General features: G+C 41.5%; 2 protein-coding genes across 3 annotated transcripts in view; one reads left to right on the top strand and one right to left on the bottom strand.

Annotated features, from left to right (window-relative positions):
• The window catches only part of Proc (protein C, inactivator of coagulation factors Va and VIIIa), an 18,259-nt gene extending 6,510 nt beyond the window's left edge, over nt 1-11,749 (bottom strand). Inside the window, exons 1-6 of one of the 2 annotated variants that reach the window (XM_075970874.1) lie at nt 11,679-11,749; nt 8,714-8,794; nt 7,725-7,888; nt 6,874-6,898; nt 6,615-6,752; nt 6,386-6,520 (exon numbers count right to left, since the gene is read on the bottom strand). In XM_075970874.1, the coding sequence (XP_075826989.1) occupies nt 6,386-6,520; nt 6,615-6,752; nt 6,874-6,898; nt 7,725-7,888; nt 8,714-8,794; nt 11,679-11,724 (589 nt within the window). In that variant the 5' untranslated portion in view covers nt 11,725-11,749. Of the gene's footprint in view, nt 1-6,385; nt 6,521-6,614; nt 6,753-6,873; nt 6,899-7,724; nt 7,892-8,713; nt 8,795-11,678 lie in introns of both variants that reach the window. The other variant, XM_075970873.1, reaches the window with a different exon arrangement.
• A 40,121-nt stretch (nt 11,750-51,870) lies between these two features.
• On the top strand, nt 51,871-142,055 carry Map3k2 (mitogen-activated protein kinase kinase kinase 2). The gene is made up of 17 exons (XM_075969058.1): nt 51,871-52,437; nt 94,693-94,761; nt 98,540-98,658; nt 99,917-99,957; nt 101,807-101,906; nt 110,233-110,346; nt 111,042-111,129; nt 114,317-114,447; nt 115,695-115,774; nt 117,088-117,155; nt 117,307-117,399; nt 120,908-121,114; nt 123,649-123,797; nt 124,730-124,861; nt 127,866-127,995; nt 131,727-131,904; nt 133,302-142,055. The coding sequence occupies exons 2-17, from the start codon at nt 94,758-94,760 to the stop codon at nt 133,525-133,527; spliced, it is 1,860 nt and encodes a 619-aa protein (XP_075825173.1). The 5' UTR covers nt 51,871-52,437; nt 94,693-94,757; the 3' UTR covers nt 133,528-142,055.
• Nucleotides 142,056-144,179: the final 2,124 nt, after the last annotated feature.

The following is a 144,179-nucleotide window of genomic DNA, read 5'->3' as shown; positions in this document are numbered from 1 at the left end:
AGACTTACAAGTGCAAATATAATCAATAAAGAAAATTCAAACAGAGGGAAAACTGGAAATGAAAAGTTTAGGAACTTGAGCAGGGAACTCAGAGGCAAGCCTCACCAACAAAATACAAGAAATGGAAGAGAAAATCTTAGGCATTGGAGATAAGATAGAATAAGTGGACATCTCAGTCAAAGAAAACATTAAATATTAAAAAAATTCAGGTACAAAACATCCAGGAAACCTGGGACACTAAGAAAAGACCAAGTCTAAGAATAATAGGAAGGAGAAGAAATCCAGACAAAAGATACAGAAAATATTTTCAACAAAATCATAGAAGAAAATTTCCCCAACCTAAAAAAGGAGATAACTATCAAGGTGCAAGAAGCATACAGACCACCAAACAAACTGGACCAGAAAAATGGATTCCCCTCCTCACCTAAGAACAGTAAACATATGCTGTGGGATAATCTCTTGTATACTGTGAAGATTTGCCATTCGAATTGGTTTAATAAAATGCTGATTGGCCAGTAGACAAGCAAGAAATATAGGTGGGGCAACCAGACTAAGAATGATGGGAAGGAGAAGGTTGGATTGAGGAGTCACCAGCCAGATGCAGAGGGAGCAGGAGATGAATGTGCCATGCTAATAAAGGTACCGCCACATGGCAGAGTATAAATAAAGCATATGGACTAACTTAAAATGTAAGAGTTAGCTAGCAACAAGCCTGAGCTATTGGCCAATCATTTATAAGTAATATTAAGCCTCTGAGTCAATTATTTGGGAAGGAGTCGCTGGGTATTTGGGAACAGGCAGGCAGTTGGGAGAGAAACTTCCAAATACATATTGTGCCCAATGTGGGGCACAAATCCACAACTCTAGGATTAAGATGTGGACCCAGGAACAGAGTGGGGCAATAATCATGGCTTCTGCTGGTACCTCTGCCATGAAGCTAAGTTCTCAGAACCAATGAATGGGGTAGAGCCAATCACCAAAGCACTGCTTTGGTCCTAGCCATGCTGCTTAGCAGTTTAAATAGTCATATGGTTAGAAAAAGAAAGAGATATGCAGTAAAGATAGATTCAGGCAAAACCCCTCTAAACAGGTTACAGTGTGTTTAAAAATATGTATATAGGCTTGAAAGAGAGCAGAAAGAGGATAGAGGAAGTCCTTAAAAAGGAAATCAAGTAAACAAATATAATAAGCCCTGTAAAGATGAGAAATACATAGAGAGTCTGGATACTGTGTGTATTGTATTATCTTTACATTTTTTGACTGCTAATGAACAAATGATAACTTCCGAGAGACATTTGATTATGAAAGCTGCTAGAGTAAACCAACCTACATATTTTTAAGAATATCTTGACTTCAAAATTTAAGTTAAAAGATATGTTTCTTTAGAAAATGTAATTTTAGGAAATGAGAGGCTGTGTATTCATTCTGGGTAAAGAAAAATCAGGTTTGATTGAGGAAGAGCCCCTGAAAAATCTCTGATGAAAACAGATGACCCAGATGATCCAATGTTTCTGGAGAGTGTCTCTGTTGCAGTTTCCTCTGAGTTCTATATCCAGAACAGCTTCAAGGCTGCTCGTTGAGATGATCCAGACCCACAGAATACTCCAGTCAGGACAGGACCATAATCCTAAATCTTCCCAGGGTTCTTCAAAGATTCCCAGTGCCCCCAATCAGCAGGAAATAGTCTAGAAAACTATGCCCACATTCTCAAAAATAAATCATGAATGTTTGTCATCATTTAGGGGGTTGGTTACAAGTTGTTATGAACAATGGTCAAAAAAAAACTAAACCAAAGAGATTAGATTCAAGGATCTTGTTCTGAAAAGAAAGAGGGAGAATGTAGAAATGATAGGATGAAAGAGTAGATTATTGTATCTACTTTAATCCAAAATACAACTGTTAATCTTACATATTTTACATTTGTATGGATTTTGGCTTATTGATACAAATTTAAAGTTAATTTTGTTATACTTTATGTATATTTCTACTCTTGTTTAGGGTATTATGTTTATGCAGTGAGAGTCAGAGATAGGCAGATCTCTGTGAGTTTGTTACCAGCCTGGTCTACAGCTTGAGTTCCAGGATAGGCTCCAAAGCTACAGAGAAACCCTGTCTCAAAAAAAAAAAAAAAACCAAAAAGAGTAATATGTAATTAAGAAATACAGATTAACGGTCATCTGTAATAGCAAACTTATAGTCATGTTAGATATGTTTTCAAGGTTATACAGAGATATATTTCAGATAGATAAGCAATATTCAAACACTTCAAAGTCATTTAAAATGTTTTAAGAACTCAGACTTTTCTCAACAGTGAGAACAGTGCTGCTCCTGGCAGCAACAATTACTTCAAAGAGGATGATGGACACCAAAGAAACTCTGTATGGAGTTTGTCTTCTTTTTTGCAAAAGCTAGCAATATGGGCAAAGAAACTACCCTTGCCTCAATTGCTGATAGTTACTGTCCAAACTGGACCAGCAGGATGCAAAAAGGGTGACTGATAAACTTTGCCAAGACAAGGTAGGATAGTCCTTCAAAATTACCTGCTTCACAGGAAAGTCTGTCAAATATGTTAAGTCTGTAAGGCAGTCCCCAACATTACAGAGGAACTTTGGGTGACTGTTCAGGCAGTTTGAGTTCCTTGTCATTAGGTAACATTTCACCTTCTGGGGTATTTGATGGGGTAGAAGACTAAATAGTTACAGTTTTCTTTAGTTATGATAAAAGAAAAATTAGGTACAAAACTTTGGACTCACAAAGATAAGATAGATAATAGAGTATTTTTTATCTAATTTTCTGAAATACAAATAGCCTGGATATTGTAACTGTAATTCTAACTTGATAATTGTTTTTGTCATTTACAATCTTACTATGTTAAAGTTAAAACCATCCTTTTTAATTAGACAAAAAGGAAGAAATGCTGTAAAAGAATCCTCTGTAAAGATTAGTCACTCCAGCACTTGGGAGGCAGAGGCAGGTGGATCTCTGTGAGTTCAAGGCCAGCCTGGTCTACAAGAGCTAGTTCCAGGACAGGCTCCAAAGCTACAGAGAAACCTTGTCTCAAAAAAAAAAAAAAAAAAAAAAAAAAAACAAAACAAAACAAAAAAAAAAACACTGATTGACCAGTAGCCAGACAGGAAAGTATAGGTGGGGCAACCAAAGTAAAGATATGATGGGAAAAAGGGCAGAGTGAGGAGCTGCCAGCCACAGCCAGATGCAGAGGGAGGAGGAGATGAATGTATCATGCTAATAAAAATACTGCCACGTGTCAGAGTGTAAATAAAGAATATAGGTTAATGTAAAACGTAAGAGTCAGCTAGTAATAAACCTGAGCTATCGGCCAAGCATTTATAAGTAATATTAAGCCTCTGAGTAAATTATTTGTGAAGCAGATGGGCAGGAGAGAAACTTCCAATTATAAACACAAAGAACAAAAAAATATTAAAAGCTGGAATTGAAAAAGGGAAAAGACAAAATAACAAACAAAGGCAAATCTATTAGAATAACACCTGGCTTTTCCATGGAGACTCTAAAAGCAAGAGGGTCCTAAACAGATGTTCTACAAACTCTAAGAGATCACAGATGCCAGCCCAGAGTACCCAGCAAAGCTTTCAATCACAGTAGGTGGAAAGAGAAAGACAAATGGTGTTGGTCAGATTGGATGGTTGCAAGTAGAAGAAGGCAAATAGATCTATCTTTAGCACTCTGCACAAAATTCTACTACAAAGGGAATTAAAGACCTTAACACAAGGACAGATACACTAAACTGATAGAAGAGAAAGTAGATAATAGCCTTGAACTCATTTATACAGGCAAAGACTTTCTGAACAGAACAGTGATATTACAGGCATTATGATCAATATTAATAACTGGGACCTCATGAAACTGAAAAGCTTGTGTAAGGCAAAGGGCACCATTATTTGGACAAAGTGGCAGGCTACAGAATGGAAAAAGATCTTTACCAATTATTTATCTGATAGAGGGCTGATACTTAAAATGTATAAAGAACTCAAAAAACTGGACATCAAGAAAACAAGCCAACTAAAAATTTTTGTATGGCTCTAAACAAGTCTCAAAAAAAGAAACTCCAACATGTGTGAAGCACTTAAAGATATTTTCAGCATCCTTAGAGGGAAAATGCAAATCAAAACTACTTTGAAATTTCATCTTACAGTAAGCAGAATGTCCAAAATCAATAAAAACAATGACAGCTCATACTGTCAAAGAGTAAGGGGAACACGTGTCTGTTGCTGGTGGGAGTACAAACTTGTCCAGTCCCTATGGAAATCAATGTGGCAGTTACTCAGGAAGATGGGAATCAATCTATCTCAAGATCCAGCTATATCACTCTTGGGTGTATACCCAGGATGCTTCTTCCTACTACAGAGACACTTGCTCAACCATATTTATAATAGCCAGAAACTGGAAACAACATAGATGTTTGTCAGTGGGTGAACGGATAAAGATAATGTGGTATGTTTACAGATTGAAATATTACTCATCTCTAAAATAAATAAATGAATAAAATCATGAAATTCTCAAGTAAATAAATGAAATTGGGAAAAAAACCATCCTGAGTGAGGTAACTCAGGTGGTCTATCTTCTCTTGTGTGTGGATGTCAGTTGCTAAGTCATCGACAAGCAAGCTACAGTCCATATAACCACAGAGGGTAGGTAGAGAGTGAGGGGCTGTGGAGGACAGCTGGCTCTCCCGAGGAAGGGGAAATGGAATAGACAGTTATAGAGAGGGAAGGAACTGGAATGGGAGGATCAAATGGGGGGGCGAGTTGGGGTGGAGTGGGGAATATGAGGAGGGATGGATAAAACTATGGGCCATTTGAGGGGTTATGTGGAAGCCTAGCACAGGAGAAGCTTCTTATAGCATATACATATATGAAGGCACTCTAAATGAAATTGCCAAATAATAAGGGAGACAGAGGTACAACAGGACATTTCTTGTCACCAAAGGAAGCTTCCAGCACCAGGAATGGACTGCATCTAATTGAGTTCTTTGCCAAAGGTGTCCCACGGGAACCTCCAAACAACCTAGCCTTTTGCCAAGGCTACTGGTGGCTCTCCACAGACTGAAGGTAAAGTAATGTCCTGTCATGGACTAGTATTCATGGCACTGGAAGGCACGCTACATGCTACCCAAGGGGAAAGGCAAACACCAACCTATAAACCCTTCCATCTACAAGAGTGCCCTGCAAGACACGCTGGTGCAATAGTGGCACAAAGCTTGTGGGAGTAGCCAACCAGCCAATGTCTGAGTTAAGGCCCATTCCGTGAGACAGAACCCTCACCCAATGCTTCTTGGTGGTCAAAAACCTGAGACTAGATAGGTCAGGGACTTGGGGACTTAGGGGAAAACCAAATATTATTGTTTTACTAAAGGAATGTAGCAATAAAATGGCTCTTAAGGACATTCTGTTGTACTCATAGAGCAGTGCCTTGCTCAACCATCATCAGAGATAGCTTCCTCCTGCAGGAAATGAGACACAGAGTCCAACAGGCAGACAACACACAGAGAATGAGAGGCCTTGGAATACTCAGCCCTAAAAGAGACGTCTCCATCAAATTCTTCCCCTCAGGGTTCAGGGTACTGTGGAAGAGGAGGCAGAAAGAGTGTAAGCGCCAGAGGGGATGGAGGGCACCAAGGAATCAAGGCCTTCTAGACACAGCGTATGAACTCACAAAGACTGTGGCAGCATGCACAGGGCCAGCGTGGGTCTGCACCAGCTGAGTGGAGAAGTGGACACATACCCCATTCCTATACCAGCAGCTATCTCCAACTGATAGCCGTTTGCAAATGAAAAGTAAGTGTTCTCCAAGGGAACCTTCCTGGGGAAACAAACCACTCTTAAGGTCTTAAGGGTTGGCTCCATGCCCAGCAGTAAATGGCCAACACAGAATCAAGTCAGCTGGAGGTTCTTTCGCAATGAGAAGCCAGGGCTTTTTCTGTAACCTTACAGATCCTCAGCGATACATACTATGGCTTCCTGTTTCGGGTCTTTATGGGATTCCCGAGTGTGCAAGTGTGTGTGTGTGTGTGTGTGTGTGTGTGTGTGTGTGTGAGAGAGAGAGAGAGAGAGAGAGAGAGAGAGAGAGAGACAGAGACAGAGAGAGACAGAGACAGAGACAGAGAGACAGAGAGACAGAGAGACAGACAGACAGACAGACAGACGGAAACAGAAGACTGCTGTGCTCCAGGGTATGTCCAGGGATGCCTGAAGGTTGGCAAATAAAGAGACTACATACAGGGTCCGGGAAGTGAGGAGCGGGGTATGTCCACCTGTCTTGGGTCCTCAAGATGTGTTAGCTTTCGGGGATGCCCTTCCTCCCTGCCTGCCTTAGGCCAGATGCTCTTTGCAGGCCTGCCTGGGCTCACCGGTAGACTTGCAGCGCTTGTGGTCGTCTGCCAGCTGGTAGCCCGGAGCGCAAGCGCAGCGCCGACTGCCGCCTTCCTCCAGACAGTAGTGCACGCAGCCGCCGTTGTTCACCTGACAGTCGTGGTATTGCCGCTCTGTGCGACAGAGGAGTGCAGACAGCTCGTGGTGGCCCTACTAGTTCCAGATCCCACCTCAGACCACCTCACTGCCTCGCAGAGGTCCCCTCACCCTCCTGGCAGAACCTGCCCTCCCAGCCTTTATCGCAGAAGCAGCTGAAGCTGCCCAGGCTGTCGATGCATGTGCCATGCCCGCAGCATGGGTTGTTGCACTTGTGGTCCAAGGGCGGAGCCTCGCACTGGTCACCATCTGTGAAAGACAGAGGGACGGGGCAGTAGAGGATGTGGGTACCTCCATTTTCCTTCCAACCTCCACCGACCTGGAGCAAGCTTCGATTATCCATCCATCCAGGCGGCTGGGACTCACTCACCGAAGTACTTGATCCAGAAGGCCAGCTGTGGCGGGAAGAGAGGGTTGAGTGTCAGGGCCCAGCACCGCTACTAGGGGACACCCTTAAGGCACTGCCTCCTCCTGGATACCAGCTGTCCAGTGAGTGGAAAGGGCTTTCAGACAACCAGCTGCCTTAGTGCTCCTGGCTGCCCACCCCACAACATCCCTTTCCACGCAGCAGGACTCTCCCCACCGGGTCATCTACTCCCACAGCAGCGTCCTCAGTGGAAAGAATCTAAAGCCCTCACAGATTGTTCTGCCCCCTTTGGACCATCCAGGCTTGAGACATGACTTGCTGGCTCAGAGTCTGTGTTCTAACTAGCCCTCAACTGACTGAGGCTCAGAGTGCCCCGTGGGGACAGACATTAGAAAGTCCTGGTCAAGCCCGGCGGTGGTGGCGCACACCTTTAATCCCAGCACTCAGGAGGTAGAGACAGGAGAATCTCTGTGAGTTCGAGGCCAGCCTAGTCTACAGAGCGAGTTCCAGGACAGGCTCCAAAAGCCTTGTCTCGAAAAACAAAACAACAAAACAAAACAAACAAAAAGTCCTGGTCACACACCTAACCATAAGGTAAGGGGCAGCGTGGAGGTGAAGACCACCTGGTCACATGAAGGGACCGCTGGAGAGATGCCCAGACCTTCTTTACCCTGACATTAGTTTCATGGTCCTGGTTCCTATAGTCCCCTGTGCTCTGACCAAGCCTTTAAATAAGGTTAGCATCCATCAACTCTTACAACTCTAAGAAGATCCCCAATGGTGGTCATCACGCCCTCTCCAGCCCCCAGCCCACCCCTGAGCCCCACCCTCTGGACCTAGCCATGCAGCCTTACTGTGTCGTCCACATTTTGGAAAATCTCCTTGGCCTCCTCAAAGTCACAGATCTCCTCCACGCACTCCCGTTCCAGGTTGCCCGGCCGCATCTCCTCCAGGAAAGTGTTGGCACGTTTGGCCCGCAGCACCTGATGGGCACGCTCACTGCTGGAGAACACTGGGTCTGCTTTGGGATGGGAGTCAATGTGGTGGAGGGACGCAAGAGAAGCCAGGGGGGATCTGAAGAACCCCAGCTAGAGCCTGGGAAGACCTCAAGTCCTCGCCTTATTATTATTATTACTATTACTATTATTATTATTCAGAGCATCCCAGGAAGGATGCTGTGCCCTGCTCTACTGCTCCGTTCCCAGATCCCCGCGGGAGAACAGCAGCAGGGCCCTTCTGACACAGACAGACCTTGCTTTGAAGGCACACTCAACAACGTGTGCTGTGCAGAGTGGAGTGCATAGGGTCAACGCCAGACCTTGCCGCTTTTAAAACTGCAGGTATGTGTGCATGAGAAACAGCCTGACATAGTGCTGTCCAATAATAAATAAATGAGAGTAGTAAAGACTAAGACAGCAAAGTGAAATCCGTCTCACACGTCTCCCAGCGGAGCTGAGTGAGCCCGGCTAGCCTCACCCTTGATTTCCCACACCCTCCCATCTCTTCCCCTTGAGCAGGGGCACCTGGAGAACAGAGACCTGTCAGTCCGCTCTGAGAGATGCCCATCTTGGGTAGGAGGACAAGAGCTAAGAGGGAGGGACTGGATCAGAAGCATGCAGTAGGGCTTGGGCAGTGAGTGTAGAGGAAGCCGTGGCCACCTGAGCTGAGGTAGCAGAGGAGGGAGAGCGCTGGGATGGGCAGGGCAGCCTAGAAAAGGACTTGGTAAACAGAACACTCAGGGAAGGACCCAAGTTCAGGAGACAGCCGGTTCATTTACGCTGGCGCCACAGGAAACCAGTGGAGGTTCTGAGGGTTTTTTGCACAGGGGTGGAGACCGTCTTACCAAGAGGTGTGCTAGAAATTCCCCAGGCGGCCAGGAACAGCAGGAAGATTCTGACTTGCCACATCCTGGAGCTGCTGACACCTGTCTGAGGAGAACCTCTAAGCTCCAAGGACATCCACAGTTGCTCTGCCCTCAACCCCCGAAAGTGGAATGAAAGGGTCGTCCCTGAGCGGGGGAGACATTTTACTCCCTAAAGCACTTGTTGTAGAAACATGAAGACTTGAATCTGATCCCCAGAACACATGTAAAACTAAAACAAAAATCTAGGTGCCCTGGCATGTTCTTGCAATCCCAGTACTGGGGAGGCAGAGGCAGCAGAGCCCTGCAGATGGCTGGCCGGCAGCCAGGATTGTTAGCTTGCCTGTCCAGCTCCAGTTGACCAGCTCCCGGCCAGTAGGAGGCCCTGTCTCAAAACAAGGTGAATAGGTCCTGAAGAAAATATCTGAGATCTATCTCTTGCCTCCCCTTGTGTGTGTGCGCATGCACAAGAATGAAAGAAAAGGTAAGAAAGGGAGGGAGAGAGGGAAGGACACCTCTGTGTGCTCATTGTCTCTGTGGCGGCTGGGCTGGGAGTAGGTTACACTGTTCACAGACAAACAGTCATTTGGCCTTTAGAGCTGGACACACACCAGGTACCTGAAAACAGAGAAGTCACTGCCTGGGGGCAAATTCCAGTGCGTAGGGCAGGGCAGGAGAGAGAGAGAGAGAGAGAGAGAGAGAGAGAGAGAGAGAGAGAGAGAGAGAGAGAAGTATTTGACAAGATGTTTACATGTTCCATGCCTTAAGTGTAAAATGGATAGTGTTGCTGGAATAGGGACCCACAGAAGGCCCCCGTGTGTGCACAGGCGTGTGCAGTGTGGAGACCAGGAGGCCCCGTGTGTGCACAGGCGTGTGCAGTGTGGAGACCAGGAGGCCCCGTGTGTGCACAGGCGTGTGCAGTGTGGAGACCAGGAGGCCCCCGTGTGTGCACAGGCGTGTGCAGTGTGGAGACCAGCAGGCCCCCATGTGTACACAGGCGTGTGCAGTGTGGAGACCAGCAGGCCCCCATGTGTGCACAGGCGTGTGCAGTGTGGAGACCAGGAGGCCCCTGTGTGCACAGGCGTGTGCAGTGTGGAGACCAGGAGGCCCCCGTGTGTGCACAGGCGTGTGCAGTGTGGAGACCAGCAGGCCCCTGTGCGCACAGGCGTGTGCAGTGTGGAGACCAGGAGGCTCCTGTGTGCACAGGCGTGTGCAGTGTGGAGACCAGGAGGCCCCCGTGTGCACAGGCGTGTGCAGTGTGGAGACCAGGAGGCCCCGTGTGTGCACAGGCATGTGCAGTGTGGAGACCAGGAGGCCCCTGTGTGCACAGGCGTGTGCAGTGTGGAGACCAGGAGGCCCCCGTGTGTGCACAGGCGTGTGCAGTGTGGAGACCAGGAGGCCCCCGTGTGTGCACAGGTGTGTGCAGTGTGGAGACCAGGAGCCCCCCGTGTGTGCACAGGCATGTGCAGTGTGGAGACCAGGAGGCCCCCGTGTGCACAGGCGTGTGCAGTGTGGAGACCAGCAGGGGACCTTGGCTGTCCTTACCCAGGCATTGCCCACTTTTTCTCCCCAAGTTTTTGTGTGTTTGTTTTCTGAGGCAGTCATGGTTGTTCCGGAACTTGCTATGTAGACCAGGCTGGCGTTGAACTCATAGAGATCTGCCTGCTTCTGCCTCCCAAGTGTTGAAACTAAAAGGTGCACCACCCTGCCTGCTTTCCACCTTGTTGTTCGAGACAAGCTCTCACAGCCTGGAACTCATCAAGCAGGCTGGTTAGCCAGCAAGCCCAAGCAAGGGATCTGCTGGTTTCTGCTCTCTAGCAGTAGGAGTTTAAGTGGGTGCCACCACACATGACTTTTTTATTTTTAAAGAAAACATGTGTTCTAGGACAACAACTGAGGTCCTCACCTTTATAAGGTAAGCACTGTTTCAACTGAGCCATCTTCCCAGCTTCCCCACCTCTCCTCCAAGCTGCTAAAGAAGTATTGGATACTGGATGGGGGTTGCAGCTCAGTAGGAGAGAACATGTTTAAGACTCTGGGTTCAATCCTCCAACACTAGAACACACCACACACACACACACACACACACCACACATACACACACCACACCACACACACACACATACACACACCACACACATACACACACCACACCACACACACACACACACATACACACACCACACACACATACACATACCACACATACACCACACACACATACACACACCACACACACACACACACACACCACACACACACTACACACATACCATACATACACCACACACACATCACACAAACCACACACACACCACACAGTCTCCACTCACTGTCACTGGCTCGGTCGAGGTTTACAACCACCCAATAGGTGAGCATTAATGTTTCCAGCCCCATTTCACGGGAAGGAACCGAGAAGCCCAGAGGAGATGAGTGGCTTATCTACACCTAAGAGGAGGGCAGAGTTTGGTTTTAAGGACAAGCCTATGTGGTCCTAGCTCTGGAACCTTAATCTGTGCTCCAAACCAATAGTCACCCTTCAAGGCCTCTACTGTCCCCAAGACCAGGTGGGCAGGCCCTCCCGGCCTTCCATTCCTCCTTCACTGACTTCCTGGTTTATAGGTTCCATCTTAGAGAACAGGGTGCCGTGAGGTAGTGGGGGCTCTGGATATTGAGAGGCCTCTGAGGATGGCTCTGGGTCATGGAGGTTCCCTGGACTGAGCCCCACTTGATCTGCATAATCGGATGTGTCCTGAGGGCCAATTGAATTATAGGAAATGTCAGTCCATACTTTGGTCTAGAGAGAGTCTGGGCCCCGTTTCCCTTGGCCCCAAGCTTCAGTCAACCTGGAGATCCTTGGCTCAAGGTTTCCCCCTTCCTCACAGCCTGACTCTCTTCCCCATCCAGTCCTCCACAGCCTTGAGGTCTTGCCTTGAGGGGGACTTACCGGGGTGGGCCAAGGAGAAACTGCAATTTCGTCCTGGTGCCGCCATGTCAGTCTGGGAGTTGGGTTAATCCATAACCACAAATATTTGCTTTAGCCCTCAGTGTTGAACCTCCCTCTCCCCTGACAAACAAACTAAAAGGTTTTCTGTTCCCGGCTCTGTAAGGCTTCATATGTTCAATGCTCACCTCTGCCTACCAAAGAAATTGTCTAGAAGAGAGGGATGGGGGAAGGGAGGGTTGAGCATGTTTGAGCAGACTGGCAAATATGGTCTTATTTTAGCCTCACAGAGACTGGCTGAGAGCGGAATGGGAACCTTTACAAATAAACAAACATATTATAGCTTGTTTATGGGGAGGACACTCAAAAGTATTTCCATATTTCATCAAACCCAGGATGCCATAAGAGACAAAACCGCCTTACTGCCCCCTCCGTTCTACGGGAGAGGACTCTCGGAAGTCTTCATTACTTGTCCAAATAGAAGGAGTTGGCTGGAGGCAGGCCGGGGCTAGAACAAGGCTTCCGGTTCACCTGGCCACTTTGTGAGCTAGTGAGAAAAAGGGAGGGTGACTCAGGAAAACTGCAGGGTGCTGCCAGCTAAGATGTCTGGGAAAGAGAGAGGCAGACATAGCCCTCGCTATGTTCTGCAAGCTGTCAGCATTTCCCAAGCACCTTCCTTCCTTGAGACTGGCTCTACCAGGAAACCTGCCATCTTTTCACTGCCCTAAGGCTCTTGACGATTTTACCCTGCTCCTCCACAAAGTCTTTGTTCTGAACTGGGAGCTTGGCCCAAGTGGTCCATCTGTCTTGGCACAGGGGGAAGTTGTTTGACCCAGAGAGCCAATCAGATTTTCTGTCTCAGTCCCGAGGAATATGATCTTAGTGAGCTGATCGGGTGTTGGGCTGGAGTCAGAAATTTGAGGAAAGGGAGGGCTGGTGACATGTTTGCCCAAGTTTTCCCCACTGGAGGTGAGGTGGGAGGCAGCAGGGAAGTTCTGGGATGGGTGAAGCAGAGGAGAGATGGACTGTGAGGTACTTAGAAATAAACTTACAGGAAGTGTAGAGGCAGTGGCTGTTTGGGAGCGGGCTGTGGCGGCTGCCTAGAGGAGAACCAAGCTCCTGGTCAGTCAGCAAAGACCAAATAATGCAGGGTCTGCTTGTGCACCCCGGAGAACTTTTTGTTTTGTCTCTATACTGCAGTTCTACCCAGCTTTCCAGGAACTTGTGAAATAAACACTTGTTGCGGGTGCTATTGCTCCAGGGGTGGCCGCCGCCCCACAAGCATGCAGCCGGGCACAGGTGTTGCAGCTGCCCCATGTCAGTGGCTTCCTTCCGCTTCCACTACTTCCGACAGCACTCACAAGGTCGGTTTCATTGCAAGACTAGCAGGGTGCACACACTAACCCCAACCTGCGTGCTGGACTCTGCCCAAGGTGGCAAAGTCCAAACCCAGAGGCTTCTGAGTCGTGATACTGATGAGCCCATGGCCTGGGAGTCATGTAGGCCAGGCAGACTGCTTGCAGGAGATCCTTGCACTTCCTCAGCGGAGCTCCTCATGACTTCAGACTTCCTGGGGGCTCGGCCCGGCCTGGAGCTCTGTGTCACCAGCCGCTAGCCATTCAAGAGCTTTGAGCCCCTTTGCAGGTTTCTGGCGGGGGACACTTCACCACCCCACCACCGCCACTATACTGCACCAGGTCGAGGTCCTGGGTGGAGTGACCCTCGGATCCACTTTGATGGGAGTGTCTCTCTCAAGTGCACCCCAATTAAACCAAGTCTACAGCAAATATCCCAGCAGGACTTTGGTGGTAACAAAGCACTTGTGATTTCCAGAGCACAGCCTTGCACCCACTTTACGGAAGAAAGACATCCTAAAGGGAAAAGAAAAAGGGAAAATTTGGAAGGCAGTGAGTGATGAGGTGGTCTGAAAGCTTGGGATCAGAATCCCAGTGTCGAAGCTCAGTATGACTCCTTACTGACTGGACTACTTACCTTCTCCTGAGCCTCGGCTATACATCTGTAACACCCAGTGAATAAGATGTCCACTTCAGCTGGAATATTTACATTTTTTTAAAAAAAGATCTATTTATTATGTATACAGTGTTCTGTCTGCATGTATGTCTGCAGGCCAGGAGAGGGCACCAGATCTCATTGCAGATGGTTGTGAGCCACCACGAGGTTGCCAAGAATTGAACTCAGGACCTCGGGATGAACAGCCAGTGTTCTTAACCTCTGAGCCATCTCTCCAGCCCCTATTTACATTTTCTTTAAAAGTCTTAATAGTGTTTTTATGTGCGTGTATGTGTGTGTTTATGTGTGTCTGCGTGTTTGTGGACGTCGGAGGACAACTTAGAGAGCTGATTCCCTCATTCCGCATTCCATTACATGGGCGCCAAGGATTGAACCAAGATCTTGAGGCTTGCCAGCAAGTGTCTGTGAGGACAGACTCATTGTGCCATCCCTAAAAGTTTTAAAAACACCTAAAAGTTTTAACCTAAAAGTTTTAACTAAATGTTTTCTGCAAAGTAAACAGGGCCTTTGCCTCAAATGATCAACGGACAATTCTCTCAAGGACATCTGTGGACATAAAAGCCAAGCAACTCTCCTGGGTGTAGGCAGAAAGGAAGCTGAGTCAGCATGGACTTCTGCCCATCCGGGTTTCTTGAGCCCTGCTCACAACAGCCCAGATGTGAAGCCAGCCATGTGTCCATCAACATGGGGGTGCATAAAAAATGTGACACACATACATACACGCTGTGGAGTTTTTCTTAGCCTTAAGAGGAGTGAAATTATGTCACGCTCATGAAAATGGATACAGTTGGAGAGCATTATACTGAGTGAAATAAGCCGATTTGGAAGACAAAGATCACATACTTTTTCTTATATAAAGAATCGTGTATATACATATATACACATATGTGTGTGACATGAAAGTCACATATATATGCGTGTATATGACATGAGACTAGAAAGGAGACAATGGGGAGGGAGGGGTTTAGAGGCAGGAGGGGGGAAGAGCAAGAGACAGTAATGGAGAGAAGACAGACAAATATGCAGTATATGATACAAAGATAGATAATATATATCTATCAACGATAGGTGGATAATATCAAAGTGGAATGGGGACTCTGAGTGAGGAAGAAGGGAGTAGGGCCAGGCAGGAGGAGTAAGGAAGGATACAAGGGCAGATATGATCAAACAGTAACATACATGTATGAAAATACCATAATGTTGCGTGTTCACTAAAAACATTGCAAACCACTTTTTATAAAAGACAGCTGCCGGCTGTCTGGAGTGCTGTGGAGGTCGGGGCAAGGTGAAGGACAGCTGTCTCGTTCCCACCTTCGCAGCTCCCAACTTCAAGTCGCCTCAGGCATGTGGAGGGGTCTGTGGTTTGTTTGGTTTTACGTTTTCTTTTTTTCTTCTTTCTTTTTTTTTCAAACAGGGTTTCACTGCACAGCTTAGGCTGGTCTCAGCCCGTGACAATCCCCATGACACAGCCTGCTAAGTGCTGGGATGACAGGCGTGTCCTGTCTTGTCAGAGTGCAGTCTGTTCTCACACCCCGGTCACTCACTCTGCTGGGAGGCATTAGAATCGTGCCTTTGCGGGGTTGGCAGAGTGGTCTGTGTAGGGAGGGCCAACTGGCCCACTGAGTCTCCCTTACCCCAACCCCAAGTTCTTGGTCAGTCCGTGTCTGCTCTCCTGAACGCGTTATCCCTGGCTCTGTTGTGGAGAAGGCAGGGCAGGCCGGAAACTAGACAGAGTCCAGTTAACAACTGGCAGTAGTGGCTGGAGGTGCGGTTCAGTTGATAGAGTGCCTGTCCTAGCGTGCAAAAAGCCCTCTCTGGGGTCTGAGCCCAAACTGCATAAACCAGGAATGATGGTGCACAGCACACCTGTAATCCCGGCACTCAGGTTATAGAGGCAAAAGGATCAAAAATGAAAGTTTGTCCTTGGCTACTAGTAAGTTTGGGGACAGTTTGGCCTATATGAGACCCTGAGACACTGCCACAAACAGCAAAGAAGGGGTGGTCAATGGAGCTAATCCCAGGGGCATTAAAAACTTTTTTAAAAGAAGTCAGATTCGTTGAAGCAAACTTATAAGCAATAAAATCACCCCTTTAAAACATTCATTTTCCTTTGTTTTATATGTATTTTTGAATTATCTGATTGCGTGTATGTCTATGTGAGCTAATATGCCAGTGATGGTAGGTGCCTAAGAATTCCAGAAAAGGGTGTCAGATCCCTTCGAGCTAGAGTTATAGGCAGTCTTAAGCTTCCTGCGAGTGCTGGAAGCTGAACTCGGGTCCTCTGCAAGAGCACTCTTAACTGGTGTCCCTCTCTCCAGCCCCAACATCAGCCATTTGAATGTAATGTTCAGTTGGTTTTGACGAAGGCCGTAGCTGAACCAAGTCTACAGTTAGGGTATTGCACGTTTCTGTCATTCTCAGTTCTTTGGGCCATTCCCTGCTTCCGGCCACCACCAATCTGATTTCTACCCCTATGGTTTCTGGCCTAAGTGGACTTCTCAGGAGACACTATTTCCACTGGCTTCCTTCTCTCATAGCAGTCCCTCTATTTTGTTACTGAGCTGCCCCATCGCATGAATACAGCACAGTGGGTTATTCATTCACTAAGTTGTTGACTCCTATTAAATACAGATTCCGGAACACTCGTGTGTAGGTGTTTGTGTGAGTACACATTTTCATTTCTCTTAGGTAAATATCTAGGAAAGGGTTTGATGAATCATGCAGTGATTCCATGCTTATGTTCACACCATTATCTAAAGTTCAGATGGCTACACAAAAATATGCATGCCTTCAGTGGTACACGGCTGTATCGCAACCATTGGTTAATAAAAGAATCTGCTTTGGCCTATAGTAGTGGAAAAGATATAGCAAGAGTATAGGCAGTCAATGGGAAGCCATCTAACCGCCGGAAACAGACGCCAGACATGGCACAGAACTTTACCTGGTAAGCCACAGCCACGTGGCGACACACAGATTAATGGAAATGGGTTAAGATAAAAGAGCTAGATATAAATATGCATAAGCTAATAGGCCAAGCAGTGTTTTCATTAAAAAAAAAAAGAGGAAAATTGGATGGAATAGTAGGCAGATTAGTGTGAGCTTACTCACACTAATAATAATAGTAAGTAATAGAGTGAGTACTTGTGAGCTATTATTTATAGGCAATTTACATTGGTATAGATTCTTGTATAGTGATACAAATTCAAATTATATTGAATATGCTCCTATCTATGCTTATAATATTTGTACACCTAGGTAGTTATTTTGTCATATTGTATTGAAGAAAACATGTTTTGGGGCTGGAGAGATAGCTCAGTGATTAAGAGCACTGCCTGCTCTTCCAAAGGTCCTGAGTTCAATTCCCAGCAACCACATGGTGGCTCACAACCATCTGTAATGAGATCTGGTGCCCTCTTCTGGCCTGCAAGCATATATACAGGCAGAATACTGTATACATAAATAAAGAAATAAAAAAGGAAAGAAAACATGTTTTTGAGAAGTAGAGAAAACATGTTTTTGTGAACTAGTTGTGACCCTACCCTACCTGTTGCTAGAACGTTAGGTGTTTTCCAACAACCTGCAGGTGCTTCCCTGTCCTTTGCCTGACCCAGCAACCGCCCATCCAGCCTTTGATATAACCAATCATAGTAAATGCCCTTAAAATGAGCCAATCCCTGCGTTTGACAAACAACCCACTGTATCTCCTCCCTGAATATGTATTTTTTTGCCTTTAAAAGTAGCCTGTAATAGCTAGTCAGGGCTTCTCTCCCTCGCCTGGCTGAGGAGCCAATTTGTGCAAACGAGAATAAAATTCCTCTTACTTTTGTACTTCCTGGTGAGTGGTTCCATGGGGCAACCCTCCTGAGGAGTTAGCATCCCAGAGTTGGGGGTCTAACAGTATGCATGCATGCTTCTATCTCTGCTTAAGACATTTTGTATATTGATATAATTTGGGGATATATTTATCATATTGCACTATACAATTCTACCTCTGATCAAGAAACTTATATATTGTTTACATTTTGAGGTCATTGTTCCCATTTGCTGCACAATTGTTTAAAGATTGTTTAATATTCTAATATGAAGCCTTAGCCTTTAAGCTATATAGGTATTAAGAATTATAGGTCAATGTCATCTATGTTTGTCATACTTATAGTTAGACTAATTAGGTTCTTTATTTTTTATTTTTTATTTTATTTTTTTTTTGGTTTTTCAAGACAGGGTTTCTCTGTGGTTTTGGAGCCTGTCCTGGAACTAGCTCTTGTAGACCAGGCTGGTCTCGAACTCACAGAGATCTGCCTGCCTCTGCCTCCCAAGTGCTGGGATTATTTAGATAATATAATTAAATAATATAATTAGAGATTATATTCTGCAATAAATAGGTAATCTTCAACCACTTCAAAGAGCTGTAGAACATGGCATTTAAATAACTTAGGGTTCTGTTAACATGAGACACAATTGCTCCTGGCAGCACTGATCTATTCCTGAGAGAATGTTGAACACCAAAGTCATTCCACTTGGAGCTTGTTTTCTTTTTGGCAAAATTGGCCTTTGGACAAGGAACTGCCCATTCCTCAACCACTGACAAAATGCACAGTGTCTGGACAGGACAAGTAGGATACAAGAAAAAAGACTGCCAAACCTTGCCAAGGTAGGGTAAGATGGTTTTGAAGATTTTCCTGCCTCTGAAAATGATCTATCAGTTACTCTAGGCCTTCTCCAAAGTTGGTTGCTCCAACGTTGCAAATGAGACTTTGGGGGATTGCCCAGGTAACCACATGTCTCTGTCACTTATTGCACATTTTGGAAGTTGTTTGATTGCACTTCCTGTTTACTCAAGTAATATTATTTCCCTTCTCAGGTTTTCAATGGAGTTGAAGACTAAATAGTGACAGTTACTCTCCTCTCGTGACTTGGCCAAGCCATTTCTAATACAAGATTTAGATTTAGAGAGACCCCTTAAAATAGGATAATTATTGAAAATATCATTTAGCATATGTTTCTTGCTTGCTATTGCTTATGCTGGTTGCAATTCTAATTTTTATACTTGGTATTTGTTCTTATTGTATATAGTTTTGTATTTGGGTTAGAACTCTCTTATTTAGACAAAAGAGGGAGGTACTATGGGAATTCCTTCAACCCTTTAAGGTACCAGCTTACTCGGGCATAGTCTCTTATACTATAAATGCAGCTGTAAAGCTTGTGTGCTCTCTCTCCTGGCTTCTGGATTTGATGGAGGAAGGTCATTGGCTAATAAAGAAACTGCCTTGGCCCATTTCTATTAATGTGTGTAGCACCACGAGGTGCGCTTACCAGGAAGATTCTAGCCTATGTCCATTCTGGGTCGGAGCTTCATCGCATCTGCCCCAGAGAGGAGAGGAAATGGCGTCTGTCTGAGGCACCTTACCTCACTTCCTCTTCCTCCCAGCATTCTGTTCTGTTTACTTCACCCACCTAAGGGCTGGCCTATCAAATGGGCCAAGGCAGTTTCTCTATTAACCAATGACCTTCCTCCATCATGGATTCAGTTTCTGTTCCCCATTTGTGCAGAGGATTGTGATCTATGAGTCTACCCCTAAATAAAGACCCCTTTATTATACTCAATTCTGAGCTAGTGTGAGACTACTTTATAGTGTCCATCTTCCTACTTTGATTTTCACCAGTGTTAGATGTTGTCATTTATTTTCATTTTTATTTCATTATTATTATTGAATATATGTGTGCACAAGTACATGTATGCAGAAACCAGAGGACAACCTTGACCCTCATAGGAAAACAGTGGGCACAGTTATCTCTTTTTATTTATTTATTTTTTAATTTTTGAGACAGGCTTTCACCACTTTGGCTAGGCTGACTAGCTAGTGACCCCCGTGAATCTGCTTGTTTCAACATCACCAGATAACATGTGTATGCCACCCCCACCCAGCCAGTTTTATAACAGGGTTTTGGGTATTAGACTCAGGTCATCATGCTTGCAAGCAAAATCTTTACTGACTGAGCCATCTCCCTAGCTTTTATATCTAATGAGATCTTGTTTCAAAAATCCTCCTAAACAGGGGCTGGAGAGATGGTTCAGCAGTTAAGAACATAGGTTTAATTCTCAGCACCGATATGGTGGTTCACAGCCATTTGTAACTCCAGTTATATGGGATGTAAGGCCCTCTTCTGGTCCATGCAGGTATTGCACTCATATGGTGCATATACATGCATGCTTGTTAGACATCTATACATTTAATATTACAATAAAGATGAATTTAACCCCTCCATCAAGCAAGTAACAATACTGAAAAAAGCTATAATTGAAATAACCTGGGTAAATATAGGGAGGCCAATGGCAGCTGCTCTAGCTCCTTCCACCACAGAGCTACCACAAATCATGCTAATGCAAAAATGGCTCTGTGGTGGTTTGAAACAAAATCTCCCCCAACGGGAGTGGCACTATTAGGAGATGTGGCTTTGTTGGAGTGGGTATGGCCTTGTTGGGGAAGTGTTTCACTGTGGGCTTCTCATATATGCTCAAGTCACGTTCAGTGAGATAGACTACTTCCTGTTGCCTGCAAGCCGTAGGACTCTCGACTACTTCTCCATCACTATGTCTGCCTGCACACCGCTATGTTCCACCATGATAAAAATGGACTAAACTCCTAAACTGTTTTTCTTTATATTAGTTGCCATGGTCACAGCAATAGAAATCCTAACTAAGATAACTTCTTATCTCTTAAGACTTTTGATTGAATACATCAAGTTTCTATCAAGGCTTTAGTGAAATTGCAGAAGGAAGCAACACAGATAACTTGTCCAGGTACCGAGAGATGCTAGCCCATCTGTGTGTGTCTGTGACAAGTAGTGCAGATATAAAACTGACAAATTCCATCCTCCTATGGCCTTCTTAGCAAGGAAAACAGAAAGATGGGAGCCAGTGTATATCTGGCCCACCTGAGACACAGCTCTGTTGACAGGGGTCAGGGCCAGGTTTTGACTTCTGCTGACACTGAAGCTTTCAAAAATGGAAAGTCTGGGTTACTTCCCAGTTGTCTCAGGACAGTATGAGTATTTAATGGTGCTTCAAGTTTCTGGAAGGGAGAATAGTCTTCTTTAAATCATCTTTAGGGGACTATCATTATTGCTAGACCAAAAAGCCTCAACACCTTTTCCTCCTTTCTTCTCTCCTTTTCTTTCAATCTCTCTTTGTCTCTCTCTCACGATCTCTCTCTCCCTTTTTGTAAGCTACTCTAAGGAGTTAGTGGGCACTGAGCTTTCAGAGACAAACAAATGAATGGGTTACTGAGAGACTGGCTTTGTCCAGCACACTTGCTCTGTCTGTAACACTTGCTATGTTACAGGGCAGCACGAGTCTCTCACCAAATGTCAGCCCTGTGCCCTAGGACTTACCAACTGCCAGAACCATAAACCAGGTTGCAGTGGTTAATACTGGTTTTCAACTTAACAGGATCTAGCATCAGCTAGGAGACAGGCCTCTGGGCATGTCTGTGAAGAAATTTCTAGACTAGGTTAATGGAGGCAAGAAGACCCACCTTAAGTATGTGAGGTACTATCCCATTGCCCGGGTCCCAGACTGAGCATGAAGGAAAAACTCAGTTGAACATCAGACTTCATCCTTCTTTGCTTCCTAACTGTGGGTGCAATGTGACCTCTGTCTCAAGCTTTTGCTACCATGCCTTCCCTTCCATGACAAACTGCACCCTCAAAATTGAGCCAGAGGGACTGGAGAGATAGTTGCTCCTCCAGGGGACCTGGTTTGATTTCCAGCACCCACATGATGGCTCATAGCCATCTGTAACTCCAGTCCCAAAGAATCTGATGATGTCTTCAGGCATCAGGGACTTAAGGGGAGCACAGACATACATGCAAGCAAAACACCCATACACATAAAATAAAATAAAACTTTAGGGAAAAAATTAAGCCAAAATGAGTCTTTAAGCAAGTAACTAACACACAGGTTAGCTGTTATTGTTTGTAAATTAGTCAGTTTGGATATTTTATTATAGCAACAGAAAATGGACGCAGATACCGTCAAGTTCAAATATGTTAAGTTGTTCCTCCAAAACCACCAGAGGATCTTGGAAGAGCAATAAAGGACAGAGTGACACTGTAAAGGACAGCCTGTTTACCTGCCTGGGATGAATACAGGGTTCAAAAGGCCTGGAGACTAGCACCGCAGACCTAAGCCTCCATCCATCCCTACACAGTAGTTTTCCAAGTGTGGCCAGGCCCACACCCTCTTCTCCAGAACAGCCTTCTCAGGGGAAAGTGCCAACACACTGGACTGGCATCAGGGGTCATTACCATGTGGGCTTACTAGCGGTGGGTAACTTCGTGTCAGAGAATGTCTGTGTTCACTGCCTTCGGTTTGATGGCTTCTGTATTGTTTGTTTCCTGTGGCTGGGATAAAAACACCCTGGCGAAGGCAGCTTGAGTAAGGGTTCATCTGGCTCACAATTCTGGGTTAAAGTCCACTGTTGTAGGGAAGTGAAGGCAACAAGAATTCACGGCAGCTTGTCACATCCACAGTTCAGAGCACCAAGACACGAACAAACAAAGGCAGTTTACACTCTGCTTGCTTTCTCGTCTGTTACACAGTCGGGGCCCCAAACCCAGAGAAAGATGCTATATGCGTACAGACTGCATCATTCCACAGAAATCCACACAGCCAAGGCAGTCCCCTCCAGACACAGCTAAAGGCCAACCTGGTCAACCCCTTACTGAGACTCCCTTCCCAAAAGATTCTAGATTATGTCAGGTTGACAGTCAAAATCAACCATCACAGCCACCCTGAAGGAGAATGAAAATGTTCTACTGTTGCCTGGGAGCCTGGTGAGGCAGTGCCTTAGTTACTTCCCCTTCCTGTGACAAAGCACCCAACAAAAGCAGCTCCTAGAAGGCTTTGTTTTGGCTCACACCTCCAATGGCTTGTCATCATGCTGGGGAAGGCATGGAGGAGGGGCTTGAGGCCACTGGTCCCATTGTGTCCACAGGCAGGAAGCAGTGAGAAATGAAGGCTGGTATTTAGTTGAAGTCTCATTTTTATTCGGTCTAGGACCCCAGTGCAGGGACTAGTGCCTCCCACATCTAAGGTGGGTCACCTCTCATCTCAGTGAACTCAAGCTAGAAAGCCCCTCGCAGACATGCCTTGAGGCTCGCCTCCTCTTGTAGCTGATTTGAGATCCTGTTGATAGTCAGTATTCACCATTACAGGAGTCAGCTAAGGCTTTTTGTATTTTCCTTTATTCTGTAAAACTCTTTCTCTTCTTCCTTTCTTCTTCCCAATATTCTTTCCTTTCTCCTTCCTCATATTGTGTGTGTGTAATAATTTTTTAGACAAGGCCTCACTATGTAGTTTTGGCTGTTCTGGAACTCACTATCTCACTGTGTAGACCAGTCTGGCTTTGAACTCACAGAAGTCCATCTGCCTCTGTCTGCTGAGTTCTGGGATTAAAGGCATGCATTACAACACCTGGGTATGTACATTTTAATGTAAAGCTTAAGTAGTCAATATTAAATAAATAAACTGCTGTATCAGAGGACAGGAGGAAACATAAAGCTAGGGTCTCAGTATGTAGTCCACAACATCCTTAAACTCATCATCCTCCTGCCTCACCCTGCCCAGTGCCAGAATTACAGGCATGGGTCACTATATTCTGGGCATATATAAAATTTTAAATATAATATATACATACTAAATATATAATATATAGCATTACATTATATAAAACACATTATATAATACCATATATTATTACGTTACATATCATGTATAATGTTTGTAATATATTATATGCTATATAATACCATGAATTAGGGGGCTGGAGAAATGGCTCAGCGGTTAAGAGCACTGACTGCTCTTCCAGAGGACACGGGTTCAATTCCCAGCACCCACATGGCAGCTCACAACTGTCTGAAAATCCAGTTCCAGGGGATCTGACACCTTCACACCAATGCACATAAAATAAAAATAAATAAATCATAAAAAATTTTAAAAAATACTATGAATTATTGGGGGGGGGGGAGGTCTGAGTAGCTGGTTGTGTGCCTCGGATTTGAATCTTTAACCCTGGTCACTCAAACTCATATACTGTGGCTTCTGTCACAGCCCTGGCCAACCAGGGATGTCACAGAGCAAGAGAAGATGTTGTTTCTCTCACTGTGTTTTACCTAGTTAAAAGGTCAGAGATAAATTAGGCCAGGTCGAAGGTGCCCTATAGTTCTCCAGCTCCCTGAAGGAGCTGCCTAGCCTGCACAGCGGGTTGGCTGCGCTCTAAGGATCAGACTACAGGAGAAGGGCGGAACCAGCGCTTTAGCCTCGACTGGCTAGTGACAGTCCCACCACGGTGTGCTCAGGTCACGCATTGGGCCTAGGCGCGACCTAATTGTCCCTTGTGGGGCCTTAGAACCACGACTCTCCGCGCCTAGGCCCCTCCCTCCTAGAGCGGCGGGCAAGGCCGGCTCCGCCAGGCGCCCCCTGGCTGCACGCCTCGCGCTGAGTCAGCTGTGAGTCAGTGTCCCCTGACCGCGCCACGTCCTGCTCCAGGGGGACACAGAGAGGGCTGGAAAGGAGCCAATGGAGGAGCAGAGTTACCCATTAACCAGCTTGTCGCCCCAGCAACTTTCTCGGAAGTCAGGCCTGCGCATTTATTGCAGGAATGAGACCTCATCCGTAGAGCAGGACAGACAGCCTTGGTGACCCAGGTTTCCGCTGTGTTTAGAGTCCACACTGGCGTCTGGCAGTGTCTTTCAAACTTTCCTTTTAATCTTCAGCCAGCAGTAAGAAATACGTTTTACAATGAATGCAACAAAGTTTCACAAAACCTTCTTTAATTTTAGTTCTTTTTAATCATCATGAACTCTTAATAACTCGATGACCTATTAATAGGTTGTAACCTGTAGAATTGGTTCTGCAAGGCTATTTCCTGTTTGCTCCAACTGTTCTCAGCCCAAGCTGGCCTAACTTCCTAGGTTGCCAAGGAACGACCTTGAACTTCAGTACCTCCCTGCTCCACCTTGTAAGTCTTGGCACTGCGGGCATTCACGATCAGCCTAGCTTTATGGCATGCTCAGGTGGAACCCAGGGATTCATGCATTCTGTTAATTCAGCTGCATCTCCAACCCTGTCCTTACGTACAGCAACGGGAAGGACCTCACAGCTGACCCGCCTGCTGAGGCTGTCTGGATTCAGTTGTTAGGATTTATTTCTACTCCTTTGACCCAGAGATGGACCCTGGACCGGCAGAAGCAATGAGTACTTGTTTGTGTTGGTTTAAGGTACAGGGAATCCTGGTGAGTGGGACTTGAAAGAGGACTTACTTTCTTATACACTTTGTTGCCGCTGGAATGCTAGTTACACATCCAGTGCCCAAGCAGTTAGGTTAGGAAGCATTTCAAACCTACGCAGAGAAGTCAGAAACAATGTACCCTACAACATTATCCGCCAACTCATCACCCGAGTTTTCCGGTCTCTACTCACCCACCGGTAACCTCCTTGGATGGGTGCCTTCCGCTATGAAATAAAAACCTGGCACCCTGGTTTCTGAATTGAATTCCCCTTTGGGTCATGCTCTCTGGTTGGATGACCTGGGGTGCTGGCCGACTTGTCCTGGAGACACTCACCTGGTCTAGATGCGATGGACTTCCTAGGATCCCCCATTGGCTCTGTCCTGTCATACTATCTCCAAAAGGAAAGGTTCAACCCTACCTTTGGCTGTCCACAGCGCTGGACAATGTGATTGTCTATAGGACTTGTGGAGAAGATGAACAACTATGGCACCCTTCTAGTTTGGACTCACTGCCTGCCTTAACCCTCTATATATTGAATGAGATTCCCTCAATTTAAGAGAATGGGGCGCTTTAAAATGACTTGCGCAGATTGTATCCTCTCCGGTTGTGTAAGCTCTTCCTCTGCTTCTCAGAGGCCTCTTGCTCTGGCAGACTTCCTTTGTTAGGGTAGCTGTGCACTTTTATGGTGTATGATACTGTGATTGCAGACTACAGGTTCTCCTTGAACTGCATCAGACTCTTACTAGAAAGCAGAGATTTTTGGGTCAGATTTCAGCTGCATTTTTGTAATAGCCACTGCGCTACCTTCTGCAGCTTCTTCTGTTAATACTTCTGGAGAGAATAAGATCACTATCACAATTCTTTGAGCCAAATTTGAAGCAAGCTTTATTCAATACAGGCTAGGACGATCAACAGTGGCCAGATCCAAACCTGAGATTCCCAGAGTATGGCATTGAATTATGTCAGCTAGGGGCTTAGAGAAGCAAAACCCAGCAGGCTACGCACTGCCTTCACCCAATCAGGGGCAAGCCTACATCCCGACACACTTTCTGCCTATGCACCTCCAGCCTAGGTGTAATCAGGCACATCCTGTGCAGTTGGGGCAACCAGCCTTGTTTACAGAAGCGAAAACATGTGGCTCGTTATCTTACATAAATAACAGCCCCAGAATTCCAGCAAGTTATCCGTCCTTGGGCAAGCAGGGCTTACCGTTAGAGGTTTCTTTTTGTTTTGTTTTATAGATCTCTTAAGCACAGCAGTTTAAACTTAAAACACAACATTAGCCCTCACACTTCCACAGTGGGCCCTTACTGTGCAGACCGCCTGTTCTGCCAATCAGCTTCTTTGGCAACACAAAGAGGCTCCAAGTTAAAGGCTCAGAAACTGTGGCGTTGCATTTAGGAGATGCAGTACAAACTATGCAACATCAGTTAACTTTCCGGTGTCAGGCTGGCTTCAGGTATGTCTGCGTTACTCCATTAAGCTGCAACAAATCTAAATAAAAATGAGATACAATTAAAAATCACTTACAAAGCCAAGGGTGGTGGCTCATGCCTTTAACTCTAGTACTCAGGAGGTGGAGGCAGGAGGATCTCTGAATTTGAAGCCAGATTCACTGCATAGTGAAGCCTAGGACAGGCAGGACTAACCTGACGTTCCCCGCTCGAAGAGACTGGAGTTATCAGTCTCGAGGTCAGCGTGTGCTTGGTCTGTGTCACACTTGAGATAGCCTGTGTCCCCTTTGTGCAGCCTTACTCGATGAGTTTCCTGCTGACTCCATCCCATTTTATGACAGTTTTGTGCTGACTGACTGTCCCATCTCCCCTGTAAACTGTATATGAGACGCAGTACTTCCTAATACACGCGCTCAGCACAACCCATCCACATATGCAACACCTCCTGATCCCAGATTTCATACCTTTTTCCTTATCTCTGGTCCTCTCCCCCAGGACTGAGAAATGGTTTGCTCCTTCAGGCCGCACCACAGAAACATATTCAACCATAACAAGATCTCACGACCTATTGTTCAGTCTTGTGACCAAGCGTGCGCTCTAGTCCCAGTCCTGCATAGCTTTTTTCCTGAGAGTTCATTCTACAGCCTCCAGTGAAGGAATCAGTGTCTTCAGGATGAAAAGACTCGGGTGAGCTTGCGCTGTCTAAATGGAAAACTGAAGCGCCAACAATAAGAGTGGATACTTAATGTACCTCCGTTTTCTCTTTTTTATGTTTTAAGCTATTTGTATTTTTCATTTAATTTATTATTATCTATTTTTTTCTTTTTTACACACCAGCCCCAGTTCCCCCCCTTTCCCCTTCTCCCACCCCTTCACCTCCCCCATCTACTCTTCAGAGGATGAGGACTCCTTGGGGAGTCAACAAAGTCTGTGTACCTGAGTTTTCAAGATAGATTTTGTCAAGAAAATAGTGTTATATTTCTAGTGCTATCGAGAGTGGATTAGACTTAAGCTATCAGCGCTGTTTATTTGGGATGTGTATATGATGCTGGAGCTGGAGTCCAAACACCTTAAGCAAGTGTCCATCGCTGAGCTATGCTCACAGCTTGTTGTTTTGAGACAGGCTCTTGCTATGTAGACCTGGGTTAGCCTCAAACTTGCCCTCCTCCATTCTCAGCCTCCCAAGTGATATGCTTACAGGAGTGCACCATCATCTTAGGCTGAGTTGATTTGTTTTTAAAGATTGACTTATTTTCATGTGCATACATAACTATTTATTTAGTGTACACTGTTCTGCCTGCATGTACATCTGCAGGCCAGAAGAGGGCCCCAGATCTCATTACAGATGGTTGTGAGCCATCATGTGGTTGCTGGGAATTGAACTCAGGACCTCTGGGAGAGCAGCCAGTGTTCTTAACCTCTGAGCCATCTCTCCAGCTCCCTGAGTTGATTTCTAAAAAAGTTTTATTACATTAGTTATTGTTCTATTTGTGTGTCTGCACACGCACGTGTGTGCAAGAGTGCCATCGTATGCAAATGGGAGTCAGAAGGAGTTGGTTCTCTCCTTCCACCATGCGAATTCAGGTCATCCAGCTTATTGGCAAGTACCTTAACAGGCTGAACCATCTTGAAGGCTCAAGATCTTTGGTTTTGAGATTTTGTTTATTTGCTTGCTAATTAAGACAGGATGTCGTGGACCCCAGGCTGGCCTTGAACTTGTTATGAAGATGAGCATGACCTTGAACTTCTAATCCTCCTGCTTCCACTTCTACGATGTTGGAATTAGAGGTACGCTCCACCACACCAAGTTAACTTGGTGCTGTGTCTGGAATCCAGGGCTTTATCCATCCATGCAAGGCAAGCACTAGACCAGCTGAGTCACAGCCCCAGCACCCGGCCGATTTTTTTAAATTTATTTATTTTATTTTATTTTATGTGCATTGGCGTTTTGCCTGCGTGTCTGTCTGTGTGAGGGTGTTGGATCCTGGAGTTACACAGACAGTTGTGAGCTGCCGTGTGGGTGCTGGGAGTTGAACCGAGTCTTCTGGAAGAGCAGTCAGTGCTCTCAACTGTTAAGCCATCTCTCCAGCAGCCCCTTCCCAGGTTGATTTTTTTTAAGTGTTAAGAGCTGAGTGAAATCAGAGCAAGAGATTTTTTTGATTTTCATAGATTTCCATTTATTAGTTTAAATAATAATTTTATTATTAATAATTAATACTTTCACAGTATTAACGATAGCAAACATACCTAAGTTATGGTTCTAAATTAGGTGACTTCAGTGAAAACTTTTAATAATGTTATAATATTCTTATTCAATAATAGTACATGTTTCACAATTTCAATATAAGTATTTTAATTTCTGCATTCTAGTATACAGAAATGATAAACAATAATAATGTAATAATCATAAGATACCTATATGATCTAAGAGTAAATAAAATTCATTTTCAAATAGAGTGGAAAGGATATAACCTAACAAGACATTAAATGATGGTGATTCTGTCCCTGTGAGCTGGTGTACAGTTAGTGTCTCTAAGTCTAAAGTAATTTAAGTAAACTGTCATTTGGGGCCAAGTGGAGCAGCATCACACCATGCTGTACAAATTCACATTCAATTCTGGAGATCTATGTTGCAAAAAAAAAAAAAAAACCACCACTGGTAAGCAATTATTTACCGAGGAGAACAACCAGAAGAATTTAGTTAAACATCTACCACCGTGTGGTAGCTTGCCAAGCCCTTTGTTGTTATTGTAGCAAATTCAAATGAGTAATATGTACGAGAAATATCAGATTGAAAATGAGAAATCATTATATGAAGCGTTCTATGTTCTGAGTTAATAATTTACCTACTGTTCTATATTTTCCAGCAGGAACTTTGGTGACATGTTTCTTCACCTTACAAGAACAGAAGGCTCTATATCTTACATTTTCTCACACATGAGCAGTCCAAAGTTTTGTTTCATCCCAGGTATTTTGTAGAATATGCCCAAACTGAATGCAACATTCCTGTCTCATTCATTTCAATATACATATTAACTTTTCCTTGCTGCATTTACCAGATTCTCTTAGTGAGCAAGAAATTTTAAACCAGAGTCAGGATATTTCTGCCTTTCCTTAGTCAGTAGCCCCAGATTTCTCGTGTTGAAGGCCCACACTCTTTAAAACAGAACTAATTTGTTGGTCCCTTGACTCTTTCTTCAGTAAACACCCTAGTATGGCAGAGGAAGGTAAAGAAAATAAAGATGCCTTCGCTGGAGAGTCAGTCTAGTGGGGTCAGTCAAGCACCAGCAACCTAGAGATGGAGATGTGCCTAGTGCTGGTGCATTAGGCTCTCAGGAAAGCTGACGGATGGCTGGATGGCTTGGTTATGATTGGAGGATCCCTCAAGGGGCTGCAGGGGAGAGTTTAATCACCATGTGAAACGCTGAAGGAGAAGCTGAGCCTGGTGTTCAGAGATGGGCTTGGGAGGTGATTAGGGTGGGGGTGTCATCAAGAGAGACATTCATGATTGGATCCTGATGGCTTTGTAAGGCAACGCTACATACACAGAGCACGCTCCTTATTTCTTGCCATATGATATCCTATGTCAATCTCAAAGACATCTTAGACTTTGGCTCAGGATCATATGCCCAAATGATCCCGTTTTTATAGTATTACTCTGAGAGGTCGAGGAGACAGCTCAATTGGTAAAGTGTTCACCTTATGAGCATAAGAACCTAAGTTTGATTCTCAGAACCCACATTAAAACAAACAAACCCTTGCCGGGCGATGGTGGCACTCAGGAGGCAGAGGCAGGCAGATCTCTGTGAGTTGGAGACCAGCCTGGTCTACAAGAGCTAGTTCCAGGATAAGCTCCAAAGCCACAGAGAAACCCTGTCTTGAAAAACCAAAAAAAAAAAAAAAACCCTCTGGAGGCAAAGGCAGGCAGATCTCTGTAAGTTCAAGGCCAGCATGGTCTACAGAGTGAGTTCCGGGACAGCCAGGGCTACATACAAAAACCTTGTTTTGAAAGAACAAAAATCAAAACAAAAACCTCAAAGACATTAGATGTAGGGACTCACACCTTTAATCCCAGCACTTGGGAGGCAGAGTCAGGTAAATTCAAGGCCAGCCTGGTCAACATAGTGAGTTCCAGTACCAGAGAAACACAGTGAAACCCTGTCTCAAACAAGACAAGACAAAAACCAAACCAATAAAATCCCAAATGGACTGACTGTACCTGAGGAATAACAGGCAAGAGTGTCTGCGAACTGCACATCCACCCACACAAAATATGTGAGATTGAACACATGCAGTAATGTACACACGCATACACATGTATTGTTATGGTAGATTGTCGGCTCAGTAACGACATTTTCCTGAGCCTGAAACAGAGATAGAGACCTGTCTCTTTGAGCTGTCCTGTGCAGGAAGCCTCCATCCCCGAGCTCAGCCACACTAGTAAAGCCTCACAGCTTCAGAAAGCTTGTCCCAGAAACTTGCAGGATGAGCTGCGTTTTAACAGTCTGCACTAGACCAGCAGGCCTGAGGGCACCTGCGTTCTAAAGGACTTGGGTCTGGAAACCATCAATTCTTACCAGTTGGTAAGCATGACAAGGAGCGAGACTGGAGAGATGGCTCAGTGGTTAAGAACGTTTTATTGCTCTTCCAGAGGACCGGGGATGGATTGGCAGTGCCCACGTGTCAAATCACAACTGTCCGTAATTTTAGTTCCAGAAAAATCTGGTACACCCTTCTGGCCTTCACAGGTACCAGGAACATACGTGGTGTGCAGACATGCATTCAGGCAAAACACCAACGCACATAAAATAAAATAAAGACTAGAAATAAAAACAATTAAGAAAGAAGGAACAAGAAGGCTGGTCGTAGCTTTCTACCTCAAGCAGAGTTTAAATTCAACATATAGGGTGAGCATGTGGCTTCGGTGGCTCCCAGTTCCAGCCCCTTGAACCAGGGGAAATGTATCCAGGATGGAAGAGGAGTCACAGCCAGTCTTGGAGCCTCCATTGACCTAAACACAGTTCCTGTAGCCAGAAGCTGTCAAAATTGGACAATGTGACGTTCTTGTAAGACAACTGTTGGGTGAGTCAGATATTCAGCGGGGGGGCTGGCATTTCTAACCAGTGACCCACAGTGGGCAGGCAAACTGACGCAGGAGGGCTGCTGCACTCACTGGCACTGGGATCGTTCTGGCCTAATGCAGGGAGAATTCTATAGGTTTCCATTCCTGCTCTGAGAGGCTGCCCTGCCCTGGAGAAGCTCAGCCGTAGAGCTCAAGATATCTGCCGTGGTAAAGAAATACATACATACAGAGATACTCTGTATACATACACACAGAGCCTGACTCTGGAGATGGAGCTTGAAGCCCTGCTTCTTTGGATAATTTTTGCATAACTGAGAAAGTGAACGTTCCCTGGAACTCGAATTTCCTGATTGTCCAAGGGAGAGGATGGCAGCTGTGTGAATCAACCAGGACACTGAGCACATGCTGTAAGATTTTGAAATGTCATCTCACATTCTCCTCTCAGAAAGTTGGACGTCTTAAATGGCCTGCCCAAGAGTTCAACCAACACCAGAGCAGGCGCCTGGTATGTGTGCTTGCTTTGGCTCTCGGCAAGCAGGTGAGACGCTGGGAACTGGCTCCGTTCCATCTGGGAATTCCACAGCCAGGTGGGTCTGCTCTCCAAGCCTGACTCGAATGTGTGCACCAGTCCCAGAGGAACTAACAACTCGGGATGACTCACCCTGGCTCATTGCAGCAGGAGACCCCTCCTCCCTGCCACTTGGGCCAAGGCCTGGTTGCTGAGCAACGAGACATAATATATATAAATAAAATGCAGCTTCTTGCTTCAGGAGGGAGGCCTGAAGTCTTCTTGCTTCTCCTGTCCATTCGTCCCCCTACTAGCTTGCCCAGGTTCGTTGATTCAATGCTCAAAGCCCTCGCTACAACAACCAGTGGTGGACTCTTAATTGTGGGTGCTGGGTTCTGCAGGCGCCCGATGAGATAAGTTACCTCAGGGTGGTGCAGAAGGGGAGAGGCTTGGCAGGCACCCTGGACTTTACTGCCTGGATTACTGGTCAAGGGCGGCTTGGCTGGATGTGAGTGCCCGACCCTGAATCAGAAGGGCAGGAGGTGCCCCAGGCTTCTGCAGGGAAATGGTGTCCACTTCCCACGCATGGGTGGGACTTATGCTACCATGGAATCACCTGACGGCAGGGACTGCCTGAACGGGCACCTGCACTTGTCTCTGGTGACTCATTTTATTTAGGTGCACAACACCTAGATCCCTGGGCAGTACCTAAAAGTTAGTGGCCCAGTCAGATATACACACAGACACAACCATTAGTTTAGGGAGCCTCTCTGGGGCAACACTGAACTTGCATAAATATATTCATCCCCGAATCACACACATATCACTTCATTAATCTTTACAAAGACTTTGTGATTTTTTTTTGGAGGGATCAACTTTATTACGGCTTAGTTTAAACCTCTGAGACTGTTTTAGGTGCACACACAGATTTGACATCACAGCCTTCAAGATGCATTGCTTCTTCCTCAGAGAGTTTCCCTCGTTGCCCTTTTTAGACAGCCCACCAATGGCCTCTAGATAGGTCCTGTTCTTAGGAGAATTTAATATAAATGAAACCATATATGATGTAATGTTTTATCTGCTTTCTTTCACTTAGCACAGTGCATTTGTTGGCTAACTTTTAAGATTACATTGAGCTGTGTGTGTATGTCTCCATGCATGCTCCAGGTCAGAGGCCAGCTTTCAGAAGTGAGTTTCTCCCTCCCTCATGTGGGTACCTGGGTTGAAACTCAGGTCCTAGGACTTTGGAGGCAAACACTGTATCCACTGAGTCATCTCACCAGCCTCATTGTGTTTCAACCCTGTTCACATTCTCGTTGATTTCCCCCCCTTTCTTTGTTAATCCACTTGTGAATATTCAAATTGCTTGGAGCTGTACTAACAGTATGGGACACACAGATACAAGTGTTTGAACACATAGCTTCACTTCTCCTGTGGAAATACCTAGGAGAGGAAATGTTGGCTCCTTAAATGGGCACATTGTCATTCCTATTCTGTAAAAGAATGGTGCAATCAGAGAGAGGCTAAGCAGCTGCCAGGAGTTCAAAGCCATCACTGACCTCTTCTCTAGGAGTTCACCCCACCAATATAATAAAACGAGTAATTTGTGTGTGTGTGTGTGTGAGAGCAGCTTTTTTTTTGTAAATAATTACTACACATAAGCTGAGTTCAAGTTTGTAGCTTTTGTACCCTGACTGTCCTTGAGTACAAGTTGCAACCACAGCAAGTACATGTCTTGAGGACCAATGAGAGCTTGAGCTGGAGGTCTATAGGGGCTGGGTTTTTTTGGTTAGTTTTGTAAAGATAACATTTGGTGGTTATATTCTTTTGTTAGGAAGAGCATCTTAAGAGTCTGGTTTTGCATTGCTGTAACAAAGTATGTGAGGCTGGGAAGTTTATCAAGAGTATAAGTTTACTTGACTCACAGTTTGGAATCTAGGAAGCCCCAGGGCACCCATATTGCCAGTGTTTGGTTAGTATCTGGTAAGGGTCTTCTTACTGCACTATAATAGGGCAGACACCACAGTGCCCTGCTAACTACAATCTCTCTCTATACAGCTTCCTGTACTTGTGCCTATGGAGGTCAGAGATCAACTTTGGGTGTCTTCTTATTTGCTTCTCCATTTAAAACAAAACAAAACATTTATACGTGTGTGTGTGTGTGTGTGTGTGTTCTTGCATGAGTTTATGTGCACCATGTAAATACAAGAGACAGTACAGAAAGAGGGTATTAGTCCCCCTGGACCTGGAGTTACAATGGTTCTGAACCACCATGTGGGTGCTGGGTACCAAACCCAGGTTCTCTGGAAGAGGAGCAATTCTGGGCCCTGCTTTCTTGTTTCCTTGTTTGTTTTTTTGGTTAAGGTCTCACGTAGCCCAGGTTGACCTCAAAGTCAATGTTCAGCTGAGGCTAACCTTAACTGTTTCATTTTCCTGCCTTCGCCTCTCAAGTGCTGGAATTATAGGCACACGCCACCATTCCCGGTTTGTGTGGTGCTGGGAATCATGCTAACAAGCACACTACCAACTGAGCTACACCCCCCAGCCTACTATCACTGTTTTAATGTTGAACACCTTCCAGATGTGACCCAAAGCAGTTGTTTCATATCATTTTAGCAAGCCCTTGAACTCTGAGCATTTCCTTTCTCTCGGCTGTAAAAGGTTCCAAGGCTGTGTCCTTTTGAGCCAGTGTTGATTCTTTTCATAGGGAATGACACTTGGGAAACAAGGTAGGGGGTTAGATGAACTCGATACTGAGATATCATACCTTCTAGGCCACCTCAGGCTACAGGTTCTTAAGGGCCAGCCATGAGCCTGGGCTTATGAGCTATGAGTTTAGGTACAGCGGGAGTCCAGCAACAGGAAATCGGTAATGCACCAAGCTCATATGTTTGTAGACATCTGCGGTGGTTTGAAAGAAAATGGCCCCCAAAGGGAGTGGCACTGTTAGGAGGTATGGCCTTGTTGGAGGAAGTGTGTCACTGTGGGGGCGGGCTTTGCTCAAGCTTCCCTCAGTGTGACTGCCAGTCAACTTCCTGTTGCCTGCAAGATGTAGGACTCTCAGCTCCTTCTCCAGTACCATGTCTGCCTGCATGCCACCATGCTTCCCACCATGAGAATTATAAACTGAACCTCTGAACTGTAAGCATGCCTGCTTAATTAAATGTTTTCCTTATAAGAGTTGCCATGGTCAGCTGGGCAGTGAAGGCACATGCCTTTAATCCTAGCACTTGGCATGCAGAGACAGGTAGATCTCTGTGAGTTTGAGGCCAGACTGGTCTACAGACTGAGTTCCAGGATAGCCAGGGCTGTTTCACAGAAAAAGCCTGTCTTAATAAAAACCAAAACCCAAAAACCAAACCAAAAAAAAAAAGGTGTTGCCATAGTCATGGTGTCTCTTCACAGCAACAGTAATCCTAACTAAGACAACACCATCCAGCTTTTGCCTTAGCTTGAGCTAGTTCCATAGCAAAGGACTTGGTAGCCAGGTTCATGGTAGGGGGTGGATGGCGTAGGGAAGGCATGGAGAGGAGGGGTGATCTTCAAAGCTCTGTGGTAGATCTGGGTCTCCATGGAAACAGAAAGCTTCAGAGTTGTTCTGGCATGGAACATCTATGAAGGTTATTTGATTGGCTGGTTTGTGAACCAAGAACTAGGGTGACCAGTGTGTGAGGGAGAGGGACTTTGCTCTGAAAGAGCTGCTGGAGCAGGGCTGCATTGGGCCCCTCTAGGCTGTGGATGGAGCTAAGGGCTGCTTGTCACTAGAGGCTTCTCCTCCCTTACCCAGATGGTCTGTCTCTACCTCAGGCCCAAGCACAGGGTGAACACCCCCTCTTCGGGAAGCCTATGTGTTTTTCTGTAGGACCATCTGGCCTGTAGACAGCAAGCTGAAAGTTTACAAGGGAGGCCAAGAGAATGACACTCTTTGGAAGGGCCCTGAGCAGCTCCTGCAGTACAGCTGGACTGGGGACTTGGTGGTCCTGGGGCTTCTCGGGACACACTCTCCCCTATGTAACCTCGGCTAGCTGGCCTGGGACAGAGGGCCAGGTTCACACTTGTCATTCGACTTCTGGGCACAATCCTGGAAGGATCTGCATTGTGCTGGGTCAAGGGGGATAAAGAACCTGACAGAGGAAGGCATTAGGTTTGTCAGCAGGACACAAACTGGAATCTGAGAAGAGTCTCGATGGGAATTATCCATACTGGGTTGACAATCCTATGGAGGATTGTCTTAAAGTTCGCTGACATGGGATCCAGCCTCCCTCAGACAGTAGCCTAGTGGAGAGATAAAAGCAAACGAAAGCAAGCAAGCAAATGGACATTCATATTTCTCTGCTTTTTGTTTGCTTGTTTTGTTTTGAGACAGGGTTTCTCTGTGTAGCCCTGGCTATCCTGGAACTCGCTCTGTAGACCAGGCTGGCCTCGAACTCAGAGATTTGCCTGCCTCTGCCTCCCTAGTGCTGGGATCAGAGGCGAGCACCACCACCACCTGGCTCATTTTCCTGCTCTTAACTGTGGAAGGGATGTGACTAGTTATTCGACGTTTCTGCCTTGACTTCACCACAGTGGTGGACTATAAACCGAGAGTTTGAGCAGAAACCCCTTCATCCTCTGAGTTGCTTTTTGTCAAGCAATTTAATCACAGCCGATAGACCTAAAACTAGGCCAGAAGATGATTCATTTTCCCCTCCTTTCTGTCTGTGTGGCTTTCCATGATGGGATGAGGAGAGAACAGAGTTCAAAGAGGCTGGGAGTGCTTGGAGTGGAGTGGGGGCGAGGGGTTTTAAGATGAGGCCCCGGTGCTGGGAGAAGCAGCTGGAGATGACAGGATGGAGAGACACTCCAGGACATTAGACAATGAATGTGCACCCTGAAATGAGGGCCTCTACCAGGTGGGTTCTACAGTCCTAAGGTCTTCTGACTGATCCAGTCGTGTCTCTGGGGCCTAGTATGACCACCAGCCTTCTTCTGACATCTTTGCCTATGAGAATAACTGGTGAACACCTTCCTAGGTGGTCAGGATACCTGTGAAAAGTACCTAGTGTGGTTAACTAAGGAGGATGTGGAAGAAGCAGAGGAGAAGGAATAGGGAGTGTGTTGGCTAGTTTTATATCAACTGACACAAGCTGGAGTAAGGGAAGAGGTGGGAGCCTCAGCTGAGAAAACTCCTCCCCAAGATCTAGCTGTAGACAAGCTTGGAAGGCATTTTCTTAATTAGTGATTGATGTGGGAGGGCCCAGCCTACTGTAGGTGGAGCCTGTCTCTGGGTTAGTGACCCTTAGGGCTACAAGACGGCAGGCCAAAGGGTGTGTCTGAGGGCTGTGCTGCTGCCAAGGCCATGCTCTCACCCAGGGCTACAGTGTCAACCAGGCCAGGACTGCTGCCGAGGGACATGTCTGGGTCCATGGTCCTGCTGCAACTGGGGTCTGGTGATGTCCATGGTCAGTGTTAGCACAGGGTGTCATAGGATTCCAGGACTGTGCCGAGCCAGCCCCTCCCTTCACTCGCTCTGGGATAGTTAGTCCTGCCCCTTGCTGGATACTGCGGCAGGAGAGCTGGCCCTGCCCTTCAGGGGAGAACTCCTCCAGCCCCCCAACCTCCCCATGCACCCTCGGGAAAGGTGACCCCACCACCTGCCACCGGCATGCGACTCACCTGGGTAGCACACTGGAGCTGATCCTATTGTCTGGGACTCAGGCGAGCTGACTCTGATCACCTGAGCAAGAAAGCTGACCCTGTCCCCCCTGTCTGCCATGTGCTGGCATGGGTGAGAGAAAGATGTCTTCTCCTTCCCTGCTTCCTCAGCCACCTGTGGCAGGTGACAGAGCTGGCCCCATGGTCATGAGAGAGAGAGAACTAGCCCACCCCTCAAGGGCTGCAGTGCATGCATGAGAAAACCGGCTCTGCTCCCCATTTGGGCAGAACACTATTGTCGGGGATGCAGGAGAGCCAGCCTTGAGGGCAAGAGAGCGGCAGAGCTGACCCTACCCCAAAACTGGTATGCCTCTTACAGCAATCGAGAGAGAAGGCCCTGTACCTCGCCTAAGCAAAACAGTAGAGCTGGCCCTGGTGGTGTGAGTCGTGCCTGAGCTGGATCTGAGGACCTGGGAGCAGGAGAACTGACCTCATCCTTGCTGTAGGCCCCACTGGGTGAGCTAGCTGAGGCCATAGTGACGACGAGGGAAAGCTGACCAGCTGGCTAACCCAGCTACCACCCAGCCCACAACCAGGGCTATGAGTTAGCCCACCCCAACATCCACGGCAACCATGAACAGCTGGAGCATGTGAAGGGGACAAACCTCCAGCTCCAAAGCTGCAGGATCTCCATGACAACAACAGGATATCCAGAAGAGCCCCAGAGAGAGACTATTATCAATAGTTTAGCAGAAGTCAGAGGTCTCAAACCAGACCATTATGACTCAGAGCAATGAACATTTAACAAGATGAACAGACTAAAGGGCAAACTGTGACTCAGCCGGACAAACTGCAACTGGGACAACAAGATTCTTCTCCTTCCTTCCTTCCTTCCTTCCTTCCTTCCTTCCTTCCTTCCTTCCTTCCTCCCTCTCTCCCTCCCACCCTCTCTTCCTCCCTCTCTCCCCCTCCCTCTTTCTTTCTTTTTTGGTTTTTGCTTTTCCTTTTAAATTTTGTTTTATTTTGGGGAAAAGGTTGCATGGGCAGAAGGTAGATTTGAGGGGACAGGAAGATAAATGGGATTGGGATGCATGATGTCAAATTCACAAAGAATCAATAAAAGTTAAGTTAAAGAAAGATGAAGAGCCGAGCAGTGGTGGCGCCTTTAATCCTAGCACTTGGGAAGCAGACACAGGTGGATCTCTGTGAGTTCAAAGCCAACCTGTTCTGCAGAATGAGGTCCAGAACAGGTTCCAAAGCTGGAGAGAAACCTTCTCTTGAAAAACCAAAAAGAAGGAGGAGGAGGAGGAGGAGGAGGAGGAGGAGGAGGAGGAGGAGGAGGAGGAGGAGGAGGAGGAGGAGGAGGAGAAAAAAGCAGGATGAGTAAGCCACGTGGAGCAAACCAGTAAGCAGAACCCCTCTACGGCCTCTGCATCAGTTTCTGCCTCCAGGTTCCTGCCCTGCTTGAGTTCTTGTCCTGACTTCTTTCAATACTCAACAGTGATTTGGAAGCATAAGCCAAATAAACCCTTTCATCCCCAACCTACTTTTGGTCATGGTGTTTCATCACAACAATAATAATCCTAACTAGGATGGGCAGAGAATAACAAGATGTACAAAGAGCAGAAAAGGAAAAAATAGACAATCCTCATTTTACTGTTGAGCCATAGAAACTGGAAGTGAAGTGTGGACCATCAGACCCCTAAGAGAAGAAGCTTTAGGGGTTCCCAGAGGATTCCAGGAAGCCTACAGCACACAGTTAGTGTCTAAGATACAGTGGTACCCAGAGGATGCCAGGAAGCCTACAACACACAGTGTCTAAGATACAGTGGTACCCAGAGGATGCCGAGAAGCCTACAGCACACAGTTAGCATCTAAGATGCAGTGGTTCCCAGAGGATGCCAGGAAGCCTACAGCACACAGTTAGTGTCTAAGATACAGTGGTTCCCAGAGGATTCCAGGAAGCCTACAGTACACAGTCAGTGTCTACGATATAGGTCATCATCATTAATGATTTTAAATTGAATTTTTAACTGATTTTTAAACATTGAGTGTGTGTTGTGTTGTTAGTGAGGGGTGTATACACGTATTAGTGTGAATATGTGCTCATGTACCTTGGATGCATGTGTGTGCGCATGTGTATTCAGGCTAGAGGTTGGCCTTGGGTATTGTTAGATTAGGATGATGGAGGTGATGAAGAAGTAAAAGATAGAAGACAGGCCTCTCTAGAAGCAGGGTTGCTCTTTTGATTGGAACTGAAGAACCGCAGTCTTTTAGAGGAAGTGGAGGCTGTGCACTGTGGCACTGGGGGCTTGAAGTGGGGAAGGATATATCAGGGCGAGCTAGTGGGTAAGTTTCTGGCCTTAGTCCTGCTTCTTAAGTTTCAGATAGGAACTACTGTTACGGCAGTAAACTCTTGAGAACATTATTTTAACTAGGCAAAGATGTGTTACATTTGTTTCTGCTTCCTTTGTTTAATTATGTAAAGATGTGTTGCGTTTGTTCCCTTCCCTGGCTAAGGCACCTGATTGGTCTAGTAAAAAGTTGAACAGCCAACAGCTGCTCCTAGGCAGGAGAGGAATGGGCAGAACTGGCAGGCAGAGAGAATGGGTAGGAGGAGAAATCTAGGAGGCATGAGACAGAGGGAGAGGGAAAGAAAGAGAAGAGAATGAAGGAGAAAGAGAAGGACACTCCTGGGGCCAGAAGCCAGGCGGCCTCCAGCCAACCAGACACAAGAAACAATGAAAACAAAATATACAGAAGAAAAGAAAGGTAAAAAACTCTGAGGCAAAACATAGTTGAAGACAGGTTAATACAAGTTAAGGGGGAAAAAGTTAGCCAGAAATGAGCATAAACTAAGGCTGAGTATTCATAACTAATAAGAAGTCTCTGGGTCATGATTTGGGAGCTGGTTGGTGACTCACAAGCTTTGCCAGACTGAGATCTTTTTACCCTTTGGATATTTCCTCAATTTCCCTCTACCTTGTTTCCCTCTACACATATCAACACATCACACATACAACACACATTGATTGCTTGCACACACACTCCTCTTTCACTGAGCCTGGAGCTCACTGACTGGTCCAGGCTGGCTGGCCAATGAACTCCAGGGATGCACTTGTCTCCTCTCCTCCCCACTCCCAAGTACTGGGATTGTAGGTATGTACGAGTGCATTCAAGTGTGTGAATGTGTGCGCTCGTGACACATACATTAATTAAAAACCTAATAAAATTAGTTCTTTTAAAGATGAAGAGTAGCAGAAGTACTTGACCTCTGGCCTTCACATACATGTTCTTGCAACCCAATTGCACGTGCATACACACATATACACACATCACAGTTACAACACACATATATCCACATCACATGTACAACACACATATACATACATTACATGTATGACATGCATATACACATATCACTCATGCAACACATATCAACACATCACACATACAGCACACATTGATTGCTTGCACACACACACACATACACACAGTAACAACAACTAAACCCAAAGTACTTAAAAGAGAGTCCTAATGACCTGCACCTCTTACACACCCCCACACGTCCCAGTATGGTTACCTGGTGTCTTAGCTACTTTTCTATTGCTGTAAGAGGCACCATGACCAAAGAAACCCATAAAAGGAAGCATTTGGTTGGAGGCTTGCTTACAGTTTCAGAGGATGCGTCCATGGCTATCATGATGCGAAGCATGGGAGCAGGTAGGGAGGCCTGGCGCTGGGGCAAAAAGTAGCTGAGAGCTTACATATGATCCGCTAGCAAGTGGTAAAAAGAGTGGTTCAGAACGGTGTGGGCTTTGAAACCTCAAAACCCAGTCCTGGTAACACACCTCCTAACCCTTTTTGTACAGTTCCACTAACTGGGGACCAGCATTCAAACACAGGAGCCACGGGGACCATTCTCATTTAAAGCACCACACATGAACGATTACATTTGTTAAATTAATAAAACTAATAAAAATAAATAAAAAAGCTGGGCAGTGGTAGTATATACCTTTAATGCCAGCACTTGGAGGCAGAGGCAGGAGGATCTCTGAGTTCAAAGACCAGCCTGATCTACAGAGCAAGTTCTGGGACAGCCAGGGCTACACAGAGAAACCCTGTCTCAAAATACCAAAGAGAGAGAGAGAGAGAGAGAGAGAGAGAGAGAGAGAGAGAGAGAGAGAGAGAGAGAGAGAGAGAGAGAGAATAAACATAACTTTGTTAAGGACAATATCTTAACTATAACACCCACTCCTGGGTCCTCTAAACTCATGTCCTTATACAGTGCAAAATTTGATTACACCATCTCTATAGTTCCAAAGTCTCAAGCTCATTCCAGCACCTACTCCACAGCCCAAGCCCAATCCTAATCCAAATCAAGTGATCCGTTCCCAGTATCAACAGTGGGACAGTGACGGGGGGGCCATGTCTAGTCCAAAAGGCAGAAGCCAGGTGTAAGTAGCCCAAAGCAAGCATGAAACCCTGTAGGAAAAGTGTAAGCCTTGAAGCTGGAATGTAGTTCTTCCTTCCTTAGAGGGCTAGGGCTGGACCTCTAAGGTGCCAGGCCACACTACTTCTAAGGCTTTGCTGGGCTTGTTCCTTGTGGCTGCTCTCTGGGGTTGGCACCACACTGGAGTGTGCAGCTTTCCCAGGTGGGCACTGCACCCCATTAGGCACTGCCATTCTGATGTACCAGCACCAAAGCAGTAATCAAACTATGAGATTTTTTTTTTCTGTCAAAGAGAGCTAACCCTCTAGGTGCTGAGAACCCATAAATCTCCCTCACCCTGCAAAACTGTCCTGAAAAGGAATTCAAATATTTTAGTCTCCCCTGCCTTGTAAAACTTTAATGAAAATATTTTAATCTCCCTCATCTAGTAAAACTTTTGTGTAAGGCCCAGGTGTATTCTGGGAACCTGATGGCCTGGAGTGACCAACCCCTTTCTTTCATTTCCTTTGCCCCAATTAAAAAGCAAAACAAAACAACTAGTCAATGGCAAAAGACTGAAGTTGAACTACAGTCAATGCGGAAAGCAGGAGTCATACTGAGCTAGAGTAAACGCCAAGTGAACTTCCTACCTGGCATCCTTGCTAGCTTGGTTTAGGTCCTAGCATATCCTTCTTTTCAAAACAAAATTGCCTTGCCCAGTTACTTTCCTTTTGCTCATGAGTTTCTTTGTGCGATACCTAGAATATTTGTTTCCAACACTATCCGCACAGCTCCTGTGAGAACCTTCTGAGTTTTATGTGGTGGCTCCATCCCTGTGTTCCTAAACTAGTCAGTACATCCTTTGGAATCTAGAGGGAGCTCTCTGAGCTCTTGTATTTGGCACACCCTGCAGAATTAGCATCAGGTGGATGTAGACACCAGCAAGGTCTGCCTGCTCCTTGCTGCCTGAGCTGTGATTGGTGCAGCTCACTTCTCCTTTGGAATTTGATGAGCTGAGCTTCCAGGTAGCCTGGAGGCAGTGAGCACTTGCCCTTAAAGGCCCATCGTTCTGAACTTGGTATGGGAAGAGAAGCCTGTATGTCTGATGTGTTTTGAGGGTCTCTTCTCCGGATGAAGAGGAAAAGCCGAGCTCTTAAATAAAGGGCAGCATGGCCATGCTCTCAGCGTTCTCCCCGGGACCCGCTTTCTCACTCCTCACATGCCAGTCTGCAAAGTTTTATTTATTTGTGGATGACATCTTTAGGTCATCCCTTTGTTCTTGTATCTCAACTAAAGTGGTTAAAAAAAAAACAGCTGCAAATGGTTGGGGAGATAATTCCTTGAGTAAAACTTACTGCAAGCCTGAGGGCCTGTTCCCAGAACCCGCATAAATATGCAAATTTAAAAGGATGAAAGAAAGGGGGGATGGGTTTTGTAACTGTCACTAGAAAGTAGGAGTTGGGCAGATTCCTGGGGCTTACTGACCAGCCACTCTGGTCTGCTTGGGAAGATCCAGTGAGAGAACCCCCCCTCAGAAAAAGAAAAAACAAAAACCACATGAATGGTGTCTGAGAAATGAAGCTTGAGATTGTCCCTGTGATCTTCATGTGCACCGTCACACATGTGTCAACCCACACATATGAATATATACGTACACATATACCACCCCGACCAAAGTAACCATGTAGCTCTCCTGTATTTTGCTTACAATTTTATTTCACCAGTAATCCTATTCTAGCTTCCATAAAGACACAGGGCACCTGAGGCAACCGCATTCTTGTTTCTATTTAACAAGGAAGTTTTTATTTTTATTTTATGTGCATTGGTGTTTTGCCATGGGTGTCAGGTCCCTTGGAACTGGAATTATAGACAGTAGTCTGTAGTGGGTGCTTGGAATTGAACCCAGGTTCCCTGGAAGAGCAGTCAGTGCTCTTAACCACTGAGCCATCTCTCCAGCCCCAACAAGGAAGATGTAAATGTCTGTTTCTGACCAGTTATTCCTTATTTCCATCTGTTACATCATTAGATTGCTTACTACTTTCTGTGTTTCTTTCAGAATTCTAGACATAACCATTGAAATAACCGCTAAGGAGCTCCAGCCGTTCCCAGTCACACCTTGCTCATGTCTTCATTCTTCAATATTTCCAGGTGCTTTCGCAACTCTAGCAACTATTCCACTCTGTGTTAGAAACAGAGAGTAATCTTGTGTGCAAAGGAAAATATAGACAAAACAAAAATTCTTTGGTAATGCAATTGTGTGTGCGTGTGTGCGCATTTGTAAAAAGAGTGCGTTAGAACATGTATAAGCTACTTTTATATTGCTGTGATAAAACACCATGACCAAGGCAACTTATAAATACAAATTTTTATTTGAGCTTATGGTTTCAGAGGGCTAAACTCCATGATAGCAGAACAAAGGCATGGTGGCAGAAACATCTGGGGCTCACATCTCAAACAGCAAGCAGGAGAAAGAACAATGGGGATGGCATGAGCCTTTTGAAGCCTGAAAGCCTGCCTCAAATGAAACACCTCTTCCATCAAGGCCAGGTCTGCCGATCCTTCCCAAATAGTTCCACCAATTGGGAACCAAGTATTCAAACATATGAGCCTAAGGAGGTCATTCTCATTCAAACCACCACACCTCTCTCCCTAGTTCCCTTAAGCTTCTGACCATATCATAATGCAAAATGCATGTAGTTCAACTCCAAAAATTGCCATAGCCTTCCACAGTTCCAACACAGTTTAAAAGTCCAAGGTTTCTTTTGAAACTTAAGACAATCTATTAATTGTAACAACCTGTAAAATCAAAAAGCAAATTACATACTTGTAACATACAATGGCATAGTATATACATTACCATTCCAAAAGGAAGAATGAGGGCATATTGAGAAATACTGGCTCAAAGAAGAACCAAAATCCAGCAGAGCAAATTCCAAAACCTGTAGCTTCCGGGCTGATGTCAAAGGGCTTAGGTGGCTCTGCCTCTCCAGCTTTCCTGCCTGTCACATCCCCCCCCCCCCCTCAGGTTTGTTCCACTCTTTGGCTGCTGGTGTAGGAGGTCCTTCTGTTTATGTGTTGCTTTCATTGGTTAAATAAAGAAACTGCTTTGGGCCTGGTGATAGGGCATAACTTAGGTAGGCAGGAAGACAGAACTGAATGCTGGGAAGAAGGGCAGACAGAGAACCACTATGGAGCTGCCAGAATCAGACATGCTGAATCTTTCCCAGGAAGCCTTGACCTTGAGGTGTTATACAGATTAATAAAAACGGGTTAAATCAAGATGTGAGAGTTAGCCAATAAGAGGCTAGAGGTAATGAGCCAGGCAGTGATTTAATTAATACAATTTCTGTGTGATTATTTCAGGTGTAAGCTAGTGGGGCAGCTGGGACAAACAAAGGGCCCCGCGCTCCTTTCAATAATTGGTGCCCAATGTGGGGCTGACCACTAAACACCCAAAAATGTTAGAGAAGGGACCAGAAGTACAGAGGAGAATGCGAGGCTAATCCACAAACCCCAAAAAAACAAGGAAGAAGTGACCAGACGTGAGGAACCTGCAAAAAAAAAGGTCAGTGGATATGTGAGTATTGAGCACTCAAAAAAAAATTGAGATCAGGACCTCCTACACCAGGCTGCAGCTTCCATTGGCAGGTATCCCATGACTTTGGCACCTCGAATATCTTGGGGTCTCCAATGCAATCGAGGTTCCACTTTCACAGCTTTACAAATGGCCTCTCTGGGTGGGGTGGCCATGCAGAGGCCAGCCTGCCACATGTTGCAGGGATTCACACCTTAACCACAGAGGACGATTTCACAACCTCTCTACTCCTGTACCCTTTATGACTCTAAAGCCAGAACCATGAGAACAACATTGCCATGTCTGCCTGTCTACCTAGCTCCCTTGAATGACTTAAGAACTGAAAACCCCATAGGTCTTTTCCCTTCACAAGTTGGAAGCTTATCTGGGTAGAGTCTTTCCTGAGGGCAACACCCCCAATTCCATTTCAGATCTGGTCTCTTAATCTCCTTATCTCTTTCAGCACAAGCCTTGGATCCAGCATTAAATTTTCTGATGCTCTTTTTCTCTTCAAACTATACCTGCTCTATTTTTCCTTGAGTAACAATGCATAAGATTATTAATAACTGTGAAATAGGTTCGATGTTAGGATATCTTAAAATCTCCCCTGCCAAAGAAATGAGTCCATTATTTTCCAATTTAGTTTCATGAAAAATCTTAGGACAAATGCAGAAACCAGCCACAGTCTTTGCCAAAATGTCACAAGAATGGTTTCCCGCCCAGCTGTTGTTATTGTTCCCCACTGAAACCTTTTGAGCTGGGCATCCACAGTCCACAGTGCTCAGTCCTACTGTGAGCCAAGCTCCTGGAAGGATGGCCCAGTAAACCCTTCTTACAGAATTCAATCACGTTTCTAGTCCAAAGTCCCCAGGTCTGTATTCTTCCAGACATCTGCATGGTCAGGCTTGTTACAGCAACATTCAACTTCTGGTACCAACTTCCATGTTAGTTTCTTTTCTGTTGTTGTGATAAAACACTATGACCAAGGCAACTTATAAATGAAGTATTTAATTGGACTTATATTGTCAAAGGGCTGGAGTCTATGAAGGCAGAGTGAAGACACAACAGTAGGAGAGGTTGAGGGTTTACAGCTCACATAATAAGGGGGTCATATCTCAAATAATAAGCAGGAGGCAGAACACATTGGGAATAGCATACCATCGGTGACACACCTACTTCAACAAGTCCACACCTTCTGATCTTTCTCAAACAAACAATCCCTCCAACTGGGGATCCAGTATTTAATAAACATATGAGCCTGTTGGGGCCATTCTCATCCAAACAACCACAGATTCCAAGCACAGCTCACAAGCACACTTGGTTAAAATGGCTTCAGTCTTTAATCTCTGACATAGGTGGTGACTCAACCCCATTGGTCGGAGCTTGACTTCACAATCTTACACAATTAGTTAATTGGCACAAAGAGGAAGAGGAGTTCCAGGAAATATGAGTCATTGTCAGGATAAGTACCTTTGATAGAAAAAAAAACCCATAACTTTGATAGAAAAAGACTTTTTCTAAAAATTCCCTCTTCTTTACAGTTTTTTTTCCCAAATGCAGACAGTAGATGTTGATCATTTGAAGCCTCTTAATGTTTGTGGGTGTTTTGTCTGTGCAGCACTTGCATGCTTGGTGGAAGTGAAGGCCAGAAGAGGACATCAGATTCCCCAGACCTTGGCTTACACACGGTTGTGAGCTGCCATGTGAATACTAGGAGCTGAACCCTAGAGAAGGGGCCAGTTCTCTTAACCTCTAAGCCACCTCACCAGCCCCGACATAAACTGTTATGGTAAGTGATGGTCTAAGATGGTTTTAGAGTCATTTAACGACATCAGAGACCTGGGCCCCCAAAGCACTTTTGGCATATCTGGTCTCTAACAAGGATGAGACTGCCAGGAGATCTAAGGAAAATTTTGGTTTTTGGCCAGCAAAGAAACTGGCTACTTTTCTTGAACTGCCAAAATTGTCTAGCCAATTTCTACCTCTGCCCTGCAAGAGTCATTGTAGAACTGGAGAAAAGCTGATGTGGCTTCTTCCAGGTGAATTAGGGGTGTTTAGTGTGGCAGTTGGGGTATCTCTCCAGAGGGTGTATCTACACTGTCAGATGTAGAGAGAAAAGGAAGTCCTGGTCTAGTGTCTGGAAAAAGGTGTGAGAAGGAAGACAAGAGTTATTAGCCTATGTGAGGATCCAGAGGAGACAGAGAAGGGGGTGTGTCTATGTCAAGGTACACAAGAGCTTCCTGATGGGCCAACATCTATCTACTGGGCTCCTGCTCATTTTTCCTGCTTTCCTGAGAGGCTGAACTCAACAGAGAACCAGGGTCTGCTTTTCAGGCACTTTGATAGTTGGTGGACTGGCTAGAATCATAGTGAGCAGTCCCCCTCAGAAGGCTTCTAGGGAGGGAGAGAGAAACATTGTAAATATTAATTTAAGTTTAATTTACTTGATTGTTTAAATTATTTGATTTTTAGGTTAAAATAATTGTGGGCAAGTCTCCCTCTAGGAAGCACTACAGTTTTTTGTTTGTTTAAAAATATAACCTTCATTCTACTAATATTTTGTGGTAATAGACAGGTGTCACCTGCTCTGGGAAAAATCGTGATAGAGTTTCTCTAGGTCATTTAACCATCGTAGCATGTGGGAGTCCTAGTCAGTCTCCCCAAATTCAGCCTCTGCCATTCCCAGGACAGAATCTGAAGCTCCTGTCTACTGGAGTACTTACCCCATATAATGCTTAGAAACGTGAACATAATGCATAGTCATCTGAGGAAGTTCTGTGACTAAGTTGTCTTTAATAGACTTTTATTTAGATAAGCATAGCCTAATTATAAAAACTCTGTTTACAATTTTATTATTATATAACAACACTGTCAGCCAGGGATTTATCCATCAACCATACCCCCAGATATATTAACCCTTTAAAAAGCACAGTGGAGTGGTTTGAATGAGAATGTCCTCCATAGGCTCTGGCCTTCGAACTTTTGGTTCCCAGTTGGGTGGTGTTTGGGGAGGCCTGGGAGATGCGCCTTGCTGGGAGACCTGTATCCCTTGGGTTTGAGAGTTGAAAGACTCTCAAGCATTTGAATCTCTTGTGTCTGCTTCCCACTTGCAGTTTAAGGTGTGAGCTCTTAGTTGCTCCCCAGCCTCCAGGCCTCCCATGCTGCCATGCTTGCTGTCTCTGATGGGGATGAACTTATCCCCCTGGAGTGGTAAGCCCAAATAAACTTTTCCTTTCTTAAGTTGGCTTGGTCATGATAGTTTATCACAGTAACAGAAAAGAAGGCAAGACACACAGTTTCCTTTGCTTTGTAGCAAAAGAGGAAGTCAGGAAGAGATTTAACACACAGAATTCTCTGTTGGTAGCCAGGGAAGAAAGGGTAGGAGTGCAAGAGACTTCATGGAGCCGAGAAAAATCCCAGGAAATGAGGGTCTCTATCTGGAACCACAAGGAACTGAATCCTGCCCGTAGCATTGATAAGGGACACAGACTTTCTGCAAGACTTTCAAATGAGAATTTAGTCCAGTTGGTCTCTTAATTTTAGCCTGTGATATCTTGACTAGCAATTGGGACACTCTTGGCGGAAAATTCTCACCTCAACACTGTGAGCTAAATAACAGGTATTAAATGAAGACATCAAATCTGTTTTTTCTGCTGTGGGATAATGCTCTTGTATACTGTAAAAAATTGTCACTCATATTGGTCTAGTAAAATGTTGATTGACCAGTAGCCAGGCAGGAATTATAGGTGGGGCAACCATACTAGGAGAATTCTGGGAAGAGGAAAGGCAGAGACACAGTCACCAGCCAGGCGCAGAGGAAGCAAGATGAGAATGCCTCACTGAGAAAAGGTGCCAAGCCACGCGACTAAACATAGACGAGAATTATGGATTAATTTAAGTTGTAAGAGCAAGTTAATAATAAGCCTGAGCTAATAGACCAAACAGTTTATAATTAATATAAGCCTCTGTGTGTTTCTTTGGGACTGGGTGGTTGCAGGACTGAGTAGGACAGAAACTCCCATCTACATTTTTCTTTTTTATTCTCTCTCTCTCTCTTTTAAAATGTGATCTCTCTATGTCACCCTGGCTGGCTTTGAATTCTCCTTGAGTAGTTGGATACAGGTATAAAATACCACCTCTGGCAGTCTATGGTAACTTGTCATACAGCAGCAGAAGATTCAGGTATCATGCCTTTTGGCTGAAATCTTCCCCTACTTCCCCAGGCACACCTGTGATGCCTTCTTTTCACTGCTACCTCTGCCACAGTGCAAGCAATCCTGTCACAATTATCTCATCTTTTCTTTGTCTTAAGTTTATTTTTATGTGGATGGGTGTTTGCCAGCTTGCATGTCTGTGCACTACATGCATGCCTGGCACTCACAGAGATCCGAAGGTGTCATCTAGGACTGGAGTTACAGACAGCTATGAGCCACCATGTGGGTGCTGGGAATTGACACTGGGTTCTCTGCAAGAGAAGCCAGAGCTACTACTAGCTGTTGAGCCATCTCTCCAGCCCCAACAAATTGTGTTCTTTTGAGACGGGATCTTACTATTCAACCAAGGCCAGCCTGGAACTTGTTATATATCATAGGTTGGCCTCAATCCTGAAGGATCCCGCCATTTCAGCCTCTATAATGTTGGAACTACAAGCATGTACCACCACACCTGAATTTAATTTGTCATCATATATACTAAAACCCCGAAAGAATTCAAGATTTAGTATCTAAGAGGAAAAGTCACACACACAGAAACACACACATCTACAACCCACCATGGATTTGGGGATCGAATTCAGGTTGTCAGGCTGGCATGACCTTTAACGGGCGAGCCATCTCTCTGGTCCACAAAAAGACTTGGTTTTATGCAAACACTGTTAAGTATTTTCTCTTAGACAAGACTCCGCTCCCCCCCACCCCGCCGACGTAAGTAATCCCAATCAGACCCAATCAGATCGAACTGAAGATGCCCATGTTTAATGGAGTGCTCCTGGGAGGCCCGGGGAAACCATGGAGAGGGGAAGAGAGAGAAAAGGGGAGACCACGCGAAATCCAGAGACCATGTGTTCATTCTTTGGGGCACAGTTTAAATAGACTGTGGGGGTGGTCTCGACCTTCCCTGGGGAGGGGTTACCGTTTGGCGGGCTTTCTCGGAGGTGGAGTTTTGACTGAGGCAACTCCCAGGGGAGGGAGCTTATGCCAGGAGCTGGGGTGAAGCCCCCCAAGGAAACAATTCAGACTTTTTTGTATAAAGGGGTGTTAGGGAGCTGAGGTGATGCTTCCGACCATACATAAGTTGAAAAACAAAACCTTGTAATGAAAATAGACTGATTTTCCACTTAGCTCTACATATTTGGAGCAAACAAACATCCTTTCTTTTCTGCGGTTGATATCTCTGGAAGGAGACACAGACATGTTGATAATACTCAACAGTTGCTCCCAGGAGCCTGTGGTCAGGTCAGCTCCTTCGACAATTTGGGTAGTGTATCAGCTACCATCTCTCTCATGTCAAATACCGATGTGGAAACGTGATCTGCCTCAAGCGGAAGAGATCAGACTGATCACCAAAGAGGAATGGTACAGGCAACTGTAAGGGGTACTAGAGGCGAGGAGGAGATGGGGCGGAGTGGGTGTTTTGCCGTTCTGAGTGGTGTAAAAACCTCAGGGTGCAGGTCACACCACAGAGGGCCTCCAGGGCTAGTTAGCCCGCTGATTAGTCTGTATTTTATCTCTTGGGCTAAGTGGGGGAAAGGGAAGGCTTTGGTGAAGGGATTTCAGTATCTTTTGGTCTGGGGGTGTGATGTCAAGTCATCTCGGGGTAAATCGGAAAAGTGATAACGTACTAGGAGAACCAAAAAATGCTTAAAATTTGGTTTGCGACGGTGTTTTTAGGCGGTGGTGTAAGGTCAGGGCCAATGATCTTTAAAGTCCTTTAAATGCTTATGAAATCTGTGGAGGCAGACGGTTGCCAGGATTGGGAGACAGTCACTGCCTCTCCTCGATATGCCATCCTTTGGAGAAACCCTGTCTGTGCATCTCTGGCAGCACACGCTTTGCGCAGGCGCAGAACACAGAGGCTCCGCTGCGCACGCACCCCGTCTGGAGCCTGGGAACGTCGCGCCGTCGGTGGGCCGGGCCCCGGTGGGCGGAGCCGGCTGTGCTGTGGAAGCCGACACTGCGCAGGCGCCTGCTCCCTGGCCTCAGCCGGGCGCGCGGATGCGCGGGTTCCGCTCCCGGCGGGCCGAGGGGTTGCGCGCACACGAGCGAGCCGCCGTGACGTGCTCCGCCGTGCTACGCCAGACATCACGGGTCTCTGTGTAGTGGCGGCCCTGCTGTCCTCAGCTGCATCGCCTGGCGAGGGTGGCGCGGCGTTCGCGGGTGGCGCAGCCGGCGACAAAGACGATCCACGGCGGACGATCCGGTGGCAGAGTCGGCGCTTCCGCTTCGCGGCTTCTCCGGCCCCCGACGACGCGGGCCCGTGGCTTCCTCCTCATCGGCCCAGCTTACCCCGCGGGCCCCGGGGCTGCAGCTATCCTGAAGCGGTAAAGAGGCCCCGGGCCGCGCGCCCGCTGCCCCATGTGAAGCAGGTTGGGCCTGCTCCTCGGCCCGCGCCCGGTTTCTGCTGCGGCCCTTCGGGCCTCCGGGGCCCAGTGCGGCGCCGCTCCTGGGGGGCGCGGTGACAGGCCGTGCGGGGGCGGAGGGGCCAGCTCGGTGGCCTCCTCTCGGCCCTCGGCTCCGCGATCCCCGCCCAGCGGCCGGTAAGTGCTTCTGGCTCAGCGTGCGACTGGGCCCAGGGACGGGAATTCCACTGCAGGGGGGTCGGGGGTGGCGGATAGCCCTGCTAGGCTAGGGCTGACCTCAGAGCCTCCAGGTCAGTGCGATGTGGGCTGGGAAACTGTCAGACTCGTACTCCGCGGGGATTTTATTCTAACCAGAAGGTTGCAACCAGCTGATCGCAGAGGAAGCTGGCTCCGAGGTGCCTTTAGTCCCCAAAGTCTTTGGGTTGTCGGTGCGGTAGGTTATTGATGATAAGGCTGGCTTCCCCTTATCTTGGAGAGGTGGCCCAGCTCTCGAAGTGCACACATACCTGTACTTTTATGTCAGCTCGTCTCATCTTCCTAGCTCCACAAGACGAGTATGCAGTCAGCCTGCTATAAAAATGAAAAATTGAGGCTCAGCGAGATAAAGGTGTAACTTCCCAAGGTCATGGAAGTGGTCATCGAGGAAGCCCTTGGTTCACATATGCAGATACGTTTCTGAGGACTGCGTTTCTCCGTCTTGCAAAAATAAGTGCGTTAGAGAATGAGGTTGGCTGAATAGTTTGCCCCGGCTGGAAATGCTAAACACCTGGATAGATAGCGTTTACACTTTTTGATTTACCTCGTTGATGTATTTGATTGCAGCCTTGTCCCCAGTCATTTTAATTTTCAAAGACATTACTTGTGAAAAAGTGGCTCTGAGCATCCTTTTATGTGTTTGAACTGTACATAACACAAATTTGCCAGCTTACTGAAAAGAAGAAATACCTGATAAGACTTCATATTTCTTGAGTTATGTTTTAGTTTTGTGTTTTGTTGTTGTGATATACGGGGAACTCACAGTTAGGTTATTTTCTTTGCTCGAAAATTCCTTATTGCAAACTTTGTTGCTGGATTATGTGGCAATATTTAGTGATTTTGTATTACCTTATGCAGTACCTCAGAGTTTAATGTCAAAAGTCATTGTGTAGAATGTTACAGGAAGTGATCATTTAGATCATGTATCTATGCAAAATGCTACTAACTAGTTAATAAGATGACAGAAAATTCTCCTTTTAGTACCACACTGTAGTGTGTAATTAGCAAGTAAGCCGTTCAGGAGCTCTTTACAGAAGAAAATACTGATAAATTTCTCTAGAGTAATTGAAGCTTTATGTAACCACAAATACTCAATTATAGTATTCAAATTTCACTGGTGTATTACACCTTGAAGGAAACTCATAATTGACTGTTTGCAAAGTTTTTTAAACTTACTTGCTTTATTTTATGTGCATCAGCATTATGCCTGTGTTATGTCTGTGTGAGGGTGTCAGATCTCTTGGAACTGGAGTTACAGACAGTTTTGAGCTGCCATCTGGGTGGTGGGAATTGAACCTGGGTCTTGTATAAGAGCAGCCAGTGCTCTTAACCACTGTGCCATCTCTCTAGCCCCAAGTTGACTGTCTTTGTAATAACCTTTAGGGAAGAGGTTACACTTACAGCGTTAACAGGTGAATTGCTTGCAGACTGTTTTGCTGTTTGGTTAGAATACAAACATTTGTTGAAGTAGGTTGAATTTGGTATTATTGCAGAGTGGTTGCCTAGTCATGCCCCTGGTTTGTCTGTTTTGAGGGAACTAGATGTCAAGGGGCTTATCTTAAATAATTACATATTAAGATTGAATCATTTAGGTGGTGTTTTAGGTGGAGTGTTGCTCCTCAGTTGCTGCCAAAGGGACAAACCCATATTAGTAGGTACTGCACTGTGCTTTCTGCACTTGAGCTTTTAGGTTACGTCTTTCCCGGTCTGGGAAACTGAAGCTCTCTAGTTCCCCTCTCTCCAGCTTTCTATCATGAAAACAGTTTAAGCATAAAGAAAATCGGTCAGTGCTAAACAGTCATGTATTGATCTTTTCCATTCAACATTTGTTGATAGTTTGCTGCATTTGCTTTGTTTGTAAATGTCTATTCTTTTTTGGGTGAACTGTTTGAAGCTAATCTCTTGATGTGTGACACTTTACCCTTGATATGTCAGCTTGCTTTGTCTAAAAACAAGGACACTTTTTCACATGGGTAAAATACTATTATTGTTCATTTTATTCAACATGGTAATTCCTTAGTGTAATCTTAAAAACAAACAAACAAACTTATGTGTATGTGCACATGTCTGGTGCCAGTGGAGGTCAAAAGAGGGTATCAAATCTCCTAGAACTAAAGTTATAGGTAGTTGTGAGCCATTATGTGGGTGCTGGGAACCAAACCTGGGTCCTCTGCTAGAGCTGGTGCCCTTGACTGATGAGCCATCTCTCTGGTATCTCCTCAGTGCAATCTAATATACATATTTATATCTCTCCAATTGTCCTGAAAAGGTCTTCTAGATCATTGTGCACAGCCTTTCTTCCCCAACCAGAAACTCATCAGAGATTATTCTTTATTTGTTTAACTCTTTTGATTTCTTCTAATTTAGACTACCCAACCCCTCTTTGTAAAGTGGCATTTCAGAGAGAGAGGAAGAGAGAAATGACCCACATTCTGGATTTGTCAGAAATTTTCCTTCCGGTGGAATCAAGTACAGGCTCTTTTCTCTGCCCCACTTAAACTAGCTGTTGATTGTAAACTAGTTTTAGAGAGTCCAAGAACATGAATACCTGGTAAATGATGCCATGTGCTTAGTATTACTTCCCATCAGGAGTTTCACACTGGCTAGTCCCTTTACTTCTTGATGCTGTTTGATCATATGGTTTAGATGGACCTCATTTTTATTAAGCCAGATATAAATAAATATGTAATATATATCAGATTTATTTTTCAATGAATTTAGTATTTGTTTCAATAGTTTCATAGTAAGATTTCCTTAAGTAGCACATTCTTACATTAAAAATATTTAACTCTTGAAACAGTTTTGAAGATTTTTTGCATATATTTTTATAGATTAAGATGGTCCATGTACACAGAAATAAAAAGCTTTACTGTTATTTTTAAACTGTTTTTGTAGTATATCTATATATCTACATACTTCTGCCTGCAGGCTTAAAAGAAATATACAATTTGTCTTGGATCCCTTGGGTTTATTTTGAACATTGGTTGACTATGTTCCTCATGGTGGCTAATCATATATTTGTATTGTGATATCTATTGAATTGTTGCTTTTGTTGTTACTTAACTTAAATTGATGTTTTATTATTATTTTAAGTATTATGCATATGCATAGTACAGTTCAGACCCCTCTGAAGCTGGAGTACCAGGCAGTTCTGTGCCACTTGATGTGGATGCTGGAACCATCTCAGGTTCTCACAAGCATGGTCTTTGCTCTCAATGGCTAAGCTGTCTTTCCAGCCCCAAGACATGCTTTATGTGTGTATGTGTCTTTTAACACATGGAAAGCTAAGGACAGAATCTTTTTTAAGATTCTCTATTATAACTAGGAGACTGCTTTTCTTTCTTCCTTTTTGTTTTTTAATTTAAAATACTTTAATATAATTTTTCTCTTCCTTCTCCTCTTCCTTCTCTCCCCCCCCCCATTTACAACCTCTTTTTTTTAACCATCATTACACTCATCAGACTGATTTTATTTTTCTTTCTTGTCCCGCCCCCCCCAAGATAAGGTTTCTCTGTGTATCCCTGGCTGTCCTGGCACTTGATCTGTTGATCAGGCTTGCCATGAACTCAGCCCCTGCTTACCAAGTGCTGGGATTAAAGGTGTGTGCCACCATGGCCTGGCCAGACTGATTTTCTTAGTACCATATGTGCTTAGTACCATAAATTTAAAAAGTTGTATTGTAGCTCGTAAATTTTGGATTTTTTTTTCTGGAGGTAATTCGGCCCTGAACATAATGTCCCTCTAGTGCTCTCTATACATCTGCTTCTATCATCATCCTAATCAAATACACTATAATCACATCTGTCCTCCAGAGGGAAGTTCAAGAACAGAAGTAGTATTTTGTTAATTTTTGGTACCCTGAAGTCTAGCCTAATAAACAGTAGAGGCTTCCTTTTACCGTGTTTAAGACTACTTAAAAAGCCTGAGAACCCAAAATCATTGTATACAGTAATTTTTGTCTTAATTTTATGAATTTCCTTTTTCACTTATGTAATTGATTTGATTTTATGTGGCTTACTTAGCATAATTTTTTGTTATAGGTGTATACTGATGTAAGTACTACTTTAAGTAACATAATTCAGCTAATCACAACACTAGTCAGTGAGCTAGCAACTATTACTATATCCTGACTGTAGGTAAAGGATAATAGGTAATTTGCCCATGTTTAGATTATCTTGTGGAGCTGGGACTTGGATTAAGACAGTCTTGCTCCAGAATTCCTGCTTTCACACACTGCCTCTCTGTTGAGTTGCTTTACCAAAAAGTAGGTCTTACTCAGTCGTTGAGCATATACTAAGCTGAGGCAGGTGTTTTCCAAGGCCTTGAAAAGTAGGCAACAGTAGGAACCAAATGAAAAATTCTAGATGTGAACTGTTTATAATACCTTCTAAGGACATAGTAGATATTATATAAACTACTGTTTATAGTACCCACTAAGATATTTGAAAATGCAGAAGACAAAGGTGAAGGTCAGTGATTCTTAACCTATGGGTCATGACCTCTTGGACTGAATGACACTTTCACAGGGGTCTCCTAAGATCATCAGAGAACATAGATATTTACATTATGATTCATAACAGTAGCAAAATTACAGTTCCTCACACAACATGAGGAGCTGTATTAAAGGGATGCAGTATTCAGAAGGGTGAGAACCACTGATAAAGGAAGGAGCTTGACAGTCAGACCTAAATGAGTGGTAGTGCTTCTCTTTAATTGCTCCAAGCTTTACTTGTCTTATCTGTGTGATAGGATTATAGAGCCTGACCCAGAGATTTGTTATGTGTAAATGGGATAGCATGTTCAGGAGATTTCCTATCATTTGTGTATGTGTATATATCAGTTGATATGAAACCTACAGCCACGAAGATCATGTCTATATATGTACAGTGAAACAATATTGTTAGGGCTGATGATACTTATTTTAATAAAAATAATATAAACGAAATAAAAATGACCTGTTTTATCCTAAATATTTTATATTATTTTATAAGATAAATGTAAAGCATTCTGAGTACATGGCCCACCTATTTATATTAAAGTTTCTTTTTTTTTGTGACTTGTCTGATTATTTGGCTTCATTTTCATAGTTTCAACTTTTTTCTTTTTTTGAGACAGGGTTTTCTCTGTATAACAGCTCTGGTTCTCCTGGAATTCACTTTGTTGACAAGGCTGGCCTCAAACTCACAGAGATCCGCCTGCCTCTGCCTCCCGAGTGCTGGGATTAAAAGCATGCACTACCATGCCTGGCCTGACTTCCTTAACTCCCACTGGTTTATGTGATTTTTAGTTACTAGTGGCACATACTGAGAATTTATTAAAAGACTTTCTAGAGAGAATGGAGGCAGTGAATTTGTTACATTTGTTTGTTAAGGCTGAGTGCAAAGATTTTAAGAGCCTAATGGTAGTGAACATCTGCAGCAAAACAATCCTTGCTGCGTGTGACAGCCCCTGTGCTTAAACTTGCACGGCTGTAACTGCTTGCACAGACCTGCATGAGCTCAAGCCAGCCAAAACTCCAGCTTGTGAAGTTTCACCCCCATTCAAGGAGCTATTGGCAGTTGATGGCTGCTGAGGGATGGAGAGTCTGTTTTGTCTAGGGATGTGATCCCTGAGAGGTTAACAACTGTCCCTGTGGATGGTTCTATAACCGTGCACATAAGGCAGCCCTGTGTGAACTCAGTAGTTAAAAATCAAAACAAAACACCTGAAATTGAGAGGGAAAAGTGATGATAGGGATAGGAATGAAATTGGAGGGAAGGAGGGGGATGATTTTGACCAAATACATAAATGCATGTATGAAAAGCTCAAAAAATGTTGTGTTGATTTTAAGAGTCTGTGGTGGCTTAGATGAGAAATGCTTCCATAGGCTTGGTCATTGGAACTCTTGATCACGGTAACACTGTAAAGGCCGCCCCTACTTCTCGTGCTCTCTCTGTTTCATGATGTCATTTGAGGATATAAGTGCTTAGTTTTCTGTTCTGGCTTTCTTGACTGCTGCTTGCTGCCATGTTTTCTTGCCATGATAGACTCTTACCCTCTGGAACCTTAAACCAAACAAACTCTGTAAGTTGCCTTGGTCATGGTGTTTTATCACAGCAACAGAAAAGTAACTAACACAGAAGTGATACTAAAGAGTGGGCTGCTGCTGTGAGGAATCTGACCATGCTTTTTTGGAGAATTTGGAAGACTTTGGAACTTTGGATTAGAAAAGCAATTGAAAGCTATCTTCAGAGCTTTAGGATTGTCCTAGTAGAAACTTGGAAGACAGTAATGCTGAGAGTAGTTGAACTATGGAGATCAGCTCAAGTGATTTCAGAGAGGAACAGTATTAGCCTCCAGGTTAGAGGCCATCCATTCCTATGATATTTTGGCAGAGAGTCTGGCTGCTTTCTGCCCTTATCCTAAGAACTTGTCGGCTAAATTAAAAAGTAGTGGGCTGATGCCTCTGGCAGAGAGAATTTCAAAGTAATGTGTGATATTGGATCTGGCAGGGTTGTTATTAATGACTGTTATGCAGATCTTAAGAGAAAAAGAGTAAGTGAGGAAGAAAGAAATACAAAATGTTCAGTTTTAAGAGAAAGAGGACCACTAAACTGAATTTTGGCCAAGGCTTGTGCTGAAAGAGATGGAGATTAAGATCAAGATTCAGGAGAATCCTGTGCATTGGAATAAAGGGAGCAGTCCCTGTGAAAGAGAGTAGTTATTCCTACAAAGCAACTAAAAACTGCTGCTAATGTGGCTTAAGGAGCCCAGGCTCCATCCCAAGCTAGCAGCAAAACTTGGCAGTGTTATCCCTGTGCTGATGGCTTTAGTATAAAGGATGCAAGTGTGAAAGGGTTGTGGCCTCTGTTTTAGAGAGCTATGGAGGCTAGGCAGTGTATGGAGAGAGTCTTTGCATGAAGGCCATGAGAGGGCAAGAGACTGTGAGAAGCTGTTGTATTAAGCTGTAAAAGTGAAGCCTGACTGGCTGTGGAGAACTCAAGAACTCCAGAGTCATGAGATTTCTGTGAAGGAAAGCTTTATACAGGAAGTGGAAACAGCCCAAGGGGCATGGTGCCATTTAAGTTTTGTTGGTGAAAGGTTTCCATACCCTGATGTTAAATCTCTCTACTGATGGCAGTAAGCAGGATCAAGCCGAATTAAGAATAAAAGTCCAAGTTTATTGGGAAAAACATTCCTGGGTGATTTTCCTGGCACCCAGAGATGATATCAGGAGAGGAGACTAGAATGACTACTTGACTGCTCTATGGGAGGCAGTTTAAATACCCTGTAGGCACATTCTCCAATAGCTCTGGGGGAGGAGTCAGCACTTGGGCTTTCTGAGAGGGAGTGGGGTTTGGAATGGGGGACAGTGAGGCTGGAGCAGAGCTTCCAACTTAAACCTTGATGTGGGAGCTTCCAACTTAAACCTTGATGTGGGATTCCTCTCTGTATGCTGTGACTATCCTTGGTTAATAAAGGAACTGCTTTGGACCTATAGCAGAGCTATAGGGGAACAGAGCTAGGCAGGGAAAACTAAACAGAATACTGGGCGAAAGGAGGAGGAGTTCGAAGCCATGTAGTCCTCCCCTAGACAGATGTCAGATGGAACTTTAGCCAGTAAGCCACAGCTATATGGTGATACGAAGATTAAGAGAAATGGGTTAAATTAATATGTAAGAGTTAACCAATAAGAAACTAGAGCTAATGGGTCAAACAGTGATTTAATTAATACAGTTTCTGTGTGATTATTTTGGGGCTAAGCAGCTGGGAACTAACTAGCAGCTTCCCCACAGCAAATTGGCGCCCATGTGGCCAACTAAAATCCACTTAAAACCTGAGAGGGCTTGGGAAGGAGTTCTAGATACTAAAAAACAAACTTTAGCCACATTTATATTCCCAAATGGGCTTTACTTACTGGCGGCATGCTGCAGCTCCTTTAAGAGAGGTTTTCCTGATTCAGCAGTAGCAGGAAAAAAGCCATGGTTTGAAATGCCGGATTTCTGGGATGTGCTGCCAGTGCAACCTTTGGCTCTTTCAGGAGATGGAGCCATTGAGTAGGGTTTGTGAGAAACGTGCTATGACTTGCTTGTTGGCAACATGGACCTGCTGTGTGCCTAGAGATGGGGCATTGTGCATGGCTCTTAGAGGCGGCAAGCAGCTTCGCCATGCTAGACTGGGTGGGGCAACAGGCAGTATCGTATTTCCCCTGGCAGTGGTGCTGTTTAAGTTCATAAGAAGGGCTTGGCATTTTAAGAAGTGCTTCTGGTCAGAAAATAATTACAGATACGTAATAAAGACAAATCCAGATGGAAAAGACCTCTAAATGGTTTGCAGTGTTGGATAAATGTACGTAGGCTTGGGAGAGAGAAGAAAAAGAATATAGACAGTTATAAAAAGAAGTAAATGGTTAAAAAAAAGTAAAGTCTTTAAAGAGTACAGACAGTCATAGATTAAAAGAAGTAAAGAAAAATAAACCATGTAAAGATAGACTATGCAAAGAGAGTCTGGATTATGTATACTATTGTGTTTTCTTTGAATTTTTTGATTGCAGAGAGACATTTGATTCTGGGGATTGCTAAGCTAAACCAACATATATACTTTAAAGGTATCTTGATTTTAAAATATGGATCTAAGGATATGTTGCTTTGGAAAAAAGATTCTTTTGTTTCCATGGAGGATGAGAACCTGTGGAATCCTTCCAGACTAATGTGGTTTGATGGACCAGGACCCGTGAAAGATCACCTTGAACTCCCCTCAAAAAATTACTTTGTCCAACAAAAAGCATTAAAGCAGTTTGGAGAGGAAAAACTATGCCCATATTCCCAAATTTTGTTTATAAATGTTTCTTTATATTTAAAGTGGGGATATGCTATAGAGATTTACATTGGTATGGTATTAAATTTATTGATACAAATTTAAGGTGAATTTTGTTAATACTGTGTATATGTATATTTATGCTCTTGATTAAGGTATTGTGTTTGTATAGCTCATTTCAAATTTTAATGTATAATTAAGAAATATAGGTTAAGTCAAGTTTGTAGTTAGGTTTTCTAAATATATAGAGATATATTTCAGTTAGATAGGTATTCTTCAAATCTTTCAGAGGTCTTCAGAATATGGCATCTAATGTTTTAAGAACTTAGGACTTTTCATGACAGTGAGACATATCTGCTCCAGGCAGCACCACTTACTTCAAGAAGAAGATGGGCATCAAAGAGGATTCTTATGGAGTTAGTTAGCCATTTGGGCAAAAAACTGCTCTTGACTGGACTGCTTGATGACTGCACGACCCACAGAGAGATGACTGCTGAAGCTGCCTAAAGAAGGTGAGATAGTCCTTAGGGTTCCTGCTTCATGAAAAAAATCTGCCAGACATTCTGCAGGATACAGAAGAAAGTGACTGACAAACTGCTAATATAGGCAGAACTGTCTTTGAAATTTCCTGCTTCATGGAAAAGTCTGCTGGATACTATGGGCCAGTAGGTTGCAGATGGATGCCCCAACATTACAGAACTTTGGGTGATTGTCCAGGTAGCGAGATGTTCCTGTCAATTCTAGAGTTTTGGAAGTTACTTACAGTGCATTTGCTGTTTACTTAGGTAATATTACATCCTTCTGGAGTCTTTGATGGAGTTGAAGAATAGATAGTTATAGTTACCTGTTTTGTTATATGTAATCTTATCATGTTAAAGTTAAAAACCTTCCTTTTTTATTTAAACAGAAAGGGAAAGTGATGCTGGATTCCACTCTGTATGTTGTGAATACCATTGGTTAATAAAGAAAACTGTCTTGGGTCTGCACAGGGAACAGGGGTAGGTGGGGAAAACTAAGCTGATTGCTGGGAAGAAGGTGGAGTCAGAGAGATGCCATGTAGCCCCACTGCTGACGTGCGCCAGATGGAACTTTAGCCAGTAAGCCACAACCACATGGCGAGACACAGATTAATAGAAATGGTTTAAATTCATGTGTAAGAGTAAGCTAATAAGAAACTAGAGCTAATGGGCCAAGCTGTGATCTAATTAATACATTTTCTGTGATTATTTCAGGACTAAGTGGCCAGGAACTAACTAGCAGCCTCCCCACAACAAAACATCTCAACCTTTATGGATATATGGGTGCTGGTTCAAGTCTGACTCCTCTCTGTTGGTATGGAAGGGGGGTGTTGGGAGTCAGGGAGATAGTTGTCAGCATGTGAATGGAGACACCTCAGAAGGAAGAGGTAGAATAGGTACCTGGCCAGTGGGTGGTGGTGATTGACAAGGAAGGGCCTCCAGTAAAGGAGCTCAAAAGGGCTTAAGCCTGTAGACAAGGGTGGGGTGGCCCAGATGCACATAAGGATCATGCTGAGGAGGGCGATCAAGTGACCTGAGTTCAATGGAGCACTTGATGAGTTGTCGTTTAATGTCAGTTGGCCCTCTCCATCTTTCCCAAGGATTGTGGACCATAGGGGATATGGAACTTGCAGGAGATGCTGAGAGCTTCTGATAAGAGCTCTGTGAGCCTGGAAGTGAAGACTGGCATGTTGTCTGTTTGGTTAATCTGGCGTGCCAAACTAAGGGATGATGTGGTTCAGGAGTACCTGAGCCACCACATCTCCTGTCTCCCTGGAGGTGGGAAACATTTCTAGCCATCTTGCAAAGGTGTCAACAAGAGTTAGGAGATAGTGAAACTTTTTATGAGTGGGCAGGTGGGTGAAGTTAACCTGCCTCAAAGATGGTGCAGGGGCTGGTGTATTTGGAGAGCCCCTCGCGGGTTGGTCTTCATACATCTGGCAGGAGTGAACCAGTAAATCACAAATTTGAAGATGCATGTGCACAAAGAAGAGCTTTGGGGAACAAAGAAATGGAACAAAGCTTTGGGGCCTATATATAAGGTCTGGTGAATGTCTGAAATGATGGACAGTACCTGGTCCTGAGGGAGGATGAAGTTATTTAAGAAGAGTCATCCATCCTTTGTTTGCAAGGCCCCCTTTTTTCAGGAGTTAGTCCCTCTCCTCTGGTTGTTAGCAGGATTGATAGGAGGGTATCAAAAACAAAATATGTTCTGTTGTTCCAGTGGAACTGAAGGCCAGTCCCTGAGCTGTTAAGTCAGCCCTGGCTTTACCTAAGGCCAATGGGTCCTTGTAGGACTGGTGTCCCCGGTAGTGGATTATGGCCACTTCTGCATGGAGCTGGAGGGCCTCCAAGAGCTTGACTATGAGAAGTCTGTCAACTATGGGAGAGCCCTTGGTAGTGAGGAAGTCCCTTTCCTTCCAGAGGACAGAATGGGTATGGGCTATTAAAAAGGCATATTTAGAGTCAGTATAGATGTTATCCTGTTAATTCTTGGCTATCTGAAGCTCTCTCTGTCAACTATGGGAGAGCCCTTGGTAGTGAGGAAGCCCCTTTCCTTCCAGAGGACAGAATGGGTATGGGCTATTAAAAAGGCATATTTAGAGTCAGTATAGATGTTATCCTGTTAATTCTTGGCTATCTGAAGCTCTCTAGTCAAGGCAATTAATTTGGCCTTTTGTGAAGAGGTTCCCATTGGCAGGTGGGCCACTCGACTGTTTTAGTCCACTGCATATGCTGCCTGGCAGTTTCCTGATCTGTCTATAAGAAAGCTTCTGTCAACAAAGAGGGTGAGTTGGGGGTTTGTGAGAGTTTGGTATAGGAGACCAGGCTGAGGTGAGTGTACTGCCTCCACAGCCTCTGGGTGGGGGCAAGAGGAGGAACCTATAGCATGAATAATAAAAACCCACAGATAGATATTGGGGTTCAAGCTGGAGATCAGAAAAGCAAAGCAGTCATCCACTAGAGAGTTCTCACTTCTAACAGTGCTCAGACTGAAGGGGTGAGCCACTGAACCTCAGACTGCACTGCTCTCCACCAAACCTCAGACTCAAACAGAGACCCTGAGCTTACATCTCCTCCCATTTTATATTCCTCTCTAGTGCTGGGATTGAAGGTATACACCACTATTGCCCAGCCTCTATGGCTAACTAATGTTGCTGCTGGGATTAAAAGTGTGTGCCACTACTGCCTAGTCTGTATGGCTGACTAGTGTGGCTAGCTTTGCACTCTGATCTTTAGGCAAGCTTTGTTTATTAAAACACAAATAAAATACCACTATAGGTACCAAAAGAGGAAGGGACAGGAAGGTGTAGCACAAATTCTGATTGTTCTTAATAAATAAAACCCAGAGTCAGATATTAGGGGATGAAAGCTGGAAAGATCAGAGAAGCAGTGCTACAGAATCATCAGACTGAAGGGGCAATCTTCTCTCTACTAATCCTTGACTGCATCCTCAGACTGCTTCTGAACACTTGTCTCTCCCACCTTATATTTCTCTCTCTGCCCAGCCATATCCCTTCTTTTCTCCACGTCCCTAGTGCTGAGGTTAAAGGAGTGTACTACCAAGTACTGGGATTAAAGGTGTGAGCCACTACCACATGGCTTTGTTTCCCTTTTAGACCGGATCGATCTTCTGTAGCCCAGAGTGGCCTTGAACTCTTAGAAATTCCTCTGATTTTGACTCCAGAGTGTTGGGATTATGTAACATGAAGGGGTCTGCTTGTTGGGGTTTATGTCCTGCCCAGTTCCCCACAGCTGGCAAGCCCCAAAGAAAATCACACAGATATCTCTATAAGTTATAAAACTGATTGGCCCATTAGCTCAGGCTACTTCTTAGCTCTTGTAGCTTATGTTAACCCATTATTCTTATCTATGTTAGCCACATGGCTCGTTACCTTTTTCAGTGGGGCAGCTCACATCTTGCTTCTTTGGTGGTCTGGGCAGAACTGCGGAGGGAGCTTTCTGCTTCCCAGCATATTCCTGTTCTCATCACCCTGCCTCTACTTCCTCTTTGGTTGACTCACCTATACTTCCTGCCTGGCCAATCAGTGTTTATTTAAAACGTGATTGACAGAATACAGACAATTCTCCCACACCAGGATTAAAGGTGTATGCCACTACTGCCTGGCCTCTATGGTTAAGTAGTGGCTTAGCTCTGAACTCTGATCTTCAGGCAAGTTTTATTTGTTAGAGTACAAACAAAATATTACTACATTTCCTCCATTTATCTAAAATAAAAAGAAGGCTATGATTAATATGAAAAAATTATATACAATAAATACAACAACCATATACAAAATATTTATAATACCTTGTAATATTTTCCCCAGAAGCATATATTAATTTATGGTTTGTTTCTAAGATTGGGGAAATGTTAATCTGAGTATTCCATTGCTGTAACAAATCATATCTCCATAAATTCATTGCTATGTTAGCCCCATAGGGCTTTAATTTTTCTCTCTGTCCTTCTAGCCCTATACATTTGACCCATCTCATGCTCTTTTACCAATGATAAAGTTCCAATCCATAAAAGCTGAACATTTACATCCTGAAATGGCCAGTTTGGATACCAAGATTCTTGTGAAATTATTGTTAAATCCACATCTGTGTCTACCATATGACAATGTCATTTATTTGTATTTTTAATTTTGGTCTTTGTTCATTTATAGAAGTTTATCAAAATACTCAACTTTATGGTTTCTCCTGATTTTTTTGTTCTTTCTTTTATAGCTGTTCTATCACCAGAGAAGTATGGTTTCTTACAATAGACATTAGGTTCTTTAATATCTCTGGGAAGGAGTTTTCTCCACGATCATAGGAAAAAACTCAACATGATTTGGTATGGGGACCTGCTAGAGGCTCCTCAAGGAGTTTCCTGTTGGCAAATGGTTACCTTCACTGTCCCTTGTTGGTTTACATTCATTAGTCCAATGCCTGCCTTTGCCATACCTTCTGCATAATCCAGATGGGAGGGGTGTTTTGTTTGGATTATGCTTATTCAAAACATTGTTTCTAGGGATTCCCTTTTTACAATCCCCTTTAAGATGACTTGAAGGTCAGAAAAGCAAAACAGCCAGCCACAGCCTCTTCTACTTCAGTCTAAAATGGGGATCCTGCCTCCAGGAATCCTCAGAATGAGACTGAGAGTTGTCTCTTCCTGTCTTATATTCTTCTCTTAGGCTGGGATTAAAGGCATGCACCACTACGCCCTGTTTCTATGGTAAACTATTGTGGCAACTGGGATTAAAGGTGTGTGTCACTATTGCCTGGTTTGTAGAGCTGACCAGGGTGACTGTTTTACTCTCTGATCTTTAGGCAAGCTTTATTTATTAAAATACAAATGAAATATCACTACAGTGCACCAAGATGAAAGGTTTCTGTATCCTGATATTAAGTCTCTCCACTGATGCAGTAATCCTAATCAAGGTGAATTAAGAATAAAAGACCAAGTTTATTGGACAAAACATTCCTGTGTTATTTTCCTGGTCCCTAAGAGATGAGACTGGAGAGGAGACCAGGAAAAAACATTTGGCAGTTTTCTAGGAGGCAGTTTAAATAACTTGTAGGCATGGACCTGAGTAGTTCTGGGGGAGTAGCCAACATTTGGTGGGCTTTCTGAGAGAGTGGGAGTTGGAATGGGAGTGGTGTTCCAACTGTTCTGATGATGTGTTCTGTGCTGTGTTCTGATCTTGCTTTAGTCCTTTTTTTCCTTACTGTTTTGCATTCTTCCTTTTTGGAATGCCAATGTATGTTGGATATATTTAATTTGCTTTCTGATTTTACAGAGGTTACAATTAAGAGGTTGCGTTGAGCAGTGGTTCTCAACCTTCCTAACTCTACAACCCTTTAATATAGTTCTTCATGTTTTGGTGACCCTCAACCATAAAATTATTTTCATTGTTACTTCATAACTGTAGTTTTGCTACTGTTATGAATCGTAACTGTCTTAGGTAGTAATAGACACCATGACCATGGCAACTCTTATACTGGAAAACGTTTAATTGGGGCTGGCTTACAGTTTCAGAGATTTAGTCATTATTGTCATTGGAGGGAAACATGGTGGTGTGCAGGCAGATATAGTGCTGGAGAGGTTGCTGAGAGTTTGCAACAGGAAGTGAATGCCACACTGCTTGTGGCTTGAACATCTAAGATCTCAAAATTCTTCCCATTGACACTTGCTCCAACAAGGCCACATCTAATAATACTACTCCCTATGGGCCTATGGGGACCATTCTTATTCAGACCACCTTAGTAATGTAAATATCTGATATGTAGGATGGTCTTAGGTGAAAAGGTTGTTTGAAACCCCTCACCCAAGGGGTTGTGACCCACAGGTTGAGAACTACTGGCCTTGGGTTCCAGAAGAGACTTCAGTTTTTTAAACAGTATTAAGACTGTATTAGGGTTCTGTAAAGAAACAATATAATGGTTTAAGTAAAATGGTGCTGTTCCCTGAGTGGCTGTAGTGGGCAGCGGACATGAGACCATGGTGGGCCATGAAGGCAGTCATTCCCAGGCTGAAAGCCCCCAAGTGGCCCATGGGCCATGAGGGCCAACAGGTCCTATGCACAGAGCTGTGTAGCAGGTGAGAGACCGAGATGGATAGGCATGCCGTGCAGAGTGAGGTTGGATATTTATTTAGTGGGTTATGGAGGGGAAAGTGGAGAAGGGGAAAAGAACATAGAGTTGAAGAAGGACGCTTAAAAGAAATCCCACACTAGTTCAGAATTGAGAAATAGATGGTTATTTATTTAGGGATAGCCTCACATCTATGTTTGTCTATATGTTTTATAGTTAGACTAATCAGGTTCTTTAGATATATAGAGATTATATTCTGCATAGATAGGCAATCTTCATCTACTTCAAAGAGCTGTGGAATATGACATTTAAATAATTTAGGGTTCTGTTGAAGTGAGACATGATTGCTCTTGACAGCACCATTCTATTCCTGAGAGAATGGTGAGTACAGAAGACACTCCACTTGGAGCTTGTTTTCTTCTTGGCAAAACTGGCCTTTGGGCAAAGAAATGCCCATTTCTCAACAAATGACAAAATACATGGTATCCGGAAATGGATAAACAGGACTGTCAAATCTTGCCAAGACAGGATAAAATGGTTTTGAAAATTTTCCTGCCTCTGAAAATGGTCTGTCAGTTATTCTACGCCTTAGCCAAAGTTGGTTGCTTCAACATTGCAAATGAGACTCTGGGTGATTGCCCAGGTAGCCAGTTGTCCCTGTATTTTGTTGCACATTTTGGAAGTTGCTTGATTGCACTTCCTGCTTAATATTATTTCCCTTCTCGGATCTTCGATGGGGTTGAAGATTAGATAGTTGTAGTTACTTTCCTCTCACGACTTGGCCAAGTTATTTATCATACAAGACTTATACTAGTTAGGATAGGATAATTATTGAATATATTTGTTCTTATTGTATATGATTTTGTATTAGGCTTAGAACTCTTATTTAAACAAAGGGGGGGCGTGCTGTAGGAAATCTTACAGCCAGTGGTTACCCACCCACTGGGGCGTGGTCTCTTATATAAGCCGATGTAGAGAATGTGTTTGCTCTTTTTTGGGCTGCGGGATTCAGTTTCTGATCACCATTCAAACAGAGGATTCTGATTTGTGAGTCTACCCCTAAATAAATAACCATTTATTTCTCAGTTCTGAGCTAGTGTGGGATTTCTCTTAAAGCATCCTTCTTCAGAGAGAGAGAGAAAGAGAAACAGGGCACAGTGCATGAGAGAGAGAGAGAGAGAGAGAGAGAGAGAGAGAGAGAGAGAGAGAGAGAGAGAGAGAAGAAAGGAGGGGAGAGGAGCCATGGCAGCAGAAGAGGGAGGAAAGGAGGGAGTGGGGCTTGTCTTTTCAAGGGACAGGACAGACCATTGCATTCTCATTTCTTTTATATAATAAAAAGGTGGGAGGTTAGGTACAACAGGTTAAAGGAATTGGGGCGGTGTATTCTCAAGACTGCTCCCTGCTTATTTGTGGGCATTGTCTTGGGGGGGCGGGCTGAGAAAGCTGGGTACTGGCCACATCCTGGCATAGCTGATCTGCTTGTTCCTGTCCGGTGTTTGTGGTATGGAAGTGTCTGGTGTCTCTTAGACCTGTTTAAGGTATTGACAGAACAGAGGACAAACTTGAGTTTAGGAAAAAAATATTTTTGGACCAGGGAATTGAGAGGGGTATATCTGACCTGTTTACGGTGGATACTTAAATTCAGCTCTCTGGAACTCACCAAAATTCTTTGGGTTTGTGAAAACATAAGTTTTAAACATATGCATTGTAGGGCTGGAGAGATGGCTCAGAGGTTAAGAGCATTGTCTGCTCTTCCAAAGGTCCTGAGTTCAATTCCCAGCAACCACATGGTGGCTCACAACCATCTGTAATGGGGTCTGGTGTCCTCTTCTGTCCTGCAGGCATATATACAGACAGAATATTGTATACATAATAAATAAATAAATATTAAAAACATATGCATTTTATAAACAGTAGCATATTTATGTCAGAATGACTGTGACAGATATTTAACGAAAAGTATTTTTAAGACTATGGGAGGCAGTGTGTGAGAGAAATTGGATTAACTTGTATTTGTCCTCACACCTTTATAATTTGTAGGTACACACCTTAATAATAATTTGTATTTGTGTTTTACTAAAATTTTTTTAGTGAGGTTGTCCTTTTAAACTGACAAAATCTCTCAGCTGTCAAACTGCATCAAAGATCTTTGAGAAGGATAAAATTTTACTTGAGTTATTGATTAAAAAATGATAGAGAACTTATTTGGTTGGCACCTAGAGCTACTCCTCAGGGTCCTCCATGGTTGCTGAGGGTTATATTATTCTTCTGCTGTTTATCACAGGACCTGCCAGGCTCAAGAAGATCCTATGGGCTAAGAAATCTGTAGGAAGACAAGCCTACCTTGACCTGAACAGCTAGGATGTTGATCCCAGTGATTCTGTCCATGTCTAGAAATCTTCAGTTTAGATGAAAGGCAGTTTCCCAGTGGTCAGTGCTTAACAGTTGAAACAAATTGTGGATGGACATTGTTTTGTATCCATTTGTCTTCTGTCTTCTTTGGAGGAAATAGAGTGTTGCTGCTAGGAGCCAACCTGTTGTTTTGTTATGAAAAGTCTTTTAATAATTAATTATTTAAATGCCCAGATCTCTGAGCAGTTGAGGGCTGTCTATCAGGTATAACAACAGTATATAATCTGTCTGGAGAGTTGGATCTGAGCTTGACTGTACTGACTCTTAACAGGTAAGATTTACACTTGTAAAAAGACAGAAAGAAGAAAAATCTGCTTGTAATAGAAGGTTAACGGCAGAATAGACAATAATAAAGAACAGCTTAATTTATTTTAAATCAGGGTTGGATTACATATATAGTATTTTCTGTAAGAGACTTAAAAAGTACATATTCATTTAAAATGTGAAACTTAATTGCTTTGTAGTCTATAATGAGATACAATGGACAGACAATTAGAACATTTAACAGTAAACATAGGTGCATTCAAGTTACATGTACATACATACACACACACATACACACACAGAGTGAACAGAAATCGGGCGAAGTTGATGCTTTTGGTAGGCCCTATCAAAGGCATGCCACTGCGTAAAACATAGAGACAGCAGAGTCAACACCAGGGAACCAGGCAGGGAATACCTTAGTAATGATGGTGGGATTTGGTCGCCTGACCTGGCTCTCACTTAAGATGGCAGTGAAGTCACCTGACCTCAGTCAAAATGGTGGCAGTCACATGTTGTGTGGAGAAGCCACGTTTTTTTCTTTGAGCCGTGAGAGTTTTAAACATAATAGCTAGAGAGAGCTAGAGGCGTGATCTGCCCTGTTGCCGAACCACCATGCTATAAACCGCAGTGGGGAGCAAAGGCTGGAATTGAAAACAGCTGCCTTGTGGATCTGGCCGATTTTGTTGGCAGCAGTATCAGTGGCAGGGACAGTTTGAGGAAAAATGGAGCCTGCAGGAAACCGGCGGAACATAGTTTTAGGGTTTATACCATAGCTGAAAACATGAAAACCTGCGAAAAATAGAAGAGCATCCTCTCTCTATAGGCAGGGTGTTAAAGCCTGACTGGTTCCCAGTCAGGGCTACTCAGAAGCCAGAGAGGCTAGAGGCTGCTCTGCACTGTCTCTCACTGCAGGGACTACTTACAAGTGGTCCAAAAGAAAAGAAAAAGAAATGAGAAAGAAAAATTAGAGGGACCCTGGGCACCCAAATAGAATGCACCACACAGTGTGTGCAGTGCTAGCGCGGGAGGACCAACCTGGTCAGTCCAGTAACGTTTTTAGCTATGGGAAGCAACCAGAGATGAATGTTAGCGAAGGGCTCAACCATAGCTGTGAAGGCTGTGGTTGGGGGCTAGAAGGGGAAAACTCACCACCAAAGCTACTGGTGTGCGTAGAGGTCAGTGTTCAGGCAGATAGAGTGCAGAGCTGTTGTAAAGAAACCTGGTTTCAGAGCCCAGGGTTCCATGTGTCCTCAGCCGGCCTGCCCATGGGCAGGAGGGAACGTGAAGAGCCTGGCACAAGCACCATAATGGTAAAAATAAAATGGTGCCTTTCCCCAAGTGACAAGTGGGCCACAAGGGAGCCATGTGGCGAGTGAGAGACCTATGCAGGGCAGCCAGTCCCACAAGGAGCTACAGCCATGGCAGGTGAGAGACCAAGACTTATAGGTACACCATGCAGAGTAAGGTTGGATATTTATTTCGTGGGTTAGGGAAGGGGAAAGGGGAGAGGAAGGGAGGGAGAAGGGGGATGAGGATAAAAAGAGAGGGTGGGGTTGAGGGGAAGAGCCATGGCAGCAGCTTACTGCTTTGGGTGAGAGACGGGAGGGAGGGGGGAAGGAAGGGGCTCGGACTGTAAGCAGGAAGGAAGATCTGCCTGCCTCAGTGGTGGATGGGGAAGGGACTGGGCATGGCTTGTCTCTTAAAGGGACAGGACAGACCATTAAAAACAGAACCAATAGAATGAAAAAATGTATATATACAAATAAAGGGAAATTTTTAGAGTGACTTACAGGCACTTAGATTAAATTTTTAGAGTGACTTACAGGTATGACAAGTTAAAAAATGGTGGTCTTCTGGAAAGGCCAAGAGTCTAGTCCAGGAGATTGTGTGTCTCCGCAGTCTTGATCTGGTGCTAGATTCCTCGGAAATTCCTAGGGAGTTGCTGGTCTTGAGTCTGGTGGAATCTGGGAGACGTAGGTTCTACACTAGCAAAGGAATGCCTCAGAACATGAAGAATGCATTTGCCAGGCAGAGCAAGGACAAGCAGGCAAAAATAAAAGCTTCCTTTTCCCACATCCTTTTATATGGGCTGTTAACAGAAAGTGGGGTCTTATTTAAAGTGGATCATCCTACCCCAAATGATCCAATCAAGAAAATTCCTTTCCTCACAGGTATGCCCTTGCTGCCTGGGCTTTTGTGGATTCCAGATGTAATCAAGAACCAACAGTAGGGATCACAAGTCTGAAAGACTACAGGGATTTTTTTTAAATTTATTTATTTATTAAGGATTTCTGCCTCCTCCCTGCCACCGCCTCCCATTTCCCTCCCCCTCCCCCGATCAAGTCCCCCTCCCTCATCTGCTCGAAGAGCAATCAGGGTTCCCTGACCTGTGGGAAGTCCCAGGACCGCCCACCTCTATCCAGGTCTAGTAAGGTGAGCATCCAAACTGCCTAGGCTCCCCCAAAGCCAGTATGTGCAGTAGGATCAAAAACCCACTGTCATTGTTCTTGAGTTCTCAGTATTCCTCATTGTCCGCTATGTTCAACTAGTCCGGATTTGTCCCATGCTTTTTCAGACCCAGGCCAGCTGGCCTTAGTGAGTTCCCGATAGAACATCCCCATTGTCTCAGTGTGTGGGTGCACCCCTCGCGGTCCTGAGTTCCTTGCTCGTGCTCCCTCTCCTTCTGCTCCTGAGTGAGGTAAGCCAGACCCAAAAAGAGGAACATGGGATGTACTCACTCATATTTGGTTTATAGCCATAAATAAAGGACATTGAGCTTATAATTCATGTTCCTAGAGAAGCTAAATAAGAAGGTGAATCCAAAGACAAACACATAGGCATCCTCCTGAATATTAACCTTCATCAGGCGATGAAAGGAGACAAAGACAGAGACCCACATTGGAGCACCGGACAGAACTCTCAAGGTCCAAATCTGGAGCAGACTATAGGGATTTTTAAAGTTGGACGAAATGCATTTTGCCTTTAGGATATAGCTACGAGACTGTTGGGGCCAGGGAAGGGAATATGGTGATTTGAATGAGAAATTCCAACAGTTAATGTTGGTTGGTAGTGCTGTTTGGGTGCATGTTTTGCTGGAGGAAGTATGTAACTGGATGTGGGCTTTGAGAGTTTAAGGCTTCATTGTACTTCTATTTTGTTCCCTCTATTTTGCGCTGATGATTGACGATGTGAGCTCTCAGTTTCTCCTTTTGGTTGCCATGCCTGCTGCTTCTGCCATGCATTCCCACCTCTGAACCCATAAGCCCTAATAACTTCTTTTTTCTGTATGCCTTGGTCATGGTGTTTATTCCAGCAACAGAAAAGTAACTAACACAGAATCTTTCAGGTATATGCCTAGGAGTTATGTAGCTCAGTTATTTGGTAGTGCTATTTTTAGTTTTTTTGGGAAACTTCATATTAATTTCCATAGTGACCACACATTTACATTCCTGTTGGCAGTATGTAAGGATTCCTCTCAGCCTACATATCCTGCCATCACTGGTTATCAGTTCCCATCGTCTCTTTTTGCAGTTGTAGATTTTTGACTAGGATAAAATGGATTTTCAAAGTAGTTTTAATTTGTATTTGGCCAAGGATGTTAAACACTTTCAAATATTTATTGGTTGTTTGTATTTCTTCTTTTGAGAGCTATCTATTAATTTAATTAGTCCATTTATTAGATGGATGATATGGATTTTCTGGTGTTTGATTGTTTGCTTTGCAGACACTTTTTAATGTCTTGTAAACTGCATTTGACAACTCTTTGGGTTTACTTCCTGTGCTATTAGAGTTCTTTCCAGAAAGCCCTTACATGTAGTTATATGTTTTGAAATGTTTTTCTATAGCAGTTGCAAATCTTCAGGTCTTACATTAAAGTCTTTGGTTGATTGAAATTAATTTTTGTGCAGGGTGAAAGATAATACAGACCTAATTTCATTTTTGGCAACAGTAAAAGGTACCTGAACTCAGTAATAAAATAAATTCAAAATCTATCGTGTAACACACCCAAAGTGTTTCTGACAGTGCTACTGTCCTTATCGAATTTGGAGAGAGCACATTACAACTTTGTTTCTGAACATACAACTTGTGCTGTCACATGCAATACTAGGGAACACTGCCTAGTTTTAGAGTCTAGATAATTTCATAAGAATTGTGGTGTTTTTAACTGTACATACAAATTTATTCTTATAGAAGCATGATTCAATTATGGAAAACAGAGTACTTTTTTTTAGCTGCCTTTCCTCAGGATAAATAATAAATTAATATAGTTTTAGATGGTTAGAATGCTTCATTCTTAAATGCTGTTTGAGGACTGGGGAGATAGCTCTGTCAGTAGACTAAATACTTTGCAAGCATGAAGACCCGAGTCAGTCCCCAGAATCTGTGTTCAAGGTCGGGTGTGGTGGCACTGGGAAGTCCTGGGGAGATACAGACAAGTCAACCTCTGAGGTTCTTGGCCAGCTAGCCTAGACAGCTTGACAAGTTCCAAACCCATGAGAGATCCTGCCTTAGAAAATAAAGTAGATGGCTCCCGAGGAATGATCAATCACACACATTGTTTCATTTACTGATTTGAATTTCATTTTTTAAAAAAAATTGTTGAATGAATTTTGATTTGACATTATTTCTAGCAATTACTGAAAGGGCCCTAAATGTACTACTGCTATTTTGTACTACATGTTTATATGAAGTGGCACTCTGAACATTGATAATCACAAAATCAAATATTAGTCAACTCTGAAAAAATTTGAAGATACTTTTCATCCAGCTGCTTGAAATAATCTATTTAAAAAAGCATTTTATAAATATAAAATGTAAAAATCAGCAAGTGAAGCCTTTTGTTTTTACCAAATGTATATTTGCCTTCATCTATATTGAATGTTAAAATTGCATTTCTTCTGAAGAATTATTTTAAAATAAAAATCTGGAAGGCAAGATGGTTCATCAAGTAAAGGTGTTTTGCTCTGTGTGAGCCTGATGATCCATGTTTGATTCCTGAACCCTTGTACAAGTAGGAGAGAATGGACTCCACAATCATGCCATGGTATGTGCATGCCTACACAATACTGTGTCATATATAAAATGATAATTAAAATAGTTTAAAAATGCATTTGAAATAAAATTCTTTACAGTTATCAGTAAATGTTTAATTTATGTATCTATTTTGTATACCTGGTTATTTAAAGTTCTCTGGTGAAAAATGGATGTGAGTGGAAAATGTTTAAGAAGCTCTGATATAAATTATATTAATCAATTTCTGTTTAGATTGAAACAGGTGACATTAATCTCATTTTCTTATTAGATTAAAACAAAATAAAACAACAACAACAAAACCCCAAAATGTTCTCTATTATCTTATAGTTAGAGGCTAGGCAGGTGTTGTGTTGTGTGACTTCATGGGGAGACACAACACACATGTCTACTCACCCAAGATAGGGAACACATGACAGAAGCAAAGTATGAATAACGCTGAAGTCAAACTTGATGGACCATTGAGTGCTGTGGGATAATTCTCTTGTACACTATAAAGATATGTCACTTGTATTGGTTTAATAAAACACTGATTGGCTAGTAGACAGGCAGAAAGTAGAGGTGGGGCAACCAGGTAATTCTGGGAAGAGGAAAGGCAGAGATGCAGTAACTAGCCAGATGCAGAGGAAGCAAGATGAGAATACTTTACTGAAAAAAGGTACCAAGCCACATGACTAAACATAGGCAAGAATTAATTAACCTAATTTACTTAATTTAAGTTGTAAGAGCTAGTTAATAATAAGCCTGAGCTAATAGGCCAAATAGTTTATAGTTAACATTTAGGACTGAATGACTGAGGGTAGGACAGAAACTTCCACCTACAATTTAGTTTTATTTGTTAGGGTTACTTACAGGAGTAGGAGTGAAGGGTTACTTAAAGGAGAAGAAATGACTCAAAGATAGCTGCATCACCTGAGCCCACCCAAGCATGTGCAACACCTCACAAAAGCTGGAGCACACTGCACAGCCTACAGACAGCTTGCCAGGTTAGAGAGTGTCCTTTATATGTGACTCAGTAGGTCTAACCTTTCTTCAGGCTCCTGGTCTGGTCTCAAAGTCTTCTTTGGCTGAGAGTGATTCTTCATCAGTTGTTGTTGCTTACTCGGAGGGGAGGAACCTAGTGAATGGAGTCAGTTTCTGGTACTTCCTGAAGCTATTTTGAGTTGTTTACCTTCTGTAGCTTCCCTGAGAGATGGAATGTTTCATTTCCTCAGAAAACTGCTATATAACTGCAGGTAGGAAATCTGAATGCAGTCTTAAATTGGCTGTTTGTTAGAACTGTGGCAGAATGCTTTCAACACAGGGGATCAGACTCAGTGACTTGCTGTGTTAGTGTTTTATCATAGAGCTATGTCCCCAGCCCTGACTTCCGGATTTATAAAAGTGCATTTGTCTGGGCATTTTTGTATAAAAGGCCTGTCTAGTGTATGATTCTGAGAACCACAGCTTAATAGAAGTAGAGGAGGTAGAAGAAACTTAATTTTGTTGAACACAGCAGTAATATGAGGGTAGATTTATTTCAAGACAGCACTTAGAAACAGGATAAATAAACTTTTTAAAATGTAATTAATTGATCTGAATGAAATTTTTTTTGAAAGCAATTTATACCTAGACGCCTTCCTATACCTGGTAGTGCAGAATTTTAGGCTCTCAGTGGATTCTTGAAAGAGTAAGCCAAAAGTCATAGTCATCTGCGAGGCAATTGAGAAGTATTGGGTCCCAGAAAAATCACACAGAAATGAATTATTCTCATTTTATTCTGGAGAACCCAAACGAATGAAATACATTTGTGGAAATAGCCAAAAATTAGGGATCTTTTAAGAAAAAAAAAGTATCAGAAAATTATATGCAATCTTTTAGGTACAGTAGAAATTTAAAATTTTAGGGAGACTTTGGTAAGTCCAACATTACGACATAAAAAGTGATTTTTGAGGTAATAATCTACAAACATTTTTTTCTTATATTTTTTTGTATTCCTTTTCTGTCTTTCCATCCTAACCAGAATGCAAAAGTGCCTGTAAGTAAAACTTGCTTTTATTTTTGGTCATGCTTTTATTGATGTTTGCTAATCTGTAGATGTACTAACTAGTATTCTCACCACTAAGTTCTGCTCTTTTTTAATAAAAGGAGCAAGTAAGAAGAAGTGGCTTCTTGGGAAGCAAAAATGAGTATTGCAGAAGTGATTTGATTGTTGGACCAAGTACCTCAGAAAGAAAAATTTCAGACATTTCAGTAGCTTAGGAGAAGAATTGGTGCTTGCACCATGTGAGAGCTTTATCAAGGACATACAGTTACTGTGGTATATGGAAGAAGAGATTCAAAGCAGATATGGTTTTGGAGAGACTCAGGCCCCACTCTGCAGATTTGAGAAAAGCTACTTACCAGCTTGTCTGAAGTGGAGGTTCAGTGCAGATGATAGGTGAACCTATTTGGCCACAGGGTGGAGCTGGTGGAAAGTCTGCAGTATGACATTTCTGCACAGCCTCTTCATTTTCTCTGAGATAGACCTGTACTTGGAAGAACAGCTACATGTGGAGCAGGGAGACCAGAGATATGGTGGAGTCTGGTGTCAGCATTCTTCTTTGTCTAATTATGTTTTTGAGAGTAATTTGCCTTTTTGGGCAACTGTAACCTGGATTTTGGGAAATGTGGTTTGAATTAATCATGTTGACCTAGTACAACTTTAATAACAGTTAAGGGAGCGGGGAGAAACTCCACAAAGGAGGATGCTGAAATTATGGGTGTTTGCAGACTATGCCCATGCCAATCTGATAAAGCCAATTGCTTAATCTTCCCACACCTGTTTCCTTATCTACTTTATGGGATTGTCGTGAAAAGCATTTAGCAGAGTCAGCATTATAAGTGTTATAGTTCTGAGGGGAAAGGTTTCCTCAAGGGAAGTGTTACAGCTCCGAGGGGAGCAGTGTCCTGGCAGTTAGGAACTAAGGAATACTACAAAGTCACACTGCACAGCAAACCTCACGCAAGAGATTTATTAAGAAAGACACAAGAGGGTGGCTGCCTCTGCTTGGGTGAGAAGCAACAGAGATCCGTGTGTGAGGCAGGCTTTATATAGGGTCTCTTGGCCAGCAAAACTTTCCGGGGTGGAAATTTCCAAGGTGGGATTGGTGGGATTTTTTACTCAGGGATTGATTTTTTTTTTTGAGCTCAGGGATTGGTGGGTTTTCCAAACCTAGAATTGCACATGGACTTTTTACCCTACAAGTATAATGCAAGCTATGGTAATTAGTAGCTTTTATTACTAGTAGTAATTACAGTAGTAATGGCAAGAAAGAAATAGGGCACGTTTTGGAAAGATAGATGGAGAGGAGATGAGTGGAGATAAGAATGCAATATAAAGTTCATATATTTGAGGATATTGGAATCTAGCTACAAGAACACATGGAGACATGGGCTAGAGAGATAGCAAGTGTTGTCATTGAAAGTGGTTAGTGTAGAGTGGTGGTGTATGAAGTGCTTAACATATTGCTTGATGTTTCCAGGTGGTAATTCCTTCCTACTGTCATTTATAGATATGATCAGATACAGACATATCATTTATAGATGTCTGACCCCCATGTGCCATGGCATTGTTGTAGTATGAGCAGCGGGGCTGTGTCCCCGGCACCCCGGCCGCCTGGCTAGCTTATGCCCCGAAATAACAACACACAAACTGTATTCTTTTAAACACTGCCTGGCCCATTAGTTTCAGCCTCTTAACCCATTTCTAATAATCTATGTAGCACCACAAATTGCGCTTACCAAGAAAGATTCAGCATGTCTGACCTGGTGGCTGGCTGCATTGCTGTCTGCCTCAGAGAGCAGAGCTATTGCGTCTACCCGGGAGAGGGGAGCATGGCATCTCTGAGCTCACTTCCTCTTCCTCCCCCAATTCTGTTCTGTTTACTCCTCCCACCTATGTTTTAACCTATCAGGGCCAAGCAGTTTCTTTATTGCTTAACCAATGAAATCAACAGATTGATATATGACACTCCCACATCATGGCATGAATTGTCTCTATTTAACAAAAATAAACTGGAAAAACCACTAGCAAACTGAAGTGTATGATTTCCCTGTGTATGTTAAAATGAATGTGATACAATGAAATATTTGCAAAGTATCATGGGAATCTTTATTATAAAACATCATATGCAAGCATAGTTCTCCTATCCCAACCACTCTGTCCCAAATAACTGACTTAGAGGTTGAATATGAATTATAACTTCTCAGCCAATAGCTCAGGCTTGTTACTAGCTGACTCTTACTCTTAAATTAGCTCACTTTTATTAATCTATGTGTTGCCATGTGGCTTGTGGCTTTACTTGTCCTCTAGCATGTCTTGCTTCCTGGGTAGCTGGCTAGCATCTCTTTTGATTCCCCTGACTTTCCTTCTTCTTCCCATCATTCTCTATGTTTCAAGTTGACTCTCCTAATCTCTTCTTGCCCTGCTATCGGCCAACCAGTTTTTATTAGCAATGAGCATAATCCACAGCAACTATATTCTAAAAGCTCATAGCAAAAAAGTAAGCATTTAAAAAAATATATATATATATGATGTCAGTAGTATTGGTATTTTAGAAATGAAGTACTTAAATATCAACCTCACCTAATGAAAACAAGATGTAAATAGACAAAAACCTCAGTTTGGCCAATAAAAATAAATTCCATATTGAAAGATCATACCCTAAGCCCCAAAATGGGATTCAAAAGTAGTCAGAGTGGCAATAAAGTTAATTGAAAACATTTTCTATTTTTTTTATAGGAGGGCAGTATATAAACAACAGAGTTTTATTTATTCATCCATAATGAAAATTGACTTTATTTGCAGTAAATTGACTGACTGGAGACCATCATGTTAATTGAAATAAGATATAAGCTTGACTTGGGGGGTCCATATTGGATTTCATGGTCTAAATTGGATGAGGATGACTGGCTCTTCCTTAGGAGGGCACCAGATCTCATGACAAATGGTTGTGAGCCATCACTTGGTTGCTGGGAATTGAACTCAGGACCTTTGGAAGAGAAGGCAGCACTCTTAACTCTTGAGGAAGAGACCTGGTCAGTCATCCTCACCAACGTAGACCATGAAACCTAATATGGACAAGTTCAACATAACCACCGTATGTAGGCTGTTCATGCATACTTCAGCATTGCCAGGGCATAAATTTAATTCAGTTTTCATAAACTTGACTTAGACAAACGTTGTCTGTTTTTTCATATTCAGGGAAACATTTCTTTAATAATTGCTATGTGTTTAGGAGTAAGGATTACGAAAGAGAAGAGGGAGATAGGCACTTGGGATACAAAAGTAGACCCAGGAAGCAGACTCCTAGCAGTTCCCTTTCGGAAGAAAAGCAGGAAGCATGTTATTGGTTTGTCATAGGGTTTTTGTTGGAGGTTGAGGTTTTGGTAATGTGTCCTCTGAGTTTTGATGGAACAGTTCAGCATTTGGTATTATTTGGGACTTTTGAATTATATAATAAGTAGCAAAAAGAGGGCTGGAGTAGTTAAGAGCACTTTGTTCTTATAAAGGACCTGGGTTTGATTCCCAGCACCTATGTGGTAGCTCACAATCCTCTGAAACCCCAGTGCCAGAGGATCCAGTGATTTTTGCTCTCTGGGCACCAGGCATGCATATGGTGCACAAAACATAAAAGATAGATAGATTTCAAAAATAAACAGCAAAAAGTATTAAACTACCATTAAAGTAAGAATATTCTTAACATTAAACACATTTTCATGGTAGGCACAGGTATTGTTTTAAGGCCAGTATTAAGGCACACTTTTTTTTTTAACTGGTTCTGTAAATATTACTTTTATGCTTTGGAAATATTTTAGAATTTAAAAATTTACTTTATTGTGTGTGTATGCATATATGTTTGTGTGTGCACTCTGTGGCCTTTATCAGTGTGTACTTGTGTGTGTAGATCAGAGAGTAGCTTGTGGGATTGGTTCTCTCCTTCCATCAGATAGATTTTAGAGATTGAAGTCAGGTACTTAGGCTTGGTGGCAAGCACTTTTGAATCCAGTTAATACTGTCCTGATTTTAGAACTTTAACAAGATATTCTTTTTAGAATTTTAAAAAGATAGTAAATTTTGTAATTTAGTTTTTAAAATTTTTATTAGTTTCTTTGTTTTTTAAAGACAGGGTTTCTCAGTGTATCCCTGGCTATCCTGGAACTTGCTCATACATCAGGCTGGCCTTGAATTCAGAGATCACCCACCTCTGCCTCCCAAATGCTGGGATTAAAGGTATGTGCCACCAGACCTGACCTTATTTTGTCATTTTTCAATATGGGAGAGTATTGAGGAAATTACGTTATACCAAAGACAAGTGTTTCTAGAACAAATAAATGAACTAAAGGCAATACAGTAGTGTATATGAGTAGATTCTAAACAAGACTAGATTCAAAGCTGAACTTAATAATTGAGTTTCTGATGTATGTATTATGATCTGGTATTTAAAATAGTTTATACATAATATTTTCTTTAATTCTTACAACATTCACGAAGTAGATACAGTTTTGTCCCATTTTCATTATGAGAGCCACTGTCAGTGAACATTGAGTAATGTGTTTGGTAAACCATTTATGAAATTATTCCTTTTTTTAATACCTCATAAAAACACCCAAAGACAACAGTTAGGGTGTTTATGCTCTGTACGTTTGTCCAGAGTGATTTGGGAGTTTTGACAAAAGCCTAAATTTATTAGAGTGCTAATTTAAAAGCTACTTTTATTTTCCTTAAGACTGTTTTATAGTGGGGCAGGAGAGATGGCTTGGTGGTTAAAGGCACTGTCGGCTCTTCTACAGAACCAGACTCAATTCTCAGCACCCAAATACATGGTAGCTCAAAACATCTATTATCTCCAGTTTCAGAAGATCTAAAGCTTCCTTCTGGCCTCTCCAGCTTCCTTGGACACTGCACATATACATGTACATGGTTCACAGACATACATGCAGACATACCATCTATACATATAAAGTGATAAAGTTTTTTTTAAAAGGCTGTCTTATAAAATACAGAAAACAAGATTGGTAGACACATACATTCTATAGCATTACCACGATGACTTAAGAACAGAGTAGGAAGAGCTTGTAAATATGTACTTCCAGAGAAGCTGGTTTTGTGCTTCTCTAAACAGATTGCCATAGACTGTGGATGTTACAAAGATCTAAGATTTATTTCTTACAGGCTGAAATCCAGAATCAAGAGATTATGGCTGGTGAGAGGATTATTTTGTTTTCTTATAACATGGTAGAACACATTTTATGGTGGCTAGAGCAACAGATCAAAGTTATAGCCTCTAGCCCTTTTATTATCAGCAGTAGTCTATGCAGGAAGGCCAAGCCCTCCTGGCATAATCACCTCTTAGGATCTATGTTTTAATACTGTTTCATTGGGAAAAGCTCAACAACATGGTTTTTCAAAGATACATTCAAGCCATAGCAGTGTGTCAAGTTGGTTTTGCTTAACAATTATTAACATAATTATTACTATATAGTAAACCTTCAGTTAAGTACTTTACAGATATTTACTTGTTGGGCTAGGATTGTAACTCACAAGTAGTTCTTACCTATACAAGAACCTGGGTTGGATCACCAGTATTGGGAGAAAATTAAAACAAAACACAAGCCACAAAGAAACATATACTCATTTCACTTCCAGTGCAATTTGGTTATGGTATCATGCCACAGTCTCCATATTTACAAGTGTGGAAACTAAAGCAAAGAAATATTAAGTCATTTACATACGGTTGTATACTTGTTAAGTAACAGATTTACTGTCAAACTCAGACAGTTTGGATCTACCACCTAAGCTTTTTACTACCATACTTTCTGTCTCTACTTTTGAAGGGATCATGACCCATTTAGAGAGGAAATGCAGATGACTGGAAAAGAGTGTTATAGATTAAAATATGGGCCAAGCATGGTAATGCATGCCTGTATTTCTGCTGCCTGGGAGGCTGAAGGATTGTCACTTTGAGGCTAGTTTGAAATACAGAATGATACTCTGTCTCAAAAAAACAAAATAGAATATGAAAGACAGACAGATAGACAGACCCCACAGATGAAGTATGGCTATTGCATTATTAAAACTTAACCAAGGAATGACAAAATATAGGCTCAGTAGGTAAAGAAGCCTGCCACCAAACCCGACAACGTGAGTTCAGTCCCTAGTACTCATATAGTGGAAGGAAAGAACCAACTTCTGAAAGTTGTCCTCTCTGCGACCTGTAGTATACATTGGGCTCACATATGCACACACATTTGTAGACAAAATAAATAAAAAATTTGAAACAGTTAAATTTCCCTTTAAATATTTTATGATTTTAATAGGAAAATATTTTGAAATTACTTGCAGATGTATGCACTGAAGTTTTTAACCAATATTAGACAGTTTTATTTTATTTTTAAAAACTTAGAATTCTTTTACAGCCTACTAAATCAAGGGATCACCAGCTTAGGTAATAATTTTTAAAAATTCAACAACAAGGAGTGCCTGTATGACTCATTGGAGTTGTGGGTCTGATAGCATGAGATAGCAATGTCTTCATAACTTGATTGGTAAGTGATTTGCAATGTACTGTACATTTAAAACCTGTTATTTATTAAATTTTTATATGTGTATTTACCTGTGAAATTAGTACCCATTTCCAGACAGTGGTCATATCTTTCACTTCGAAAAGGCTTTTTTATACATTATATTCTTACCTCTTTGTCCATGGCTTTCCAGCAATAGATGATCTGTTATTTTCTCTATAAATTACTTTGTCTTTCTAGACTTATATATAAATGGAATCATACAGTTTATATGATGTATGTGTGTATCTGAGGTTTTTCACCTCATATAATAAAAATATCATTTATTTGGTATTGTAGCTTGAACTTAAAAGGTCTCAGCATGCTAAGTTCATTCATAAATATTCTATTTATCTTTCCTCAAAATTCTTCCACCATAATCCTTTATATCTGACCTCTATGGTTGTATGGATTGTAGCCTGCTTATCAAAGACTTAGCAGCCAATATCCACATATAAATGAATATATACTGTATTTATCTTTTTGGCCCTGGTTACCTGATTGAGGACTTTTCTTTTTAAAGCTCTATCCATTTACCTGAAATTTTGTAAATTTTGTTATTTCATTTTTTTCTTTAACAGCTGAGTAATATTCCATCATGTAAATGTAGCACATGTTCTTTATCCATTCATCCATTGACTGACATCTAGTCTGTTCCCAATTTCTGGTTATAAATGACTAGAGAAACAATGGACATTGTTGAGTAGTAGGATATAGGGCCTATGTCTAAGACTGGTATAGCTGAATCTGGAGGTAGATCTATCTGTCCCCAGCTTTCTTTTTTTTAACTTTTATTGAGCTCTACATTTTTCTTTGCTCCCCTCCTTGCCTCTCCCTTCCCCTTAAGCCCTCTCCCAAGGTCCCCATGCTCTCAATTTACTTAGGAGATCTTGTCTTTTTCTACTTCCCATGTAGATTAGATCTACGTATGTCTCTCTTAGGGTCCTCATTGTTACCAAGGTTTTCTGGGATTGTGATTTGTGGGCCTTCAACCCCATCGAAGACCTGAGAAAGGAAATAATATTACTTGAGTAAACAGGAAGTGCAAACCAACAACTTCCAAAATGTGCAATAAATGACAGAGACAACTGACTACCTGGGCAATCCCCCAAAGTCTCATTTGCAATGTTGGAGCAACCAACTTTGGCTAAGGCCTAGAGTAACTGACAGACCGTTTTCAGAGGCAGGAAAATTTTCAAAACCATCTTACCCTGTCTTGGCAAAGTTTGGCAGTCTTTTTTCTTGTATACTGCTTGTCTTGTCTGGACACCGCACATCTTGTCAGTGGTCGAGGCATAGGCAGTTCTTTGCCCAAAGACCAGTTTTGCCAAGAAGAAAACAAGCTCCATTTGGAGTGTCTTCAGTGCTCAATGTTCTCTCAGGAATAGATCAGTGCTATTGTGTCTCACATCAACAGAACCATAAGTTATTTAAATGCCATATTCTACAGCTCTTTGAAGTGATTGAAGATTACCTATCTATGTGAAATACAATTTCTGTGTATCTAAGAACCTGATTAGTTTAACTATAAGTGTGAAGAACATGTATGACTATTGACCTATATTTGTTAATACCGATATAACTTAAAGAGTAAGGCCTCATTAGAATATTAAACAGTCTTTAAACAACTCAGTAGCAAATGAGGACAATGACCTCAAAATGCAAACCATGTATAAGTATTTTGATCAGAGGCAGTAATGTATAGTCCAATATAATAAATATATCCTAAAATTGTATCAATAACACAGTGCCTTAAGCAGAAGTATAAGTATGCATGCATGAAATATGACAAAATAACTTTATCTAGGTGTACAGATATAGTAAACAGAAATAGGAACATACTCAATATAAGAGATATAATTTGAATTTGTATCAATATACAGAATATATCAATGTAAATTGTCTATAAATAATAGCTCTCAAGTATTCACTGTATCACTCACTATTATTATTAGTGTGAGAATGCTCACACTAATCTGCCTATAATCCCATCCAATTTCCCCCTTTTCCCCGCAAAGTGATCCTTGAGCCTATATAATTTCCACCCAACTCTGTACCCCTAATTAATATCCCTAACCCTAAGGACAAACTTTGTCAGGAGAGGGGATGCTGTCTTCTAGAATTACTTCCAGCTGTTATGGGGGCAATGTTCTTTCTATGGGATCCTGTAAAACTAAAATGATAGTTAAATTTCAAGATTACTGTCTGTAGTCGCTAGGGTTTTTCTGATGTTCTTATTTGAAATTCTGGCCAGAATGTTGTGAGAAGGTGCACCATTTCAGTTAACCAAGTTGGAATCATTTTAAGCAGCTGGTGTACCCAAAGCAGATATTAAAGTAGTGCTATCAACATCATGACAATATATCAACCATGTGGAATCGTTGTTGTGGGGCCCCATCTTCTTCCTGAAAATTTCATAGATTGCTGAAGGAAAATTTATTGTTCATTGCGGAAAACTTAAACATTATTCATATAGACACATATCAATGAAAGGTACAATAGAAACAAAAATAGGTATGGAGAGAAGTAAAATTTTTCCTAAATTCTTTCTTCTTTCTTTCTTATACCAGATGGCTCCTGACATGAGACAGAAAGTCTGAATTTTTCTTTTAACAATATGCTTGGATTTAGAGAGGATAGCCATTGTCCAACTCCAAAGCCAACTTCAGTTTTTAAGTAGAGATATATACATACTGAGGTAATGAAGTTTTACCCTGCAGATGACCTGTCATGACAAGTCAGATTTCTCTTTGCTTGGTGATCCTTTCTGGATAGTTATCTTTTTCCCTTTGCCATCTCAATGTGCGAGGTCTCTGGATATTTTGAAGATGAATATTTTCCTGCAAAGACAAGAACAAACCCTACCCCAATCCTTATGAGGTTTCCTTACCACCTGTATGATAGTTACCTCCATGGATGAGCTGTCATTTCTGTCTCTAGAGGTTTCTCTTTTTCAAACAGAAGCTTTATTAATTTTGAAGGTATCCATAACTTTTCTTCTCCTGTGGAAACAAGAGTGAAACCCCTTCCCCAATGTAGCACATCTCCTGGTTTCCATTCTGAGATCAGCACATCCTTGAAATACACTGGCTAATTTAGTTCAGAAGTTTTTTTTTTCTCCCTATTATCCAATGTCTCTGTGTTACCATTATTTTTTTCTCATTAGTGTTAAGAAAATTCAAGGTTAATGAAGCATTATGCAATCTATTTCTGGGGGTGTTTTCCATTCCTTTCTGTTTGTTTAACATATCCTTTATAGTTTGAATTGATCTTTCTATAACTGCTGGACGAGTAGGATTGTTTGGTATACCTCTAATATGCTTTATATTATAATAAGCAAAAATCTGTGTCATTTTCTTAGAGACATATGCCGGACCATTATCTGTCTGTATTTGTGCAGGTATACCCATGATGGCTGTAACTTCTAATAAATTCTAATACTGAATCAGCCTTTTCTGAACTCAAAGCAGTTGCCCATTGAAAACCTGAATAAATGTCAGTGGTGTGGTGTATGTATTTTTATTTTCCAAAATCTGCAAAGTGGAACACATCCATCTGCCAAATTTCATTCCTTTGAGTATCCTTTGGGTTACTTCCTGCAGGTAATGGTGTTTGGTTATAGAAAGAACAAGTAGGACATCTCTTTATAATCTCCTTAGCTTGTTGTCATGTAATAGAAAACTGTTTCTTTAAACCTTTGTTACTGACATGATTTTTTTAAATTATGAAGCCTTCAGCACCTTTCCAATCAATAATCAATAAATTTCTGCATTACCTTGTGCTAGAGTAACTGGCAGACTTGTATGGTATTGGATGTGTGTTATGTATATCGACAAAATCTATTTATGATTATATTTTGAACCTGAATGAATAATGAAGTCAAATCTGTATAATCTGGTATAAATTCAGTGGTTTCAATATGCAAAACAACTCTTTCTGCATATTGTGAACCAGTAACTATATTGAGAGGTTCTTTAAGATTCCTTAGTACTGTGAGAATAGCATATATCTGTTTAGAAGGTTTTTTTCCCCCTCACTTAAATCTAATGATTTGCAACCTGCCTTTTCTGATTTATTTGCATCAGTATAGAATGTATTGGTTCCAGTTAATTGGTGTGCCACATACAGTATGGGGTAAGATTCAAGTAGTTCTCTTTATATGGTTAATTCTATTGTTTTTGGGATACTTGCTCTTAATCTCTCCTAAATAATTATTACAAGCTCTTTTCCATGGTTCCTTGTCTTCTCATATAAGTATCTTTTTGCATTTTACGTTGGCATTTTCAAAAGCCAGTGATTTAATATGTACTTGTCTAGCTTCTGGATTTTTTATTCTTATCTGTGCAGCCTTAGTTAATCTTTGTAAAAAGGCACTAAAGGGTTCTCTTTGGCTCTGTTTAACCTTAATATATGATTCAGTTATTTTTGCTGGTTCTTGAATCCTGTCCCAAGCATTTAAGGCTGCTCTGTGGCATAGGTTCAAGATGTGTTCATCATAAAGAGCTTGAACCTGTGGGTCAGCATAAAGGCCCTTGCCAAGATTTTGATTGTGGGAAAGCCTCAGATCCTTTTTTTCCCTATGTTGTCTAAAATTTTTGCCTCTTCTCACTATTAGCATTTTGCATTTTAGTTGCAGCCAATCTTAGGACCACTGAAATTAATTGAAGCCAATCATGTGGTGTATCCTTATTGCTTAAAGCACACATCTTTAGCATCTCCCAACAAATGGTGAATGTAAGCCATAAGATACTACTGCCTGAGCCAGGCAGTGGTGTTGCTCACCTTTAATCCCAGGACTTGGGAGGCAGAGGCAGGCAGATCTCCGTGAGTTTCAAGCCAGTCTGGTCTACAAGAGCTAGTTCCAGGGCAGGCTCCAAAGCTACAGAGAGCAACCCTGTCTTGACAAACCAACACAAACAAACAAACAAATAAATAAAAGATACTACTGTTTGCTTAGTTTCTTTTATATCGTTCATACCTATACGTTTCCATCTACTGTCTTTGTATTATTTTGGTTATTTAGTGTTTGATAGTTTGTTAGAGGTGATTACATAGCTAAAACTCTTGTTAAGTCATCTCTGATTCTGACAAATACTGGCGATGTTAAATCCTGTCCTTGTATTTTTTCTCTCTGCTCATGAGTTCCATTAATTTTCTCAATCGTTTCAAATCTTTATACCACTGTCTTTTGTAAAGCCTGAATCTCTTGATCTCTGAATATTTACAGTGATTTCATTGACTCACATAACCTCTCGTCATTCCATGGTATGAAATTTTTCATTAAGGGTAACTTCTCATTCTTGGATATTATTTAGATGGTGTGCATATTGCCTTCCTGGAGAGATACTTATCTGCTAACTTATAACTGTTTAACTATTTTGATTGTCAAATCTTTTAGATAACTTCTCAGCACCTTTTGACATAGATTGAATTTTGTCTGTTAAATTAATGTTATCCTTTTCAATGGTATTAATTTTTTTCAGGTAACTTTTGATAATCGATGGTATTAATCCTGTCAGCTAGTTGTTCATTATTAGTTTGTGAAGACTGTATCATTTCTAAAAGTGTCTGATTCTTGGCTCTGTTATCAAACCATTTTCTTAAGGATATAATGTGAAAAACAAAGCTAAGTCCCAATATCAGATAAATGGATGTATTAGAATAACCACATAAGCCTTGCAGAATGCAAAAAGATTATTAAATTTCTGGATGGTGATATTGTTTGTCATTATATAACTTTCAAGTTTGTTTATTTATTAATCAAATAAAGCTACCTTTGTTATGAGATTTCAGTAAATTGTTGTAGATGTAATAATCTTTATTGACCAGCATGTGTTGCAGTTGCTGTCGCTTTGTTGAGAGACACAACTTTTAGGTTCTGAGTTGGTGTCTGCTTAAATACTGTATCCTTTGCTTGACAAATTAAGGGCAATTAAATTGATTCTGTACATAGAGTTTTTTGGTGGCCAGAATATCAAGGAACCTAGCGCTCGTGATTGGGGAACACAAACCAGAAGCTGCACAAGTTGCCACATAGCAGGGAAAGCAGTGGGAAGCTTATGTGAGCCCAGGAAATTGCCAAATCATTGCATGGTAGTTCCACTGTAGCAGGGTTTTGGAAAAAAAAAAACACTTAGTAGATGAAATCAAGCCAGGTGGGCTGGGATGGGAGACCTTCTAGCCGTGGACCTTTTGTGCTGGTCTTGGTAGGTGTGGAGTTGGGATTCACATGGGCACCAGATATAGATGTACACTATAAAGTAATCTCACACTAGCTCAGAATTGAGTATAATAAAGGGTTCTTTATTTAGGGGTAGACTCACAGATCACAGTCCTCTGCACAAGTAGGGAACAGGAACTGAATCCGGCAGCTGAGAGAGATACCATGCAAAGTTTATATCTACATCTAAGTACAAGAGACCATGCCCAAATGGGCTGGTATCTTAAAGGCTATTGGCTGAAGGAGTTTTCACAGCAATCAACTACCCTTTTACTAAGTTACATAGATAGTAGATATCTGCTCAGTTCATTTGCAGAATCCCTTTCCCTCTCTTCCTTCCTTCCTCCCTCTCTCCTTCCCTCTTTCCTTCTTTGTTTTTTGAGAGGTTGGGAAAAGAAGTGGAAAATTATACTTCAAACAAGAAGTTGGAAAAGAACTTCTAATAGTGTGGAAAAATTTACAAGAGTTTCAAATGTTTTGATTAAGAATTATTGCCAGATGGTGGTGGTACACACCTTTGATGTCAGCACTCAGGAGACAGAGGCCAGGCTGATCTCTTGAGTTTAAGGCCAGTCTGGTCTACTGAGTGAGTTCCAGGACAGCCAGGGCTACACAGAGAATCCCTATCTTGAAAAACCAAACCAACCAACCAAACATCAACCCCCCCCCCCCCATTAAAGATCCTCAACAATTTAGCTACCAGTGTCTATGAACCATGACAACAGCCAGCATGGTATGACAACCCTAAGGATGCAGTAGTGACATACATACGTTGGTGGTAACCAACAGCTCTCTAATTGGATTTAAGACCAACTCAACAAATAGAAACTCATGTCTAGTACTGGAAACCTAACCAGCTACTCAGGGCTAGTGAAATCATAGATCTTGGAGGAGAACCTAATTCTCTACTCTGCTAAACCAGCACAATCCCTAACAGCATTCTAAATACTTGTTCTTATACCCAGACTGGTCTGGCCAAGTCTAGTCTTCTACAAGGATTCAGAACTAACATTCCCTTTGTCCTTTCATCTGGGTTTCTGAGAAATTCTTGGTTCAGTCTCACTCCCAGTAGTTATCCAAGACAAAACAGTCATACAAATAATAGATACAGACTGAGCAGGTTGTATATAGGAATATGAACACACACACATGCATGCACACACACATGCACATGTACACTCAACTATTTTAAAAGGCCATGAATCATAAAAGGGGAGGGATATTACATGGGAAGACTTGGACAAAGGAAAGGGAAGAGGGAATGATGTAATTATATTTTAATCTTAAAATATAAAATAATTTAATTAGCTACTATTCATTTCTACCTTTAAAAATATTTACTAAATTGAAGAGCATATTCAACACTATCTACACAAGATAAAGATAGCTGTTTTAGGGTTTCTATTGCTGTGAAGAGACACCATGACTACAATAACTCTTATAAAGGAAAACATTTAATTGGGGGCTGGTATACAGTTCAGGGGTTTAGTCTATTATTCTTATGGTGGGAAACATGGCAGCATGCAGGTTGCTGTGGTGCTGGATAGGTAGCTGAGAGTTCTATATCTGGATCAGCAGGCAGCAGAAAGAGAGAGTGACAATGGGCTTGACCTGAGCTTCTGAAACCTCAGGGCCTACTCCCAGTGGCATACTTCCTTCAGCAAGGCCACACATATTCATATAAGGCCACACTTCATAATAGTGCCACTCCCTATGGGTATATAGGGGGCATTATCATTCAAATCACCATTATGACAGTTAATAAAAATATTTAATAGCCCTCTTCCAGTCTGAGTGCAAACATACTATAAGCTTTTTCTCCACCATGAGACAGGGTCTCACCATGTAGACCTTGCTCTTCTGGAACTTTCTTTGTAGACTAGATTGGTCTTAAATTTATAGAGATCTGTCTACGTCTGCCTCTTAAGTGCTGAGATTAAAGACATGCACTGCCATGCCCAGAACTATATAGGCTTTTTGTTTGGAGACATTATCGAAGATGTGTGCTTTTATGTAACAAAGTAGATTTTTTTTTTTTTTATTTTCGAGACAGGGTTTTTCCGTAGCTTTTGGTTCCTTTCCTGGAACTAGCTCTTGTAGACCAGGCTGGCCTCGAACTCACAGAGATCCACCTGCTTCTGCCTCCCGAGTGCTGGGATTAAAGGCGTGCACCACCACCGCCCGGCAACAAAGTAGATTTTCAAAATGGAAGTTTCTCATAACAGCACAGAATGAGCATATAAAGTCTTTAAATAATCATCATAAGACTTGGTATGCTGAGTATTTTGGTGCCTATATTTCTAAATTTCATATGTATTGGTAAGGTTCTGGCACAATAATACACTTAAAGACATAACTCAGAGCAATTTGATTTCAGGAAAGGCCAATTGATAAAAGTAATTAGTACATTTTAAACATTGAACAGCAGATAACTTTTGCTAGTGTCTAAATAGATGGGTCATAATCTAAACATAGGTTGCAAGTCACTCAAACTTGTGGCTGATGAAATTCGACTTTAGCGTTTCCATGAAAACGTCAATACCCACATTCAGCAGGCTGACACACTGGCCAATTATGCACAACAAATTAAGTTTTACCTGAAGTTCCACTCTAGGTCAGTGGCAGCTGACACCCCAGGTTTATTGAAACAGTAGTTATTTCTGTGACCACTGGAATCTTTGCAGTGATGCCACATTTAAGGATAGTACGTCTCCAGATGCAAAAGTTGTTTGTTATTAAAATCTTCATTCTACTGTTGTTATGAATTGCACTAATGAATTATACTTTCATCTTCTTATTTCATTCCACCTTTATTGAATGCTAGGCCCAAAAGCACTGGTGCTCTCCCAACACCTGCAGTATAGTGGACAGCAGTCAAATATCCAGCCTCCTCACAAAGTCATCAGCAGTCTGGTTGGATGGTAGTGTACTGTGTGTCATCAAAAGGATAGCCCAGAACTTGAGTGCCTTCTTTCTCCACCAGAGTAATAAATTGCTCTACGTACTCATACTATTGTGGTGACACCCCCCCCACGTGTTTGTTTTTGGGTCCCCCCTGCCCCCCAGACAGGGTCTCAGTTTATAGGCAGGCCTGGAACTTGCAATGAGACCAGGATGGTTCAAGCTCATAGAGATCTGCCTGTCTCTGAAGGGTTGTGGCACCAGGCCAGGCCAGCACTGTACTTAAATTCCTCTATAAACTTAAGGTCACATTGGTTGGATTGTGTGTAACCAGGACAGTTCATTCAAGCCGTGTTAATTTAGTTAAACCCCTGAACTGTATACCAGCCCCAAGATGTCAGATCCTCTGGATCTGGAGTTAGGGATGGTTGTGAGCCACCACATGAGTGCTGGGAAATGAACCTGGGTCCTTCGCAAAAGCTCTTAACCACCGAGCCATCTTTTATGTACTAGGTTATGTTTGCTAGTCTTTTATTGGATTTTTTTTTCACTGTGTAGCCCAGGCTGGCCTGCCTTTGGTTTTAAAATTTGTCTCTTGACAAGTTAGAGTTTGTTTTTAATCTGTTTACTTTTAATTTGTTTTTATTCTATTTATATTTTATATAACTTGTATAAGGTATATCTGCTATTTCTGTGTTTTTGTGGGTCATATTTTCTTCTCATTTTCTCCCTTTTTTTTGTATATGTTTTGCAGTCTGCTGTTTTAAGTTTTTGTCTCTTTTGCTCTATTTTAGATTTCCTTTTTGGTGGTTTATCTTTAGAACTCAAACTGTTGTTGATTTGATACCAACCTACTTGCAAGAGCATACACAAACACATATATAATTGTATCTTTCTTCTCTCCTTACAGTTATACAAATTATATTGCTATAAAATTTATGCCAAGCAACAGTTATAATTATTTTTTATGCAATTTTCTTTAAAACAATGTATTATTTTTCTGTTGCTGTTTTCATAGAAAAGAATTTATGTGGCAGGAAGACCGCACGTCGTTAGAAAGGCCTGATTACAAAATGCCACCTGGGAGCTGAGATTTGAGGAGGGTTATGATAAGGGCTCATTGTATCTGAGCTGTTTATACAAACAATATGCTTGTTGCTGATCACCCGCTTTTTTTTGGATCCTGGAAGTTTAGTGTGTTGGGGAAGGGTACCTACACAATCAGGTCCTAATGTTAGGTATTCTGAAAAACTCAGAAATTATTTCTAGTGTACACACACATATCCTTCATTAGTGTCAGTTATACTGTTATTTTTCTTTTTGTGGTTACCTCTTCTGGTTGTTATTAATGTGTTCATCTTCTTTCCTTTTCAGGCAATAAATAATGCTGATGGGAGAACCATTTTCCTAATTTCCAAATTATTAAGCTGGTCGTCATAATGGGTAAGTTTAAGTTAAAAGCATTTAAAATATTTATAACTAAAGAATAGGATGAGGGAGAACATATTTATCTTATAAATTTATTTAGAAATTTATGATATAGTAGATTGATACCTGTGATATAGGAGATTTAGCTGGCATTTTACTTAGTGGATTTTAAGGCTTAGGGAGAAGTATCACACACACACACACAGATTGTAGAGGTTAAAAAGACCTTTAGAAAGTCTAGTTTTTGAGGGCTCAGCATACTCTCACTCTGTGTAAGGTTGGGTTAGGTGTGTAAACCAAAGCTTCACATTATCACTTTTAAAATTCTTCTTCCTCTTCTTTGTAGCCTTGAACTCAGTGTGCCCTGATAGTCCAGGTTCTCCACTCTAAGTAGGTCTCTCGTAGCTCCAAATCGGGCACACTTTTACTGACTCTGTTTGCATCTCGCTTTTGTTTCTTTCATTTGCATTGCGACTTACATATTAAGTTGGTCTTTATAACCCTTCTGAAATAATATACACTCTAGTTACAAGACAAAGACCAGTCATTGCCTAAAGATACATAAAAGGAATGGGGAAATGGTATAATTATTATTTCAAACAAACAAAAAATACATACTGGAGTATTCACAGACAGTCATGACTGTTTAAAAGTGGCCATCACAAGCTGGATGGATGTCTTGGAGCATGTAGTTGGTTTCAGCACTGACGAGATGGAAGCGTGGGAGCGGGGATCTCTGAGTTCAAGGCCATTCTGGACTACATAAAGTTCTAGGCTACATACTGAAACCCTGTCTCAAAACAAAGAAATCTCACACACACACACACACACACACACACACACACACACACACACACACAATGGGAATCACAGATACTTGAATTTTTTGAGAATATTAATATATAATGAATATGTATACAATCTATCAATTCAAAATTCAGTATTTGTTTGTTTGTTTGTTATTATTTAGACATAGGGCTTCTCTGTATTGCTCCAGCTGTCCTTGGGATTCACTTTCTATACCAGGCTGCCCTCAAACTCAAGGATCTTCCTTGCCTCTGCCTCTTGAGTGCTGGGATTAAAGGTGTGTGCCCCCATGCCTGGCATTCCTATATGCATTCCTAATAAAAGTTATTTGAAATTAATTCCCAACGCTTTTCTGTTTTTATGCTCAATTGAGTGCAGGTGTCAAACATCTGCTTCTTTTTTGTGCTTGTGCTTAGTCTGTGATCCTCAAGATATTTTCACTCCCTGTTGGATCAATCCATGACCCTTCTGGCACCTGTTACCTGCCTCATCTGCCTAGCATCCCATGGCAATCACAGGCATTCCTAACTAGAGTTATTAAGACAGTCCCTTTCTAGTTAGTGTGTGTACACTATGTTTGGTAGTTTGTGGAATTGTTAGCTCTCATCTGGTCTTGTCAGAATCTCCAGTTTCCACCTTGGCAGGACCTTCTTAAGACCTGAATTTTGTTAAATAATCTTTTCCTTTTTTATATATAATAAAAAGTATTTGTTTTCTTAACATGGAAATAAATATATGTGGGCATGAAAAGAGATTGGAGCTAAAGCTTTCGTAGGTATTTATTTGGCCACTGTGTTACTGAGTATATAAAAATGCCTGAATTCAAGTGCTAAAGATTTTTTTTTATCAAAATAATCAGAACAACATAGGTACATTTAAGTACTAGATTCTCATTCCAGTGTGAGATTAAGGCTCCTAACTTTTTTTTTGTTTTTGTTGTTGTTGTGTGTGTGTGTGTGTGTGTGTGTGTGTGTGTGTGTGTGTGTGTGTTGAGACAGGGTTTCTCTATGTAACAGCTCCGGCTGTCCTGGAACTTGCTCTATAGACCTGGTTGACCTTGAACTCACAGAGATCCACCTACCTCTGCTTCCTCAGTGCTGGGATTGAAGGCACGCGTCACCACTTCCTGGCTGGCCTCTATTTTCTAAGAAATGAATTTATTTTATATTTTTGATTTTATTTATTATATATACAGTATTCTCAGTATTCTGTCTGCATGTATACCTGCAGGCCAGAAGAGGGCACTAGATATCACTATAGATAGCTGTGAGCCATCATGTGGTTGCTGGGAATTGAACTTAGGACCTTTGGAAGAACAAGCAGTGCTCTTAACCACTGAGCCATCTCTCCAGCCCCCTATATTTTTGATTTTAAATAAAAAATTTTTGTGCCTGGTGCCTACAGTGGATAATAGAGGTTATGGGATTGTCTGGAGTTACAGTTGTGAGCTACTGTGTGGGTGCTGGGAATGGAAACCCACTCCTCTGCAGGAAGAGCTGGTGCTCTTAACTGCTGAGCCATCTCTTCAGCTCCACATTGTTATTGGTCTTTGTTGAGAAATATTTCAATTTATTTGTTTGTTTGTTTTCATAATTTATGTGTTTGTTTTATGTTGCATTGATATTTTGTCTGCATGTATGTCTGTGTGAAGGTGTCAGAAACCCGGGAACTAGAGTTACAGACAGTTGTGAGCTGCCATGTGGATGCTGGGAATTGAGCCTGGGTCCTCTGGAAGTAGTGCTCTGAACTACTGAGCCATTTCTCCAGCCTGATAAATAATTTTATGTTTGTAGTCTTTGGAAGAAGTTTGAGAGAACCCTTCAGAGCATTAGTAGGCAGTGTCCAGAGAGAGCTTTTCTGATAGTTCTAAGTATCACATCTAGGAACACATCTGTAAGGTGAAGTCTGTGTTTTTAACATATAAATGCTAAAGGAAGATGTTTACATAAGGTTTATATTTTTACTCACTTTTAGTCAGGTTTCTGATGCCTGATGTTTCGTTTGGGAGTCATAGAAAAGAATTTGTTCCAGCTGATCTGTTTTGATGCAAGGTGTTAAATCAGTAAATGAATTAGAATGGCATTTACTTTCCCTACAAATGTGTCATGTATAGAGGGCTTGGAGAGAGCTCAGCAGCGAAGAGCGCAGCTTTAGGGGATTAACACCTCTACCTCTGGCCTCCATGGGCACCTGCACTCATATATACTTATCCACACACAAACACATACATACACTCAATTAAAAGTAATAGAAATAATATAAAATAACAAGTAAAATATTTAAAACAAAAATAAATGTCTCAGCCGGGCGGTGGTGGCGCACGCCTTTAATCCCAGCACTTGGGAGGCAGAGGCAGGCGGATCTCTGTGAGTTCGAGACCAGCCTGGTCTACAAGAGCTAGTTCCAGGACAGGCTCCAAAACCACAGAGAAACCCTATCTCGAAAAACCAAAAATAAATAAATAAATAAATAAATAAATAAATAAATGTCTCATGTGTGGATACTTAGTTTATGTTGAACTTGAGTCTTACGCAGATTGATATTAGCTGTTCTCAGAGGTAGTATTTTGTATTTACTTATAACACAACATTTGGCAGGTTGATCCCTGTGAATTCATAGCGAGCCTGATATACATAGTGAGTTCCAGGACGGCCAGAGCTACATAGACCCTGTCTCCAACAGCAACAACAGCAACAAATTTATATAATCTATGAGTATGTTCCACATGTTTGGAGGTGGCCATAAGGGCCAGAAGAGTGTACAGGATTCTAGAGTCACAGGTGGTTGTAAGCTGCTCAGTGTGAGTACTGGGAACTAAACTTGAATATTCTGGAAGAGTAGCAAGCCCTCTTAACTGCTGAGCCATCTCTCTAGTCCAGCTAATTCATCTTTAAACTCAATTACATTATAAATTCTGCTTCTTGTCTATGATGAATATATGTTGAAATTACAGTTTTGTGTATGTGTTCTTTTAAAAAATACCTAGATGATCAGCAAGCTTTGAATTCAATCATGCAAGATTTGGCTGTCCTTCATAAGGCTAGTCGGCCAGCATTATCTTTACAGGAAACCAGAAAAACAAAACCTTCATCACCAAAAAAACAGGTATCTATTTCAATAATACCTAAAACATTTCATTTTTATTATTTTTAAATTACGTGTATTTGTGTGTCTGTGTGGGTATGTGGATGAAATTGTAGGTGCCTGTAGAGATCAGCAGTACTGGAACCCCCTAGTGCTGGAGTTGGAGGTGGTTGTGAGCTGTCTGACATGAGTGTTAGGAGTTGAGCTTGTGTCTTCTGCAAGACTAGTATGTAGTAACCACTGCACCATCTTTCTAGTCCCAAGATCAGTAATATTTTAATAAGTATATTTGTTGTTTCATAACTTTCATTTCATAGCCTGATCTTGTAAAGACTTCTTTTATACTTTGAATCAAATGTTGTGTTTAATATAAATTATCTGGTATGTTTGCTTTTTTAATTTTGTCTTATTTACAACATTTAATGTGATACAGTGTAAATGCTGTGTATAGGTAGAATATTGAAATAACAAAAAATGAATACATGTTTTAAAAGCTATATGATAATTGCATAAGTTTTTATTTCACCTATTCTTCAAGCATCTAAGATAAACAATTTATTTTCCCAGAAGTCACTTCTGGATACTTAGAAATGTGATGATTTTGATTCCTATAAACAAGATTAGTATGAGGTGGAAAGCATGGAAAGTAGAATTTTAGAGTTCCTCTTATGTCTGTTTTTACTTCCCATAGTTTCAGTTACTCATGGTTGGCTTAGGTCAAAAAATAACAGGTATGATATTGTATAGATAAGCAGATCATAAGTTTTAAATTTCATGCCATTTGAAGTAGCACAGTGAAATCTCACACTATCCTGCCCTACTTTGCGTAGGACATGAATTCTACCTCTGTGTGTGTTGTATCCATGTTTGTTACTTAGGAGCTATTTAACTTACGGGATTGACTACCGAAATATGAGAAAAAAAGAGACTGACAATTTGAACATTCAGAAAAGAAGCTTTAAAGTACTTCCTTTAAGAAAAAAGGAGAAAGTTCTGAATTTAATAAGGATAAACCAAGCCAAACAACAAGCATATGTTCAGATGCCTTGAAACATACAGATGAAGAAGATGTACGGTATAGCAGTCTGTATGTCCTTGGGTTCAGGTCATTTGAGTACGTTGGTGCTCTTTCCTTATGGTCAGATCTGACAGTGTAGTCTCACCTCAGCTTTTTGACAGACATCAGGTGATTAGAATTATACTTTGAAAATGAAACCCCCTCTCTTGTGCTCTGTGTCCAATGAGTAGGCTAATAACTAATATCTTCATTTTATTATAGAATGATGTCCGAGTCAAATTTGAACACAGAGGAGAAAAAAGGTAAGTAAGGAAATGTTACACATCAATTAAATCATACAATAAAACATGTGTTCCAACTAAGCTATTAAAGATTCTTTTTAGATTTGAATGAAGTTTTGTGATTTTTAAAATTAAAATGGAATAGTCTTTGGTAATGTGTGACACCCACCTAGACTGAAGAGAAATAGAATATGTCAGGTGCCTGCTGACCATTGGAAATACTTTGCAATATCAGGAAGTAAATAAAATTGTCTCATACTACACACTTTAAAATTTTACTCTTTACTTGTATTTTTACTGAGTTCAATTTTTGAGTGTTCTCAAGAGATTTCAATGCCATGACATGTGTTTTGTTAATAATGTTTTGTACAGTGAGTTGGAATGGTGACTGCAGACTATTTATTTAGCATGATTGTAAGCCTAGCCTTCTATGCCTGCTGTCCGACTAGTATTTGTACCTCAGGGCGAAATAACTGACAAAGAGATCTAATAGGAGGTACAATTTTTTGTTGTTGTTGTTATTAGTGACTCATAATGTTAATGAAGGCTTGTTAGTCTTAAGAAATTTAAAATGGCTCATAAGTCATATAACTCGAAAATGTGAATATAATTCACCAGAGATACTGGGGGAAAAAAGTATACTTGACAAACTGTAAAACTATTATCTAAGCTGTGAGGTGGTGGTGCGTGCCTTTAGTCCCAGCACTCAGGAGGCAGAGGCAGGTGGATCTCTGTGAGTTCAAGGCCAGCCTGCTCTACAAAGCAAGTTCCAGAACAGCCAGAGCTGTTCCAGAACACAGAGACACCTTGAGAAACCAAAAACCAAACCACACCAAACGAACAAACAAACTAAAACCTATTGTCTAGTAATGTATTCCCTGTTTGACATTATTTTCTGGGTCTTTGCTAGCTTTTCCGTTTCCTCAGCTCTGGATTTTATATGTGATATGCCCTAATACTATAAAAAGGGATCACGGAAGTGGCTTCTCCCCCGAGAAGCTAATCTAACATGGTTCTCTCTAGACTTAGTGCATGTTCTCTGCGCTGGCCACGCCTCAGGAATAGAAGAAGCAAATATCATAATTTTATTTCACTTCAGTCCTTTAGAGTCTTAGAGTTGCTTAGATAGTAAATGTGCTAAAATGTTGAATTAATAAGGATCCAGAAATCAAATTTGATCTCCACAGAATGGATAACTTAACTATTCTTATCAATTTCACTGCATTCTGTTACAAATATGTCACATAGTTAATTAAATTCACTTTCCTAAATGGATGCTTTACACTGGTTTTTAATATTTATGTGATTATGAATTAAACTTTGAGAATCTTTAAAAAATTATAAATTAGCGTAGAACAAAATTTAGTGGTTCTGTTTTAAATTTTATATTGAAATAATTTTTTGTATTTTATTAAAAGTGTATTATAATTTTCACTTTTTTTTTCATTATTTGATTTTTTTGAGACCGGGTTTCTCTGTGTAGCCTTGACTGTCCTGGAACTTGCTCTGTAGACCAGGTAGACCTGAAACTCACAGGGATCTGCCTGCCTCTGCCTCTGAGTGTTGGAATTAAAGGTGTGTGACACCACCTCTCATCTTTTTTTTTTTTAAACTTATGTGTTTTTTATGTGCACTGGTGTTTTCTCTGTGTGTATGTCTATGCGAAGGTGTCAGATCCCCTGGAGTTAAAGACACTTGTAAGGTGTCATGTGGGTTCTGGGGATTAAACCTGGGTCCTATGGAAGAGCCAGTGCTCTTAACTGCTGAGCCATCTTTCTAGCCCTTAATTTTTTCATATAATGAAACAACTGTTGTAAGTATATTGTTTATTACAAAGAAAATAAAATATTTTAAAATTATTTTCCTGTAGAATTCTGCAGGTTACCAGACCAGTTAAACTAGAAGATCTGAGGTCTAAGTCTAAAGTTGCCTTTGGGCAGTCTATGGATCTACACTATACCAACAATGAGGTAAATGTGTGCCATTTCACTTTAGTAGTCTTTATTTTGGACAGTTCGTGTGTTCATGTAAGAGCCTGTACTTTGATTTGGTGACTAGGAAAAGAGTGGTCCACTAGACGACTGATGTGACATGTTGTGTGGAGATAGTTGAGTAAGGATATACAGTAGCAGGACAGGCAGCACCTCGCCACTTCTGCTTCAGTTTTTTCCTTTTACTCTATGTACGCAGTGAATTTACTTTCCTTGGGCCTATAGAGCTTTGGGAGTCAACTGTATTAAAACTTAGGATCATTGGATGGTGTTTAGGATGTTTTTTTATTCCTATATATATTTAAATATTTTTATTTATTTTTCTGTGCATGGATGTTTTGTCTGCATGTGTGTCAATGTGAGGGTGCCAGATTCCTGGAGCTGGAGTTACAGACAGTTGTGGATGCTGGGCATGGAACCTGGGTCCTTTGGAAGAACAACTAGTGCTCTTAATCACTGAGGCATCTCTTCATGCCCCTTTCCTATGTTATTTATGTTTGGGGTCAGTACATATGGTCTTGAGGCTCACTATGTTTTTGGGAAACCCTTTTAATCTTGAGATTAGAACGAATCCTACTCTTTCCTTATTGTCAGATCTGACAGTGTAGTCTCACCTACTTTTTTTCATAGACCTCTTGGGTGCTTCTGTCTTTTATAACATCTTAACCATGAGTGAGTCCTTTGAGGGTTTCCTGAGATGATTGCTCATTTGGCTTGCCTGTTCTAGAGTGTAGTGGTCAGTCAACAGGACCAGAGATGAATACAGGTGAATTGTAGATTGCAGATATGTAGCTGATGATACTTCCCATGGCAGCTTTCACAGATGCTCAAGGTTTGTTACATTGCAAACACATCAGACAGAGTATAAGTCTGTGTTTACTATTGAAAAAGAACTAAGAATTTTATTTGTGCAGGTATAAAGAGTACCTTATTTTATATAATTTGTGTGTTTCTACCTTTCACTGTTTTTAGCATGAATGTACTTACTGTACCTTAAATTTAGCAGTTATAAAATATCACAGAAAATTAATTTTTAGTTATATTTACTAGAAGAATGTAAGGATTAATAAGAAATATATTTTCTCTCTTTACGTTCTTTCTGAGACTTTAAGTGGTGTTGGAATAGAGGACAGAGATGTGTGCACTCCTTAGACTGTCACTGTAGTAACAGAGGACAGAGATGTGTGCACTCCTTAGACTGTCACTGTAGTGATAGAGGACAGAGATGTGTACACTCCTTAGACTGTCACTGTAGTGATAGAGGACAGAGATGTGTACACTCCTTAGACTGTCACTGTAGTGATAGAGGACAGAGATGTGTACACTCCTTAGACTGTCACTGTAGTGATAGAGGACAGAGATGTGTACACTCCTTAGACTGTCACTGTAGTAACAGAGGACAGAGATGTGTACACTCCTTAGACTGTCACTGTAGTGATAGAGGACAGAGATGTGTACACTCCTTAGACTGTCACTGTAGTGATAGAGGACAGAGATGTGTACACTCCTTAGACTGTCACTGTAGTAACAGAGGACAGAGATGTGTACACTCCTTAGACTGTCACTGTAGTGATAGAGGACAGAGATGTGTACACTCCTTAGACTGTCACTGTAGTGATAGAGGACAGAGATGTGTACACTCCTTAGACTGTCACTGTAGTGATAGAGGACAGAGATGTGTACACTCCTTAGACTGTCACTGTAGTAACAGAGGACAGAGATGTGTACACTCCTTAGACTGTCACTGTAGTGATAGAGGACAGAGATGTGTACACTCCTTAGACTGTCACTGTAGTGATAGAGGACAGAGATGTGTACACTCCTTAGACTGTCACTGTAGTAACAGAGGACAGAGATGTGTGCACTCCTTAGACTGTCACTGTAGTAACAGAGGACAGAGATGTGTGCACTCCTTAGACTGTCACTGTAGTGATAGAGGACAGAGATGTGTACACTCCTTAGACTGTCACTGTAGTGATGGAGGACAGAGATGTGTGCACTCCTTAGACTGTCACTGTAGTGATAGAGGACAGAGATGTGTACACTCCTTAGACTGTCACTGTAGTGATAGAGGACAGAGATGTGTGCACTCCTTAGACTGTCACTGTAGTGATAGAGGACAGAGATGTGTACACTCCTTAGACTGTCACTGTAGTAACAGAGGACAGAGATGTGTGCACTCCTTAGACTGTCACTGTAGTGATAGAGGACAGAGATGTGTACACTCCTTAGACTGTCACTGTAGTGATAGAGGACAGAGATGTGTACACTCCTTAGACTGTCACTGTAGTGATAGAGGACAGAGATGTGTACACTCCTTAGACTGTCACTGTAGTGATAGAGGACAGAGATGTGTACACTCCTTAGACTGTCACTGTAGTAACAGAGGACAGAGATGTGTACACTCCTTAGACTGTCACTGTAGTGATAGAGGACAGAGATGTGTACACTCCTTAGACTGTCACTGTAGTGATAGAGGACAGAGATGTGTACACTCCTTAGACTGTCACTGTAGTAACAGAGGACAGAGATGTGTACACTCCTTAGACTGTCACTGTAGTGATAGAGGACAGAGATGTGTACACTCCTTAGACTGTCACTGTAGTGATAGAGGACAGAGATGTGTACACTCCTTAGACTGTCACTGTAGTGATAGAGGACAGAGATGTGTACACTCCTTAGACTGTCACTGTAGTAACAGAGGACAGAGATGTGTACACTCCTTAGACTGTCACTGTAGTGATAGAGGACAGAGATGTGTGCACTCCTTAGACTGTCACTGTAGTAACAGAGGACAGAGATGTGTACACTCCTTAGACTGTCACTGTAGTGATAGAGGACAGAGATGTGTACACTCCTTAGACTGTCACTGTAGTGATAGAGGACAGAGATGTGTACACTCCTTAGACTGTCACTGTAGTAACAGAGGACAGAGATGTGTACACTCCTTAGACTGTCACTGTAGTGATAGAGGACAGAGATGTGTACACTCCTTAGACTGTCACTGTAGTGATAGAGGACAGAGATGTGTACACTCCTTAGACTGTCACTGTAGTAACAGAGGACAGAGATGTGTACACTCCTTAGACTGTCACTGTAGTGATAGAGGACAGAGATGTGTACACTCCTTAGACTGTCACTGTAGTGATAGAGGACAGAGATGTGTGCACTCCTTAGACTGTCACTGTAGTAACAGAGGACAGAGATGTGTACACTCCTTAGACTGTCACTGTAGTGATGGAGGACAGAGATGTGTGCACTCCTTAGACTGTCACTGTAGTAACAGAGGACAGAGATGTGTGCACTCCTTAGACTGTCACTGTAGTGATAGAGGACAGAGATGTGTACACTCCTTAGACTGTCACTGTAGTAACAGAGGACAGAGATGTGTACACTCCTTAGACTGTCACTGTAGTGATAGAGGACAGAGATGTGTGCACTCCTTAGACTGTCACTGTAGTGATAGAGGACAGAGATGTGTACACTCCTTAGACTGTCACTGTAGTGATAGAGGACAGAGATGTGTACACTCCTTAGACTGTCACTGTAGTAACAGAGGACAGAGATGTGTACACTCCTTAGACTGTCACTGTAGTGATAGAGGACAGAGATGTGTACACTCCTTAGACTGTCACTGTAGTGATAGAGGACAGAGATGTGTGCACTCTTAGACTGTCACTGTAGTGATGGAGGACAGAGATGTGTACACTCTTAGACTGTCACTGTAGTGATGGAGGACAGAGATGTGTACACTCCTTAGACTGTCACTGTAGTGATGGAGGACAGAGATGTGTACACTCTTAGACTGTCACTGTAGTGATGGAGGACAGAGATGTGTGCACTCCTTAGACTGTCACTGTAGTGATGGAGGACAGAGATGTGTACACTCCTTAGACTGTCACTGTAGTAACAGAGGACAGATTGTGTACACTCCTTAGACTGTCACTGTAGTGATAGAGGACAGAGATGTGTGCACTCCTTAGACTGTCACTGTAGTGATGGAGGACAGAGATGTGTACACTCTTAGACTGTCACTGTAGTGATAGAGGACAGAGATGTGTACACTCCTTAGACTGTCACTGTAGTGACAGAGGACAGAGATGTGTGCACTCTTAGACTGTCACTGTAGTGATAGAGGACAGAGATGTGTGCACTCTTAGACTGTCACTGTAGTGATAGAGGACAGAGATGTGTACACTCCTTAGACTGTCACTGTAGTGATAGAGGACAGAGATGTGTGCACTCTTAGACTGTCACTGTAGTGATAGAGGACAGAGATGTGTGCACTCCTTAGACTGTCACTGTAGTGATAGAGGACAGAGATGTGTACACTCCTTAGACTGTCACTGTAGTGATAGAGGACAGAGATGTGTGCACTCTTAGACTGTCACTGTAGTGATAGAGGACAGAGATGTGTGCACTCTTAGACTGTCACTGTAGTGATAGAGGACAGAGATGTGTGCACTCCTTAGACTGTCACTGTAGTGATAGAGGACAGAGATGTGTGCACTCCTTAGACTGTCACTGTAGTGATAGAGGACAGAGATGTGTACACTCCTTAGACTGTCACTGTAGTGATGGAGGACAGAGATGTGTACACTCCTTAGATTGTCACTGTAGTGATGGAGAACAGAGATGTGTACACTCCTTAGACTGTCACTGTAGTAACAGAGGACAGAGATGTGTACACTCCTTAGACTGTCACTGTAGTGACAGAGGACAGAGATGTGTACACTCCTTAGACTGTCACTGTAGTGATAGAGGACAGAGATGTGTACACTCCTTAGACTGTCACTGTAGTAACAGAGGACAGAGATGTGTACACTCCTTAGACTGTCACTGTAGTGATAGAGGACAGAGATGTGTACACTCCTTAGACTGTCACTGTAGTGATAGAGGACAGAGATGTGTACACTCCTTAGATTGTCACTGTAGTGATAGAGGACAGAGATGTGTACACTCCTTAGACTGTCACTGTAGTAACAGAGGACAGAGATGTGTACACTCCTTAGACTGTCACTGTAGTAACAGAGGACAGAGATGTGTGCACTCCTTAGACTGTCACTGTAGTAACAGAGGACAGAGATGTGTGCACTCCTTAGACTGTCACTGTAGTAACAGAGGACAGAGATGTGTGCACTCCTTAGACTGTCACTGTAGTAACAGAGGACAGAGATGTGTGCACTCCTTAGACTGTCACTGTAGTGATAGAGGACAGAGATGTGTACACTCCTTAGACTGTCACTGTAGTGATAGAGGACAGAGATGTGTACACTCCTTAGACTGTCACTGTAGTGACAGAGGACAGAGATGTGTGCACTCCTTAGACTGTCACTGTAGTAACAGAGGACAGAGATGTGTGCACTCCTTAGACTGTCACTGTAGTAACAGAGGACAGAGATGTGTGCACTCCTTAGACTGTCACTGTAGTGATAGAGGACAGAGATGTGTACACTCCTTAGACTGTCACTGTAGTGATAGAGGACAGAGATGTGTACACTCCTTAGACTGTCACTGTAGTGACAGAGGACAGAGATGTGTACACTCCTTAGACTGTCACTGTAGTGACAGAGGACAGAGATGTGTACACTCCTTAGACTGTCACTGTAGTGATGGAGGACAGAGATGTGTGCACTCCTTAGACTGTCACTGTAGTAACAGAGGACAGAGATGTGTACACTCCTTAGACTGTCACTGTAGTAACAGAGGACAGAGATGTGTACACTCCTTAGACTGTCACTGTAGTGATAGAGGACAGAGATGTGTACACTCCTTAGACTGTCACTGTAGTGATGGAGGACAGAGATGTGTGCACTCTTAGACTGTCACTGTAGTGATAGAGGACAGAGATGTGTACACTCTTAGACTGTCACTGTAGTGATGGAGGACAGAGATGTGTACACTCCTTAGACTGTCACTGTAGTAACAGAGGACAGAGATGTGTACACTCTTAGACTGTCACTGTAGTGATAGAGGACAGAGATGTGTGCACTCTTAGACTGTCACTGTAGTGATAGAGGACAGAGATGTGTACACTCCTTAGACTGTCACTGTAGTAACAGAGGACAGAGATGTGTGCACTCTTAGACTGTCACTGTAGTGACAGAGGACAGAGATGTGTGCACTCTTAGACTGTCACTGTAGTGATGGAGGACAGAGATGTGTACACTCCTTAGACTGTCACTGTAGTGACAGAGGACAGAGATGTGTGCACTCTTAGACTGTCACTGTAGTGATGGAGGACAGAGATGTGTACACTCCTTAGACTGTCACTGTAGTAACAGAGGACAGAGATGTGTACACTCCTTAGACTGTCACTGTAGTGATGGAGGACAGAGATGTGTGCACTCCTTAGACTGTCACTGTAGTGATGGAGGACAGAGATGTGTGCACTCCTTAGACTGTCACTGTAGTGATAGAGGACAGAGATGTGTGCACTCCTTAGACTGTCACTGTAGTGATAGAGGACAGAGATGTGTACACTCCTTAGACTGTCACTGTAGTGATGGAGGACAGAGATGTGTGCACTCCTTAGACTGTCACTGTAGTGATAGAGGACAGAGATGTGTACACTCCTTAGACTGTCACTGTAGTAACAGAGGACAGAGATGTGTACACTCTTAGACTGTCACTGTAGTAACAGAGGACAGAGATGTGTGCACTCTTAGACTGTCACTGTAGTGATAGAGGACAGAGATGTGTACACTCCTTAGACTGTCACTGTAGTGATAGAGGACAGAGATGTGTACACTCTTAGACTGTCACTGTAGTAACAGAGGACAGAGATGTGTGCACTCTTAGACTGTCACTGTAGTGATGGAGGACAGAGATGTGTACACTCCTTAGACTGTCACTGTAGTAACAGAGGACAGAGATGTGTACACTCTTAGACTGTCACTGTAGTAACAGAGGACAGAGATGTGTGCACTCTTAGACTGTCACTGTAGTGATAGAGGACAGAGATGTGTACACTCCTTAGACTGTCACTGTAGTAACAGAGGACAGAGATGTGTACACTCTTAGACTGTCACTGTAGTAACAGAGGACAGAGATGTGTGCACTCCTTAGACTGTCACTGTAGTGATGGAGGACAGAGATGTGTGCACTCCTTAGACTGTCACTGTAGTGATAGAGGACAGAGATGTGTACACTCCTTAGACTGTCACTGTAGTGATGGAGGACAGAGATGTGTACACTCCTTAGACTGTCACTGTAGTGATAGAGGACAGAGATGTGTACACTCCTTAGACTGTCACTGTAGTAACAGAGGACAGAGATGTGTACACTCCTTAGACTGTCACTGTAGTAACAGAGGACAGAGATGTGTGCACTCTTAGACTGTCACTGTAGTGATGGAGGACAGAGATGTGTACACTCTTAGACTGTCACTGTAGTGATGGAGGACAGAGATGTGTACACTCCTTAGACTGTCACTGTAGTGATAGAGGACAGAGATGTGTGCACTCCTTAGACTGTCACTGTAGTGATAGAGGACAGAGATGTGTACACTCCTTAGACTGTCACTGTAGTGATAGAGGACAGAGATGTGTGCACTCCTTAGACTGTCACTGTAGTAACAGAGGACAGAGATGTGTGCACTCCTTAGACTGTCACTGTAGTGATAGAGGACAGAGATGTGTACACTCTTAGACTGTCACTGTAGTGATGGAGGACAGAGATGTGTACACTCCTTAGACTGTCACTGTAGTGATGGAGGACAGAGATGTGTGCACTCCTTAGACTGTCACTGTAGTGATAGAGGACAGAGATGTGTACACTCTTAGACTGTCACTGTAGTGATAGAGGACAGAGATGTGTGCACTCCTTAGACTGTCACTGTAGTAACAGAGGACAGAGATGTGTACACTCTTAGACTGTCACTGTAGTGATAGAGGACAGAGATGTGTGCACTCCTTAGACTGTCACTGTAGTAACAGAGGACAGAGATGTGTGCACTCCTTAGACTGTCACTGTAGTGATAGAGGACAGAGATGTGTGCACTCCTTAGACTGTCACTGTAGTAACAGAGGACAGAGATGTGTACACTCCTTAGACTGTCACTGTAGTGACAGAGGACAGAGATGTGTACACTCCTTAGACTGTCACTGTAGTGATAGAGGACAGAGATGTGTACACTCTTAGACTGTCACTGTAGTGATAGAGGACAGAGATGTGTGCACTCCTTAGACTGTCACTGTAGTAACAGAGTACAAGGGGTTTCAGATTTGCAGTTCCCCAGTAATGGAGCCGCTCATGGAAGAGCTTGACGTGATGTGATGTTTGCATGATTCCTCTTTTTGTTTAGCTCGTAATTCCGTTAACTACCCAAGATGACTTAGACAAAGCCGTGGAGCTGCTGGATCGGAGTATTCACATGAAGAGCCTCAAGATATTACTTGTAATGAACGGAAGTACACAGGTATGAATTGGGGTTGTATTTCTCACTGAAGATTTTAAGACTTGTAATCATTTAATATAATCTAATTTATAAAATTAAGTTTTATAAATTATTTAATTTATAAGTTTAGTTTACAAAATTGAACTTACATACTTTTCATTACTGTAACTTAATATCCTTGTTCCCCCGAAACTATACAGTCAGAGTTACAAATAAGAATATATTATACATGTGAAATGAATAGAAACTGGCAACTTGCAAAAAATTATGTTAGAATTGAAATGTCCATTTTTTATTTTTACTTTTACATTTATTTTGTGTGGATGGGGTGAAGTGTGCACATTGCCACAGGCACATGTATGAAGAAGATCAGTTCTCTTCTTCCCACATGTTGGTTCCAGGGTTTGAACTGCAAGCACGCTTACCTGCTAAGCCATCTTACTGGCCCTGAAATATCTTGTCTTCTTCATCCTCTCCTCCCTCAACCACCTGTTTTCCTCCCTCCGTCCCTTTCTGTACCTGGGTGCAAGAGATCTTCTTGTTCTCGCCTTCCAATTAGGCTTATGCCACTCTTCTGGTAAATTAAAATTTGTAAGAGTACATTTGAAAAGTCCCAACAAGAGTGGAGAATAGCTAGGCTGTGTTGTAGTGAGAGGAGGATTCAGTTGAAAGCCTCAAATGGGAAGAATAGCATTAATTGCTCTTTTCTCTTCTAGGCTACTAATTTAGAACCATCACCATCATCAGAAGATTTGAATAATACACAACTTGGTGCAGAGAGGAAAAAGCGGCTATCTGTAGTAGGTGAGAAAGCCAGGGTCTGAATAAGGAAATTGAGTGATTTCTCAAATCCTTCTCATCTTTTAATGTATTGTAACATGAAATATATTTCTGATAAGTAGCACCTTGTCTCTGTGCTCTCTGCAATCATATGCTTGAACTACTTTGTCTTAACTATTGTTCCTGAGAAATTAATTTTCCATATTGTAGGACTAGCTATATCCAATTAAAAATTTTTGTTTATACAGAGTATTTTAATATTCAGGAATTCAAGTAAAATTTCGAAGAGGTTTTAATGATATGAGTAAAGAAAGGCAGTAACTAAGACATTATGACTGGACTCTCATTTCTAAGTTCTCTAAGGTTTTAGGTATTGCCAGAATATGCTATCTATCAATATAAACATGGCTAGGAATAACTAGATTGTGTTATTTTTTTCTTGTATCTAGTTTTATTTATCATGAATAATGAATTCCTTATACTTAAGCTTATGATATAAAGAAATAAGGATCTTGTGTGCTATCTTGTGAGGTGGCCTTATTGAGCCTGGGTAGGCAGAGGTGTTTTAAACCCTCCATGCTTGTTGCCATAAAAAAAAAAAGCCATTTACAAGGAGCTGAAGTGGTTAAAAGTGATTTTTGTTCTTTGAAAGAACCACAGTTTGGTGTTTGATTCTCAGCACCGGTGTCAGGTGGCTCACTGCCATCTGTGTCTCTTGGTCTAGGGGATACAACACCATCTTCTGGTCTCTGCTGGCACTTGCATGCACATGAATACATGTTGACTCACATGTACATATAAATAAAGGCAATAAAATAATTTTCTTTGTTGTTGTTGTTTTTTCGTGACAGGGTTTCTCTGTAGCTTTGGAGCCTGTCCTGGAACTAGCTCTTGTGCACCAAGCTGGCCTTGAACTTACAGAGATCCACCTGCCTCTACCTCGAGTGCAGGGATTAAAGGCTTGTGCCACCACCGCCTGGCTAACAAGATAAATTCTTAAAGTATCATTAAAAATTTAAAAAAAATAGACAAGATCAAAGTGTTTGTTGCTTAAAGAACAGCTGTTTTTAACAGATAGGGAATAGAATGTAGTCACTCCAGGTAGCATGAACTCTTGTATTGAAGGCATAGACTTGAAAAGGAAAGTAAAAGAGGGGATACAGGTAAGTAAAGAGAAAGCAAGCAAGCAGGGCAAAGGAAAATATTTGGGTGAAAATCTAGAAATGACTTCAATAGAAGAAGGGTGTTAACAATGAATGAAAAGATTAAATTAGCATGTGAGAAAGTAGAGGAGTTTTTTATGTTCTTTTATTTTCTAGAATAAGCTGCTTTATGATCATTCTCTTTTTAAGTGTCTTGTCTCACGTGAGTCTGTTTCAGAGAACTAGAGATATGACCTACAGAGATGATACATAAGTAGACAGGGCTTATCCTTATGCAGATGTACTTGATATTACTTAAAAAAAAGTGAAAGACTATTTGAACTGAGTTCAAATTCTGGCACTCTCACTATGAAGCCAGTGCCTTTTCCCTTTCTTTGAAGCAGTAGATTAAAGCCACAAACAGAATACTTGTAAAGTAGGCTTCGCTTCTCAAACTGGAGGCACAGTTGCTATTAACTGTATAGTTTTTCTTTGTAAAAGTAAAATCAGCCACTTTGTTTCAGTTGTTAGACACAAAAAGCTTAAGTGCACTAGTTAAAATGCAATTTTGAATTCTCCATTATTAACCTACCAATAAGTATTTTTGTTGTTTGACTTGGTGCCAGGATAAGACAAAAACTGAAAATTGTGCAGAATTTCTCTGAGTGTATTAATATGCCCATTACAATCAATGTTAAGAATATGTGTTGTCAGGTAATTGGATGAAGAAACTTTTATAGCTGCCTTCCATCTCAGTTAGTAGTTGAGTATATTGTTCTTTTATTTTTTTTAAAAAGGAATATTCAGAAAGAGTAGAAATATCAGGGATGCAGTTATAACTGTAACCATAGCTATTACAAAGCTGACATGAACCCTGAACTCAGCCCACACTTCTTTTCAGACAGCAGATGACGTCTCTGCACGTTTAATAGGTGTTCTCTTGCTCCTTCTCCCTACTTAATAAAGGACCCCTTTATATATGCTTCTTTTCCTTTAAACTTAAATAGAATTTAAATGCTTACACCACTTATGTATCTATTTACTTTTAAAAAACCTGCAAGGAGAGCAGAAAACTATGTTAATAAAGTATCATTTCCTATGAACCAGGTAAAAATAGGCAGATTATTGTTTCATAAGAGTTGCAAATAGTTAAATGAACCATCTAAATGAATGTCAGGATCTCCATTTTTTCTTAAAGTATGAAGTTTTTGGAGGAGAGGGATAGGGCAGAGTCTTATTGTATAGGCTGATTCATCTGGAACTCTATGTAGATAAGGTTGGCTTTGTACTTAAGAGATCTGCCTGTCTCTGCCTCCTGGGTGCTGGCATTAAAGGTGTTTGCCAGCACACCTGGGAAATTATGAAGACATTTAAATGAAAGGAATATAGTTTGCCACAAGAACATAGTTTTAAGTAATAAAAAATAAGATATAGGATACTAAATATAAAATAGGACCCAAATGACTAGGAAGCAATCTCACTTCAGGTTTCTAAAGATTAAAGATTGTGACCAGAAAGAATATCATGGAACCAAATGTGCACAACATATGTCTGTGGTGAATGAATTTACCATCATAGCATTCTTACCAAGAAGTGATGTAGTACTGTGTACTTTGATAGTAAAACAAACCAGTTGCCAAAGACACTAAGATGGTAACTTCCCCTAGACTTTAAGCCATGCCTGAATACAGAGCCCTTATTCCTTTACTATTCCATGATATCAGCAACAAATTATATCAAAGACTAGCAGATACAAATTATCTTTGGAAATTCAGAAGCAGTGGCATTAATATAAGTTTCTCTTGTTTGTTATCAGTTCATGATATGGTTGTCATCAGTCTGAAAATCTTTAGTATAAATTAGCATATTCGAGTGAGGTTGTAGAATGTTAATTTAGAGTTTAGAGAGGCTATAAAAGCTCTAAGCCTGAATATTCTGATTAAGTTTCTATAAGCACTAGATTTTCTTGCTAATTTATTTTTGTGTGGTTAGAAATATAATCTATTAAATTGAAACAAAAATTAGTTTGCTTGCTGACAGTAATAAAACTTACAATTTTTCTTTTTGAGGTACCACTAATAGAGATAGAAGTTCCCCTCCCCCAGGATACATTCCAGATGAACTACATGAGATCGCCCGGAATGGGTCATTCACTAGCATCAACAGTGAAGGAGAGTTCATTCCAGAGAGCATGGACCAAGTAAGCCAGATAGATGCTGTTTTTCACTATATGTGAAGATGCACTGATCAGGACCAGTGTGATTTGGCAGATACCTAGGGTGGGGTGTGTGTGTGTGTGTGTGTACATTTTCTGTACTCCTCTATCTTAAGTGAAAAAATATTAGAAGCTTCTCATTAATTTACATATGCCTTTTTGTATTAGTATGTAAAATTACTGAAACAATTTGATTTTCTTTCTTTTTTTTAAGGTTTTATTTATTTATTATATGTACGTTTTTCTGCCTGCATGAATGCTTGTAGGCCAGAAGAGGGCACCAGATCTCATTATAGATGACTGTGAGCCACCTTGTGGTTGCTGGGAATTGAACTCAGACCTCGGAACTCAGACCTCTGGAAGAGCAGCCAGTGGTCTCAATGTCTGAGCCATCTCTCCAGCCCCATAATCTGATTTTCTTATATTGATCATCCATGACACATTTGGTTTGTAATCTTAGATTAATTATCATTCAGATTTTTAGAATGAACATTTTATTTTGTTTATTTATTTTTACTTCTTTGAACTTTCGAGATCGGATTTCTCAGTGTAACTCTGGCTGCCCTGGAACTCACTCTGTATATCAGACTGGCCTTGAACTCCTGAGATCCACCTGCCTGTAGAGGGCTAGAGGTGTGCATGTACCACCACTGCCTGCTTAGTGAGCACTTTAAAGATGGAGTAAAATTATAAATATTTTATGAAGCTGAGGTTTGTGAACTGTTTATTCCATTTTAAGAACACTTCAGGTTTGTAGTAATCAGATGTTTTTGTGGAGTTGCTGTTAGGCCCTTACCCTGCACTGATGCCCACATACTGCAGCATTTTAAATCTAATGTAGCAGTCACTGTATGGTTCATCTCAATTGAACAGGGCCATTGTTCAGTTTTTAATAAGCAAAATTACTTCAGCTTCAATTACTTGACTATAGAAAAACTGTATTTTGCCTTAAAAAATTTTGTAGTCACAGCTTGTTTATTCAGAATGTTTATAAATGAGTAATTCTGCAAAGTGACTGCTGTTTGTTACAGAGTTTCTTTGGAAGGTCCTAAAAAGATTCTGAAATTGTGGGGAAAGTTGTGTATATTTCTGGATATGCTGGAAGCCATTGAATCATATATTTTAAACGCATGAAGTTTATGTTATGTCACAAGCAGTTTTGTTTTTTTTTTTTTAAAGTAACTTTTGGTTATTATCAGGCAGAATCATGGTGGAACTCTTTATTTTCCTAGATGCTGGATCCATTGTCTTTAAGCAGCCCTGAAAATTCTGGCTCAGGAAGCTGTCCATCACTCGATAGTCCTTTGGATGGGTAATTATGATTCCTGGTCTTTCTTTTAGTTTATGTTGATATATAGAGTTATCAATAATTCTTTTATTCTACATTCTGAAAAATGTAGCTTATTGATAATTGTCTTCACTGACATTAAGTAAAGTTTTCTATATTGTGAATAAATCTTTTTGGTTTGAGGCAGGGTTTCTCTATAGCTTTGGAGTCTGTCCTAGAACTCACTCTGTAGACCAGGCTGGCCTTGAACTCACAGAGATTCGCTTACCTCTGTCTCCTGAGTGCAGGGATTAAAGGCATGTGCCACAGCTCCTGGAGTGAATAAATCCTGTAACCTCATGAGATTCAATAACTTTATTGTCTTATTATTATTTTTTCTATTTATGGTTTTCAAAATCTTGTTTGTAGCAAGTGCAAACTTAGACTATGTTTATTTTAAGACAGCTCTTGAAACTGTTGCAAAGTTTCTCATGTTTGGTTTTGGCAGTTTCTTTTTTTTTTTTTTTTTTTTTTTTTTTTTTTTTTTGGTTTTTCGAGGCAGGGTTTCTATGTGGTTTTGGAGCCTGTCCTGGAACTAGCTCTTGTAGACCAGGCTGGTCTCGAACTCACAGAGATCCGCCTGCCTCTGCCTCCCAAGTGCTGGGATAAATTTTTTTTTTAATTTGTTCCTTGTATGCATGATGTGCATTTGTAAGGGCGCCCTCTTTTGTTCTCAGAAGACATTGCTCTTTGCAGTCTTGTGTAGCACAGTTAGTATGAGATGCTTCACTTGCTATTTCCTCCAGGCTTTTTTATGACACCAGATACACGTTTGGAAATTCACCTATAATTTCCTCTACACATACCTGTGAAGCCTGTCTGTCAGTGCTTACCTTGGGGAATCTACTCTGTTTACTCGTACACACCCCACCTCCAAAGAAAAGAAAGAAATTTTGTAATATTCCATCCTGAAAATTTGTTATTGATGTTTGTTAAGTTAAAATTATATGTCTCTTATATAGATTCATAAACAATTTTAGAAAAAATCTTTCAGCATTAAATTGAAATGCAGGTGCTTCAAATCTCCATGGTTTCAAATGTACCATTCTTACCCCAAAAGTAGTAGCTGATTTTTAAAAGCTTGACTTTTTGTCTGTGTGTACTAAATGAGTGTTTCAAAGAAGTTTCTCTTTTTAAAACTTTATGTTAGTGCTTATGTGAGCTCCTTTACACACCCACACACCCACCCCCCCCACACACGATATTAACACACATACAAATACAGATATTGGTTAAAAATTTTTAAACATTTTATTACATACCTTCTTTTAATTTAATCTTACATTTTCTATCTATAGAGAAAACTATCCAAAGTCACGGATGCCTAGAGCACAGAGTTACCCGGATAATCATCAGGAGTTTTCAGGTTAGACTACAAATTCTACGTGCTTGAATGTTTATGTCACGTTTTAGCTGAGAGGGAAAAAAATTTTGAAAAAAATTAAAAATGATAAATATGCTTTTCACTATTAAAAATACTTTCCTTTTTTAATGATAACATTCTTATGTCTTAACAGACTATGATAACCCTATATTTGAGAAGTTTGGAAAAGGAGGAACATATCCAAGAAGGTATCATGTTTCATATCATCATCAAGAGTATAATGATGGTAAGTTTCTAACAATGAGACTATAAAAACAGATTAACATTAGCCAATATTTTAAAAGTGACCACATATTTAAAAAGCCTCATATTTATGATGACCAAATAATTTGTTCTTGAGTCACTTAAGTTTCTGGTTAAAAATAAATAAATAAAAACCTTTGCCAGGAAAAATAAAATAAAAACCTTTGCCTTTAGTCTCAATACTCAGGAGGCAATGTCAGGCAGATCTCTATGAGTTCAAGACCTACATAGTGAGTCTCAGGACAGCCAGGTACATAGAGAGACCAGGTTTCAAACAAACCCAAGAAACCTTTTGTGCTGAGGCTGCAGCTTAGTGGTAAAGTATTTGCCCAAAGCCCCGAATTTGTCCTCTGTCAACCCTCCAAAAAACATTTTTTGAGAATATCAGGTTATAAGTAAAGCAAAAATAATATAGTAGTTTTATGCCATCTTGTGATATTTAAAAAGTTTAATTACAGAGGGATAATTGGAAATGGTATAAATCAGAAATCAGAAATTTAGTCCCTAAGGGTACAATTCATATTTTCTTGTCCCTTTAAGAAAGTAAATTGGGCTGGGTGGTGATGGCACATGCCTTGAATCAGCACTTGGGAGGCAGAGGCAGGTGGATCTCTGTGAGTTCAAAGCCAGCCTGATCTACAAGAGCTAGTTCCAGGATAGGCTCCAAGAGAAACCCTGTCTTTTTGCACGAGGAGGGATCCCTTTGTTCTGTTTCGACAGACCTTACACCTGAAATAATCACACAGAAACTGTATTCATGTAAGTCACTGCCTGGCCCATTATCTCTAGCCTCTTATTGGCTAACTCTGACATCTTGATTTAACCCATTTCTATTCATCTGTAATATCACCACAAGGTCGTGTCTTACTGGGAAAGATTCAGCATGTCTGACCTGGTGGCTCCATGGCGGCTGTCTCTCTGCTCCTTTCTCCCAGAATTCATTTCTGTCTTCTCCGCCTACCTAAGTTCCGCCCTATCAACTAGGGCAAGGCAGTTTTTTTTATTCATTATCCTATGAAAGCAGCACACAAACAGAAGGAAGGAACTCCTACACCACTCACTGTCTCAGAGAGAAAAGGAAAAGAAAACAAATTGGGTCAGAGAAGTTGTATTAGTCACTAAAGTATATGCTACTCAAGCACAAGAAAAGCTGGCACAGCAGTGCATGTCTCTTACTGAGCTTGGAGGAGAGGATGTGGAGGAAAGGATTCCTGAAGCTTGGTGGTTGGCTTGTCTTGCTGAATCAGTGAACATCAGGTTCAGTGAGAGATCCAAAAGTAATACTCCAGAAAGTAAAGATGGCAGCTGGGCATGTTGCCCACGCCTTTAATCCCAGCACTTGGGAGGCAGAATCAGGTGGATCTTTGAGTGTGATACATAGTGGTCTACATAGTGGGTTCCAGGCCAGCCAGAATTACAGAATCACATAATTATATCTTGTCTTAAATAAAACAAACAGATAAATTACATGGTTATGCCCTGGTCTTAAATAAGTAAATTCATACATACATAATAAATAAACAAGATAATAGAGGTGGAGAGTGTTTGAAGAAGATGCCCATTGTTGACCTTGCGTCTCCACACGCATGTGCAGATGTATACCAAACTGGTCTTGTTCTGTTGTTGTGAATAGACTTCATGGTCATGACAACTCTTCTAAAGGAAAATATTTCACTGAGGCTGGTTTACATACATATGTATATATAAATTTAAAATGTTATAACTCTTTAAAATTAGCATACAAAATATAGAGTATTAGGTTTCATTATAGCATTTTTCAAACAAAATTTATTTTTATTTTTCCCCTCTACCCTCCTCCCCTACCTTTCTGTTTTTCCCCACTTTTTCAATATCCTTTCCTCTTGTCATCTCCTGTTTAGTTCATAATCTGTAACTATGTTCATACCCACATATATGCATGCATATAAACATTAACAGTTAAGTGTAGACTGTTTTTTGTTCCCAGCCACCGAATAATCACACAGAAACTCTATTAATTGCAACACTGTTTGGCCTATTAGCTCAGGCTAATAACTCTTACATCTTAAGTTAACCCATTTCTATTAATCTGTATCACCATAAGGCTATGGCCTAATGGTAAGGTTCTGGCGTCCATCTCCTTCGGCAGCTACGTGGCATCTCTTTGACTCTGCCTACTCTCTCTATATATCTCTGTTCTGATTCCCACCTGGCTTTACTCTGCTAAGCCATTGGCCCAAACAGCTTTATTCATCAACCAATAAAAGCAACGTATATACAGAAGGACATCCCATATCATTTAAGAATCTGCCTGTGAGAGAGACTATGAGTTTTTTGTCTTTCTGAGTCTGGGTTACCTTACTTAATAAATTTTTAGATCCATCCATTTTCTTACAAATATCATTTTTCTTTACAGCAGAAAAAAAATTCACTGTTTGTGTGTCTTAGTTACCGTTCAATTGCTGTGAAGAGACACCATGACCAAAGCAGCTTATAGAAGAAAGCATTTGACTGGGATTTACTTACAGTTTCAGAGATTTAGTACATGATTGTGGTGGGGAGCATGGCAGTAGACAGGCAAGCAGGCAAGGGGAAGGAGCAGTGTCTGAGGGCCTACATATCTGCAGGCAGCAGACAGAAAAGCTGAGCCTGTTGTGGGCTTTTGAAACCTCAAAATACACCAACTGGGGCCCAAGCTTTGAGACATATGAGTCTACTGGGGCGTTTTTATTCAGACGGCCGCAGTATGCGCATTACATTTTCCTGTTCTGTTCACCTTTGGATGGATATCTAAACTGTTGGCATTTCTTTGCTCTTATGAATGAACGTAGATGTGTCAGTGTCTTAGTTTACTCTCTGCTACTGTGGTAAACACCATGGCCAAAACCAACTTGGTCACAAAAGGGTTTATTTCACTTAGTAGGCTACAGCCCATCATGAAGTGAAGTCAGGGTAGGAACTGAAGCGGAGTCCATGGGAAAATTCTGCTTACTGGCTTGCTCTCATGGCTTACTCAGCATGCTTTCTTATACAGCCCAGGATCATGTGCCCATGGTGGCACCACCCATGGTAAGCTAGGCCCTCCCACTCATATCATTAATTAAGAAAGTGCCCCACTGACTTGCTTACAGGCCCGTAAGATGGAGGTAGTTTCTCAATTGAGATTTCCTGTTCCCAGATGACTCCAGCTTGCGTCAACTTGACAAAACAAACTAAAAGAGCCTACTAGGATCGACAGTATCTCTCTGCTACCTATAACTCTCCAGTTTGCTTTTTATGTTTATTTTAAAGTCATTATTGGAAATGAAAGCGAAGAATTTTTTCTGTGGCTTTCTTGTGCACATGAGTGTTTGTGCATTTTTCCATAGCAGGGCACACGTAATCATTGTTATTTCAGGGTTTTCAGCCTAGATTTCAAGGCTGATTCTTATTCCACATTATAGATGTTTAAATATCCTGAAAGTGTAGTACATTAATAGAAGGAGTAAGTTAATTCTCTTTTCACGTTGTAGGTCGTAAGACTTTTCCAAGAGCTAGAAGGACCCAGGGCACCAGCTTCCGGTCTCCTGTGAGTTTCAGCCCTACTGATCACTCCTTAAGCACTAGTAGTGGAAGCAGCATCTTCACCCCAGAGTGTGACGACGGTCGAGTAAGAAGAAGGGGAAGTGACATAGACAATCCTACTTTGACTGTCACAGACATCAGCCCACCCAGCCGTTGTAAGTAATAGAAATGTTTAGCAAAACATTTGCATAGTTTTATGTTAACAGGAATAAATGGCAAGTCAGAACTCAGGGAAAAACACTCTTCATAAGAAATAATAGCATGCTTTTTAAAGGTGACTAGACATTCAGGTATAAGTGTATATTAGGGCTAATTACTGTAGCCATAATTACTAATTTTTCTTCACTTTTATTAGGAAAATTGTTACTAATTGTTCTTATCTATTCTAGTCTACATGTCTGTGTTAAGCACTGAGACTCTTTATGCAATTTTTAAGAAATAGCCTAGTGAGGAGATTGGTTTATGGAGAAAAATTCCAGTATAACATTTGTTAGATCCTGACATGCAGAAATTTGCTAGTTGTGTGTGTCAGATGAAATACTTTTCCAAAACAACTTAAAGGAGACCCAGCAGGATCTCTGTGGCCTTGACTGGCTTGGAACTCATTACATAGACGAGGTTAGTCTTGAACTCACAGAGATCTTCATGCTTCTGCCTCCTAAGTGCTAGGATTAATGGTATACACCACTATGCCTAGTTTTTTTTGTTTTTTAAGTTTGCTTTTTTATGTTTTTTTTTTTTTTTTACAATTTTGCATGAAGTGTCAGACATCACTTATAGGATCATGAAGACTGAAGTAAATAAAATTTATACCTGGGCATATGCACAACTCTTCTACCTCATTCATTTTTATGATGGATTGAGTCAGCAGACTCCTAGTTTACTGGGTTGGTTATTTTGCATGCTCCCATACCTGTGTACCATGGGCTTAAAATTCCTCTAAGAGTTTTGCCAACTTGGCTTTTTAGATGGTTTCTAAGTGATCCTGCTCAAGCCCCAGCATTTGGTACTTTTTGTGCCTGCTTCTCAGAAAGGCAAACTCTCCCTGTGTCCTTATCCTGCTTCCTCAGCCATGGGCTGCTAGAGATAGTCTGTGACTTCAGTCTTGAGCAGGCCCCATTCAGATGGGCTTTATCACAGATCCTGCCCTTTTCTGGAGGAAGAAAACTCTTAATGGTCAGGGCTTCAGGTTTCCAGGCCTCATTTATTCTCCAGGGTTTTTTGTTCTGTTTTGTCTTTGTTGTTTTTTGTTTTTCAAGACAGGTGTCTCTGTAGCTTTGGAGCCTGCCCTGGAACTAGCTCTGTAGACCAAGCTGGCTTCACCTCACAGAGATCTTCCTGTCTCTGCCTCCTGAGTGCTGGGATTAAAAGTGTGTGCCCCCACTGTCCAGCTTGGTTTTTGTTTTGTTTCATTTCCTTTTCCACTGCTCTAACATAGTGATAACAGGGCTTGTTACTCTTCTTCAAGAAGTTTCAGGCTGTTTGGTTTTGTTTTTTGGTTTTTTTTTGGCAGGGGGGTGGGTAACAGATCTCACTCTGTCCCTGATGGCTCAGAACTTCCAAGGGAATCCCCTCATTCTGCCTCCTTAGTGACAGAATTAAAGGTGTGTGTCACCAGCAGTGGCTCTTTCTTTTCAGTGTGGCTGTCTATCACAGGGCCATTCCATTTCCTATCTTTGACCATCAAGGCTATGATCTCTGGCTTCTATGAGTACAGGGAAGAGGTACAGAGTGAAGCTGTGTTCAGTGCTTTTCATAGCAAACACACTTGTTCACAGTGGAGCTTAGCTTTCCTTGCTGGCTGGAATGGATTTGTTTATATGCTTCACCATTTCCTTTCTCTCCTTGGAGTGCCTCCTTTTCCTTAGATTTTAGGTTAGTTTGATACCCTGTAATCTGTGCTCCAAAATGTACAGTAAAGGTTATAGTTTTTTCCAGAGAGAGCAATACACATCTATAATTCCAGTACTTGGGAGCAGAAGCACCAGAAGTTCAAGGCCAACCTGAGGTACATAACAAGTTACAGGACAGTCAAGTCTACATAGTGAGACCCTGTCTCAAAAAAACAATTTAAAAAAGTTATGGGGGCTGGAGAAATGGTTCAGTGGTTAAGTGCACTGGCTGATCTTCTAGATGATCTAGATTTGATTCTTAGCACTCAGGAGGCAGTTTACAACCATCTGTAACTCCAGTACCAGTATATCCCATGCCCTTTTCTGACTTCCAGTTCTGTGTGCATGTGGTGCACACATACACGTATACAGGGAAAACACCCGTATACATAAAATAAAACTATAATTTTATTGATTGCCTGATTTTTCCTACAGAAGTGGGAAATGATACTTTTTCCAGATTTCTGTATTATAGATGGAACTGAAAACCCTCTTTACAAATATTTTAATTTGCTGCAGTAAATTGGAAAATCGGGTATCTTACATCTTAAATTAGTGAAAAATGGTTGTCACTTTGGTAGTGGGGAAAAGAAAATCTTCCTGAGGGGAAAAAACTTGTCACAAGATGCAAACTTTTAGTTAGACTTCTTAGAAGAATAAGGAGAACATTTTTTTAGAAGATGGAGACCATTATAAATTTGGATGATCATAATTTTCCCTTGTATCTACAATGTTCAGCTAAGGATGTCATTTTATAGTACCTGACTACTCCATTTTAAGAAAATATTCTTTTTCAGCTCCTCGAGCTCCAACGAACTGGAGATTGGGCAAACTGCTTGGCCAAGGAGCATTTGGTAGAGTCTACCTCTGTTATGATGTTGATACCGGAAGAGAACTGGCTGTTAAACAAGTTCAGTTTAACCCTGATAGCCCGGAGACCAGCAAGGTAAAAGTCACCATGCAGATTGCTTCACTTGGCCATTGTAAAGCATTTTTTTCTTGGAGGGGGGAAAAAAAACCCAAAACAAAAACAGGACTAGTGAGATTATTCCAAGCCTAAAGGCCTGATTCAGTCCCCAGAACCCACATGATAATTGAGAGTCAGGTCCCACAAGTTGTTCTCTGACCTCCACAATTGTGCTGTGGCATGTGTGTTCACCCTCTGCCCCCATACCCAGAGCCAGACTAAATGTACATAAAAGGTTTGTGGATTGTAGTAAAATGTTATTTTAGTGCTTTATTTGTATAAGGTAACTTTAGCAAACCCTCGGGGACTGTTAAGTAAAAGGTATTGGGGGTCTGGAGAGATGGCTTAGTGATTGAGAGCACCTGTTGTGCTTTTAGACAACCCATGCTAAGTGCACAACACACACCTGTCTCTAATTCTACTTCCAGGAGTGTTGAGCATCCTCTGTTGGTTTCTGAGGGCTGTGTGTGCACGCATGCCAACACACACACACACACACACACACACACACACACACACACACACACACACACACACACACTGTCCAGATAAGCTTAGGCAAGTTCACACACAATAAAAATTTTAAAAATTATCTATGTTCAGTGAACATTTTGTCCATGAACTAAGAGTATCTTGTGTTTACTATTATGCGATAAAGACTTAATGTAGGGTCATTGAAATTGTCTAACAAGTAAAGGTACTTGCCACCAAGCCTGTCAACCTTAGATCAATACCCAGAATCCACCTCCTGGGGACCCTCATGGTGGAAGGAGAGAACTAACCTCCAAGTTGTTCTCTAACCTCCACTTGTCTTTCATGCTGCATGTGTGAATGAACCTGCACACACACACAGAGAAACAAATAGAGTAACTTATTGTTTAAAAAGACTTAGCAGGAGTTCTGTCTTTCAGGAAGTAAATGCACTTGAATGTGAAATTCAGTTGTTGAAAAACTTGCTGCACGAGCGAATTGTTCAGTATTATGGTTGTTTGAGGGATCCTCAGGAGAAAACACTCTCCATCTTTATGGAGTATATGCCAGGGGTAAGTCCACGTATCTTTATGGGGTCTATGCCAGGGGTAAGTCCATGCATCTTTATGGGGTCTATGCCAGGGGTAAGTCCATGCATCTTTATGGAGTATATGCCAGGGGTAAGTCCACGTATCTTTATGGGGTCTATGCCAGGGGTAAGTCCATGCATCTTTATGGGGTCTATGGCAGGGGTAAGTCCATGCATCTTTATGGGGTCTATGCCAGGGGTAAGTCCACGTATCTTTATGGGGTCTATGGCAGGGGTAAGTCCACGTATCTTTATGGGGTCTATGCCAGGGGTAAGTCCATGCATCTTTATGGGGTCTATGCCAGGGGTAAGTCCATGTATCTTTATGGGGGTCTATGGCAGGGGTAAGTCCATGCATCTTTATGGGGTCTATGGCAGGGGTAAGTCCACGTATCTTTATGGGGTCTATGCCAGGGGTAAGTCCACGTATCTTTATGGGGGTCTATGGCAGGGGTAAGTCCATGCATCTTTATGGGGTCTATGGCAGGGGTAAGTCCACGTATCTTTATGGGGTCTATGGCAGGGGTAAGTCCATGCATCTTTATGGGGTCTATGGCAGGGGTAAGTCCACGTATCTTTATGGGGTCTATGCCAGGGGTAAGTCCATGCATCTTTATGGGGTCTATGGCAGGGGTAAGTCCATGTATCTTTATGGGGTCTATGCCAGGGGTAAGTCCATGCATCTTTATGGGGTCTATGCCAGGGGTAAGTCCACGTATCTTTATGGGGTCTATGCCAGGGGTAAGTCCATGTATCTTTATGGGGTCTATGCCAGGGGTAAGTCCACGTATCTTTATGGGGTCTATGCCAGGGGTAAGTCCATGCATCTTTATGGGGTATATGCCAGGGGTAAGTCCACGTATCTTTATGGGGTCTATGCCAGGGGTAAGTCCATGCATCTTTATGGGGTCTATGGCAGGGGTAAGTCCACGTATCTTTATGGGGTCTATGCCAGGGGTAAGTCCACGTATCTTTATGGGGGTCTATGGCAGGGGTAAGTCCATGTATCTTTATGGGGTCTATGGCAGGGGTAAGTCCATGCATCTTTATGGAGTATATGCCAGGGGTAAGTCCATGCATCTTTATGGGGTCTATGCCAGGGGTAAGTCCATGCATCTTTATGGGGTCTATGCCAGGGGTAAGTCCATGCATCTTTATGGGGTCTATGCCAGGGGTAAGTCCACGTATCTTTATGGGGTCTATGCCAGGGGTAAGTCCATGCATCTTTATGGGGTCTATGCCAGGGGTAAGTCCATGCATCTTTATGGGGTCTATGCCAGGGGTAAGTCCACGTATCTTTATGGGGGTCTATGGCAGGGGTAAGTCCATGCATCTTTATGGGGTCTATGGCAGGGGTAAGTCCATGCATCTTTATGGAGTATATGCCAGGGGTAAGTCCATGCATCTTTATGGGGTCTATGGCAGGGGTAAGTCCATGTATCTTTATGGGGTATATGCCAGGGGTAAGTCCATGCATCTTTATGGGGTCTATGGCAGGGGTAAGTCCATGTATCTTTATGGAGTATATGCCAGGGGTAAGTCCATGCATCTTTATGGGGTATATGCCAGGGGTAAGTCCATGTATCTTTATGGGGTATATGCCAAGTTGAGGTCACCGGGAGGTACTGGCTCACGCCTTTAATTCTGGCACTTCGGAGGCAGAGGCTGGCAGATGTCTGAGTTTGAGGCCAGACTAGTCTACAAAGTGAGTTCTGGGACAACCAGGGCTACACTGTCAAAAAAAAAAATTAGTTGAGGAGAATTTAGTTCAGCCCTTTTGATCTGCTGTGTCAGAGATGAAATTTTGAACCTGATGTGCTGATGTCAGGAGACATAGGATGTCTGGTGATTCCACTGTAGCCGTGCTGATTGCTCACAAGAGGAGAATAGTCATGGTTTGACTCATTATTGTAAAATTTGATTTTTTTTCTGTAGCCAAAATAGAAATATTTAATTCATTTTTAAACATACTTCAAGATGGTAATTACTCATTCAGAGATAGGTGCCTTTTGCCAGGCTAATAACATATATCTGTGATCCCAGCACTCAAGAGGTAGAGGTAGAAGAATTTCAAGTTCAAGGCCAATCTAGACTTGACCAAAATCTTCACTCTTTTTCCATATACATTTTTCTACTTTTAACTCTTAACATTATAAATATATACACAGAAGAATGTTTCTTGTATTATTACATGTTACCAGTTCAATTAAATAAAGACTTTTGAAATTAAAAAAAAAAATGACTTAAAAAAAAACCTAAAAAACGAAAATGTATCCAGGCAGTGGTGGTGTGTATGCACTTGGGAGACAGAGGCAGGTGGATCTCTATGAGTTTGAGGCCAGCCTGGTCTACAGAGTGAGTTCTAGGACAGCAAAGGTGGTTACATGGAGAAACCCTGTCTCCAAAAAAAAAAAAAGGTGGGGGAGAAAAATATATTCTCATAATTTATTAGAGTAAGTTAGGAAAAAGAAGTTTGATTCATGGGGCTTTGTGGGAGTAGATGGCCAGAATTACATGTTGACAGTACAAGGTTGCCGTCTAAGCGTATAGATCAACCAGGACCTGGGAGTGCCATTGTTGGCCATCAGTGTTAGGCATAGAGTAGCAGTTTACTCTCACCATTATGCACAGCTCATTATCATGACCCCATTGCTACTCACTGGATTTATTTGCTACTACTTAAATGTTTTCAAATATTCTATTTCCTGTGCAACTTGGCCTAAACATTATTTTTTTTTGGAAAACAAATTGGGGTTTTATTAAGGTCCTACAAATATGGAAGACTTGTAATTTGTTAATTTCAAAGAGATTAGTTCAACATAAATAATCTGAAAGAAGAAAAAGAAACTCTGCATATTTATTTTACTAAGAAGTCCTGCCCTTTCTACTTAGAGTCTCCTAGCTATGAAGTAGGATTCTCTAAAAACAAAGATTTAGTAGCAGTTTTTATTTTAAACAGAAGATTTAGTTGTTTTCTTTTTTCCTAGGGTTCAATTAAGGACCAACTAAAAGCATATGGAGCTCTTACTGAGAATGTGACTAGAAAATACACCCGTCAGATTCTGGAGGGAGTCCATTATTTGCACAGTAATATGATTGTCCATAGAGATATCAAAGGTAAGTCATGAATTACTTTTTACTTTAAATACACAGTTTTTTGTGAGTGTGAATGAAGAAATACCATCAAAGCATTGGACATTTACACTGTAAACTACCATAAGGAAACAGTTTTCCAGCTTTCTCATGGACTTTGTTAGTGTCCTGTCAGACCAGTTCTCAAGTTGGAACCTACATGAATGATTAGCTTCAGTGTAAGGATCCATAGAATCAGTCTCATTCAAATTCTCTAGAATAATATAACCATGTTTGTAAGTGTATTTCCTAGGCATTAGGGCAATGAGCTGGGGTTAGGCCATCACAGAGTTGGATTCAAACTTGGGCTTCATTTGCTTCTAACTGTAACCTTGGACATGTTAATCTTTCTGTATCTTCAGTCCTCGTTACTCTTTCCATCCCCCTCTCTCTTTCATCCTCCCTCGTTTTCTTCCCTCCTCATGACTCACACACCTAATTTCTGGAAATGGAATCTAGGAAACTGCATATAGGTAAGGTTTCTACCCCTGAGATGTACCCACTGTCTTGTCTTTTACTTATTCTTAAGTTAGGGTCATAATAGTACTCAATTTATAGTATTCTTAAAAGAATCTAATGCATTAACATGTTGTAATGTTTAAAACAATGCCTGTGTGTGAATGTCTCTGTGCCTGTACTGTCTGTGTGCCGTGTGAATGACGTGTGCTTGCATAATTAATCGGAAAAAAAAAACAATGCCTGGTGCTCAGCACTTAAAACCTAGCTACTGTGATGACATACTGCGTGTTGTAATTATATTTAAAGTCATGGGAATAGATGTCATGAAAGAATAAAGAGGAAGAAAGGAAAGATCCCAAGAATGAGCTTTCCTTCCCAGGGTCAGATACAGAAATGAAGTGAGTTAATGGTAAAGATGTGTAAAATTTGAGTGTGTTAAAAACTGTTTACTTTGGAGCCTACATGAGTCTTTAAAAACTGGGGTATGACCCAAAATTTAGAAAATCTCTGAGTAAAGTAAGTATGTCTGTATAATATTTACTCATTGATCTTGTTGTCCCTTTTATAAGTTCCCAGACTTCTGCTTTTTCATATGGTGGGGGCACATTTTAACTGTGTCCAGATTAGGCCAAGAAGAAAATTGCCAATCATTTCTGGTAATTGAATAGGAATTTCTAGTATGAGTCTAGTATGCAGAATTCCTGAGGCAGATCACATGCACTAGAGGGGGGCTTATTAAGTATGAAGATTGATAACTAAAGAAATTACTCAATGAGGAATAACTGTTCCTAGACAAGCCAATTTCTCTTTGGCCCTCAAAATGAAGTAAGTAAAGAAACAGAGGCAGCCATCTTCTATATAAATCAATATTTTTCTATTCTCACCAGAAAGTACGACAAACCACTTCGGTCAAGTGAAGGGGGATGGAGGCAAGCTGATACATAAATATTATCAGACAAATATATTGGTAAAGGAGAAAAATAAGATAGAAAAATAAGTATCAAATTTGTAAATTTAAGTGTGGTAGGAGGAAAATGATGGCCACCAAATGGCAACATAGTAGTATATGTTTCATCAGTATACTCTTTACTTGTTCTGTCTTCTATTTTTCATAAACAATTTATAAGTGGCAGAAGGAAAAGTAAAGAGAATTGATTCATTGTAATTTCAGAGCTGTTGGATCATAACAAAGATGAAGATGATTACTGTTTGGGAACTCATTCTTTTCCAAAGTTTATTCCCTCCATTCTTCCTCTCCTTTCCCTCTCCTTCTCCTTCCTTCCCCCCCCTCTAAATTCATCACATTTTATTTGTGTGTGTATGCATATGCATGCTAGTGCCACAGAGCATGCACAACACGCAGAGAACAACTTGAAGGAGTTGGTTCTCTTCTTCCACCATGCACATCACGGCTTTTACTCACTGAGCCATCTCTCTGGCCCTATTCCTTATCTTTTTTCTTTCAGGGAACTATACTGTTGACAGGCTTGGTGGTGCATGCCTTTAATCACAGCAGAGGCAGATGCATGTGGATCTCTATGAGTTCAAAGCCAACTGGGTTTGGGGAGGACTATATTATTAAATACCGCATATTTAATAAAAGGACACTTGGTTTTCCTAATGATTTTATTTGTGCACATGCACACATGCACACAGGCACGCACACACACACACACACACACACGCACGCACGCACAAGCGTGCATGCCAGAAGAGAACAGGGAATGCCTGCTGTCTCTCTCCATCATGTTTTTTTTTGGGGGGGGGTGTCCAGATCTTTCTCTGAATCTGCAGCTCACTATTTTCCAGCTAAGCTGGCTGGCCAGGAGTATTAGTCAATCCTATTGTTTATGTCCTTGACCCAGGCACTGAGACTACAGATGCATGCAGATAACACCCAGCTTTTATGTGTTGTTGGGGGTCTGAATTCAGGTCCTCATGCTTGAACAAAAAGTACCCTTACCCACTGAGTCATCTTCTTATCCTATTTTTTGTTTTGCTTTAGCTTTTAGTTGTTTGGTTGGATGTTGGATGTGAGTAATGGGAACATAAGCAATTCTGTCTACCCTTGCACATATTTGAAAGGGCTTATTTTGAATTTACTAAAATAATGTTTAAAAACCAGAAAACTTTGCTGGGAACCTGACTGCCTATTTTTTCCCCAGCTTCTCCTGTGAGCAAGTATTGGTTCAGTATTGATACCACTTCCCCAAAGATGACCCTTTGTACGTATGCACATGTAAGGAAAGTGTCGTCTGCTTGTAGCCAGTAAAATTTGGCTTATTAAGCATGTGTAGTCTCAGTTACTTAGGAAAACTGAAGTAGGATCGTGAGGCTCACCTAAGCCCAAGAGTTCAAGTTGCCAGCATGAACAGCATGGCAAGACCACATCTCAAGCAAACAATGAGGTCTGTTTCTTTGTGATTAAATATTCTAGAGATGGTTGGATTTTTTTCTGAGTCCTTTTTTATATACTAGATGGTAGGAAATAATAAGCAAGCAGAGCTACATTAGATTACTGGTGAGCCAGACAAGTTTACTAGGTTTTGCTGAGAAGGATCCTAGACTTTCCTTTGGAAATTACAGCTGCTAAGGCTGGGGAGATTTCTGCAAAAATAGAAGCCCATAGTGAAGATGGAGAGTGTATTCTCAATGGTCTGTAATGTAGATTGTCTGCACTATTTAGCCTCCTCCATAGAAATCATTAAAAGAAGAAAAGTGTAGCGTGGTGGTGCATACCTGTAATCCCAATGCTGGGGCAGTGAGTCAGGGAGATCTCAAGTTTGAGGTCAGTCTGAACTATATAGTGTAGCCATGAATTAAAAATAACAATAGCAACAACAAAAGAACACCTTAAAATACAGGTAATTAATGCTTCAAATTGCAGTAGGGGAATGATGCTAGAAATTTTTGATTATGAAGGTCCTGTTGGAAGTTCCTGAGGAGAAGTTGACTTATCAGGAAAAGGATCTTCAGCTATGGACTTCTTGCTTCATAGCAAACAAATGGAGCCAGAGCCTTTCTTGGTGCTTTGTTCTTAGCCCCTTTCCACCTCACCTGCCCCCCGTTCCATCCAGGTTCTGAAACACCTGGGTAAATGTATAAACAGCAGATGTTAATGCACTGTAGGAAGTAAACAGACAACCTAATTGGGGGACAAATTAGAATCTTCAAAGTAATTCTCTGCCACTTATGCACATTCTAGAATGCCAATAAAATCATTGAAATGACACCATTTCTTTTTTTTTTTTTTTAAGGAGCAAATATCTTAAGGGATTCCACGGGCAATATCAAATTAGGAGACTTTGGGGCTAGCAAACGGCTTCAGACCATCTGTCTCTCGGGCACAGGAATGAAGTCTGTCACTGGTACACCTTATTGGATGAGTCCTGAGGTCATTAGTGGAGAAGGCTATGGCAGAAAAGCAGATATCTGGTAAGTTTGGATGTCAGATTTGCCTAGAAACTTACCTTCTTATTTCTACTCACATTTGAAATTGCCAGATTTAAATTATCCTGTGTACTTTGGAAGCAGGATATATGAATTGTAATGTCATTTCAGTTATACCTTATCAATGCTAACTTGACTAAATACTTGAGTCTTTTTAGGAAGGATTTTGTCTTAAGCAAATCAACATTAGAAAGGTCTTATTTCCCTGAGTAACTTGTAGAGTACTCTTCATTGTCAGTGTCTTTAAAAACAAAACAAACAAACAAAAAAAATCAGTGATAATCCTTTTTAAGGCACAAAGGTATATTTATAAACATTTGAAAACAGATAATAGCTACCTCTATGAGGGTGAGGCTACAAGTAGGATTGGGGTAAGAAGGGCTGTGAGATTAATTGATCATGTCATACCTATCCACTCTAACTCGAATCTTGACTCCTCACCACCACCGTGGGCTGGGACATGTCAGACTCTTCAAACTTTCCATTGCAGGAATATTTACTTAAAATTTTTAAACCTTACAATGAAGCAGTGCAGTTCTGAATGGGTCATCATGTAATTTCTGTTTATGTGTTTGAAGAACAAGGAGATCTTCATTAATAGCTGACTTAGTTTTGATTGCAACATCAGATTTTCCAAGGATCTTGAATGTCAATCATATAATTATTTACAATAAATTGATAATTGCTTTACAGAAATAAAAACTGTTGCTGTGGTGGTGGTGTGATGTGGTATTTTCATAATATGCTTAGCTCTGTTGTTTTTGGAAAATACATTATTGGATTCTGGATGATTTAAGGTATCTGCAAGTCTTCCAGGTAAGGAAGAAGAGAAATTATGCTGGTGCCTATACCTCTGGCAAGGGCTCTGTCATGGCAGGGGCTGTGTGTTTAGTTGTTAGTGTCTTAAAAGTGAATTAATAAATTACATGATAATTTTAAGTTATATCATAAAATGGCCATTTCCTACTTCCTAACCAGAAAAATATATTCATTTTTATTTGAAGGCAAATAATTTATAATACTTTTAGTCTTTGTAGGATGGAGACAAAATTATTAACATCATGTTAGAAAATGATTTAAAACAAAATAATAAACTTTTTTGCCTAACCATACATTTGTGATCATAGATAATTATGATATATTTTCATTGAAATGTATATGTTGCTCCAGGATTTTACTGATTTTCATGTTTGAATTACAGTTTTATTTAATTAACCTTTGAGTGAAACTTTGTATTTGAAATGAATAATATTCAACTCTATGGAACTTTTCCCAGTTTCTCATTTTCTGGTTAACCAGCTTTCTTTCCTAAAGTTATTGCTTGGGTAATGCTCCTTTTTATATTTATTTGTTTATTTTATTATTATTATTTTTTTTTTTAGGAGTGTAGCATGTACTGTGGTAGAAATGCTAACTGAAAAGCCACCTTGGGCTGAATTTGAAGCAATGGCTGCCATCTTTAAGATTGCCACTCAGCCAACAAACCCGAAGCTACCACCTCATGTCTCAGACTATACTCGAGACTTTCTCAAACGGATTTTTGTAGAGGCCAAACTGCGACCATCAGCTGAGGAGCTCTTGCGGCACATGTTCGTGCATTATCACTAGCAGCCGGCAGCTTCTGTGCCTCCACCAGCTCCATCTTCGAGTTCACCTTCTCTCTTACTGCACTTTCCTTTTTTTATAAAAATGAGAGATGGGGAGAAAAAGACAAGAGGGAAAATATTTCTCTTGATTCTTGGTTAAATTTGTTTAATAATAATAGTAAACTAAATTTTTTATATTTAATCTTTTTCTTTACAAGAACTTGAAAGTTTTTTTTAAAATTTTTATAATGTACTGATGTGGTTCAGAGATATAAAGCACTTTAGTACATAGTTGCTCTTTTTAGTACAAACAAATCATTTGGAATATATAAAGATTGTAGTCTTGCCCTATATCACTGACATGGGAGACAAGAGAAGAAAGTGATGTACAATTTGTAGTTTTTAGTGATAGTATTTAAATAGATCCTTATTTGTGGGGTTGAGCCTAAACTTGGGTTTAGGTAGGTACTCAACTTAAAGAATATAGGTTCCTTCTTATATCTGTATTCTTTAGAGCCTAACCTCCGTCTATCAAGCTCTTTTGCTCAGTAGGAATCTTGACTAGAAGATGAGAATCTCTAAGAGGTATGTTTGTTAATCCTAGGCAGTATGATAGCCAAATACACTATAGTAGATCCATGTTGCTGGAATCTATAAACCTTGAGAGATAGCTTCTTGCTTAAAAATACTGTTGTATTTGAAAGCAGGTTACGTGCAGCCAACGACTAAATTCAACTAAAACACAGACAACTGCTCATTAAACGTCTGAGCAGTAGACAAGACCACATTTGCCACAGTAGGAATAATGGAAAAACAACCAAGTGTCATTCAGTATATTTTAAACATTGTTTACTTGAGAGGAAAGTTCCCAAAATGAAGGGAACTGAGAAATAATAAAAATTGTGTCTCATATCTTTCTATTTCAAGTCCCTGGTTTCCCATATTTGCAGTCTTTAGCTCAAATACCCATCTGTTAAAGCTCCTGTTATGAAATAAAACCCTTGTTCTTGTGATCACAGAGTGCTAAGCCAGAGGCACCTCAGAAGAGCAAACATCAGGTAACACTGAGGGCAGTGGTGGGGAGTCATTTCACTTCACTGGGCATTTGGCAAGGTACTACCTGGTGGGCAGGGGTTGGGGGTGCTGCTAAACAGACTGTACTATACAAGGACTCCCTTCTCAGAAATGATTCTGCCACAGATGGCATAAGTGCCTAGAATAAAAACCCAGTTATAAGCTGAAAGCAGCCATTCACAAATCAGTAAAAACATTTCAGAGGAAAGATGTAGGGCAAATGAGGGTCAAAAGAATCAGGGATGAACAGCCTCATCACAGCAGATAACAGACGGTCCTTTGACAGCTGCTGATTGCACTTGAATCACTAACTCTCACTTTAGAAATAATGAATTCGAGTATTGAACCTTTTGAATTTAGCATCTCTGCATATTCTTTCCTAAAAGTCAGTTCATCCTTCTAGGCCCAGAAAAGTACACCAAAACAAAGTGTTTACTAGCAGTGGGAAGATTAAAACACTGCCAGGTATTTCCAGTGTAAGCCCCTATTAGAGCCATGCCATTAAATAGAAAGACTGAGCTGGAGAGGATCCCGCTGTCTAGTAAAATTATGAGATTTAAAAAACATGAAGGTGTCAGTAATTTGGCCACTTCTAAATATTTCAGAGTATTAAACCAAGTGCTAAGTAGTCTATTTTCCAAAGTCTAGACGCTAACACTCTTCCAGGAGACCCTGAATGGAATTCTTTTCATCAGAAGAGACAAAGATTCTGATTTCATTGTTGTTGTTATTATGTTCATTTAGATACCTTTTAAGTACTTTGCTTTTGAAGTTATGTAGATCTGGCATTAATGTATCAAGAGCCTATCGGGCATACCCTGTAATAATTTTTGAAATTTGAAGTAGTGTAAGAGTCAAAGCAGAAAATATTAGTTAACACTTTTCCTGCACACTGTAAAGCAAAGGAAGCCCTTACAAAGATTAAACGTCAGGTGCCTCCCACTTCAGCAAACCTAATGTGTGGGTGTGTGGTAATTTCTTTATCTCTTAGGAGTGAGGACATCTTTTCTACTTGAGCAAAGTCATGGTACCTGGATTGCTAGGGTTTTATTTTGTTTGTTTGTATTGTTGTTTCTTTGTCTCTAGTCTGGTTGTGATTTCCCTTTGGCTCATTTTTGGTCCATCAGGGTAATGTGCAGTACAGAAGAGAGACAAACACTCTTCAAAAAGATACCTGCACACTGGAAATCAAAGCAATTGTTAGCTTTTTTACAGTCTTCTATTTCTTTTCTAAATTCAATAGTAAATAGTTGTATCAGAATACTTTTGCTTTATAAGAAAAATAAAATTATAAAGACTTAAAAAATAGACTAATAGTTTACAGAGTTATTATATGGAATATGATGTGAATTTATTTCAGACCAGTTATGAAGGTACCAAAAACACAATGAAAGTTTATATACACACACATATATACATGTATGTGTGCGTATACACATACATATGTATAAAAGTACAGACACACACACAGTTGTGTGTGTATAAAAGCAAATGCTCCGTGTGTGTGTTTGTGTGTGTGTGTTTGTGTGTAAAAGCAAACCCTGCTAGAGCCAAAAAGCTCGAAGTAGATGATAGGGGAATGGGACATGGAAGGTCAATAGTAAATTTTTTAAAAAAAGAATTTTTTTTGAAAGGAAACAGTTTTGTCAAAGGAAGTAAAATATTACACTCCATTTTTTTTCCCGCCTAAATCTGTTTTGTGTTTTTAATGTACAACTGATTCTTTGGTACGGCAATGTTTCTTTGTGGCTGGAAAATGGCCAGACTGCTGACTTTGTGCCTTTAAATGCATTCTGCATTGCCAGTAGCAGACTCCGGTGCTGGACCCCGATCCACTAGCAGCGTCAGGCGTGCTTCCAGGAAGCCCTTCTGCCTAGACCCTGAGAGGTTCAGAGTGGCAGACAGGACTCAGTCAAGTGGAAGACATTTTGCAGTGTAAACAGAAGTAGTTGAATAAAAGAGTTGGAAAACATAACAACCACAATTTTGGATGGATTGGTATTTAAATGTATTGAAGTTTTACGTACTTTGAGGTTTTCAGAATGAATGCCTTGAACAATTTCAGCACTTTTCCTTGTTTACAATAATATATCTCTAACTTTAGAAACATCTATAACTATTGCCTTAGAAAGTATTAAGAGGCACAATCTACAACATGTGAGAAGTCAAATATTCATGCACATGCTGGACTATAAAAGAAATTAAAACTTTCATTCCAGATTAAACTGAATTGACTTTCATTTGAGTCTTACCTTGTTCCCAATAGAAATTACATAAAAGTAAAGATACATCTTTAGAGTAGCTTTCTGCTACTAAGTTCTGACATCGTTCAGGTCTGATCTGTACAGTTTCTGAAATAGGGTTGCTATAAAATACGTGAAATCGCTAAGAAAATAAAATCAAACCTGAATAGATTGGCAGGTGACCCAGCATGATGCAGACTCCTTGGCTAATGGCACAGTTCATGCCAAAGGTTTTATTTGGGGTCTGAGAACTTTTATATAAATTCAGCTGGAGTCAACCAGATGTACAAATATATGTCTTATTTTAATTTGTTTTTGAAGTCAGGGTCCTCACTATGTGGTTCCAGGCTGGCCTGGAACTTCAATGCTCTGCCTCCACCTCCAGGTGCTGGGAAAACAGGCATGTGCCATTGTACCCAGCTTTGTCCATTTCTTAAAAAAATAGGGTCAATCTTTTTCATTTTTTCCTCAATAATTGTGATGTGTTATGTCATATTAAATTAATATCCTTCAGGAAGTTACAGTCGAGGATGAGTATGGGCAGACAGTTTATGGCATACCATAACTCTGAAAGTTTAGCAGCGACGTTTAAAATGCTAGCATTTTTATATGGAATAATAAGGAGGAAATTGTTTGGGTAATTGTTGGCTATGGTAGACTCCAAAGACATTAACAAGAAGGATTAGAGTAAAACTATCCCCACATCCCAGGTTAGACAACCTCTTTGTCAGCACCTGTTCTTACTACACAACACAAACCCAGACTGTTCCACCACAATGGGATATTTATTCCTTACCACACTGTATTGGGGTTCTCCCTGACCCTGCTGTTGTTACAGTTTTAATTTGGTTTTAAGGGGGGAAAAACCCAAACTTTATTTTGGGGTGTTGAAATATCCAAAATATTTGATAGAGGTTGAACTCGTGCCAAGTGTTTATTATGCTAGAACAGATTTTTTTTGAGACCCTATTGTTTTATCATTAAGTTTGGCATTTACTTTTAGACGTAACATTCATATTTATTTAACTTTAACACTGGTTATACTTCAATGAAAAGCAATTTGTTAATTTTTAGTAGTGCCTTTTTCTCTGTATGCCTTAATTTTATTTTATATGTGTAATCGAAATTACCTAACAAAGTGAAGTTTTCCAAAATCACTAGGCCTCGAGAGTTTATTTGGCCTTAGGCTGTGTGTTGGTCCTTATGTGTTTCTTAATGCTTATTTCTTACTCTTACCCTTTCTACCTCCTTTAAAAAAAAGTTAGGAGAGAAACAGCAGCATTTATCTGATTGCAATCTCCACTATATGTGAAGTCCTAAAATAACTGCAGAAAGGTATTCTCATTCTAAGAGACATAGTAAATTAATTTTTGGGTTGATTACTTGATTTTCAGTCATATTGGCACTGTCCAAGTTCTTGTGTATTATTATTTGGTATGATTTTCATAGAACTAGGGTTGTTGTCTTGCCCTAAAGAACTCCTTTAACAAAAGTTGAGGCAATGAGCAAGAAATCCAGGGACAGCAAATTCTAATCCTTAGTGTTTAGTATTTTGACTAATACTCTAGCTTACTGTTATGTGAAGTGCGTGGTGTGTGTGTGTGTGTGTGTGTGTGTGTGTGTGTGTGTGTGTGTGTGTTTGGAGCTGGGGCAGGGGTAGGAAGGAAGGTATAGTTAGTTGTTCAGTTAGATCTGTCTCTATTCTTGGAAGAACAACTGAAAATGTATGATCTACTAATTTGGGGTGAGAATAATCATCCTCAAGTAGGCATGCCAGTATATTTTCCGTAAGTAGTTAGTACAAATGATTGTTTAATAAAGGTATTTATTGTAAATTGCCAAGCTCTTAGTTGCTAAAAGTAGATGAAAATTCAATTTGTGTGCTTGTGTGTATAATAATTAGCTTATATATAATTCTTAAATAGAAAATATTCAATCGTAGATATTTCTTCATGAACTTTTTGGAATAGAAATTCTGCCAGACATTATCTAACCTAACCAGCTTCCTTAGCTTACCAAGTCATTAAAAGGAAATATTATTATACCTCTTTTTGGTTGGCTAAGGAAGGCGTGCTGTGATGTCACTGTTCCTACTTCATAGTCATCTTTAGTGTTGCTTTGACTTCTCTCATCAACTAGACAGGATGCATTAGGAGCTGTGGAAATGCCAGGACCATCCTTCTCTCCCTCTCCATTCTCTCCATTCAGAACTGGAGATGACAAGCTTTCAGGAGAACCTAGACAGGTCTTTTGATAGAGGTACTAAGTGTAGTCAAGGTTGAGCTTCAAGGGAGGAGTCACAGCTTGTATCCATTGCCTGTATACAGTCTTATATAATTCTTCATGCTTTTTTGTGTTGTGTATTTTCATAGACAGTCATAAGGTATTAGTCATAAGGTATTGTTTCCTAACAGCAAAGACATTAAACAAGAGAATACTCCTGTCCTGCCTGATGATGTTTGTTTGTATCTCAGTCTGTATTACCAGAATCACTTTAAACCAAAGCTTTTGTATTCCCTGCACATATAGCCAAAATGATTAGTCCTGTTAAATCTGCCCATGAGTAAACTAGTAGGAGATAAGTGGTAGAGCAGACGCCAGTAGACTTTCTATGCCAATCCTTCAAGGAAAAGGACAGGTGCTCAGTGTTTGCATTTAGACATGCAGAATTTCCTTAAACTATCGTGAAGCTGTATAGATACTGCAGACTTAAGTTCGTATGTGTGCCAATCTTATTAATGTCATTTGACCACTGATGTATGTAGATTTGCATTGACATCTGATTCCTCAGATTGGTGGCTTATTTTCTTTATAGTCTCTTAACATTTATGAGCTTGTGTTTGACTTAAAGGGACATTTCGACAATGCTGTGAAGAAAAGTAGGTTATGAACTAAAGTCTGCTTTGTGCCATAGACATTTTGGAACATGCAGAAGCTTCTGCTCTCTGTTCTTTAAAGCTTACAGAATTTGTCCCCTGCTTTGGATTTCTGAATCTTGTAATGCCAGTTGAGAAAAGTTTATAACTATTCTGAAAACCACTTTTATGTTCATTTATTTGTATATTTTATAACTTCTTTAAAAAAAAACAACCCTGTGTAATCAGTGATTTTAGCATTAGCATTACTTAGAAGGGAAGATAAGTAACTATATGTTAAACTCTAGTAGATGCTTCAACTCCAGGATGTATTTGATAGGTTCTCATTTTTCCAAAGAGTCTTTTTCCCACCTGTAGTAAGGAGAGTAGACTGGTGGGAAGCTACAAGCCAGAAAGGCTTATGGGCAAAAGGAAGTGGGCCAAACTTCTTTAAAACAAATAATTTTGGGTTTTTTTTTTTGATAATTAGTAAGTAAAAGGTTTACATTTCTTCTATTGCTGTTGATTTTTAAATTTAGCCTGCATCCTAAAATATCATAACCAAGTTAATACCAAAAAATACTTTTAATGTCTGACATCTCTTATATCTCATGTGGTTGTTTTTACTCATTGTAAATAAACTTGGATAAATTTGAAAATAAACTTTTATCTTACAAACTATGATTATCAATTTGTAAATTTACCCTTTGACATAATGTAAATTTAAAATGTATCCATTAAATTCTCTATATTTAATGTATTATTTTCAGCAAATGTTTTTAATCTCAGTTGAATACTGGGCAGTTTATAATTATGTATAAATATTTTATGTTTCTTATCAATGTTGACTTTTTTGCACATTTTCCAAACATTTAATTTGTACACTGATTTATATGACCAATAATTGTTGAGTGTCTGAGGATCATGAGTGTGTGCATTGAACTACTGTCTTTGTGTTTGCACTTCTTCCCAGATGTAGCCCTCAGTTACTACGCTGCTACAACACTTAGTAGGACCTTCTTGCTTTTGCAAAGTTACCTTGTGTGGTTCTGTCTTTGTCGAGGAACTCAGGAGTTCAGTGTTGCATTCTAATTTTATCCTGTATTCTGAATCAGTTCCTAGGTTGAAAGTATTCTGTATCAAGAGGTATGTGTTTGTCTGGAAATGCCCTTTTCTGTGTGTAGGCACATGTATATATCTTAGTAAATTCTTATTTTCGTTTCATTTCTACAATTTAAAAAACTTTATGATAATTAAATATATGTAAAGGCTTTCTGAAAAATTATTTACTATATATATACTATATTTTTCATCTGGCTGGTCAAAATTATTTTTTAAATTTTGGTTTTAACCATTTAAGCATTTGTAGTTCCAAAATCAGATACAGATTTTGCTTAGAGCTCAGTTAAAATACTCTTGCAACTAACATTGTTTTGGGATTGGGGGGATTGTTAAACAGTAGTAAAACACACTCTCCACAAATATGGCATTTGACCTCTCAGAGCTGTTAAAAATGTAAGAAATTAAATTGTCTTGAAGATATGTCAAGATTTTTATATTTCCATTACTTTAGGCCTGTCTGGCTTTTGTTTTTTAATATTTCCTTTATTTCCAAGTTTTCAGGTTTTAATTTTTCTCTTACTGAGCAAAGTTAGACTGAGTGTATAAGACAATGCATTGGCATATTGTGATTCTTCACAGTTGACTACCTTGTTAGGAATCTCAAAATACGCGGTTTGTCTTTATACTGTACTGTGTGTTTTAAGCAGCTGGCAGAAAAAGAGTTGGAAATTAGGTTTCCCATCTGACAGTGTTTCTGTATTCAGTGTTCAATGGAAGCCTTCTAAAATGTGTGGTGTTATAAATGATCTGTGTTAGGAATAAAGCCCATGGTTGAAGTTGACTATGACTAAGATTATTAAGTTGAAAGGAACCCATGTGATTAGAACCTACCAGAAGCCAGACACAGTGTAGTATGTACCACATTTCACACACATTTTGGGTTTGTTGTTTATTCAAAATTGTGCTTGTAAAAAATGTGTAAAATTTCTTGAGTTTTATATAGTTTCTATGTATTTTTCTCTTGCTGGTAAATAGCTTTTTAAAAATTTAATATAAAAGAAACCATGTTTATATTTTGTTAGTGATAATGACTTTGTTTATATGGCAATTTGTGTATTATTGACACATCTTTATTTAGATTTGTCATGCATGAAGGCCTGCGATATTTAGTACAGTGAGACATACTTTTTCTTTCCTGTTCATCTTTGGACGGATTGTGGTACAGAGGCTTACTCTCAGTAACCTTCTGGACTCTGGGATGGACATAATGATGGCACTTTGAGTGTTAATAAAGCTGGTATTTATTCCCACTGTGATTTGTGTCTACAGATATGTTCTATAATGTGTCTACAGAAATTCTGTCTTGCTTGCTCGCTCTTTGGAACACCTAACAGTTACCTAGAAACTCTCAATGTCTGAGCCTGTAATGCCCATAAAGCCTCTTTAGTAGATCCTTGTGGAGGTAACGATGGCCCAGACTGAGTGTAGCAGTGATTAAAAACAAACAACAGGCTGGGGAGCCAGTTCAGTGGGTTAAGGTGCTTGCCCCACAAGCCTGGGGACCTGAGTCCAATCCTCAGAGGTGGGGGAAAGTCAAAGCAGAAGGGGAAGGGGATTCAGATGCCACTTCGAAAGGAAAGATGGGCGAAAACCAGGCATTCCTATTCTTAGGACAGTCCTACAGCCCTCATGAGTCTCAACTCCATTTGTGGGGTTTGGTGAGGTAGTGATTCCTCTGGCAGACGGGCCAGCAGAAGAGTGAATTCCAGTTTTGTCACACTGTACGACTCTATCTGAGAGGAACTCTATTGCTGGGTTTTAATAAACTGAAGGGGACAGGAGACAGGAGGCTGATGAAGGTGGGAAAATGCGTAGGGAGAGATAGCTTTGTCCATGGTGGTCTGAAAACAGATCTCAACTAGGAATAACCCTGGAGTGGGATAGCTGATCCTCAGGCCAGTGGGGAGAATCAAATTTTGGAAGCATCTGTTTATGGTTCACTGTTCTAGATGCATTTGATAGCCACAGCTGAGTTCCTCCAACAGTATGATCAATAATACTCAAGTGGCTTTGAAAGTATGAAGACAGGTCCTCCATCTGGACCGATCTCAGTGCTATGTTTGCTTCCACACTCCCAATGGATGTAGGATCCTCTCCCTCCCCACAAGGATATGATCAGGAAGACTCCAGAGGGGGAGACCTTGCTCAGCCCATAGAATGTATAGCTGGTAGAGGCACAAAAAAGGAAAATAGCCACTGTGAAGACTGCTCTCATAGACACAGGACACATTTTTTAAATTATTTTTTTATATTGTGTGCATTGGTGTTTTTCCGTGGGCGTTAGGTTCCCTGGAACTGGAGTTGCAGACAGTTGTGAACTGCTGTGTGAGTACTGGAATTGAACCTGGGTCCTCTGGGAGAGCAATCAGTGCTCTTAACCACTGAGCCATCTCTCCAGTCCTGTGAACACATTTTCAATATAGATTCAGTAGCAGTATAAACCAAAGGGAATTAAATCCACTAATTCTGCTGACTTTTACTTCCCCATGCTTGCTTGGTGTGTGTGTGTGTGTGTGTGTGTGTGTATACACCCATTAATGCAAGAGGCTGATGTCCAGTGTCTTCCTTTATTACTGTCCTCCTTTGCTCTTCACCTATAGAGGCAGGGTCTCTCATTTAAATTCAGAGCCCAGAGACTGGGCTTGCTCCAGGAACCTACTGTCTGCTTCCTTCATGTCATCATTAGAAGCAGTTTACTTGGCTTACCTGTTTTTGAATTTTGTTTGTTTAGATTTATTTGTATGAATGCATGTCCACCTCATGTGTGACTGGTGCCTGCAGAGGTGAGAAGAAAGGCTTGGATCCCATGGAACTGGATGTAGGGATGGCTGTGAGCCACCATGTAGGTGTTGGGAAGCAAATCAGACCTTCTGGAAGAGCAACAAGTGTTCTCGGCCATTAAGCTATCTCTTCAGCTTTTCCATGAGTCTTCCTTAGCTCCAAATTCTGATCCTTACATCTTTGTCGCAAGTGCTTTCTCACTGATCCATCTCGCCACAGCCCCACTTCACTAATTAGAGCTCATTGATGAGACTGGCAAGTAAGCCCCAAGGATTCTCCTCTCTCTGCTCCTCAGTGCCAGGACCACAGTAATCTAACATCATGCCTGCACTAACATCACGCCTGCCCCATTTATGCAGGCTCTGAAGATCCTGCATCAAGGCTTCATGCTTCTGCTCAAGTACTTTTACCCACTAACTTATCTTCCCAGCTCTCTTTTAAATTTTTTGTTGCTTGTTCATTTTGTTAACATAATGGGTTTCATTGTAACATTTTCATACTATGGCATGCTTTATTTTCCTCCCTCTTGCCTCTTTCAGGTCCCCTTCTCAAACCCTTCTACCTTCTTATCTAAGTTTTGCTGTTTAAATCATGCCACC

The sequence above is a fragment of the Microtus pennsylvanicus genome, chromosome 4 (assembly GCF_037038515.1).
Source record: "Microtus pennsylvanicus isolate mMicPen1 chromosome 4, mMicPen1.hap1, whole genome shotgun sequence".
Classification (NCBI taxonomy): Eukaryota; Metazoa; Chordata; class Mammalia; order Rodentia; family Cricetidae; genus Microtus; species Microtus pennsylvanicus.
The sequence above is the reverse complement of the archived record's forward strand: the minus strand, read 5'-3'. Positions and strand labels throughout refer to the sequence as shown.

Bases quoted from the DNA above. Each gene is read 5' to 3' on its own strand.
- Map3k2 (XM_075969058.1), top strand. The intron at 114,448-115,694 runs GTAAGCCAGATA...TTATTTTCCTAG, and splicing joins TTCCAGAGAGCATGGACCAA to ATGCTGGATCCATTGTCTTT. The intron at 127,996-131,726 runs GTAAGTCATGAA...TTTTTTTTTAAG, and splicing joins TGTCCATAGAGATATCAAAG to GAGCAAATATCTTAAGGGAT.